This window comes from Sceloporus occidentalis, unplaced genomic scaffold, assembly GCF_023333645.1.
Source record: "Sceloporus occidentalis isolate IW3139 unplaced genomic scaffold, rSceOcc1.0.p SCAF_29, whole genome shotgun sequence".
Classification (NCBI taxonomy): Eukaryota; Metazoa; Chordata; class Lepidosauria; order Squamata; family Phrynosomatidae; genus Sceloporus; species Sceloporus occidentalis.
Window position 1 is genome coordinate 10,800,133 of NW_028317009.1, and position 144,179 is coordinate 10,944,311.

General features: G+C 45.6%; 2 protein-coding genes across 3 annotated transcripts; one reads left to right on the forward strand and one right to left on the reverse strand.

The window, feature by feature from the left end:
• Positions 1-807: 807 nt before the first annotated feature.
• LOC149299332 (T-cell immunomodulatory protein-like) lies at positions 808-36,675 on the reverse strand. Its single transcript, XM_089486348.1, has 18 exons — positions 36,492-36,675; positions 35,512-35,587; positions 35,242-35,384; positions 31,994-32,051; positions 31,542-31,616; positions 30,798-30,892; positions 22,413-22,474; positions 20,980-21,064; positions 15,615-15,703; positions 14,230-14,387; positions 8,719-8,860; positions 8,356-8,464; positions 7,167-7,210; positions 6,819-6,897; positions 2,871-2,995; positions 2,529-2,611; positions 1,832-1,949; positions 808-867 (listed from the first exon to the last, which is right to left on the reverse strand). The coding sequence occupies exons 1-18, from the start codon at positions 36,673-36,675 to the stop codon at positions 808-810; spliced, it is 1,785 nt and encodes a 594-aa protein (XP_089342474.1).
• A 143-nt stretch (positions 36,676-36,818) lies between these two features.
• LOC149299333 (phosphorylase b kinase regulatory subunit beta-like) lies at positions 36,819-95,521 on the forward strand. 2 transcript variants are annotated; one of them, XM_089486285.1, is made up of 31 exons: positions 36,819-36,885; positions 46,421-46,510; positions 51,805-51,943; positions 56,917-57,016; positions 60,062-60,169; positions 60,493-60,573; positions 63,236-63,351; positions 68,968-69,031; positions 71,449-71,544; positions 72,520-72,717; positions 72,942-72,999; positions 74,060-74,137; positions 75,852-76,010; positions 78,513-78,607; positions 80,070-80,125; positions 80,345-80,438; positions 82,755-82,838; positions 83,007-83,111; positions 84,985-85,067; positions 85,166-85,256; positions 87,394-87,455; positions 87,770-87,926; positions 89,413-89,494; positions 90,299-90,356; positions 92,546-92,636; positions 92,953-93,155; positions 93,286-93,420; positions 93,532-93,661; positions 94,211-94,318; positions 94,674-94,811; positions 95,387-95,521. In XM_089486285.1, exons 1-31 carry the CDS (start codon positions 36,819-36,821, stop codon positions 95,519-95,521), a joined length of 3,261 nt encoding a protein of 1,086 aa, XP_089342411.1. The 2 variants fall into 2 exon arrangements, with proteins under 2 accessions (XP_089342411.1, XP_089342412.1); XM_089486286.1 differs by lacking the exon at positions 36,819-36,885 and adding an exon at positions 40,995-41,049.
• Positions 95,522-144,179: the final 48,658 nt, after the last annotated feature.

Sequence of the window (144,179 nt, forward strand, 5' to 3'; positions counted from 1 at the left end):
ACTGGACAACAGGCACAGAATCACAGGACCCGATGCGATGCAGCCTGGGGAGCGTCAGCGGCCGCACATTCTGTGTATGGAAGGCATCGACTTTCCCTGCTCCCGGCTGGCACAGGGTGATGACAAGAGCTGTCCATGCACCGCGTGCTGCCGGTTTCTGGATGGACCCAGTAACTCAGCATAGCCTTGTGGTCGAGCCCAGTGGGGCGAGCAGTTACACATTAAATGGATAAGAAGTCTATACGGGGGATGAGCTGCCAGACAGGACATCGACCAGTCCGTGCATCCTGCTCTGCACTGGCCTTTTACTTCGGTCCTTTATTCTTACCGATATAGAAAGTACATGAAGCCAGTGGAGAAGCGAGACGCTCCACCGCTGATCCGATGAATACATATAAATATCATTTATAAACAACGCCACCGTCTGTTTACATGCAGAATAATCAAGTCGGGGCTGGTGGGCTCCAACTGGATCACAGATCCTTAAAAACAACATTATTATTAAGCTTTAAATACAACATTCAGACAATTTAACCCGCAGCATAAAGAAAAATACACCTCCCAAAATTTACAGGACCCCAATCCTGGGTTTCATTTTTCCACAGATCCCAAGTCTTGTGGTTTTAGTAATCTGCACCAATAAATTAACACATAATGCAAAATATACAGCGAACGCCGTCCCGTCTGCTGCGGCTTGACCTTCTCTCACACACCAGCTCAAAGAATCGCACGTCCTATGACAAGTCTCCTTGCTTTAACCCTTTCCGCTGTGACGAGAACGGCAAGACAAAGGGTTAATAAGGCATTTCACATGGCATCAAAGTGGAAGCGATGGGCCTCTTGTCTCTTCTCCCTGTCGTCTGCTTTCTGCAAAACAAAGAAAGAAACCATTAGCACGTAACGCATATGAATGGCTTTCCACTCCCTGAGCTAAAAGCAACGGCTTCTCTACAGCTGAAAGCCCAGGATTCTTATTTGTGAACAAGGGGCCAGTTATCAAGAGTAATAATTTCACCGGGTATTAATGATCTACAATGACACAAGTCATTAGCTGCTTACAGGGCTAACGATCTTCTCTGCGTAAATTCTAAATATATAAAAACTATCAGTCATTTCCAACAAACCTGGAATTTACAGTCAGACAGTAAAGCCTAATCTGGCAGGTAACGGGCGAGTATCTGCGAGGAATCTGGACAGGTTACGTGGACGGCTTCGTCAGGACAAACTCTTTTAATGAGATAATAAAACCGTCCATGATGGATTTGTTGATTTAAATGCAGTCTCTGAGAGAATGCGGAAGCAGGGCGTACCGGCTTTCTACCAGCCTGTGAACGTCGGTGATTAGCACTCCTGTGTGCCCCATATCGTTAACCTGCCCCATACACGGTACTCGCTTTCTGTGCATTTCTGATGTAATAACGCAGAGTCGGTTATGTTGCCAATTCAGAAATCATGCCTGTTGGCCCATAAGGGATTAACGCCGTTGGTTTCCTTCTCATAATTATGTAAAAAGCAAATCATTTGGAAGCCTCTCTATTCACTAAGGTTCTATTTGTCAAGTCAAGCAACCTCTCTGCGCACAGAACCAATTGCCCCCGCAGTGAATGTTATTCTCCCGCTAGGATTTCGTCATTCATTGTTAAACAGGTCATGGAAATACTATGAAGTATACAGAGTTCTGGGGCATCCGCCAAGCCTTTCTCCAGAGCTCTTCACCGGCACTTACTGAACAGTATTCCCATTACAAATGGCCCTGACACCCGCCAGTGAATCGTTACACGATATTGTGCAGTCTTAGTCCTTTGGGGTGTGATTTTAGGTGGAAACTTACCTTCTCCTGCCAGTGGAGGATGCCAATTATGGCCAGGATGAAAACGCAAACACCGATGAGCGCGATGGCAGTCAGTAAGACGATGTTACTGGGGGTGAGGTAGAGCTTGGCACTCCAGCTGTAGAGAGTAGAGAGGAACGATCAGTAGGCACATCCCTGCATCTCTCTAAAACCCCTGCCCCATACTCTCACCCTCACACGGCGGAGGAATTACTGAATTCACGCAGGTTCACTAATGATACCTTATCTAGAGCCGCTGCCGGGAGACTCTGAATACGGCTCCAATGGCACCAAAGATATTTAGTGCACTGGGGAATGCAGCCACTAGTGGGTGACGCTGGTAAGGAGGCAGCATCATGTACCCAGCATCCACTGCTGCTTTAATGGGATGTATTATATAGAGTTCACGCTGACATCAGCATCTTGGCCCTGTCGGACATTCCGTGACTGACACAAATGGAAAATGATTTAATTCTCTGCCAGCGATCTGATTCCCAGCAATTAATGTGTATGAAACCTTCACCAAACCAGTGACCCAAATATCAAGATTCATTGCAATCACTGTCACTGCCTGCGCTGGATTTAGGACCCGCTCCAGGTGACCGGCGTAGTTCCTTTCCATGATTTGCACTGGTGGAAAGTGCAAAAGCCTGCCTACTGCCAACCCCATCTATAGCCCCACACACAATGCCATTACCTTTTTGGGGTGTGATGGGGGTACGGGATAACGATGAGCTGGGAATTGGGGATGATCGCAGTCCATTCTTGCTTCCGAATTTGCTGAGGGGGAAAAAAGTACAGCACAGCCTTTTAGGATGAGTGAAACAGGACATTACTAAACATTAGTGTGCAGTGTCTTTCTATATGCTACAGTTCGGCCTGCAGGTGAATTCATGACTTTTAGTCTATTTTATGTAAGGTGGATAAGACGTGTGTGTTTTGTACACGCTATCAGCCACGACCGGGCCAGACAAGCAAGCAGACATAGATATCTTAACACAGCTGAGGATCTCTGTCCCTGAACGCTATACCTACTGACCTTCTCCCCGAGCGGCCGCGGAATCCCCACAAAGAGATGATCGAGGAAGTTGGCGCTCCTTCCCAGGCCGAGGACGTTGTACGGGAGCTGGAGCGCCAAATGGGCAGACTGGCTGAGCTGGCCGGCTGCAAAAGAACAAAACTGGATGTCAGTCCTCACTCTATAAGCACTGATACCCCATCCCGGGGCCGCTAAGGGCCTTATGAGCAAATAACCCAACAAGGAGAGTGTTCCTAAGAGCTCACCGTGTACAGCCCCACAGGAATACACAGGAAGCAAGGGATTCAAACAGAACATATTACATGCACCGTGCGGATCAGGGGCTCATCCTTTGTACTCTTCTAACTAGTAAGTCATTCAGGTGGCCGCCGTGTGTATCAAAAAGGATGCTGATCAAATAAATGCTACTCTAGCACGGAAACAGGACTGTATGTAGATAAACTCCACCTGTGATATCACACACACACACACACACACACACACATATATATATGTATATATGACTAATACAGCTATGCATCTCTCTGCAGCAACATGATATGTACACGTATAAGTCACACGGTCTGAAGCAGACATTACAGGGCTGCACGTACAGCAATGAATGTATATATCTACCTGGCCGCACCTTGTGCATGTGTTGAAAGGCCGATACATATTTCCAGTGTCGGTACACAAGGCTCTGTATTTTGTGTGTGTTGGGGGGGAATACAAGTCACGCATTATCATGGGCTTTGAAGAATATTCTAGAATTGGTCCTGTGAACAGGAGCCCAGACATCCCGGCACAATCCCGACAGGCAATTATTTCCCTCTCTGAGCTGCTTGGTACAGGGTATTTTACTCTTGCGCAGGAAGACTTCCTACAGATCTGTTTAATCATCTCTGCTGTCAGAAAGATAATTAGCAGCCGGTCCGCTCCGTTCCTGACCTCCCTGTTAATGTGGTGCTGGCGTAGCCCGGTAGGTGATAGCAGGAGCTACGCCGCACATGACATCTGTTAATAAACCCCGAAAGCAAGCTGTAGCTGGAAGCAGTTACGTGCCCTCGCTGGGGCCGTGTGTTCAGCAGCCATTACTCCGGCACACTATGTATATTATACCCCCTTCCAGGGTGCGATTCTTCCTGAAAATGAATGATATTTGTGCGGTTTAGGTGTCTGAATCGATCAGGCGGCTATCAATTCTATGTGTGTGACCTCTCGTTATAAGTGATGAGCATTGTGTGTGCGCGGGTGCGTGTGTGCGCGGTTGTGTGGTTGCATTCTTGGTACATTTGCTTTGCAGTAAACCTTTACACCCCAAAGCGCTGACATTGGTGAAAGATCTGGAGCCGGGAAACGCGTGTTTCTCTCATTCAGGGCCCAGAAATAATAATGTAAAATATTTCCAAAATAACAGCGCGTGCATCACGTTTCCCGCTAGTGATCACACGGACAACTAAACACATCGTATCGGTTTACGGGCCGGTGCCGCACTACCTATGGGTGAAACTAAAGTTTCTTAATTTCCCGGGCAGTCTTGAGAACATTCTGCTTTTATATATTTTTTTAAGTTATTTATTGTGTTAGTTAATAAAACAAATGGGGCAAACTGTGGCACGGGCAGGAAGGGGTGCTTCCCCTATCGATGCTGCTATTCTTTGCTCCATTAAATCAGACAGCACATCGTTAGCGAAATGGATCGGAAGGCTCATCCCTGGTAAAAAAACTGCCAGCGTATTAATAAACGTTATTGTCATTAGCGGGGCTCTGAACCGTATTATATACCCCAGTGTATACACATCATACAGGTACCGTTACTGAATGACTGCGGGGGGTAGAATGTTTATGGACAGTCTCTGGTGTCATGAAAATCGTGAGCGATGGAGTCTTCCGGTTTAGGTATTAAAGCTGTTGCTTGGCATGAGACTGGCAGCAGCTGGTTGTGAGAGCGCTCAGAAACCTGTTCTTTCACACCTTGGAACGAAGCATCTGCAGGGAAGACTCCCCGTGGCACTTCACACCACCCACAGAAAAATGGGAGCCGCTGGCGGCGTTCATTAATGTTATTCTCTGCATGACGTGCTGCAGGGTTCAAATGCTAAACAGCGGGAAGAACACGCTAAGACGCCAGGGCAGCGCGTGCCAAATGAATGGAATCGTAAAGCCAGGAGCATGGAGCAGGGTAGCCGGCGCGGGTACAGAACATGGGCATGCCTGTCACACGAACCAGGCCGGTGCTGAATCCCAGTTGCTGGTAGTGTTAGGAGCTGGAGGGGTAAAACCTGTAACGCAGGGACTCGTCTGGAGAGTCAGCTTCCCCGGGAACTGGTTTCCAGTATAAATGACTCCATTCCCTGCCCGCGACTCACATTATCCCCTGAACCATCAGAGTGTACAGAACAGCGTGCAGTCACTGTTATACCCGATCACGGGTACGCCGAGAAACATGCAACAGCCTCGTAAAGACATCCAATCCTCCAAATATTCAGCAGCACGTGGCACGGGAGACAGATATCTGGCTGTGCCCGCTGGGGGCTACAGGCACCAAACAAACCGGTGTGTTGTGATACTTGGCAAGAGGGCAGCGAGTTACTACCACTCAGCAGCAGGCAGAACCCGCATCACACAGCGGAGATTGTTAGCTCCTGCGCCTCTGCAGGACGCCTCTGACAGCGTCCCACTAGAGAGAGCGTCACCCCTAGTCAATCATTACCGGCGTACAACATGGTGAGCGTATCCGTGCTCTGTCCCCGGCACCGGGCCCTCTCGTCACAATACATCCAGGTTTGTGTTAAACAGTTTGTGATGGACAGAGAGCTAAGTACCATGCTGAATTCTGATCGATACCAGTAATTCCTTCCATTCCGGCAGCTGGTTGGCCTCAGCGAGAGCCGCACTTTTAATTTCCAAACCGTATGAAACAACTCCGAGCGCAGCATCTAACTCGTCGAGCGTCAGTAATAAAGAAAACAGGACCCGGCGCTAAATATCACTAACCTGAGAGATGTCTATTTAACCCCAGGGTCTATATACGAACAGCCGCATTTGATTCAGCTCTGCTTCAATATATTTTGTGTTCTAGAAAATAATCCCTCAGGTTACAGATTGAAGCCACATTAACATAAAACCCTCTTAGAACGTTACTTTCCAAACGGTTGGGTCAGAACCCGCAATTCTGCGAAGCCCGGCGACCGGTAACATTTAAGGCACATGCATGGCTAATTATTATAAATAATAAGAATACGACATTAATAAGTCAGTTCGGTAAAGGCTTCTCCAGCACACACTACAACGTGGAACGGCTTAACCATTTATACTCTGACTTTACTCTTTACCACTTAAGGGCAGGGATTGCTTTTTAAGCGTGTTTATCAAAAATAAAAGTTACCCAGTACTGTAACAGACAGATTGTCTGCCCAAACACAAGCCCTTCCTAAATACCACACCGTGCGGTCATCATCACAGCCTTAACACACCACACCAACGTATCTGCGCATGGATACATATAGCACCCGTATATAATCTAGCATTAGCTTTGTCTGTTCACCGGTTGGGCAGAAGGTGCAATGGTTCTGAAATGGTTTGGCACAGATGCTGCCTACAACTGTCCTGGCAGCGACGCTTGGACTCTGCCGCTCTATGGAAGTTACGTGAGCGCGTGGTGGGAATGTCAACGGAACTGGACATTATCTCAAAGCATCTGACGTCCGGCAGAGTTTGGCATCTCATAATAGGGATTCTGTAGTTACAAGCTGTTTCTGCACTTCACGAGAATTAGCTGGACTTCTGCTCATCCCAGAATGTATTCACTTTCTAATTTAATTCAGCAGAAAACCTTCATGCCGCCCCTAAAAGGGTTAATCCTGTTTCTGGATAGATACTGTCATTTCACCTGTTCTCCTGCACTGAGCCCAGATATAAACAGCCGTCACACGATTTAATATAAATGTAAAGAGAGAACTGTCCTACCGGATGCGTTCTTCAGGTATCCGTTTGCGTCCACGGTCGTGTACATGATGTAAGGTCCGGGCTGATTTACACCAAATGGCTGGAACAAAGAACGGACGACAGTAAAGCCACCATAAACTATGAGCTGCTCCCTAATCTATGTCAACGCAAAGCCAGGGCCCCCAGAGGTGTCACTATATGTCCTGACAGGGAGTATGTGATGGGGCCCTACAGCATGCATAGGAGATGTTACTGCCATCGTCATAGCACACTATTGTTTTAATTGGGTCAGGACCCCTAGTCATATGGTTTACAGCCAACCCTATTGAGCAGACGGTGGGATGGTGAACAGCTTCCCCATAAATTTACCTTAACCTGATGTGGGCAGTCATTGGAGCAGAATCCGCTGAGCACTGTGGAGCAGAACAGGTCCGGGTTAGTTTACATGAAAACACACAGGCCGATGTATATCTCCGAGAGTTAAACCTCCCTCGTGGCGGCCATTCACAGGAAACACTCCGCTACTTATTACTCAGGAGACGGGCCCGAATCGTCTGCGTGTGAACAAGCCGAACCCAGGGAGAGCTGCTGTTTTGGACTCCAAGCTCTCTCAGCCATTAGCCCCCGGCGAGCGTTATATGAAGAAGGTCTATTCATCCTGTGCTCCAGCGTGACCTTCTACATCCTAAGCACCTTTTATCTTAGGTTAATGAAGTGATGTCATGGTAACTCACATTAACAAAAGACCAAAGAGACCAAAATAATACACATTATCTCTAATTACTGTTCTCAGTGGCCCATTAATACTGGACAATTCTGGACTGTGCGTGCTCTGCTGTTAACTCTTTCTCTGCCTACAACACGTTGAGACATTAGGACTGGATCTTTTTCCTCTGTTCTAGTTCTGCACCTTACTAGCTCGGACTTGATATGGACTTTTTCCGGACAGCTGCACGGATCATCCAAGTGTTTTATCATTTATTTACTCTTCCTATAACTTCACAGCAAAAAACCCCTATTCTGGGAGATACTTCACTAACAACTACTGCCTTCATCTCACCACAACACTGTGCAACAAGCAATGATCTCATCGCCTGAAATTTAACGTCATCATTATCATTAAAATGACATACATTTCTGTACAGTGATGTCATAGCTCCAGCTTGCAGTCCCACAACTACATGTCCAGCATCAGCCTCCAGTCTCGGAAGACAATTCCCCTCTTACCATGAAAGCCTTGGCCTCATCAAGCAGATGACCAATTATTATTTCCTTTAATGCTCTGAAAACATCTGTTCAGCAGCGCTTTATCAATCTGCCAAGACCAGAGCCCTGGGATTAAGCAATCTGTGATTGCTTGGACACCCCGCAAATCCCACATTTCAGGTGATGTGGACAACAAGCTATGGCAGAATTCCTGTTTTCTTTTTTGATTAAATAGATAAGATGTACAACCTTGAAACATGGAGACGGCTGTATCTTTACCACTGAAATGGTTCAGCCAACAAACCCTAAGCAAAGCACGCATGCATGAAAAGCTGGCTCGGCTCTTACTTACCAATGACTTTCACAAAATAGGCATCCGCTTCAAAGTTATTCAAGAAGACATGGATGGCAAAATTCTCCGGTGAAGAGCCCTTACCCAGCACAATGATATCCAAGATTCCCTGCAACGTACGGGACAGACATTCGAGTTACAGAGTGGGAAAGGTGTCCGTAGAGGTTGGCACTGTACTTCATGGCACTGGCGTATAACCGTGTATCGGAGTGGAGCTGTTTTACCCAGGGCCACGTTCTCTTACAAAGCGACCCCTCCGCTTGCGTGGGTTAACCCAGCAGGTGGCAGTTCCCCAACAACCCATGCATTTAATTAAGTGTATGTGGCACAGCCACATAGCAATTAAAAGTAGCAAAAACTCACGTCTTCGTAGAAGTCAAAGAAGGTGGCGACGACAGCATCTTTAATTTGATTTAGATCAGAAATCTCCCAGTGGACTTCAAAGATCCTGGAGCAGGTTGTATTTTTACACAAGACGTTCTCAAGAAGGAAAGCTTGCTGATCGCTGGCAGGCAAAAAGAAGGAAGATATTACAAGCTGAGCTCATGGGTAAAAACCTAAAACAGGCATTTTCTATGTAGTAGCATATAATTATTATTATTATCATCTTTTATTTATATAGTCATCACTCCATCTAACTGTGAGAGGCTCTAGGCTCACCGCTGAGCGCGTGACATCTCATATCACAGAGAATGACCACCCTGTATTTCTACATTGTGGCACATTTTTCAACGTGTTCTTTTCATCGATATGTATTGGCAAGGAAAATGTTTCCGACAGGTGTAAGAGCCCGGCACTCATAGCGTGTGGTATGTGGAGAGGACGCTCTGCCGTTTAACGATTATTACCCTTACAGTACAGCGGACAGCGAAGCTCCAGCAACGCAGACCAGGAGTATCCGCTGCTCCCAATCTATCTGACTACAGCGGGATACTCTCCATCTCATAATTGGTTGTATCGTTCCCGGAGACATATGGAATGATTTCTGACATATATCACCCCAATGGGGCTCGTATGTTATTGTTAATCTGGACAACAGTGCAGCTTTCAGGCAGTTGGCCATCAATCCTCTTTCAGTTGCTGGAGTCCTGGGAATTTGCAGAATAAACTGCTCTGTTAAAGAGCGGACACAAATTATTTCCTGATGGAGTAGACTATTGGGAACCATAGAGCCTGAAAGGGATTAACAAGTCTTCAATCCCAATATCTCTTTCTTCAGACCAAAAAAACGACAATATTTATGGAGCTTTTCCACACAGTAATACTATGATGAGTGATACGGGACATGCTCTCACACAACAGACCTGAAGAACTGCTGGACCACTTAGCACAGAGGATGACATGATAACGGCAAACACCAGGTCACGTACATACATGTGCATATACACACGCTGCTTTCTCAAACTGGCCTAAAACAGTAAATCTGAAATATTACACAGCTGGGGAAGGAAATTAAATAGCCCAGGCTGTGCGATGGCTCTCAAAGCAAAGAAGTGTTTAACATGCAAATCCCTTCTTACCGATAGCTGACTCTCCGGCTACTGATTTATCACTTTAAAACTAAAGCCTCACTGGGGAAGGACAGTTAAAGGTTCTTAATAGTGAGCTTCAGGTCCGGTGTTCATCCCTACTGTCTAATAACCAAATACCTGAAGGCAAAATGATTAGCCAGGTGTTGGAAAGCAATCGTATTGCGTAGAGGAAACTTACTGGTAAAGGAGCCGTCTATAATAATGGGGACTGCGGAACGAGCAGGTAGAATGTGTAAATCCTCTGGATTCAGGAAAAGTTTGTTATCCCTGTAGAAACAGCATTTACCCTTTCCCATTCACAACATCAGCATCTGATACTCCCCAAATCCTATTTATCTCGGCATAAAAAGACATGAATTGCTGGCATTTAGTGTTCTGTGGCATCTAGCTGTTGGACTACAAGTCTCATCATCCACTGGAAATTATTTTCTTGGTGGGCTGCATGAACTGACTAATCTTGTTTTCTGAAGTGACCAGTATACACAAGAGCTGACGGGTTGCAGACTTTCATTCAAGGTGATCTAACAAAGATCAAAACGCTCTACAAAACCAGGAACATGGAAACACGACAATAATCCCTGATTCAGGTACCCAGCATGAGTCACTGAAATTGGCTCCCGCTGATAAATGTTACTTCAAGTGTAGGAAAAAGAGCAGCGCGAGACCATAAAGGAACTGAATGAATGCGGGGGTTTATAGGAGCCGCTGTAATCAAGGCAAACCTTGCGGGTTTCCAATTACATACTCCCAGTTTGGAGAAACGGCCTCCCCATGGTTTTCTAATTAAAGCCGACAACTATAAACCTGCAGCCAGCGCTCTGTCATTGACCACAGCAGGTAGCCATTCAGCACTCTGGACAGCACCAACTCTGCAGAATATACACGCCTTACACGAGATAGCCGTGTTACTGCCGTGTGTCAGGCGTGGAGATCCAGGCTAAGATGCTACATCCTGGGAAGGTCCAAACAGGCTGCCCCCCTCAAACAGGGGGGGTTACTTTGGATTTCTAATGTCCCTCTCACTATTAAACCCAATTAGGCCCCATTTCGCTACTTCATTGACAATAATGTATGTCCCACGGTGCCAATGTTTTATGCCTTTGGGACGTAACGAGTCATCAGCTGTCGGGGTGCGGGTGATCTGGACAGACGCACATAGTCTCTGCTGCCGCTGGACAGGGAAATGTGACCAATCCTTACTTTCGTTTTTTTGTTTTTACAAAGCAAACCCATCTGGAAGGGAATATTATCCTTCCTGTGTGTCCGAGATTCATGATGCACCTCAATTATCTCTCATTAAGCAGCTGTGTCTAATTACAGGAATGCGCGTGGGGCATATAGTTTCCGTGAAATACAAGCCATTCTCTAAAACACTGTTCTTATCTGGGAGTGATTGGTATGGCTGGTAAAGATGATGCTTTTCTTTTCAATGTGACATGGCTCACAAGTCATTTTAACATCCAAAGTGCTAAGTACCCACCAGTGAGCACAAGTGGTGGCTCTGGACGTTATTTGGGGGCAATGATCCCAAACGGTGCAGCAAGACATTCAAGATATCGAGTAAAAAAGAAAGCCAAGGTTTTATTGTGATAAGAACATAAAACAATCACTACTTGTGCAAACATGAATACGGTGGAGATTACCCTGATATACATGAATACTACTTCATAGGAAATCAATGACCACCAAAACTCATATGATCAGATTTACATTTAAACACAGGCCGTAGGGTAACCGGTGCTTTCACATGACTGATCTATTTAGACCATTTGCAATTCCGATCCCTCCAGCCACTTCTGAGAAACAAATTTATTGGCATTAAAACAATGTTTATATGGCTCATCATATAACGAGGCAAGGTGTCCTAAAACACATGATTTCATCTAGCTGTGTTATCTGGCACGTCTCCAGGCTTACCGCATCCACTCCAAATATAAGAACGAACGGTGTTAGTACGGTTGTACAATTGTTGTACATTAGAGCTCCGATACCGGATATCGCATTCAATTCCACCTCTCGTTACGATCTGAATCAATTAGCTCTTCATCTCTGCTCCTTCAATTACTAGCAACAAACAGCAGGTCCATAAGGAACATGAGCATAGTAAAGAGGAATAACTAAATAATACGTGAGTAATAAAAACATTAAATTCCCATCCACACGGCTATATTAGGCCAATGTGCAACCTACTGGGAAAATAAAGGAAACAATGTTACAGAATAATTCTTTACCCTGAAACATCACCATTCATAGATGTTCCAGTAAACGGTGGAAACGATGCTGTTCACCGAGGCTGGACTCCGTTACAATGTTACTGTAATTACACGCCATCTTGTATGTATCTGCCCACCGACTCCTGTGTGATACACTATATAATTCATGTTTAATTGCAGCCACAATTACTTCTGTACTTCCTCTTAGTGTTTTTATATAATGTGTGTCCCTCAGACACACTGGACACAGCTCGTTCTGCCTTCATCTTATTACTTCAGGCATTATGGATGTACTAAGAGGACGTCTCCGGACACACTGCACAATTCGAAGCAGCAGAGACAAAATAATAACTATGGATGTTCTTGCGGGACACAGTTCCTCGGAACAACAAATAACCGGGAGACAGTTTGTTTGCCTGCCCAAATCACGTCGTTGCATTTCCTAAAAGCTCTCGTATCTGCGTGATCTCCCCGTCTGAAAAACTAAGACATTGCATGATCTGTGATTTGAAGGAAACCGCAGGAAACCGCGATGAAAAACACAGCTGGTGTTTTCCTCTTAACTTTCAAACCATAACAAAACCTTGTTTTTCTGGTAAAGATGCCGGTGCAGGGGCTGTGCTCACAAAGTTTTCCTCATCTCTCTACAAAGTTTCACAAAACACAGGTTTCCAGGACCTCTGTAGGGCTGTTATCACCACCCCTAGCTGGGGTAAGAAAAGGCGGATGTGGGCGACTGTACATGTAAGGGAACCCATTACACATTATGGAGGACCGGACTAAACCGCCACAATAAATCTACCCCGGGCTGCGCATGCAGCCTCCTTTCTTCCGTATTCTTCATATTCTTACCCATTCTCACCCTTCGGATGCAAAAAGTCTACCGAAAGTGGAGGGAAACATGAGCCACAGCAAACAATAAGGGGCTTATTATATTCTACTGCAAACTGCGTGTGACATTTTGATGAAATAATTACAGGCAAGACACCACTGGCTGCCAAACCCACTTCTGTGCACCCGATACGGAGGAAGAAGAAATAATTACAGCTTATAAAGAATTCCCAAAGACAAGCAGGGAGTGAGCATCGAGAAATGAAAAATCACGTCCTGCAAACTGAGCTCAATGCTCAGGCCAGTGGAGAACCGCCGACTACGAGAAACACAGAAAAACAGCGCAAGGCTGGAAAACCCTCTTGTAAAGTAAAAATAAAACAACCTCATAAAGGCCTGGCACTGAATCTAATCCATTCGGATTAACATCCAGCCAAACTGGAAGGAAAATAAAAGCAATAAATGTCAGCGATGACATCACGGCCGAGGCAGAATCCTCTGTACTCGGGGAAAGGCTGTTTATTTGGCCAGGGAACAGTTTCACAGGATAATGACGGGGGCTCAGAAGGTGGCTCAATGTAACAGATTCATATCCAGGGAGGTTCCTAGAAAGATACATCTAAACTAATGAATAGCAGCGATGCCCGTCAATGTTAATACAAGTCAGCTTGTTCTTTGCATCAACCCATCTGTGTGTTCCGAGAGGAAGCCACAGAACTGATAAAATTCATAAAATGTGACCGAAATCCAAGTTACCGGAAGCAGTGAATACACAGAATGTCTACACCCGGATGCTGAAGACCAATGCTTGAGTACACTCAAACCTCTGCTAAGTCATGATTCATCAATGAGTTTAAAAGACCTCGGCAGGCCCATCAAGAACCCCATGAATCAGACATCTGCCTTCAGGTTCCTCAGGGGGTATGTGGCCGGCTGCTACTAGGTGCCGTGCTGAACAAGTCTAAACACGGCATTGTAAAAGAGTTCACGGTTTGAGTCTGAGGGCTGAAAAGTCATGGGTCTCACTTATAAAAAAGCTTTTGAATCATACGTATACCTTTTGTGATTACAGATGCACTATAAATCGAGCTCCTGAAGAGCCAGCGACCATACGAGTCTCTTCTTCATTCTTGAATGAAAATATTCAAAAGCTCTATGGGTCAAGTTGAAGGAGCATGCGGAGGAACATTGTGGATGACCAGCAAACAATATGCATCTGAGAAACCTTACCTTATTATCTACCAAACGTAATGCGAAATACAGCTTAAAACATCAACCCTGCTGCAGAAAGAACATACCTTCCTGATGTATCTCGTAATATGGCCAGGGCATCAGGGTAACCGTCCATATTATAATCCCCAATGTGAAGGGTAATTGGCAGAGCCGTGGGAGCAGTTGGCGGAACAAATCCCCAAACGGTGTTCTGATTCCTAAAATCCTGCAGCACCGGGACCCACTGCGAAACACAGCAACAATACAGCGGGTACGAACAGCACGTAAACATACTCACAACAGCTCTCAGAATTTATTATGCCTGGATGGAAATATGAATTAGCCCATCTGCCTAAACACCTGTACTCGGGTTAACGGTGCCTCGGTCTGTGTGACTATTTTTCTTGTGCTAAAGAAGGGGCCAGCACCGGGCAGATCCTCAAAACGCCCGCTCACCAGGTATCCTCAAGTTATACTAGCTTGCCAGTGGCAATCCCCTAATGCCCCCGAGCAATGCCAGGTTCCTGACACGAGCCAAGAGGATCTATCAGATGCAAAAATGCCCTGAGCGAAGCCCCCCCATCCTGCTGTCACATTCTGTCCAGTGTGTCCGGCCCCAAATGTATTCAAGGTGCAGGTCTCAAGGTTCTGTCTGACCTAGTTCACCTCTTAAAATGGGGGAGATAAAGCCAGTACATGCATTGAGGACAGCACCGCCTGAGCTTCTAGACCAGACTTAAAGCCCCATGGAGGAGGGAAGCCGATGGCTAAATAAGGGACTTTTCTGTAGAAAATAATACAAGACCTCAAGGAATGGATGGCAAATGTAATTGGCCGGGCTTTTAAATAGCCACCTGCTGATCTTAGATCAAAAACCAGCTATAATTTCTATGCTAATTTCAACTAGGAGCTCCCTTTCCCTGAAAACGTTAAAGGATTTATTGAAATTAACACACATCAGAGCAGAATCCTGTCACTAATGGGAGTTCACAAAGAGCTCACATCCAGCGCTACATCAGGGAGGGTTTTACTGTAATCCCTTGCTTGGGAAAAGCATCGGCACAATCCCGTTATGTGGGCAGTATGGCTAGAACTGCTGTTCATGTTACTTAGAAATATTAAAACAAAATGCGTAACAGTAGCAGCGGTTCACTTCACCCAGACTCCACGACCTGGTGCTTTATACCTGCTTAGTGGTCCGTGCTCAACGTAAACATCCGATTCCTGAGGGCAATTCAATCTCTGGCCTTCAAGTTGCCACTATCCACAACCTCAGAAACAGAACCATTAAACTCCTGCCATCACTATTATTACCCACAAAATAGAGGGTGGGACATGGTCAGCCTTTAAACACCAGTAAGCCCCAGACTAACAAGCTCACAATCTGTACAAAGGGCCACACAATGGGGGTGGAGGATGCTTGATTTCACACTTGTTTAAAGAGAGAGAGAGACATGACGATTCAGCTCACCTGTTCATTCTTCCACAGGTAGATTGCGCTTTTGAAGCATTTTTCATCTGCGCATGTTGGTAGCAGGAGATCCTGAAGCCCATCTCCATCTGAAAGTTAAAATCCCCAAATAATAGAATTAGTATTCTGGTTTATTGTACACCTAAATATTGTACACTAACCAGTGACCGCAGTACGATATGACCATATAATAATAGGCAGGTAAAGTAACTAGAGGCAACGGGAAAAAAGGCGACAATAAAAATAATATTTGTAGTTTGCTGTGAGTATTGCTTTTGGCTTGATAAAGGGAGGTCGATGCCCTCAAAAGTGCATCCTTAAAATGGAATGTTAGACCAATAAATGGTATTATTTTAGATTTTAATAAACTAGAAACAGAAACGAAGAACACAAAAGGATGTTATACCAGCATGCTAGTTACCCCCAGGCTGTTACTTTGTAATAATGGATTCCCGTGTAATTATTATTGAAGCACTGACTATACAACACGAGATAGGAAGCACAATTTGAAGTGTTCCTGTTTTGACGTACATAAGGTTAACTTACACCGTACACTTTCACACATCCTTTAGTGCCGTGTTATTACAAATATAATTAAATTGTCCAAATTTCTTATGTTTTTTATATAAATCCATTGGCAGTTTTCTTTAGCCAGCATTAAAATGTTAGGACTGTGATCAGATCAGCACTGCTCATTCTATCGCATATACACATAGTTCCTTCACAGAAACAGAGACTGCTGTCGCCTCCTGAGCTCCTGCTACATTCACACACACACACACACACACACACACACACAGTGTGATAATCTCATCCACACGTAAACCACAACATCTTCTCCACGACACTTACACAATCTCAGCCCCCAGAAACCAACTGTGCATGTAAATGGTGAAATCATTTTGTTCTTTGGTTGCTGTGACAGGTGACGTATTCCGAGACGTGGACACTTAGCCGAGGAACGCATTATGGTTTTTTTTTCACCATCCGCGATAATAACGAGTTTACTTGTAATGTTTATACACAGAGTATAATCATACCGGCTCTGCATCCGGCTTGCATGGAATTAGAGTCTGGCCGTGGGGCCCTTTGTATCCCATTTCTGTCTCTGTTACATCTGACTGATAGATGGACGCAGAGGGGAAAGGATGAAACTGCCGTTCTGCCGGTAACCGACATGGTAGTAATTCACCAGGTTGGCTCAGACACGGACAAAGATCAGGGAGGTTGGCCCACGGCGGGGATACAGCTTGCGCTTGGGTTACTTATCTCAGTAAGGATTTTCTTAGCTAGGTCTGGCCTGTGACCGGCAGACAGAAACTGCATAATTTTTAACACGTCCACGGCACGTACCGTCCTGTGAACATACAACGAGGTCCCGACCTTACCGCTGTGATGTGCTACTCTGCCGCGGGCCCAATGTCTGAACAAATTAGTATGTTGGTCGTGAGGTCGAAACGTTGTTGTCCGTTTCCTCCAATAAAGCTGTCTGATGGAACCCTTGAGTGCCTGGAGCCTTTTTCTATTTTGATTTACTAGGGAGCTGGCCCTTCCCAGCACAGCTAAGCACCTGAGTTCCTGTGGGGAGTGAGTGCTGATTCCTGATTCTGGTGACTGAACAAATTATAAGTCTTTATGTAGGCGTAGTGCTGAGAACTGAATCCTAACGGCAGCAACGGAGTTTGTGTGATTCCTGATCTGACAGCGACACAACAGCAGCGTTGGCAGACGGATTTAAATACACCCCCAGCTATAGACCACGAAAAGGCTTCAAAAGGGTTGGATGCACGCGGCCCTTCTACACGGCACTGCTTTCAGTCTACCCCCGGCTTCGCTCGGGAACCTGCCGCTGGCCCCAATTAAAATCAAGGAAAGAAGAGCTAATCCCAATGCTCTGACCACACGTTGGCTACAAGAACAGAAGTTAATGGCAGACCTGTTTAACTACATGACCCTTAGAAATTCATATATTTTGTGTCATGGAAAGAGAAGCTCTTAAATTAATATATTCTTTACCATAGTAACAAGTAGATTACAATAACCATGGCAACACAAGGAGAATCATATAAAAGATAGATAAAAGTGCGGAGAATGAGCTGATTTCTCGGTGCCTCACACTTTAAATCACTCAGACAGCTATTTCTGGCAATTTGATGTCACAAAGTCCTGGATGGATAACAGAGGATTCGGCGGGCCGGCTCGCACCGTCTGGTAATGCGTCCGCGTATTGCAGGAAGCAGATTGAAAAATAAGGTTTCTTCTAAATTCACCGCTAACCAAAAATATTCTCTCCATTGGAGCCGAATAAATTAATGGAAGCTTACAGGAAAGGCAGGGAACTCTGTAACTCGCGACACAGAAATATGCATCACGTAGACAGATCCGTAGCCTTTTAACGATGCAGCAGCTTAAAGGGATAATGAACCAGGCGTTCATCATTCCAACAATTCCCATCTCCAAGAACAAAGACCAAACGGAGGAATGTGGTCACGGGTCTACTGGAAGGGCAGTCTTTGGGAAGAGCCTCATGCACAAAACGTCTGCGCTCTAAACCCAGTGCCGTTATTAAGTAATGGCCGCCATTTTTACCGCACATCGGCAGTCATTAAATACAGCTTGAGCAATAGGATGATATCATTAATTTAACCCTGGGCTTCTCATGAATATAATGCGAGTCTCGCTGTGACATTAAAGGGAAATAGTACTTTATATTTATCTCATTACAAGTGTGACTTTCATCTCAAGCCCTTAAAATAATGATCACGAGATGTAAGGAAAGCTTTTAGTTTGGTCTGGCAGCCACCATGAAGGAGTAAATACCTCTTTAGTGGGTATTAGTCTGCGGATGATGGGAATTACCATTACTGACACTCTCTGTTTCACTTTATGAGGCTAGAAGATGCCTATTTATCAAAGAAACAGTAAATAGATTGCGACTCGTTGATACTGCAGCAAATCGGAACATTAGAATCCCAGAGGCTTAAGGATAGTCTGGGCATTTTAAACTCTGATTCAGTGCTCTGTATTAATGGCGCTTTTAGGGTAATTAGGAGACTGCGTTACATTTTAATGAAGTGAAATTATAAAGTGTGTAACGGTATTAAAACGGTGAACGTACCTCCGGATAAGCACTGCAGAGAGAGAGAGAGAGAGAGAGAGGTCGCTGTAAGCAGCAGCGGGGTTGTAAATATACATTGAAAAGATGTCTATTCTCAGACGCCCCAACATGTATGATAACCGCTCCACGGCAGTTCTCGTGCCGGGACACATAAATCACCGCTGTCAGTTATAAAAAGCAGGAATATGTACTGGATCTGACATTACTATCAATTATGGGTTCACCAGGTTGTGACCAGCATTAAAAAAAAAAAAACATTAAAAACAGTTTAAGAAAAAAAGATTATTTTATCCTGATGGCTTTTTCCCGCTGTATATGAAGTACCCTGCTACCTGAGGAACTCAATAATTCAGGGGATTACTGCAGAAAGGCTTCCGGGTTTATCTGCATTTTCTGTCTCGCCCATTAAGCACCAAAAACACAAGCTGATTTTGGAACTTTTCATAACGATTTGTTCAAGGAAGCGCTACTAAATATTCAGCATTTAATACTCGCACCTGTGGGCTTTCTAATTGCTTTTAAGGTTCTCCCTAGTCTGCTACAAGACTTGGAGACATGTGCGCTCCATACCGACGAATATAATTGTGAACGTTATGAAAGACCCGGTGTGAATAAATTCATATTTTACCATATAAATTGTACACTTAGCTGACATTTAACATTTTCTGCTCAGTATTATGTCCCAGATCACTTTATACATGAGGTTTGCTACTTACTGCATGACCCAAAAGTCTCTCCTCATTCTTTTAATAAGTAACTTGGCAGACATTTTTTTATTTTTTTTTTACCAAAGATTGGATAAAAAAAAATAGTCGATTTAAACGCTCCCACAAATTTAAAGGGAAAGTTCCACCGAATAGAAAAAAAGGACACATTAATAAAATGAAGCGAGACCTCGCCTTACATGAACAGATAATGCGTGCATCTGAAAAGAGTACGAGATGCCCACCAAGAACAGACAGCCGCTTCACAGCCTGTCCTACGGCACGTCCCACTTGGGAGCAATTTTAGCTCTCTTGAGCCATTACAGAGGAAAAATCTCAATATCAGTCTGATCCCAACCAAAAGGGCAGTCCAGAACAAAACGTGAGGCGAAATAACTTCACAAGGGAACGTTTCCGCCTTCATTGGCCTCGTCAGTGGGGTACGGTCAGTATTCCTCCAGGCACAAGAGAGCAAGGAGGTCCATGTCTGGACTCACCTTTACGCTTGGAGTGCATCCTCACAGACGAATTGACAGCCGAGTGCCGTCTCATTTTACCATTAGGGCATTTTCAGCAGAAGACAGATCTGTAAGCTATCCAATCTTTACAGACAGTAGTCAAACGCTATCGATGTGATGGGTGACTCACTACGTAAAATGCCCCCAGATAAGAACCATTCGGCCCATCTAGTCTGACACAAGATAAATCAGATGAACCTTTTTTTGTTTTAACAAATGTAGTAAATGAACGCCCACCAAATAAGTATCTTTATGTAAAATGTAGCTTTCCACTTGGAGGAATTGTTTCCAGTATGTAGAATGTAACACGAAAGTAAAAAGCGCAGCGAGTCCAGTTTTACATTAGATTTCTGTATGTGCGTGAAAGTAATGGGGGACAGGGCGAAGGAATTAAATTAGAAGGACTGATTCGCCTTCATTGATTTTTGTTCTTTAACATCATAGGTTAGTCTAGCAGAAGGGCTTCTTCATTTGGAACGATAGGGGGAGGGGAGTCCTTAATAACACCCAATCTATCACTGCATACGACCTTACAAATTCAGATTAAAAGAAGCAAAAAGTCATTCTCTTTTATAACAACTCGAAGGCAGCAATAAAGAAAGAAAAATCACATTTCTATCACTAAACCAATAAGTGGAAATGAATGTCGACAACTTGCTGGGCACCTGCCATGTCCACCACCGTGAAAGGGATGTTTGGGAATTTCCAATCACTTATCAATTATTATGAGACAAAATAAATATTCTATAGAAACATATAGAAATATGCAAAAGAAAAGGTAAATAGGCGAGACTGTGAACAGCAACAACAATAGGAATTGACCATATTTCTCATTGCCGAGAACTACGTGTTTAGCAAGTTAAATTATGGCCGGTTTCCCATTTTTAAAGCACACAAAGCATCGCTCGCCAATGACCTGGCACAATTTCATAACAAGAAGTAACAGCAAGTGCCATTATGTCATCCAGACCCAAAACCAAAAATGTAAACCCTTCACAACGAGAAAAAGGAGAACTAGAACTTACCGAAATCTGCAAAGACCGCCTGCCCGACCACCTTCACATCTTTTGGCTTCGGTATGGTGGATTTGGGTTCTGTGAAGTTACCGCCCTTTGGGAAGACAGAAAGAAGTTAAATACTTTGAGACGTCAGTACCAGTAAGCGAGGGGAGCGTTAACGCTCGGTGGAGATACACGTCTGACACATGCAGTATCTTATGGGATAAGAGATTCTCTATTCACCATATCCAAGCTAATGGACATTACGAGCGGGGACAATAACTTCCGCTCTGTATCTAGTCTCTGCCTCCCCACGCTTGTCTCTTGATTATGATATCATGTGCCTATTTATTATTTAATGACCAGTGCCCTACATACTTCATTTCATGGTTCTGCACAATTTTGCCATGTCTAGAAAGCAGAAGCAGATGATGCACGCAGCATGTTTATCCCTGGTGTGTGTCAAATAAAATGATAAAGGCTGCTTCATTAAGGAGCCTCAAATTAATAAGGTGCCTCCCTAGTAATTATTGGGTTAAAAGTGCCCTGATTGCAAGCTTCTGCATTGCGGACCTGGCGGCAATTAAAGGTTTATAACCGAGCCCACGTTTTATATTTCTTGATATTTTCCCTCTGATGAATTGTAAGGCAGTCATAAGCGTTCTCGGGGGGGGGGGCGTTGGCATACTGTAAGGCAGCTTCACTATACAGAACGTTCCTCCGCCCCCCCCCCCATCAAAACATAACAACTACATGGTTAAAAATATCGGCGGACCAGCGAGTCCTCTGCAAATGCTTTTTCTTCATATGCTGCCATGCTGACAAATTAAACGACAGTAACTCGTTACAACAGCTGACAGCACAGCGGGATTCCTGTTAACATACCCATCAGGGCAAGCGGATTGGTCTAACTGACTGGCTGTCACAAATCGCCCCATGTACCGGAGGTAACCCACCCACCAAAACACAACGTTCACACAGGATGACAGGACTCGGCGCGGTGAGATCGGCATTCACCTGAGAAGGAGCACCCTTAGGTGACAATTTCTGTCCTTGCTATTGATGCATGAAGACAGCCCTCAGTGGCTTCCTCCGATCGAAAACGTGTGAAGAATGGGTAATACCAGTCAAAGCTGGACCCCCTCAGAGTGTAAATGGTTTCTTAAACAGCCTTCCAAAGGCAAATGTGAAATTTGCCTCTGTCAATTAGCATAGCTGGAGATTTAATGATTTACAGATTGGGAGAGGGAGTGAAGATAGAGAAGGGCTGCCCAGCACAGCAGGGATGCACTCACAAGGCTGGTAACAGAAAATCTCTAACCCACATGAGCCAGTATGAGCCGAGCAGGGGGTACACTGTTCTGAAAGCCTGTGACGATGAACAAGACCGAGCAGATAAGCAGTAAATCAATGCATTTTAATACAGATAGCCACAGGAGGACGCCATGTATTTCCCTCACCTCATTTGTCCATGTTTCAAACTGATGCTCCTTGGACTCGGACACAGACGTGAGAAACAAATCTGCGGGGAAAGAAAAAGAACACAACTATTTGAATCTGTTTGTAAATTAGCTTATCCATAAAGCAGACAATACTTAACAACGACAGAAAGAAAGCTTCAAAGAATAGATACAGAGGAGTTTTTCCAGGAACACAGATCCGGTCTGACGCGTTGTCTGTTATTCTACCTGAACGCACCCACCCCAGGCCCAGGAGGGGATCGCTAACCCTAAAGGCAGGGGGTACGAGAAGTCCGGGGTGCTTTGTAGAATTAGATGCATCTATCGGTGCAATTATAGAGGAAACACTCAAGTTTGTCACCAGTAGAATTCTGATAATACGATTGACACTCACTCGGGGAAGGTATGCTGTAAGTGATTCGATCTCATCCCTCCAAAATCCCGATTTACATCCCTCCACATGTAAAACATACCGACTGGTCATGTATGAGAAGGCAAAATCAGTCATCATGTAAGTCGTAAACATTTGCACAAAGCCGTTGCTCGTCAGCCATCTTTCCGACAGCAAGCACCAGTCGCAGCGACCAAGCTGTCTCGCCGGACTTTGGCCAGTAACCACCACCATCTTCCCAGTCTAACACGGGACAAACCGCTTTACACTCACACAGTGTCCTTTCTAACAGACAACGTACCTTCCGGTGTAAACACAACCTCGATCCCTGCTCAGTCAACAGGAACTGATTGGTTGAATAGAGAGAAATCCGAAGCGAGCCGGCGGATTACAACTCAATTCCTAGTACAATGATGGGGAGCAAGCGATGTCAGGACTATTAGGGAATAGGGTGGACTGTCAGACTGCAATTCACAAAGAGGATTCCTATTCCTAATATACACAGCAATTCAGGTAAAAAGTCTGAAAAGTGGTCCTATCACCATACCAATGGAATCATCTAATCAACAGTCTGCACCAAAACCCGTCCTTTGTTAACAAAGGGCTGTGTGTCAGAATTTCAAAGGGCTGTTTCTCACACCAGAAATACTGTAGTTAAGGTCATAACTATACAGAGTGCCGTAAAATGAAATCATCTGTCCTGTCAAAAAACGTTTATTCAGTCCCATTTTACACAAGATGCTGCGGAATATGAGGGAGCTACATAATCATAAATCATACGTGACTTGTAACGGCCACAAAAGGGCACATTCACCCAGCATCACTGATTCTAAGCATGTGCTGCCCCCCACAACTATCAGACTTAGACCCCCCCCTTAGCGACAGGCACCAAGTAAAGAGAGACTAGAATCGTTATTAATCCAACAGACTCATTTTAAAAGCCTTCCCAACGAAGAAAAAAAATTTATTAGAAACATCAGTTCAATTGAAAGTCTAATTAAAACAGAGACTAAATTAATTAAAACAAGGTGCAGTTGAACAATAAACCCATTCCAAGTGCTCCATTTACCATAACATTAACATAATGGCTACATAATAGCAATTTTACTTAACATACATAATGTAAATGAAAGTTTTCAAAATGATAACTGGCTACATTTGAATTTTAATACCGCTTTAATCCTTTGGCATGTTAAATGGGAGAAAGGGATTAAGAAACGGTTCTGCGGCACAGGGAACGATCTCCGAAAACCGCACATAATAGAAGAACGAATAGAGAATAAGGATTTGTTTTAATACATAAAGCATTGTGCAATAGGAACACGCGGCCGCCAGGTTACGTACGAATCGTTAATACATTACAAAGACCCAACATCAAATAGAAAAGTTTTACTTTGAGACTTTTCTATCTCGTGTAGTTTGTTGCGTTCGTTTACACCAGAATCCATTTAGCGCAGGCTCTCGGGATCGTTAATTCTCGAGGGGTCACAGCACAGATACCTTAATGCTTACTTTATACGCTATAAAGTCGTGATCTCAGTAAACACCGCTACACATACTTCTCCCACATTTCTCTTTCACGTCCCGCGGAGGATATACAGATACCAGCGAACACCCAGGATGGATAAAGGGGACACACGCAGCCCCAGAGGCATTAAATCAATGGCGGATAATACTGGATTAAGGGCCGCTATGCCTCTGTGGATTTATGATTCTGGCCAAACACCGCAGCCATTGTCCGTTCAATTATTGGAAACTGCAAATTGCGCGCATTCATTTGGAACGCCGATTAACGCCGACAGTGTGCTTCAGCGTACATACCGCGTACTGACCGATATCAATCAGTGGAGGTAACTGGTAAAAGGCTGGCGGTGTGCTTCCCTGCGCGTCTGAATAACCCGGATTTCATTACGACAGGAGAATAAAATGCTGAGAGGCCGGGAAGATTGTGCTAACGTATTCAGTCTGCTAACCTCATGTCTGCGCGGCGCAACCTTCCAGCCCCGCAGAAACAGGCAATAAGACGGGCAGAGGCTGAGCCGTGACTTGGCGAGATGCTATTAGAGAGCATTCGTGCCCCGGTCATTCCAATTTCATACAAAAATAGGCTTTCAGGCTTCAGTGTCAATGCATTTCTCCACAAGGCCAAGGATAACTTGACATGTGAATGAAGGTATTAAGGAATACATTTATAACCCAAGCTATTCCGGTGCTAGACACGCAGCGGATGGTCGGCGACGCTGGCATATCAGAAATATCTTTCCCTTTAAAATTCCAGGCTGCAAAGATACGACGCCGCTCAATTTATCAGCGGGTTATATTGGAGCTCATATGCATGTACAGCGCACCTCCCATGCATGCAAGAACCCTCTAGCGATACACATCATGCTCAATTTGTACTTGGAGGATAGAAAAATTCCATTAAATTCATTTACAGAAGCTCCACGTAGCTCACATCTGTTATCTGTGGGCATCTAGTTTTTTTAGGGTCTTCCTGCTATCTGTACTGCTTCATACTAGTAACGGCTGCATAGGGGATGGCAGTATAGTGGATTTACTATGTTATACACCACCCGGCCCCTATTGATGCTTCATACTCCTCTCGTCATCAACATATACGTGGCTGTATCAGTAGTGGCATTACTGACATCTTCTGCACCATGCTAGAACTGGTTAATATTATTGACAATAAAAATAATTTATAACAAAAAAAATATTTAAAAAAAATCTGATATCCCCTCTACCCAAAATCTTGTTTTAACCCCACAAATGCTTTACCCTGTACATATCAACCTGAAGGGCCCTCACAATGTTGCCTTTGTATCTGACATCCTTATCTTTAGCAAGAAGACTTCAGGTACTTGAATAGATCACGCTTCATGCCAGTAACCCTGATAATCCAGCCCTTAACTACCTAAATCCGACAGCCGAGTATTTTTACTCAAGCAGAAGGATATTGGCATTAAACCGTATAGCTGACAAGATGCAGGACACAAACCCGCTCCATGGTGTCAAAAGAACAAGTGTCCCCGTGGAGCCTCTTATTGGAAATCATTTCACAATCCCCGAGCCGCCGGTAAACAAATCTTCTCATTTTCACATGGGGAATTAACCTGTCCCTTCAAAGAGCCACACTGCATCAGGCTGCCGGACGCGGCTTTTTATAAAATCGCTAGAAACAGACCCAAAAAAAGGGGCCAAAAACGGGCCGCTCATCAGCGACAGAAAAAGAAAGCAGATTCTACAAGACGAAGGCTAGACCCGGAAAGCCTTTCAACCAAAGCCGTTAAGGACCTACGGCAGGCAGAAAAAAATCTTATTTCACTCCTTAGGCCGGCCGCACACCGAAGGAACGGCATGACAATTATTCCGGCCAGACACGCCATCACTTCATTTCTTGCACTAACCGGATTAAAGCATCGCCGGAAAACACAGCCAATGGGAACCTGGTGCGAGCGACAGCCGGTGAATTGCCGAGATTACCCTCTGAGACTGAGCTACGCAGTTTGACTGCTTGGTGGGTACCAGAGAAAGCCCCAAATGTTCATTCACAGGAGCCACACAATTACACCACGATTATATCCGGGTCTCGCCACTGAGCTTGGAATACCCCACTAACAAAACCTACCCATCATCTGTCCTGCCAGTATCTTCAGCCCAGAGTCAGGGATATTAACCATATACAGCCAGTTACACCATAATATTGCCCTTGAGAAAGGTAAGAGCACTTTACACGGATGCAAAGAGCTGTAAGGCAAACATTGGAGAAGGAAAATGAAAAGAATGTCAAACAATTATTTAAAAATAATGTGCAGCACAACAATGCCGGCTGTTACCGGATTGTACATCATTTAAAGCAAATAACTTAATTGTGATCGTGAATCCACTCCCAGCAAGGTAATTACCCCCGAACATACTGCAGAAATTGGAAATACAGAATGTTTAGACATCTCTGTCCAACTGAAGCCGGCTGTAAAAATACGAAAAAGAAGAAGAATAGATGTTTTTGCCCATAAATCAGCATCACGCCAGAGGACACGGACCCGCAATAACAGCACTGAGCGCTCCTAATGATTTCCTGCATCGGAATAAATCTCACGGTAGTTTTTTCCAGTCCAGAAGAGGCAATTTAGCCATCTTCAGAAAAACCAAAACACAGCAGCATTTCATACGTGCGAATGCGTCAGGAGGGCTTCTCCAGCGGCCGATTCCCATCAGCCCACCGCCACAATGCCAGTTACTACATTACCACCTTATGTCAAACCGGACGTAAAAGGATGATCTAAATCCGTAACAATAACGTTTCACTGTATCCCTCGTTCAGATAATACACTAATTAATCATCACATATCTATTTAGACAACATGCTTTATTTCAGAAGGTGAATAAAAGCTCCAGGCACTCAGTTCCAGCGTCAGGCAGATTTATTGAGACAAAAAAAAACAACAAACGTTTCGACCTCACAATGAGGTCTTTTTCAACCGGGAAGCTGGCCCTTCCTTGGACAGTTAAGCACCTGGGTTCCCTTGGAGTGTGCAGATTCCTCATTCTGGTTATTCAACATGGTTTATTTCAACACATGGAGATCGATCAACATAACACTGAACCCAAACTATACCATCCTGAATAAATGGGACATGGAGGAATTCCCTTGCAAATCGCTTCCTGTGATTTCTGTGCAATTATATCCGTTGAGATAAACACACAAAATCCTCCCCTGAGAACTCCAGACAATTCCTTGCAGATATTGTTAGTGAGTTTATGAGGATAGAACCTCCCAATCCACATTTAACCCGCACAATCAATGGATGGGACGTTGTGGCTTAGAGGTTAATTAACCTTTACACTGTATCATGCGGAGTCTGGAGCGACGGGCTGGCAATATATAATCCTATTTATAGTGGGCTTAGTGCTCAGCGCTGGCAATCATCGGCTTGACCTTTTCTGTTAATGTCAAAGGGATGTAAGAGTAAGAGAATCCTTCGCATTAGTAGCGCCTCCTCTCCCGTTTTCTCCACGGCTCTTTGGAATAAATAATCTACGTCTGCCTTTCATTACAGATTTCTATCCCCTACCACCCGGGGAAATGCTCATGGGGGGGTCTCTGAGCTACGAGGAGGAACAGGCGGATTTTAGCTATAACGTGGTTTATAACAGAGTTGGAAAATACATTGCTCTCAATGTGTATACATTATATATTACACACACACATATATAATTTATTAAACATAATGAGTTCGGTGAGGCAGGCTACGTTATCAGCCTGTATTTGTTAAAGATGTGAATGAGTATCCATAAGAACCTGGGCAGCCGTGTGTTTATAGCGTGTGACTGCCGGGATGGGGCTGGCAGATGATGGGATAACCATGCATCGGGACACACGGGGAGAGTTAGGGAAGCACGGGGAGGGGGGGTTTAAAGGCTTGTGTCTTGTCCTGTATATCCTTAAGAAGAAAGCATGCGATTCTGTACGTTTTTATTTTATTGTGTGTATAAGAACACCTCAATTTGACTTCTTTCTTCCGATCTATAGCTTGCCCATAATGTGCAAACCTAGTTCACTTTATTAGAACCATATTAATAATACGTTAGAGTTTAACCAAAATACAACATCCGTTACTGAGACAGGGAAAAGCGAGTGCATGCTCACTTTCCAGGCGTTGTTCGCCCAGAACGTAACAGGCACCTAATCTTTCTCCAAGTTTCTTAATTTATGAAGGTGTAGAGCATGAAAGGAAGTGACCAGACTTTCCCTTCCAGTAATCGCATTAAAAAATAACCACACTTCTTTCCTTAACTACATCAGAGAAGCATTTAATAGTCCTCCATTATTAATCACAGAACAGAAGTCATAAAAACGTTGCAGCCTTTCTGGCTGTTAAGAAGCGTGTTGGACGTGAACGAGGAAACGTGTGTTTTAAGGCTGGCGGAGTCTTCTGTAAAAACCGACGCAGTACAATCTCCGGTTATAACCCGTCACTGCGATGGTTGGAAGAAAATCCAACCCAACACTTTCTGGGCTTAATTTAAAGCAGGCAGAGACCACCACGACTCACTGCATGCGTACACGTCGTGTAACCTGCGCTGGTAACCACTTTGTTCATGCTGTCCCCGACCGCTGTACAGTATCGCCGAATAGGTCGGCGCCTTTACAAGCGACGGACGGACCTTTTTCCTGTGCAGATGGCATCTGGCTGAACTACACGGCAGATTCCCACTTAACGCTCTCTGCATTTGGCATTTTCTTTATCCTGAGATTGAGATTTTCGAGTTTACGTTGGTGTCCAGGCCTGAGCCATTGCTCTCTTTAAAAGAAATGGAAGTCAATCCACACAGGAGCAGAGGAAAGGTTCCGCATGTCTAATAAACAGATGGGAAATGTGAGCTTTGTTGTACAGCAGAGAGTCTCAATTAACGCTGAATGAGATAAGGGAGAGGGATGTCTGGACACGCCATGCCGTCTACAACAACTGCTTTAGAAGACAAATAATTAAAAGCATGGTGGAGAATGGCCAACGGTGACGGCAAACAGGCAACTAAACACATCCTATACTTCAAGAAAGTCATCAAGAAGGCAATACATATTTTATGCTTTATGAGCCATGCATCATCAGAATGAAGGTAAACAATTTAAAAACAAATCCAAAAGCATGATTTATAATGGCTGGAAAAGTGGAGGTAGGGAAAGCCTCCCTCACTGGAGTGTACAATATACAAGGAATTATGATTAAAGGGAAGCCTTGTTCGGACACGGACTTCCAATGCCCCAAAAGACACAAATGAGTCTACTTTACAGACAAACGGCAATCCTCATAATAGAAATACGAGTGAGAACGAGCCCTTCAGGAGTGCTTGGCTAAAAGCCTGCCAATGCCCACCCGGCAAGTCCCATTTATTCCACAAATACTTCAAGCTTTGTCGTCACAGGCAAAGAAGTTTGCTAGCAGCAGGTATTTTAAACTCATTATTTTTTATGTTTGGGACAATGCAGGAAAGCTAATGCCTTCACACAATAAAGATGCTAGAATAATTTAACTAGAGACTGTTAAATGAGAGATCGCATGGAGCAGGGCGATAGCCCACCCGAGAGAAGAGATGCTACAGATTTATATATCATTTGGGGAAAGGAACCAATGCTGATTCAAGGGAGTTTATTTGCCTTTACCCATCATAAAGCCAGTCCTTAGGCTCGATGTTATCTTCTCTCGGTGTGACAAGGATGTCCCATGTCACATTACACAAAAGCTATGTAACAATCCTCAGTATTAGGAGTTAAATACGCCAATCGTACGGATATCGCCTGAATGTCACCATAGCAGCCAAAGTCTTCACTTACACGACTTCAACATCGTCACAAAGCCTCCTGCACAACCCCGGGGCAGAAAATACATTAAACACCAAATGCAGACAGCTCCCAATATTCCACATTAGAACAGTACCAATGTTGGGAGAAGAGAAGAGACCGACCACCAAAGTTCCATCTGATTACTGAACCAGACAGCTAAAAAATGAACGGATGAATGCTATATTAAATGTTAGTCACATGAAAGTGGATATGGGGGGGGGGGGGGGGGGGGCACAGGTCCAGCCCTATGGATTTACCCTCCTGCCCTCACACGCCAGACGCCTACATTTGGCGTCTCGTGACAACATGTCATAAGTACCGTTCTTATTAATATGCTTGAAGGACACCCTAGATTGGACAAATCGAACATCTTGGACATGGCACCGTTACTCAGGGATAACACGGGACGGTTCTACATGCTTTATTATGTTATTTCTACAGTCTGCCGTTTGATGCATTGTATAAACGTATAAATTGAACGATGAACACCAGCAGCCGCGTTTATACGGATGAAGCACCGATAATTATAGCTTTATATTTAAACACCGACGCTTCACATTCCTGCGCCTTCCACGGCCGACTTCTCTTCTACAGCGCACTGAAAGAGGATGGCCGCCGCTATCTGTAGCACTAGATAAAAATAACTTACCAGCAGTAAAATCCCCATTCAGATCAATAAAGGCATGCGAGTGAGGATTAAACATCTCTCTTTTAGTGTCCAGAGTCGAATTTGCCGATAAATCCCTGTGGAGAACAGTAAGAGAGACTTAAGAAAGGGTGCATACGGTAGAATATTAACATACGGACTAAAAAATGATTGTTCGACGTGATAATTATGGAAATGTAAAAAAACAGCTACATATGGGGACTATTTATCTTAAATACCAATCCATAAAAGCAAACCGACATGCATTTTAATGTACATGCAAATGGACTAAAGTGTCCTTAAAATAAGTTTGGCTTTTACGGCGTTTGAAAAACAGCTCTTTGAACATTTAGCAGCACATCTGAACACCCATATGTTTTTAAAACACTTTTAGCATTCATCGATCAAAATATGTCTTTTCCATTTACGCAGACCCCCCACGTTTTAGGAGATGAAATCACAGAACATCAACTTCTCTCCCGCTAATAGTTAAACGGGCAAACCGACCCCCCGCGTGACAATCTGTACACAAATCCGCACAAACGCTTTCGTGTTTGAACGTAAACACCGGTAAGTCACGGCTGCGCTGCATATGTACGGCTACAGAGCGGTTCTAGATGTAAACGGTTCAGAAAAGCGGTGGTCTGAAATCTTGGAGATTTGGGCTGCGTGGGGAAATGTAGTAAAAACGTCTTTACATAAACCATACAGCAGTTTGCTTAGGAAGACGGGCGCATCGGGACTCACCCGCCGTGGATTATTAGAGGTATCTTGCTTCCGCTGGGGACACCAAATATATCAGGAATCAGATCTCCGTTAAAGCTGAAAGATGAAGAAACATAAATGCAGGTTTCTAACATGATCCAGAAACGAGATTCGTTACAGCAAGCAATCTGAATACAAAGACAACTGCTCACAAACGAATTCAATCACTGGCAGTACCTATTATATACTTATTATTGTTATCGTCCCATAGCAAAAAAAAAAAGTATATGATATACAATAAATCTATCATATAGAAAGATGCATTAGCAAGCAGCGTATTTATAACAATTCCTAAAACAGGAGGCACATCCTCAAACCTTAAGCTATAAGCTCCATCGGACTTTCAGTCAGCCTACGAATAGCAGGGCATCATGGGAGTTAAAGTTCTTACACACTATACCCTATAGATATTTATGTAGAAAAGACATACTCACTCCATGATTAGCGGCTCATCCAAGTATGTTTTGCTTAACTGCGTTTTATTATTGATATCTGTGGGAAATAAAGCGACAGCGTCACACATTATTCGTCACGCCATGGCATTATTCGGCACGTCATGGCATTATTCGGCACGTCATGGCATTATTCGGCACGTCATGGCATTATTCGGCACGTCATGGCATTATTCGGGTCTGCCTGTGTTGGGTAAGATACAGCCATTTACGCTCTTTGCAGAGGGCTTTAAAGCCTTAAGAGTAACACTTACAATCAAGGCTAAAACCGCAGGTGGCAGGCAGGCAATCTTTCTGTAGGGAATGTCATCTTGTGCTTTCTAAAATTGCTTTCTTAAAGTGTATCCACATCGGGCGACTCTGAAAAATCAGAGGTTTCCTAAAACCTGCTCACATTTCCAACTTTAAAACCGGCAAATAAAACGTCGGGTTCAATAACAAACAACAGGGGACTACAAGAGACCACGTCGGCAAATCTAAAGCATAAATGTAGAATAGGAGTCTCTAAGAAGGGCTTGGTTTGGATCCGTGAAGGGTTCTCCCAAACGTGTAATGAATGTACGCTGCTAAATAGTTTATTTGTTCTATTAACATCGCTGCCTAAATATCTGCCGCTTTACAATCAAACAACCTCATTACAATTTAATGTCTCCTCTCTCATCTGACGACAAACGCAACCATTCCTCCACAGCCAGAAACCTATCTGTTCCACCACAAGCCGAACGCCGTGGAGATACCGAGAAGATCTTCCAACACTCAAACAGCATGCAGTCTAAGAGCACGGAAGCGGTTAAAGGAAAGCACGCCGGCTTTTACCGGTACCAGTAACGCTACGTTTAAATGGCGCATGTTCTGCCAAACCTCCTTGGCAAAACCCCCAGCCGGGAATGTTACTCCGGGGCTTCTCGTGGCATTGATGGCTTCAAGCTCATCACTGCATGTGCATATGGACAAGGGATACGTGCCAAACAGGACATCGTAACCTCTACAGTCCACTCTATGACATCAGAGTAATAATCAGACTCGCATATACACTAGACATTAGTCAACAAGCTGTGTCATCACCAAACCTTGGATAATAGTCCTGTGTATTGGTTTATATAGCGCCATCATAGTCTGCAGCATTGTACAACAAGCAAACGGGACGTAACAAGCAGTGCGTCACAATCCAAAAACGAGGCATGTGTTTAGAATGCTAAGTCTCCCACCCAGAGAGCTGATTTGGCATTTATCCCTTTTTACAGAACCCACTGAAGCTGACCTGTTATAAAGTAACCAGAAGCAGCAACATATTTTTGGACTGTTCACAATGACTCTGTTGCTCAGAAGATTATTTGATAAGCAAATATTTTGTGTCACGTACCGATCCGACAGCAAAGAAAACACACCTTGTGTTCAAACAGTAATACTAATCGCTGGCGGAGAATGTTTGCACCATGGCCGTAGGAAGGGTGAGGCGAGACAGGCACTCGCCTCGGGCGCGGCTGCAAGGGGGGGGCGCACAGCCGTCCGATCAGCATCTGCAGCCTCCAGGACTGCTTGGGGGGGGGGGGGGTCACGGATCTCTCCAACCAGCCCAACATTAAGGTTGCCATCCAAACACATTGGGCACACGAAGCCCCTAAATAAACAGTAGGGATTCTATAGGGGAGGGGGCAAGCAGTGAGGCCACCTCCCCTGGGGCGGTCTTCAGAGGAGTGCAGAGGCAGCTGCACGATTGTGCTCTCCCCAACCAGCCCTGTTCATCAGACACCCGTGGAGATGTCCGATGAGCAGATCACAATCCCCCTCTAACTGGACCAACACTTCAGACCTCGGCTTCGGTGTTCCTAATCATTACGCTCCGGCAAATGATGCAGAGCGCCGGGATATGACGTCACCCGCTCTGCATTAATAGCCGGCGCATAGTGAAGAGGGAGCACTAAAGCAGAGGCCTGGAGTGACAGACCTCGTGCTCCCATGACACGATGGAAGATAGAAGATGATGGAAGATGAGAAGTAAGGGCTGTGTATATGTGTGTGTTTGTAAGCTGGTGTTTGTGTGCGTGCATGAGAATAACGGAAATGATATTACATGGCGGGTTCCCGTTATACGTGGCTGAGAATAACGGAAATTATATTACATGGTGGGTTCCCGATATACGTGGCTGAGAATAAAGGACATTTTATTACATGGCGGGTTCCCGATATACGTGGCTGAGAATAACGGAAATATTACATGGCGGGTTCCCGTTATATGTGGCTGAGAATAAAGGAGATTTTATTACATGGCGGGTTCCCGATATACGTGGCTGAGAATAACGGAAATATTACATGGCGGGTTCCCGTTATATGTGGCTGAGAATAAAGGAGATTTTATTACATGGCGGGTTCCCGTTATACGTGGCTGAGAATAAAGGACATTTTATTACATGGCGGGTTCCCGATATACGTGGCTGAGAATAGCGGAAATGATATTACATGGCGGGTTCCCGATATACGTGGCTGAGAATAACGGAAATTATATTACATGGCGGGTTCCCGATATACGTGGCTGAGAATAACGGAAATATTACATGGCGGGTTCCCGTTATATGTGGCTGAGAATAAAGGAGATTTTATTACATGGCGGGTTCCCGTTATACGTGGCTGAGAATAAAGGACATTTTATTACATGGCGGGTTCCCGATATACGTGGCTGAGAATAACGGAAATTATATTACATGGCGGGTTCCCGATATACGTGGCTGAGAATAACGGAAATATTACATAGCGGGTTCCCGTTATATGTGGCTGAGAATAAAGGAGATTTTATTACATGGCGGGTTCCCGTTATATGTGGCTGAGAATAAAGGAGATTTTATTACATGGCGGGTTCCCGATATACGTGGCTGAGAATAGCGGAAATGATATTACATGGCGGGTTCCCGATATACGTGGCTGAGAATAACGGAAATTATATTACATGGCGGGTTCCCGTTATACGTTGCTGAGATTAAAGGAAATTATGTTACATGGCGGGGTCCCGTTATACGTTGCTGAGATTAAAGGAAATTATGTTACATGGCGGGGTCCCGTTATGCGTGGCTGGTCTGAGTACGGAATAGACTGCTATTGTATCTCTCCCTGGCTGTCACTGTCTCTTCTCACAATGCAATCAGGATTTATCACAACCAGACAGTACCTACAGTGTAAGGGAACCCCATGGAAAGTTACCGATCCCATGTGAAAGTGGAACTGCGGAGACTTACTCAGGGTTTGGTTCTGTCCCCAGAAGATGACGGCAGAGAGCGAGGAGCCAGCCTGACCTTTGGGAACGGTGGTCAGAAGGACATCCATTTGAGAGTCCCCATTGTAGTCTCCAGGAACCACGCTGGTTATAACGATGTCTTCACTGGGAGAGAATAGACATCATTACAATGGATTCTAGCAGAATCAGGGCCGGGATATTAAACCCGTTTACTGCCCCAACCCAGGGTTTTAATACACCTTTATCTCAGACATGTACCCCCAGCACTCACCTCAGTGGCAGCTTGACCTTTGGGTTAAAGTACGGGGTGGACTTTACATCCGCCAAAAGGATTCGGAGCTCGTTTCCTGCAGGGACAGAATGGAGACGGTTCACAAATATAACAAACTGGCCATCATGAGCCCTATGCCAGAGAGCACATAAAAGACGGGGCAGGGTGGGGTACAGGGACCTTTTATATTGTACCCCACCAAGCATGAGCCGGGGTACATCAGCAGAATGCTGGTTTATTGTGGAGAGGGTGTCTGCAATACCCTTCAGTGCTGGACAGCCTAGTCTCCCCCTGACTAAACTGAGGCCAAAATTTGTGGCCCAGCTTTTCCGTACTACCACCCAGTAATCAGGGGAGGGCCACAAAGAGTAAACAGCGTGCTGCCAGCAACTGGGGGTTATGTATAAAGAAGGATTCTGGGGCAAAGTTGGGATGCTGATCTTATTACTATAGCAACCAAAAGACTGGTCCGGTTGATTGGCAGCTAGCGCTGAAAATAACTCAGCTCTGACCCACACTGACCCTGCAATGCCACGGATCCCACGGCATCCCGACACATTATTACTTATTGTTTTATATAGCGCCATCATATTCTGTAGCACTGTGCAATGGCACAAAAATTAGAACAGCCACCAACCCCCTAACATGCAATGCCCCCCCTAACCAAAACATGTTACAGCCCACCTTGATATGCACTTGCCCTCCTACCAAAACATGTCACAGCCTACGCTCACATGCAATGCCCCCCCTAACCAAAACATGGCACCGCCTACAACCCCCCCCCCCCCGACATGCGATGCCCCCTAACGAAAACATGGCACAGCCCACCCCGACCAAAACATGTCACGCCCCCTCCATGTCACACCACCCCATCATTGTGTCAACCCCAGCATGTGACAGCTCCAAACACATGTCAGATCCCCCCCACCGGTCACAGCCTCTGCCCCCCAACTATGCCTTAGCCCGCGGTCCCCTCTCACCATTGCGGATGAGAAACATGTCGGTCTGCTTGTCCGCGTTGAAGTCCCCGAATGCAGCCACCTTGCCGGCGGTATCGGTACCCATGATATCCCCGGTGACATTGCGCAGGGAACCCCGGACCTGGCGGGCGGACACGGTGAGCAACACCACGAACAGCTCGAGCGTTAAGGCTCCGGTACTCATCACGGGAACTGGCCTGACAGCGTCACAACCAGCGGACTTCCGGGTCTGCTCTGTGCTGCGACAACGCCTCTTACGGCGAGTCGCGCATCACTTTACGGCAGCTGGAAGCTGTGTGACAGAAGGCAGGAGCTGGGGCCCCGGAGATGGCACAAATACTGGCCGATGTCAGCTGGAAGGTGCTGGAGCTGAGAGCCAGATCTAAACGCTCAGGTTTGGCACCCACTACCCGGCATGACGAGTGCTGCCCCCGCTGCCTGCGTAAAACCTGCCGTTACCCCTTCGTAGTATACACAGTATATCCAAAGTGTACAACCTGCCCCCCTAACCCTGTGTATAACCTACCAGAACCCTGTATAACACGGTCCATAACCTGCCCTGCCTCTGTATAACACACAGTCCATAACCTTCCCTGCCTCTGTATAACACACAGTCCATAACCTGCCATACCCCTGTCTGTCTGTGTAGCCCCAATTGCTTGTGCATTACACACATTACGCGTGACCTGCTCTGTATAAGCACATTGCCAGCACTGCTTTTCGTGCCGTTTATTCTCTGTGGGCAATGGCAATATTCTTACCGCTTGAATGAATACAGTAGTGGGAAATTACCCCTATCTGTGTATGAAACAGAATTTCTTTAACCTACCCTGCCTCTGTATAACACACATTATCTGTAACACTGCGTCTGTCCATACTATGCCGCCTGTGTGTAATATGCTGTCAGTGTATAAGGTACTGTACCATCGACTACCCTGCCTCTTTATAATTAACATTGTCTGCACATTTAGTTGCCCCGGACCCTGCGCTGTATTTACCTCGGTGCTATTTCTGCTGTCCAGCTCACTATGTTAACCCTTATTGACCTTGCAAGTGTTTATAGAGCAGCAGATGGTCTGTCTGCGGCACCCAGGTGTGGTCAGCGAGAGACCCCCGGCACTCGGGTTCTGCCATATGTAGAGGTGTTAACCCTCGAGTGCCACTCATCTCAAATGACCTGTACATGGAGTTCCCCTCAGCTGGCAGTTAACCATTTTAGTAGCAAGGATAGGAACCTTCTGTAACTTAATGTGTTACCCCCATTTGGCATCGACTCCAGCCGTTCGTGGTCTTTAATATTTCACGTTTGGTAACCATGGAGATAATTTTTATCCTCTCAGGAAAATTCACTTTGATTTATTTGAATTTAGATTTACAAAAAAACGACCATTAGGGATGTTTTACAAGTTAGTGTCATTTATATAATTAGGTGAAATATTTAATTTAGTGGTTATGATGCTTAATTACTCCTCAAGGGATTCTCACTAAACCCACAAGCAGACTTTGTGCAAAGTTTGAAAAGTAGTCTTATCACCATAGCAACCGATGGAATTCTCAATTTAGCAGGAATTGGTCCATCGGTTGCTATGGTGATAACATCACTTTTCATACTTTTGCAGCAGAATCAGCTTTTATACGTATACCCTGTTGGATAAAGAACAGCCTGTTGAGTGCCAGTCACCATAGCAACTGCAGGGACATCTCTTTTGACTGCTGCACTTTAACTCTTGGTTGCAGCATTGATAATCCAGTATTCCCCATGCTGTAGGAGTGCAGCCGATCCCCACCGTCTATTTTCCGAAGCCGTGCTTGGTGGTAGGATCACACCTGCCCAGGCCACTCTCCTACCGCGCTATTTCTGTATCTCCTTCCTTCTCAGTCCTTCAGGCCAGTGACAGCACATGTCAGGACAGTTACTACTCCATATGTGCTTAACCCCATGAGTGCCAAACACACGGGCAGCTCCTCTGGCACATCAGGAGAGGCGGTGGTGGTCATTTCCTTGTATGTCGCTTGCCTGTTTGTCTGTGTTACTGTTTCTACTAATAAAAGGTAGTTTGTGGCATCAGCGAGCAGCTCGTAACACGTGGAGCCCTTTTACCCCGGTAGCCGGTTTAACCCTTGCTCTGCACTGTGGGAATCCCATCGATTCTCACCTCCACACGTTGTTAGGTTTCATACATGTGCATCATTATAAATGTAAGAGTATTATGCTCAGAGCTTTCCCTCTAATGCCTTAACGTTTATTCGGATATATTTGTAAATGTTGTAGAGTTGTCCGTGCTGTTATTGGATCTCCAGCAGGTTTGATAGACCGCTATTCCTGAGTCTTCTTTCACCACATTGGCCAAGATTTGCTTAGCGGTTTGTAATTGTGTAGCTCCAGCCAGCCAGGTCAGCTCATGCAATGCCGTGGGCTGCCGTGTTCTACCGTGGGCTGCCGTGTTAGCCGGTTGGCATAGTGAGCAGAGCAGCGTTACCTCTCATAAAGCAAATATCTGGTTACTGAAGGAGAAATCTGGGTTTAGTGAATGAAATCTCACGAGGTTTCCTCCTCTCTTTGCCTCTTATTATTGGCGTGTTTATTTGCAGGACAATCATGTGTATTGTGATTAGAAAGATGTCCTTGAGTTTTTGGTTTCTGTATTTCACAAGCCCTGTCATTGTCATAACATGTGATAATATCATTATCCCCGATGACCCCGCGTACCAGCAGGGAGTCTCCTGTCCTCGCTGTTATACCAGGCGGCTTCAGATGGAACTCGGTTTTCCGCTATCTGTTTTCGTTTGGATTCGTTGGAATTCAGGATGTGTTTTTCGTAGGCTGTTGAATCTTCGTCTCCTCTGAGGGACATGCTATTGTTGTATTTAGTGCAGTGAAGACATAGTTAAAACTTTGACGGGTTTAAGTGTAAATCATTTAAAATTGTTAAATTAATGAAGTCCCCATCTGTTGTGTCATCTGCCTTTGTAGGACATTTCCAAAGCAACCTCCTGCGTAGATGAGGGATTCCATTATTTGTTTAATCTGATAATTCTCCCCCATAAAATACTAAATTTATTCAGGGTTTATTTGGGTAAATAAACTCTGAATTCCGTATTGGCTAATTCAATTTATCAATGTTGCCTATTGTTTGCAACAAACAAAAGCCATTGATACTTGTTTACAATGGCTGGAGAGATTAGATGTGTTAACAGGACTGAGTGGACAACCTTATCCCCACAAGAAACCTCTTAAAGGTGAACTCTGTTATTGGCATCTATGAGAGAGCGTGCATGAAAAAGATTAGGGAAAAAGTCTTCTAGTGGATACGTTCTAGCAGTTGGTCGTCCAGAAACGTTACAATGTTACCTCTTCAGTCAGTGTTGAAATGTAACTACGTCGCGTTTTCATGATAAATCACCCATACAATCTAACCATCAGGGACACCCAGGGACCCAACCAGTCCAACCATCCTCTATCAGGGACCCAACCAGTCCAACCATCCTCTATCAGGGACCCAACCAGTCCAATCATCCTCTATCAGGGACCCAACCAGTCCAATCATCCTCTATCCGGGACCCAACCAGTCCAATCATCCTCTATCCGGGACCCAACCAGTCCAATCATCCTCTATCAGGGACCCAATCAGTCCAATCATCCTCTATCAGGGACCCAATCAGTCCAATCATCCTCTATCAGGGACCCAACCAGTCCAACCATCCTCTATCAGGGACCCAACCAGTCCAATCATCCTCTATCAGTGACCCAACCAGTCCAATCATCCTCTATCCGGGACCCAACCAGTCCAATCATCCTCTATCCGGGACCCTTCCAGTCCAACCATCCTCTATCAGGGACCCTTCCAGTCCAACCATCCAATATCAAGGACATAAGATTGAAAACTTTCCAGCAACTGGTTGTGGGAACTTCATTCAATCCAAGCCAGAGGCAAGCGGCCCCGGGGCATTTTGATCCATGAAGTTAAAACTGGATCGATTCCAGAGCAAATGGCTAAATCTAGAAGAACGTTCCTACTGATTGTTGTGGAACTCTTTTATTTGACAAATAGGGACCAATTCCTTTATTCCAAACACCTAGTTTTCTCCTGACATTTCCACCAGGCTTTAGCTACATAAACCCAACATACATGTTCTGGCGCAGCTTGCCGTGCAGTGCACAGCTTGGCATTATTCGGCGTCACGGGAAGGAGAGGTCTGCGTGTTAGTGAGAGCTCGCTGCAGCCGCTCACGGAAGTCTCACACTTTGGCAGCTCGGGTACTTAAGTCGATGAGTCTCTAATTGTTTGTGCTACATGTATGTATAATATATGTTTGTGATACATGTGTGTATAATGTATGTTTGTGCTACATGTATGTATAATGTCCGCCATTGTTTCTTTTTGTCTTGTTTTACGATTGCCTTCATTTAACAGCTCTAACATTTTAATTTCACGGTGATTGCCCTGTAACAACTACTAATTGATTGCCTGAGAAGTTTCTGATTTGGTGCATCCCATTGAAATGGCCAATTCTATCGACAAGACGGATTCCTTCTCACCCTCTTTCCTAAGGTCTGGTAAGTGATCCGATGTCATACTAACTCGTCTCCAGTAGCATGTTACGTGCATATGTCTCTTTCATTATGTGTAAGACTAGTAAACGGTGCCTCCTACCTACTGTCTCATCTGGGCCTGTGCTTTCAAGACCCTGCAGCCTTCACTTTATTTAAATGAAATCCTTACGTTTAGTTTCATAATGTAATTAATGTTATGCACTGAATGCGGTTTTTTTGAATGCAGAGTATTCTTGGGCAGACTGGATGGGCCTACTGGTTCTTATCTGCCGTCACTTTCTATGTTTCTATATAGCTCCTGGTTTCTAGTTAACAGAACTCTTTTATATACCGTACAGTGGATTTAATGACAGTATTCGGGTGGGGGGGGTTGGTGCGTATGGCCGATTATTACAGCCCCGCATACATTATCTTTGGGAAGTGGTTTGATTGTTCTTGATATTTGAGATAAGGGATAAAACGTTTTGCGTTATTTCATTATTAAGCGGCGATCTCTGAAATGTCTCGCTCTGTGTGCAGCCTTCTCTTCCAGCGCCGTTAGTTTCTGATGACGTTTGCACTTTGCTGTCGTGCCTGAACGTCGTCGCCTGGCTGGGTTTCGTACACGAGGTTGTGTAGGGATTAATTCCCCTCCTAATGCACCGGCTCCCACGTGGAGGTTTTTTTTTATACTGTTGGTCGTTGGCCGCGCTTGAAAGATCAATGTCCTAAAAATAGCTGCGCAGACCCATGTGGGGTTACATTTAAACCCAAGCCTCAGGGAACCCCTCGCTGCCCCCCGCTGGCAGTGACGTGGGACGCTTCACACTGGGGCATTGCTGTGCTTTGATATTGCGGTATCTCTAACCCTATGTCTGCATGTGTTTTAGTGCCGAAGAATTTTCTTTAACGGGTACGTCCATCTTCAGTATTGCCTCAGTATGCTGACGGTGCCGCATTGTATGCCTCGGGCAGCTTATAATTACAGATATCGCCTTACACACCACTTCCTTAACAACCTGTAGCGCCCGCAGACTCTGTAGCGAAGTTACAAGGGGGAATAAAAATCATATTGACAATATACAAAATTAACAATAGGATTAACACACATTATGACAGGCTGGTACAAACGGAGAAGGTGGTCCTGGTCTCGGGAGCTTACAGTCTATTGGGTGATTGTGACCGGGGTGTCTGCAGTGTTTCATTTTGTTTTGTGGGGATTGAGATTGGAAATAACCGGTCTTTTCATTTTCTTTGTGCTGCGTTGTGCGGAGAAGAATCACCCAGTAAGTATCCCAATCTTTATTCAAATCTCATCGCTGTCTTTGTGTCAAAACTTCCCAGCCGGAGCCACAAACTGGCCCGGGACAGTCCGGGCTCCCTGTATACCTGCGTGTATATATATAGTGGTATCACTTTATTCTTTGGGGAAACGTGGTATGGGCCACGTTTAGAATAATGCAGATAAAACCATCATGTGGACTAGATTCTCTCTCTAGATTCTGAGCACACTGAGCAGATTCCAAGCCCAAAGGGCAATTCACAGTTGCCAAGGATCTCAGGGGGGCAGATAATTTAATAGTTGACCGCAGGACCACTGAGGCCTGCAGGTGTATAAATAACACGTAGACATTCCTAGCTGTAAGATTTCTGATGCAAATCATTGCCTTGCAGATACAGAATCACAGGTTAATCCCACACACACACACACACACACACACACGTATACACGCGCACACATATATACACGCACACACATACACAGACATACATACACCCACACATAAACACAATCATGCACACACATACATACATGCACACGCATACACACATAAATACACGCACACTCATGCAAGCACACACATACACGCACACACATACACAGACATACATACGCACACACACGTACTGTTTTAAGGGAATTGTTTAGTGTTCTCCGTCTTATGCAGTTTCCTGGACACACAGACTGCAAATTGTTTGACGGCGAGTGCTTTTCTCAGCATTATATTCAGATGAGGCTCTCCACCCCTCGCTTCCGAACGTTTCCCCACCCGTTTACATCTCCTTGTGATACTCAGGGGTTTTTTTCTCATATAAAAGGATTTCTTCTCTTTGAAAGTAAGAGAAAAACACAGCAATTTATCTTGTGTTCAGCAGATCAAAGCCCGGAGTATATCACACTTATTTCCATTATATTATCCTGATGCCAAATTATCTCACGTCGGAGCTGCAGAAAGAATAGCTAAAGGTGGTTTAAGAAGCTCGGCTTCTGGAAGTGATTGAGGTTGTGGATCTGTACTGCATACCAGTATGAGCTTGTTGGGCATCCCATTCCAACACTCACGGGTATTTATATGGAGTTGCCCCCATACTTTGTGACTCTAGCAGCCTCCACTCTTCTGGGGAAGGCTTTCCTCCAGATTTGGGGGAGTTTGTGTGGGGATTTGGTGCCATTCATCCAGTAGAGCGTTTGTGAGGTCAGGGTTTGGCTCGTGTTCATCCCAAAGGTGTTCGATGGGGTTAAGTTCGGGGCTTTGTGCGGCCGGTCAAGTTCCTCCTCACCAAACTTCTCCAATCATCTCTCCGTGGACCTTGCAGCGTGCGCTGGGGCGCCGTCATAGAATAGAAAAGGGTCTCCCCAAAACTGTCCCAACAAAGCTGGAAGCCGAGCATTATCCCAGACCACTACCCCCCCCACCACCAAACTTTGGACAGGCCGTTTCTATTACGAGGTACGAGCGTCAGCATTGAGCAGCCCCGTTCTTTTAATGAGTTAGTTAGTGTGCTTCGTGGCTGAGTGTTTGTTACTTCTAGGGGCAGAAATGTCACAGTCTGACTTGTGGTGAAGGTGGCTTCCCATGCCGGTGCCGCGTTTAACGTCACCGTGGTCTTTAGTACCACCCGTTCTGTGGCTTTTCGTCGGTGGAGACGGCCGCCTTTATTCGATGCACCTGTTAGCAGTAGGTGCGTCTGGAACCCCTAAGCTCGATAATCAGGAGGGGGCCAATGTCTCTGTCCTTCCGCTGCATCTCACAGCCCCGTATTCCCAACGACAGCATTGTACTGGGGTTAAAAGTCTGCCCCCCAAATTATCCCTCCTCATACCCCTTTATATAATATTTTCGGCGTTTGGAGCCAGTGAGGGATGAGTCTGTATGTATTTTTAGGAATTTGCACATCATGTTGTGCCTCTGTGGGGTATTAATAATAACTCTGTTTGTTCTTTTATCGTTCTTATGTTTTATGATTATGGTTTTTGCTTTTCATGCAGAGCGAAGAATAGAAAGCTATTGTTAAAGATGGTTTTGTGAAGACTCCCTCGCTCTGACTTTAATGAAGTAAAAATAAAGCTATCGGTGGGACGCACGTTTAGGGGGCTGATGAGGAAACTCATAGCGGGTCCTGGAGGCCGCGCTCGCGTTTCGCTGCTGGGTGGCCTGAATTTAAATAGAGTCAAAGACAATTAGGTTTTCTTGGAAGTGAAAATACGTGCCCTTGGCCCTGTCCTTGCTGTTATTAGACCATTAAGAAAGGATCCGCCGGTCCTCACTTCCTTCTTGGTACAAACAACAGGGAGCCGCAATAGAAAGCCAGGGATACGGATGCCTGAACGTTCCCGTCTACTATGTATATATATGCTTATTAGCCAAAGGATGCGTGTGAAACATAAATTCTATCCAATTAACTATAATTCTAACACGGCAAACACCATTGCAGTAAATTGGGTAGAAATAAAAGGTGTTGATGAAAATGTAATTTCAGGGAGTGAATGCAGCTTTGCGTAATGTTCTCTGGAGAGAAGGCACATATTAAATCACCAATTAATTCTTGGCTTTGTCTTTGTTTAATTGCTTCCGCCGGCATGTGCCGTGGAGTTATGGTGGGCAAATATTGCTGAGTCTCCGTGCCAAAGAAGTGTCAGGGAACGGTAGGCACGTCGATCGTGTGCGATGGAGGGTGAAGTCCGCTCCGCTGGAGGCAGATTCTCTGTTCGGGCATTAAATGCCTAAAGTGTTCCGATGTCATATGTGTTATTGAACATGTGTGTTATAGAACATGCCTGTTATAGAACATGTGTGTCTTAACTCACAATGCAAGAAATACAAAGATATTTAACCCGCATATTATCTCGGCTAAACCTCCAGGAGCCAACCTTTACCTGTTAGAGAAGTCACCAGACCGGGTATCATCCAGCCGATGATCACGGCCCCCCAGCAGCGGACCCTGGACAGGGTGCTTTTCAGCCATATTTACGCGGTTTTAGTTCCCTGATAGGCTGGGCATGCTGACTTCACTTTGTTTTTGGCTAAGCTGTTACATATTTTCTGCCTGTCTATGAAACGGGCAAAAAAACTCAAAAAAGGCAACTAAAATATTAACAGAAGATACTAATCCCTGCAGAGCGAATGAAGTGCTGCGGATTTATTGGGTGAGCTTCGGCGCTGGAAAGGTTAATTTACGTAGATAGCGAGATACCAGATTTAGATACAAGATTATTTTTTTTATATTAAAAGATATTTTTATGCGCTTAATTGTTAACTTAGGTCTTCACGGTCTCTCCAACTATAAAACCCTCCAAACCCCCCCTGTTGCTACGGTTTTGCTTCTCTCGGTAATTGTTGAGAATGTTCCTTTCCATCATCGCAGAACAAATAATGAAATCGTTGTCCTGTGATGGGACGTTAATCGAGTATGAGTGTCAGCTGTATTTCCGCCATCTGCAGACACTCGTTTCAGGCTCTGGTGTTTTAGTGGTCGGCAGTTCGCGATGTGAGCGCCGGACCCCACGTGGCCTGTAGACTTCCATCGTCACGTGTTACATCTGGCTGCGGGCTGGACAGGCATGGAGTCCTTACGCTTAACGCCAAGAGAATTAAATAGATACTAAGAATAAAAGTCTTACTGGCCTAAGAGAAGTTGGAGTCTTTACCTGAACTTCATTCTGAGTTAGGTTTCCTGAACGCTCTCATATTAGACATCTTTTACTATATTGGCCCAATAAGGTCTCGACTTCAGCTAAAGACTCCATGTGTTTAGCGTGTAGTATGGTAACATTACGGGATTCCCTCTCCCCCAACCTCCTGCCATACCCGAGGGCTGAAAACCCCCCGCACGTCCATCGCCGGTGCAGAGAGCTGTATGTAGGAACATCATCTATTTTTACATTCACCGAGGCCTTTGGTAATAACAAGCACTTAAATATGATGAGCTGCTCTGCGGAGAATGCAATTAGCATCATCAGCGTGATTAATGAAAGAGACATTAAATTAAAAGGATTTGGCATGAGAATACTTGATACTTTATTTTGGAGATAAGATCTTCTTTCCTCCTCGCACTGGTATATATATATTTTTTCCTCCTGTTTTATGTGTATTTTGTTTTTCTTCCCCTTTAGGCTCCGTTTATGAACCTATAAAAAGCACCGACCTTCCGAGGCCTGATAATGAGAGCCTCTGGGACAAGTTGGATCGTTATTACAGGATTGGTAAGTGAACTTTCCGAAAACCCTGTCGATGGGCTTGGTGGAGTGCAGCCAGTTACTGGTCCCTGGGGCAACCAATGTGTGTAAATGTTACAGCACTCGTTACACATGAAATACTTCCAAAGATTACCCGGCCCTTCTCGCCGCCCGTACAAAGTGGGTACATGTTCCCAAACCCATGCTCCTTTCTGGTGGATCTTAGATTGGGGTAGTTTGTGCCGAGGCAAACGATTACCCCCATCTCTTAATCTTAGCTCGTTGTTCTCAATACCATGATGGCCGTTGTTCATTGTCAGCTATTCATGACAGTTTGCAGAAAGCTTCCGTGTAGCATATAATGTGTAACGTGTAGCGTGTACTTTGTACTGATGCGGCTTCAGGATATCTGTACATTTGAGGCTTTTGCGAGTTCTCGCGCCTGGCCGGGGAAACGCGATACATACAGTGCTTGAACGTTCGGACCTTTGGGAACACCTTCACTAAGTGGTGCGAAGTCAGTGAGAGGCGGCCAGCATTTCACAGCCTGGTAATTACATAAATCACATCATCGCCCTTCAGAGCCGAGCCGAGCTCTCCTGTTAACCAAGCGCACATCAGAGACGCTGAAAGAGGAGCCCGGAAAGGCAGCCCCGCGGGGATGATATTCCGCCAGCATGTCTGCTGCGCATGTCCGCACGCTAGATTATCACTGGGGAGATTACGTTTACATTCTATACCATGAATGTGAAAACAGAAACGATGCCAGTTCCCATAATTCTGGTTAAAACAATGTGATGATTAGAGTAACATCGAAGCCTTTAGCATATTCCATCAGCTTTTACATCTCCGTGTGTGACCCCTTAACTGTTCCCTCCCTTTCCCTATAATTATTTTCTGTCCCCTGCAAATTGGAATTGCCATTTGGGGCCCCTAAACACCTGTCTGGTCAGTGAGCGTTCAGAGAATGGCCGGGCGGCGAGCGGCGGTGTCTCCGGTCTGTCTGGTCAGTGAGCGTTCAGAGAATGGCCGGGCGGCGAGCGGCGGTGTCTCCGGTCTGTCTGGTCAGTGAGCGTTCAGAGAATGGCCGGGCGGCGAGCGGCGGTGTCTCCGGTCTGTCTGGTCAGTGAGCGTTCAGAGAATGGCCGGGCGGCGAGCGGCGGTGTCTCCGGTCTGTCTGGTCAGTGAGCGTTCAGAGAATGGCCGGGCGGCGAGCGGCGGTGTCTCCGGTCTGTCTGGTCAGTGAGCGTTCAGAGAATGGCCGGGCGGCGAGCGGCGGTGTCTCCGGTCTGTCTGGTCAGTGAGCGTTCAGAGAATGGCCGGGCGGCGAGCGGCGGTGTCTCCGGTTCCAGTGCAATCAGCGCGTATTGTCTTGTTGTAGACCCTGCGCTGGATACATCGCGGAAACTGCCCGTTACGGCCAATTGTAAAGCAGCTGGGTCGTTGAAACCGTTAGAAGCGGAACTCCGAGTAACCCCAGCGTGCCGCTGAACTGTAATATTTGTATTATCTTGGTAATTTAAACTAAGTTTTAGTAATCTAGCAGCGCGCTGGTGACCCTTAACTAATCCAGCGTGTGATTTCAGCGTATTTCGCCCGTGTCTGGTGACATGAAACGTCTGAGAAACTCGTCCCGGTTACAAATGTTACCAACAAAGACTTCGATTAGCAGAACCTTGTTTACAATTTCCTTGGACCGGTTTATGTGCATATTATATAGATACGTTTTATGACTTGTTTCGGGTGGATTCATTCTCTTGTCTTCTGTGATATAAAAGCTCCATTTCTTCGGTATCCAGGTTAGGAAGAGTTTGTGACGAAGTTGAAGGACAGGAACTTCTTAAATAATTAGCTTCATTAAGCAGATTAATTTGTTAATCAGGAAGATTGGAACACAACTAATGAGAGACCCTGAGATGAGATCATAATTATGCTGCAATTACCGCGATTAACATTTATTTTTATCTGACATTCATCAGCCTGTCTGACTTTTGAGTAACGTGGAGCTGCCACCTATTTTATTGGCATCAACGAAACACAAACTGCCGGCCAGACGGATTATTGCTCCAGTTACTTAACATTTCTGTTTATTATTATTTATTGTGTGATATAGCACCATCATATTCCGCGGCGCTGTACAAAGTGGCTGAGTAGAAGACACACACATCCTCCGGCAGTCGCCTGCGCTCCTAACCGTTTTTAATATCGTTAGCATTTTGTTTATGATAATGACCGATAAATTCTCATATGCTGATGAGCGTGATTGTCCCGTTGCATTGTGGGACTGAGCCCTGCCACCTGCGGCACCGCAGGGGGGGGCACAAGTGTTTTTTCCGAACCCCATTTGCTTTCTGGGCTTTTCCTCGCTATTTTGCTGCTTTTCGGTTAGTTTTGATCACTATGGAAACCCAGCATTACGTTCTGCGTGTAGACGGTAATCAGACCCGTCAATACAAAAGGGGTTCTCTGCTACGAATATTCCCCGCATGAAGCGCCAGCTCTGCAGAACACACAGTGCTAACCCAGCGCTGAGTCTCCTTTCTTTCCTCGCTTCCTCCAAATGGCCGTTTTTCCTTTTGTTTGCAGAATCTGCGTTCTCTCCATTTCTCGCCACCTGCGTCTGATTGCGAAGTCATTGAAATGCACATATTGTTGGGGAATTATTATTTTTTCCGCCGCTGATGATGCTTGGGTTATGTTGGCTGGGAGCACAGATTAAAAATACCAGTAAAAGTTTTTTATGCGTTCTGCAAATTTGTTTCTCTCCATTTCTGCTTCACACGCTTAATTCCGATCGAAGCTGCATTTTCTGCTTCCTAAATAAATCACCGGCCCTGTGAAGCAATCGCTGCTTTTGATAGCTTTTGGTCGGTCCGAATGCCTGCGCGCTTCCCTGGGATGTCCAAATACCCCTGGCGTCACGTCTCTTACAGCAGAGACAGCCTTTGTTCATTGTTCATTGGCAAAGATCCAGAAACACCGAAAGACTTCGAAGATCCTATCCCTTCCAATGCCGGCCCTTTCCGGAGCATGGACGTTATCGCGAAGCAAAGACATGAGAATGGCCCCTTTCACTAAAAACTCAGAAGCCCCGCGGCGCAGCTCCAACCGAGCCACGGCTTTAGTGTCATCGCTCGGGGCGGCTGCCGGAAAGTAAAAGGCTATTTCTCATTCTTGTAAGGAACGTGAAATGCACATTTTTTGTATTTAAACCCCCACTCCGCGTGCGGTCGGAGGATAATAAACCCTCCACACATTTACTGCGATTTGCGGTAGTACTCTGCAGGAAGTTGCCTCTGGAAGGGGTTTTATTTTAATTAAATAAATGGCTTAATTGTAATTGAATTAGATTCCACGCAAGTAACTTCAGAGCGTGACTGAAGCGGCTGTTTAATAATCCAGCAGTATATCGCGCATGCCGAGCGGGGGTGCTGGAGCTTTCCGCAAGGCGCACGGAAGGGAATAGATGACCGCTAATAAGGAGGATAATAACGGGGGTTTCCAAAGCTCGGAATTCGGAAGGAATGGGGGATTGTGATATTCGCCCGTTATGCAAAAATAACGGATGTGTTTGGCAAATATGTTTGGAATACAAAATTGTTATTTGACTTAATATAGAAGAGTTTTTTTGATAAGCTCATCAACGCGACGCGTTTTGCTACAATGTAAGTCCCGTGTGACCCGTGAAAGGCCAGCCCTTCCCCCGATGGGATGCCGGCCACTTGCGAAAGACGCATCCTCTGGAAAACGCGTCGGGCTGCAGTTTGACGAGACGCCGGGATAATTAGAGAATTCACGCCTCGGTGAGGAGATACAAGAGCCCACGACTGATACAAAGTTCTTCCGAGAGATTGTCTGCAGCCGAGGTGCGGAATACTAATTCTCCTCCGTTTACAACCAATGAGACTGGTGGCAAGAAACGAGACGGCAATGAGGCTTCTAATGCTCGATTAGCACGAGGCAGCAGATCACGTAACCAGGAAGATGTTTATTGAAGCTCGCTCCTCGCTCCGTGGATGTGTCTGGCCGTTCCTTCCAACGCTCAGAAAAGCTTCAAAACGTGGCACAGACATCTGTTCTCGCGTGACCCTTACAGGCTTTAAGTGTAAAAGTGTTTGCGCAACGGCTGCCACAGTCGCAAATACCGTATTGGCTCTAATATAGGCCTCACTTTTTCCCCCCACTCTAAGTCTTTAAAGTGGGGGTGCAGCCTATATTCGGGGTCTAGCGCCCGAAGCCCGGGACATGCAGTCCCGGGCGCCGGGCAGGCAGCAGGGTTAGGATACAGATCCCCCGCAGCGGTGCAGGGGACCTGCATCCTACTCTCCGATACGCTCAGACAGCCTCCCCTGCCAGCACTTCCCACGGGGGGGGTGCTGGCACGGGGGGTTGTCTAAGCGCATCGTGCGGACGGTCACCGGCTGCGGAGGTAGTTTACCCGCATCGCCGCAGCCGGTGACCGTCCGCACGATGCGTTTTACCTCTGCCCCCAAGACTTACCAGTCCCGGCACCGGAAGTTGTATACGCGTATTGCGTAGATGTCCCCCGCCAGCCCCGCAAGACACCCGGGAGTCTGCTCTGGTAAGTCGGGGGGGGGGGGCAGAGTGGCAGCATATCTCGGGGGGGGGGTGACAGTGGCAGCATATCTCGGGGGGGGAGGACAGTGGCAGCATATCTCGGGGGGGGGGAGGACAGTGGCAGCATATCTCGGGGGGGGGAGGACAGTGGCAGCATATCTCGGGGGGGGAGGAGGACAGTGGCAGCATATCTCGGGGGGGGAGGAGGACAGTGGCAGCATATCTCGGGGGGGGAGGAGGACAGTGGCAGCATATCTCGGGGGGGAGGACAGTGGCAGCATATCTCGGGGGGGAGAACAGTGGCAGCATATCTCAAGGGGGGGGAGACAGAGTGGCAGCATATCTCGAGGGGGGGGAGACAGAGTGGCAGCATATCTCGGGGGGGAGACAGAGTGGCAGCATGTTATTTTGGTGCTTTTTTAAAGAAAAAAACTTTTTCTTTAAAAAAAGCACCAAACTTTTAGGGTGCGGCCTATATACGGGGGCGGCCTATATCCGAGCCAATACGGTAGTTGTACATTCAGTCCGCATGTGGCCATAGCGTAAGGTTCATTGGTTGCCCTGACGCTGTTTGCGTGGCGTGTTGGACGATGTCCTGGCCACCAATGCTGCAGTTACCAGATAAATTCAGACAAACAGCCCAATTCCTCTTAATGTTGGTGCATTAACCCTTCGTCACTTATGTCACCGCTCGCCATTACGTATGAAATGTTGCTTATTGTTGTCTTGCGTTTCTTCCACAGTGAAAATTACGGTGCTGAACTACCAGAGTCTGACGACTGGTCTGTTTCCAACCAAGACTGCGGGAGACTGCAAGAGGGCGAAAATCCACGACAGTCTGTATTGTGCCGCCAGCGCTTGGGCTTTGGCTCTGGCCTACAGGTAATTCCCGGCGAGTCCACTCATACACAGCACGTGTTATCCGTATGTTGCATGTCATATGTCCCAGCACCGGTTATAGGTTCATTTTACGGCATTGCAGATCAAAAACAAGAGTCTCTTTTATGAGGCTTGTCTGGGAATGATGTAAAATATCATACATTAGGATTCTGATAAATGTAAGTGACGAACGCGTTCAGCGAGGTCTTCTTTTCCTCCTGCGGAAGGTTGTTAACAGACGTCCTACTCGGGTCCCTTTATCAGGCTGACACTTTGCATGGATACCCTTCTGTTCTTATAAGTGCAGCGGACGTGTGATGGGGAACGGCTCAGACTCCCGGCTCAAGCTATTGATCGCGCCTTTTTAATGATTCACTGAGAATTCACATTTAATTAGAACAGATCTTGTGTTTTTCTCTCGCCGGATGGAAATGAAGCAGAGTTGAAAGCTGGCAGCCCCGGGCGCTGTGCGTCTCAATCATTTGTGAAGCTGCGGAAGCACATAAAAAGCAATGTGTGATGTCACTAATGACACGGGAAGGTTGAACGGTTTGTCTGTGCAGCATAATACATATAATACGTATTATATTACACATAATAAATATTATATTACATACAATGATATTACTGCAGCCTCCATAAGGATCAAGGTGCCAGAGCAGAAATGTCAGTGTTGGAATTATTGCAGAGGCACAAGGTAACGGCCGGCGTGAAATATGTGGTTTTTTTCACATTATATTAGCTTATTATAAATGCAAAAGTTATAACCGAAAGTGCCTGCCGCAAAAGTCACGTGAGCTCCCGGCACGTTTTGGGACGGCTGCGGAAAACGTTACATGCGGTGCATCGGAGTCATCTTTCCGGGGCTGTCCAGAAATAAATAATAGGTGGTTATTGGCCTGACGTCACGCTAAAGACACCTTTATTAATGAGACAGACGCGGCCGTTACCGCGCTGTATAATGTGCTGGAAGCCATACTCTTCATTTGATGATAACGTCATAATTACTTCCGTGTCCCTCGTGAGATCTTTTATTTGGTAAATCCATTTCTTCTTAATGTTCCATCGAAGCAAGAAGCCATCGCTAATAAACCTCCCTGAGCAGGAGAGACGGGGGAGGGGGCTTTATTTTATTCAGCAGCTCTATAAATAGACAGAGGTTTCGCTCAATTTGCTAGCAATAGAGAGACCGCCGAGGCACAGAGGGGGCCACCGGGTGTCACTGATCACGTCCAGCGCATGTTTTTCGTGATTTTTACGCGGCTCCAAGATTTGAAATCCAGCACCGGCCCATCGTGGCGGGAACAAAACCCCGTTAAACCCGGTGAAGTGTCTCTCCTCTGATAGAGCAGAAGAGCTTTTTACGTCTCTGCCTGTATAACTTCTGTATTTCTGCTCCCTTCGGTGTGTCGGCCAGCGTGGAATCCTTGTTTCCGTCTCCGATTCCGCAGCATCATCTATACGCTTTCATTTAAAGATGGTGACGTTTTCCAGCTGTTTAACCGGTAAACGGACCTAACCGGTTGCGTTCCTGTTGCCGGTATTGGAGCGTTTATCCCTAACCTGCCATTCCATTCATTGACGAGTAAGAGCGGCGGCTTCGTGAATACGCCTAAATTACTATAAGCAAGTGCATGGTAATTTAACTCGAGAGAATTGTGTCACTCGTAGAAAACGCTAGGAATTGTTCCCGTATCGCAGTAATCCGTGGAAAATGACATTATTATGGATGCCCAGTAATTATAGTGCTTAACAGAAACGAGCGTCCATTACCGCATTAAATCTGATTTCTTTTCTGTGCAGCACTTTGAGGTTTTAAATGACAGCGTTGGATACAAGTTGAAATCGCTCTATAAAAGGCCTTTAGTAGCAGAAATGTGCCCCCCCCCATCGAGACCCGCTCCTCGAGGCGTCCGAAACGGGTGGAATTACCCTACGCAACATTCAAACGCAATACCGGAAATCAGGTTCCTGCGCGGTTATGTCGGCGGACTCGTTTCCCTGTCTCTAGATAATCCTCTCTGTATCTCTGTATATACGATGAGAGCCGCTAAGGCAGGAATTACCGGGAGGTTTTACGAGCCGCTGAAATGAAGAAAATGTGGCCCCGATCGGATCGCTTGCGCTCCGTGGAATATTAAGCAGCTTCCGCGGGGCGACTACAGAGTCCTGTTTCCACTCTGACCCTGATAAATAATTCCTGCCTCTTCTCGAGCCAGGCGGTAATAATGAGACTGTTGTCATATATTCATGGCATTATCTGTAACTCAGACTGACGCGTACGTGCGGCATCGTGACATGCGCGGGGTGCGAGGGCCGTCTATTCAGCACTTAAGATTCAGGGCAGGATCCCCGCTCGCCGCTGCCCGGTTTAACACGCCGCGTTAACTGTTATCCCGTATGTCCCTGGGCTGCGGGGGTTAAATAAATTAGGGCGACACAATTCAAACAGACACTTGTAAGAACATTTATTGATTTCTCCCTATCCTTTTTCACAAAGCGTTTGCTGTGTTATTCCAAGTATTGGGCCGGCTTCTTAACATCTTCCGGGTCTTATAAAGGAGGTTTGGTTTCTCCGAGGATTCTATCGCGGTATAGAGCGTTATTGTCACACCGTGATTATTATAAATATATAAGGGGGCAGTACAGAGATCACTCCCAGGACCTATTTATACCCAGGACTGTATCTATAACAAGGGGACATCCTCTACGGCTGGAGGAAAGAAGGTTTCTACACCAGCACAGACGGGGGTTCTTTACAGTAAGAGCGGTGAGATTATGGAACTCTCTGCCAGAGGAAGTGGTGATGGCAAACTCAATAAAAGAGTTCAAAAGGAGCCTGGACGTGTTTCTTGAAAGCAATAATATTACAAGTTCTGGATATTAGATTAATAGGGACAGAACGTTGATCCAGGGATTTATTCTGATTGCCATATTTGGAGTCGGGAAGGAATTTTCCCCCTGGTATGGGGCAATTGGCATCTGCTTCATAAGGGTTTTTTGCCTTCCTCTGGATCAACACAGTAGGGACACAATATGTATATAGGTTGAACTTGATGGACTTTGGTCTTTTTTCAACCTTATGAACTATGTTACTATGTTACCCCCCAACACACAGCCCTCATAGTCCCCATCGCTGGATATTATTTACACATCAGCCCCGTCATCAGGGAGATTGGCATTACAAGGTAATGCAACAGAACCGAGGAAAAGGATTCGCCACCCAGGGTTTATTGTTTGCTTAAACGATTGAATGGAAGCATCTGTATCCTCTGATTGATTGAGGGTTTTATCGACAGCTGAACGACTGCCGGATTATTGGACCTCTTATACGTAAGACTAATCAGATTTCAATACGTATGGCTGAAAAGGAAAGTTACTTTAACGAAATGTATTAAATACACATTTTTATTTTACAATATTTCCCTAAAAACCGCTGCATCGCGTACAGCATATCAGAAGTGCCAAATCTCTAGCCAATTACTAAACATGGATTTCGCATTTACTGCCAGCCAGAGAGGCTGCCGAGGGCAGTCGTCATGTTTGGCTAGCCAAAAAATTATTATTATTATATTTATTATTATAATATTTATTATTATTATTATTGTTGTATGTCCCCTCTCTTCAAAATATTTTGTGGACCCAAACATAAAACCAGATTAATATGGGTTCCCAATTTATATAATAATTTACTTAAGCTGCTTTTCCGACTAATAATAAAAAGTATTTTATGGCAGAATTTGCTTGAATACCTCTGAGAAATGAGTGAAACTGTGAATTTCCCGGGGAATTCAGAAAGATTTTGCGTGTTGAGAGGCGCTCGCTCTGTGTCAGAAAACACAGGGTGTTAAAAGTGTAAAAACATCCCGTACGTCTTTCATGTACACTAAAAATAGCCCGGAGACAATGAAACCGACATTAAGCGGATAATATATCTTTAATAACCCGCTCCAGAAAGAGCAGCATTTCAAGAGCCCAGAATCATTTAAGTGATATTTACTGTAATGGCAAAACGTGGCATAAAACACACGACATGATGCATTTACTATGTCCTGATAGCCGAATTCGGCTCGCCGTTCTCCCGACATCGCGGAAATAGCAGCCGTTCTATCAGGCCGGGCGTGAAACCCGGCGTCCGGCTGACTGGTCAGGATGGAGATTTTCCGTTTGCTGGAATAACTCGTTACTTTGGGTTTTTATCCTGTTTGACGAAGTGACAAACCTTAGCCCTTCAACGCAATGAAATACATAATATCGGCCCGCAGGGGCATATATGTCGCCAACAACGCGTCGCGGCACAGATCGCACGCCTTCAGGTCAAAAAATATTTAAAGAATGGCTGATTACAGAATTATAAATTATAAAACGGCTTCCGGCAGAGTTAGTGGCGATGTCTGTGAATAGAAGTGTAAGCGGTGGATTCTGTTTAAAGGACGTTCAGTTTGGGGAGGTTTCTTGTATTCTGGAAGGGAGTCCGCGTGACACGGAGCTGATGAATAATTTACAGTCTATTGACATTCGCTATAATGCACTGAGATTAGAATCGCTCTTTCCCAGCACAAGTCTGGTGGCTGCAGCCCCCCCCCCCCACGTCTGGAGAGAAACTAATTAGAATTCATCGGAACACAGAATATTTTGATGAGATGATGAAGAGAAGGGTTTCTATGCTTGTATTTGTAAAATGAATGTTCCTGTTCTCCAGTCCCGCTCACTGCTTTCTGCATTTTAGAAGCTGATCGTCACTCTTGGCGTTGGCATAAAACGAGCGCTTTTTAGAACCTATATATATAAATATATATATATATAAAAATATATATATACACTTTACAGGCTGCTGTATAGACACACGCAATGGTTATTTTAGCACAGTGCCTGTAGTAAGCTCGCTTTGTGACCTTCTGTGGACTTGCGTGGCGTTCCGTTGTATCCTCCTCTCTGTGGTATATTCATTTTCAACGGTTATCTCTTCCTTTCAGGCGCATTGACGATGACAAGGGGAGAACTCACGAGCTGGAGCATTCGGCCATAAAATGCATGCGAGGAATTCTGTACTGTTACATGCGGCAGGCGGATAAGGTAAATACCTGGACTCCAGCATGCACTAAACATGAGAGCCATACTTCGTATAATACATGTTTGGATATATATATAAATGGTTTACACACGAGCCACTGAGATACCGCTAAGAAAGTGCTCTGCTCCTGGTCTGAGCTTTAGATAGAGTTGGGCGAGAGACATCCAGTTCTGTCCAGTTCCAGTGCTATGTCGTGAGCCTTTCCATCTTCCATTAGATTTATGGAGAAACACTGGGGAGCCTTCTCCTCAAATAATATTCTTATAACATGTTACATGATACCCGGCTTCTGTGCCAGGCGGGCAGGACGGGTGGTGATGGTAACAGCATCACAATGGGATTATTTCAGAGGAATCTGATTAATACTAACTGGTGACTCCTCTCTGCCGAGACACGAACCCTTTCTAAACTGCTCATGTAACTGCTGGCGTCACCCTGCAGACACGCAACCAACCTCATTACCTCCATTTACCCAACCTCATTACCTCCATTTACCCAACCTCATTACCTCCATTTACCCAACCTCATTACCTCCATTTACCCAACCTCATTACCTCCATTTACCCAACCTCATTACCTCCATTTACCCAACCTCATTACCTCCATTTACCCAACCTCATTACCTCCATTTACCCAACCTCATTACCTCCATTTACCCAACCTCATTACCTCCATTTACCCAACCTCATTATCTCCATTTACCCAACCTCGACCTCATTATCTCCATTTACCCGACCTCATTGTCTCCATTTACCCGACCTCATTGTCTCCATTTACCCGACCTCATTGTCTCCATTTACCCGACCTCATTGTCTCCGTTTACCCGACCTCATTGTCTCCATTTACCCGACCTCATTATCTCCATTTACCCGACCTCATTATCTCCATTTACCCAACCTCATTGTCTCCATTTACCCAACCTCCATATCTCCATTTACCCAACCTCGTTACCTCCATTTACCCAACCTCATTACCTCCATTTACCCAACCTCATTACCTCCATTTACCCAACCTCATTACCTCATTTACCCAACCTCATTGTCTCCATTTACCCAACCTCATTATCTCCATTTACCCAACCTCATTGTCTCCATTTACCCAACCTCATTGTCTCCATTTACCCAACCTCATTGTCTCCATTTACCCAACCCCATTATCTCCATTTACCCAACCCCATTATCTCCATTTACCCAACCTCATTGTCTCCATTTACCCAACCTCAGTATCTCCATTTACCCAACCTCCATATCTCCATTTACCCAACCTCCATATCTCCATTTACCCAACCTCCATATCTCCATTTACCCAACCTATATATCTCCATTTACCCAACCTCATTATCTCCATTTACCGGACCTCATTACCTCCATTTACCCAACCTCCATATATCCATTTACCCAACCTCATTACCTCCATTTACCCAACCTCATTACCTCCATTTACCCAACCTCATTACGTCCATTTACCCAACCTCATTGTCTCCATTTACCCAACCTCATTGTCTCCATTTACCCAACCCCATTATCTCCATTTACCCAACCCCATTATCTCCATTTACCCAACCCCATTATCTCCATTTACCCAACCTCATTGTCTCCATTTACCCAACCTCATTATCTTCATTTACCCAACCTCCATATCTCCATTTACCCAACCTCCATATCTCCATTTACCCAACCTCATTGTCTCCATTTACCCAACCTCATTGTCTCCATTTACCCAACCTCATTGTCTCCATTTACCCAACCTCATTGTCTCCATTTACCCAACCTCCATATCTCCATTTACCCAACCTCATTGTCTCCATTTACCCAACCCTTATTGTCTCCATTTACCCAACCTCATTGTCTCCATTTACCCAACCTCATTATCTCCATTTACCCAACCCCATTATCTCCATTTACCCAACCTCATTGTCTCCATTTACCCAACCCCATTATCTCCATATACCCAACCTCATTGTCTCCATTTACCCAACCTCATTATCTTAATTTACCCAACCTCCATATCTCCATTTACCTAACCTCATTGTCTCCATTTACCCAACCTCATTACCTCCATTTACCCAACCTCATTACCTCCATTTACCCAACCTCATTACCTCCATTTACCCCATCTCCATATCTCCATTTACCCAACCTCCATATCTCCATTTACCCCATCTCCATATCTCCATTTACCCCATCTCCATATCTCCTTTCGCTCCCCATGGTCTTTGTCTCCGGGATTCAGAGTTTCTCTATCAGTTTGTATAAATGGGTGCATTTTTCTCGTTACTTCTTAGCAACCTTTCAATAAAACCTTTCCAAGGAATGAAATCCGGAGCGGGGGTCTCTCCTCCGGCCGCTTTTACCCTCTCATTAGTCGCTGGGTGATACAGAGCACTTGTGGGGCAGGTTAGAGCTTCCCTCGAAATACACAAAAAGATATATGCAATCCTATAGCACAGGATAAATGTGCGGACAGAAAGCAGGGCCGAGCGCGGCCCCCTCCCGCCCTGCACCGCTCTGGAATATTTCCACAATGTGTTTATTCTTTCTCCGGCTTTTTGTTTCCCGACAGCATGCCTCATTAATCACAGAAGCCTGCGCAGAACGGCCTCCTGCATAGATTTCAAATTTGTCGCTCTTAAACTCCTCCAGCTCCTTATTTTTTAACACTCGTTTACCCAGGTGCTGGGAAAGAACAGCCGGGGAGACAGTCGCTCAATATATATATATATATATATATATATATATATATATATATATATATATATATATATATATATGTAAAAGTGAAGTTGGTGCAAACTTTGGAAGGTGGATTAATCACCAATAGAGTTATCTAATCCATTTCTTGCTTTAGAGAAGGAGAAACATTTTATTGAAACAGATTTAAGGAGCCTAATGTATCGTTTAGCGTCCTGCAAGGAACTGTATAATGTTGAGAGCTTTTATTCTTAATGGCGGGTTTAAAAGGGAAACAAACGCCGGCAGGTCTTGTGGGCACATTGGAGATGTTAGGGGTTCGCTTCAGCAAGTGTTTTTTTTTTCTTTCTCGACCAGATCGAGCAGTTTAAGCAGGACCCGAGTCCACAAAAATGTCTTCATTCAATCTTCCATATTGACACTGGAGATGAGATCCTGTCCTATGAGGAGTATGGACACATACAGGTAATATGCCAAACCATTAGCCTCAGTGGGGTAGCCCAGAGACCGCTGTCACAAAGCCGTGTCTTCTACAGACGTCCCTTTATGTAACATGTCCTCCAGCCATCCCTCATATCACGCTAAGCCCCGCTCTGCTGCCGTTTCAAGCTCGGTGGCTCCGGGGAGATATAGACATCCCACGTCCATAGAGCCCTCGCTGGACACAAGACAATGTATTTCATCTCATTGATAACGAGTACCTTTTAATAGAAGGACATGTGTCGTTAATGTATGTGAGCCTCCTGCAGCTCGTTAGTAAATAACTGGTTGTTTTTCCCCTTTTTTAGATAAACGCCGTGTCCCTGTTCCTGCTGTACCTGGTGCAGATGATCTCCAGCGGACTGCAGATTATCTACAATACAGATGAGGTAGAGATTTGCATCCAGTTCCATTACACTAAATCATTAGCGGTTTTAATGAATTATTTCCTGCTCTGTGTATCTCTTAATTATGATTCTTGTGGTCGATGTACATCGAGGCATTTAAATACCAATGAGATGATGCATTAGGCACGGGCTGGTGGGACTGATGGTCTGCAGAGCAGTATCTGCGGGTCACCTTTATTGAGCGTTGTCCCAGGGTGAAGAGGGTGAGAGAATGGAGTTTTTCATGGACTGGCGTCCATAGCCTCAGCCGGTCGTGGATCAGGTACATGGCGTGTATTATACAGCTGATGACAGGGGAGATAAAGGAAAAGGTCGGGTTATTTAGGATAATCATAGTGATTTCTACATCACATAATGTACCACGGAATATAAAATGACACAAACCTTTACCTACCAACTATTTCTACTAATCCCCGTCTACATACAATATTGCCTGGAGTTTAACGGTAACCATGGAAGCGCATGTATGTTCTTTTCTAAGGAAATTAGATTTATAATCGCTAATAATTATAGGCAGCGGAAAGATCACGCATGTCACTCACAAGCTGTGTGACCTAAAATGACCTGCAAACTTTGACTTCGGCTCTGAAAGCCTCTCACGGCCCCCGTCTCCACCGTCTCCACACGCATGTGTGATCCTCCGAGTCTTCCCCAAAGTGTACTTTCTCCTACTTTACCCGAACGTACAATTACGCTACAAACAGCAGCGGCACTAAACGGGGGCAGGAAAGCTTTGTCTTGTAATATGAATTTTACATGCAGGTCAATGTTTGCACTTTACACGTTGAGAGACGCCTGAAACTGTATGCGTGTGAAGGTTTAATATTGATGAGTATCCACGGAAAGTGTATTCCGTGTGTCTTTTACATTCGCAGCAGCTCTGCTCTATAGAGGAATTCTAATTTGTTTCCATGGCAATATAGTATAAAGGGAATATAAAGGGTAATTAATTTTTAAAGCTTGCAAAAAAAACTTACTGATCTTTCTGAAGGAAACATCATAGCTCTTGCAATGCTTTTAAATTAAGACGGATGTTCTCCATAACCTGTAGTTTCCAGACCTCATAAACCCATCTTTAATGCCTTAGAAACCGCATGGTGAATACACATTGACGTTCTCCATGTCAGACCGAGCCCTTTCATTCTTCTCTTGCTGAGTTTTTATCATTAGTGTCAGAGGAGACTTTGAAATGTGTTTAACTAGAGTCTTCCCCATGTCCTTTAAAGAAAGGCCAGCGCTGCATGCACTTCCCGGAGTCCGGCGTGGATCCTGCCGTACCCGCTCACCTGCCGATGATAAGTCACAAAGAGCCGCCCCGGAACCTGCACTTTTACCGTTTACTATTACCCTCTAGTAATGAATCCTCTCGGCCCAGGGATGACCGGAGGACACAGAGCACTGCGATGTCTCCCAGCTGTTAGCTGTTGTCCTCCATTCCCATCATCCTTCCACGGCTAGACCCGAGGGTCCGGTAACCATGGCGAGTTGCTATCAGCCTCAGAAAGCTGGTTAGTGTGGTTCTGGCACCATTTTCTTCTAGTTGAAGGGTAGCCAGGCCTGGACAGCCGGCGTTAGACCGCGGCAGCGGCGTTTGGGGATACACACTGTGAATGCGCCTTTGTACATGTTCCGCAGTGTCTTTCCCTGTCGTATCGTATCCATGCGCTTAATTAAATACCAGAGCCAACGCTGACAAGAGGACGCTGCTCTCGGCGCTCTGCTTTCTGTTGTGATTCAATTTCCATTTACCGCCCGCATTTCCGCGGCGTTCCTTTTAAAAATGGACTTTGCAGGCGGATCCTACAGGCAGCCTATTACTGGGAGATTGCTCTGCCGTTTCTTCGCCTTATCGTTCACACACTGAATTTCCTCCCCGTTTCCCAATCTCCGCTCTCGCCGCACGTCTCCAGTAAGGGCCTAACTGGTTATGTACATCGTGTTTGCTTACAAGAAGACTTGCCTTCGATTTAGGAACAATTTCCTGGCTGTAGTGTTTGCCCTCAGGGTGGAACTCTGTATTTTTATTCCTTATGGATTTCACGCTCGCCGCTGCACTCGGTCTTACTCTCATCACACCGCTGATTCCACGGCAGCCCATCGCGTCGCTTTCCCGTGTCTCCCCCGATGCCAAAAATAAAAATAAGCAATAAGCATATATCTGCGGGCACCTTCTCCCTCTCGGTGCAGAAATCCCCAACACAAGTTACATGGCGCACCCCAGTTCCATGGGATGTTCTGTCCCGGTGTTTATAGATGCAAAAAAAAAAATAAAAAGCTGAATAAACCAATAACTTGCAAATGTAATAAATCGGGAGAAAACGAATGACATCGATAGGTTTTTCTTTGTTAATATTTATAGAAGTTATTTAGCATTTCTTGAAACGATTGACCTACCTCCTAAGCAAATAGATGGGGATTCTAAAAGGAGCAATGCCAGCGTTCCAGGACGGGGTTAATGAAGCTCCATACTGACCCTGCGGCCGGACGCGCAGTGAGGAGGGCACATTTCCCCCCGGTATACGGGGCAACAGCGTTAGTCTGGTGCCTGCTGGTTGCGCAGTAACATTGACGAGAGTTACTTGGCACGTTATTACTAAGTCGAGTTGCCTTTTTTTGACGCATTTTGTGTTTTCTTTGCTCGCAGGTGTCGTTCATCCAGAACCTCGTGTTTTGTGTGGAGCGGGCGTATCGCGTGCCGGACTTTGGGATATGGGAGAGAGGCAGCAAGTACAACAATGGCAGCACCGAATTACACTCCAGGTAACGGAGCGCTCCCCTCGTCATTATGTCACACTGATTGAAAATGAAATGGATCAGAAATGGATCCAGTACAGCTAGAAGCGTCCTTGTGAAGGTAGAGAAATGTTTTCCCCCAACCCTGCTGCGATTCCCACTTTCTCCCATCATTCTGAAATCGATAAAACTCCGTGACGGAAAACAGTTCAGCAGACGTGGGCTTCGGTTTGCCGAAGAGCAAGACGGGTGACATTGTGACAAATGTGTTTGTGTTGGAACCTAATTAAATTTATCAGCCGGTTATAAATATATTTTTGTAATGAATGGGACCGTCCCGTGTTGTTGATCATCGGACCTGTGATGGAAGCTCGTTCGTCTTGGAGATATTAGGCATCATAATTAAGCGGTGAATGTTGATGAATTTGCAGCGTAGCACAGAACAGATGATTAAATCTTTCTTAGCTCTTCCATCCGGCGTGTTACGGTGTCGGCTCTGATGGATGTTTACTTAACCGGTCACATTACCGCAGTCATAAATGATTCGGCCGACACCTCAGACATATAGTATTAGAATGACAATGCGGCCCTCGCGCCGGCCTCGTCTCAGGGTGCAGGTTTATTGATTATTGGTGTAGATTGATCGTTTGTTTATAGGCTGTGTGATACGGCACAACCGCAGGAGCTGTCACTTCATCAGGAGGTGTGAAATGGAGACGTGCCGGGCGACTGGGGTTTCCCGGCTCATCTCCAGTCTGGTGTTGGGGTTTCTTTTGGAAAGCGAGCAGTTTAAAGGCTCGGCTCGCACCTGGTACAGGTGGATAGGTACGAGTAGCCATGTTCTTAGCGTGTAAATACTTATTCATTGTCTCTTTAGTTTAAGGAAGAGAGGGATCGCCTCCGCTGGTTGGGCGCAGGGCATCCCTGATGGTCATTAATCTGAGCTCCCCATTCACTAGAGGTGGATTTATAGTAACCACCAAAAGCTCAAAAGTCTCTGACTGCCCCCCGGAGAAACATGGCATATTAATAAAGCATTGGTTTGTTTCCGAAAGAAAATGGTAGACGCAAAAGAATTTGTGTTTAATCAGTGATACATATTTGCTATTTTCAAATGGTTTCTTTGTGGATAGGGGAGTGAACCCAAACGATGTCCTCCCGCATCCTCAGATGGATTCAGTTTACAATACGATTATCCTGCATCTTCAGAGAAAGACCCAAACTAAATGGAAGCATTCAAGCAAATACATTCCCTATGCACACGCTGTGGCTACCAAACATGTGATTGAGTCACGACAAAGCAATGGATCGGTCACAGGCTTTGATGGCAATTTTTAATAAAATGGATTATACCAGGTGAGGAAGAGACCTCTGAGGTCCTGCAGGCCTTTGTTACCTTGCGTCTTTTTCTAGGAGATACTGCAGGCACTAAAGAGTATCCGATGCTGAGGGAACACTTCCCTCTCTGGGACTAGGTAGACTTAATTAGTGTGAGTGTTATGAGTGTTTCTGTACGTTAACCCATATCTATCAGGCACATAGCTATTTAAAGCAGAGATAAATGTGCCCTTGGGACGTTTTTTTTGCTCTAATTATTTTATATATGCACATATATACATATATTTTCTTTGGTTCATACCAAAAGGTAAGCGGAGATCCGCCAGCAGATAATGAATAGAATGCCAAGAGAGGCATCTTATTAAATTATTTTCCAGAAGTGCTGACTGCGGACAATCTCTAGAAGAAGAGAGAAAAGCGTTGTTATCTCTGTCAGCTCCATTAATAAACGAGACACAGAACGCCGTAAAGTAATGGGCTGTCCCAGCTACCCCGGCCCGTGTGCCCCAAACCCGTACGTCACGCTACAGAGGACACACGGTGTGCATTCCCTGTGTCGGAAATAATAGGAAAGCATTGTGTACGCAGGAAAGAAAATGAAACCTCCCGGTAAATACCTCGGTGTCTGCACACGCACACGGCAAGCCTGCTTAATGGAGGCACCTATTTAAATAATTTATTGACCTGTGTGTTCCGACAAGGAGCGATCTAAGACGTCACGGCAGGATCAGTAAATCAGATTGGAGCACCGGGCATGTTTAGGGTGCCGGAAATCCGCCAGCAGTCACGTATCACACGGAGTACATGGACTTCTTGGCTGAAGGCAGGACCCTTTCCCCTGAGTTTTACCTTCATGCCTGCAAATACAGCATTGTAGCTCTGACGGGAGGCAATTCACACTTCGTCACCCACAGCAGGGCTTTCAGCCGTTTAAGGCTCACGGGTGATGATTCCATTTAAACAAACAGTCCTTTATGTGATCCTAGGATCAGGACTCTGCACTCAAAAATATTTCTTTATACATCAGCCAAACCGTCTAATCTTAAAAAGACTAAAAATCTTGCAATCGCAGTGAATAATAAAATCGTTTAAAAAAATCACCCAATAGATCTGTTTGTCTGCTGGAAGGAGGCGAAGGGGTTAAAACGGGCCCGGGGAGACGGATATTTCTAGCTCTCATGCCGGTATGTCACTCTTCTAAACAGACGCAGACCGCGGTCCTCCTCCTGCCAGCCCCGTATCGCTCTTATACAGTCACTGCAGCAAAGCCCGAGCCGTATAGCTGAATATTAATCTCACGTGCCGGCCGGCAGCTAAATCCTGTGGCTGACGGAGTCGTCTCTCCATTACTATTCCAGCACAGCGCTGCTTAGGGATTATTTATTAAAATTAAAAAAACCACTGTTGACACATTAATGATTTATCACCTTAAAAGCGCTGCCGGTGTGTTCTGTATTGAGGAATAAATTCTTCATCAGTGTTCCAATACACCTACTGTCCTGCCTGCATCCTGATTGGCTGCCGATGCGTCTCGAATGCTAAGCGGCCTCGCCGCCGCTCTTTCAAAGGAGTTCCCGAAGAAGGCGAAGAAACGCTCTCTAACCGTAGATTTATGCGTCTAATCGCATCGTTTGGAAAATATAGTGGGTATTTGGCGATGAAATACGCGGGACATGTTCTTACATAAAAGAATACTAAACTAAAGTTATTGGCGGAGAGAAATTGATGTCGTTTTAAGTGATCGATTGATAGAGAAATAAATTCCTAGTGCGGCTTGTAAAACACTCTGCATGAATCTTTTGCATGATATCGTATGAGCCTCAAGCGAATGTCTTTCCGTGTGAAATGCGGCAGCCGCCGGGAGATCTCTGTCGGCCGCCCCAAATGCACCAACGCTGCTGACTTGCCGTGGATAATGGGAATGGTAGTAGGGTGAATAACCGCACGAAGCCTGTATAAACAATAAACCACCATATGTGGAAGGTCGTACGTTACCTGAATACCCGGCATGCATTCTGAGCTGGGACACAGGGATTTAGGGCTCAAACAGGGACTTAAAGAAGGACACTTGGAAGGTACGCTCCTGCAAACAGAGCTAATAATCTGAGCAGGAGAAGGAAAAAAGAATTCTCGCCAGCATAATACAGACAAGTCTAGAAATTCGTAAAGTACGCACTATGTATTCTGCCATCCGGGGTCTATTCATCTCCCCGACTCCCCGCCCTGTTGGGAATAGATCCCGTTATTTGGTGAATGCAGCGTATTCTCCGTATATCGGTAGCGAGTGGTCTAAAAACATGACAAACCCTTAATATTGTGATTTTATGAGTCATAATTGGCCCGTAGCATTTTAATAACTGAGCAGTTTATGAAACCGTTGGTGATGGCTCTGTATGTACCGATGAAGCCCTTTTAATGGAGATACATACAGTGCATCGATTTTAGATGGAAAATTGTGTTTTATGGGTCATTTATGTGTTAAATTGTGTAACAAAAACTGTCCTGACCCAGACAGCAGTCCAGCGCTCATAAATTCATTTAACTCCTTTTACTGCCGTCATTAGGGAATAACAATATGTGATGTTTAATGGTCTGACCTATTCTCAGCCGTTCATTTCACACTGAATGCTTTCCACGGAAGGGATGCTGCCGGTACCGAGCTCAGTGACGCTGTCCGCAGGGTGGGATTATGTGGTCTGTCGGTGGAGGGATGCTGCCGGTACCGAGCTCAGTGACGCTGTCCGCAGGGTGGGATAATGTGGTCTGTCGGTGGAGGGATGCTGCCGGTACCGAGCTCAGTGGCGCTGTCTGCAGGGTGGGATTATGTGGTCTGTCGGTGGAGGGATGCTGCCGGTACCGAGCTCAGTGACGCTGTCCGCAGGGTGGGATAATGTGGTCTGTCGGTGTAGGGATGCTGCCGGTACCGAGCTCAGTGACGCTGTCCGCAGGGTGGGATTATGTGGTCTGTCGGTGGAGGGATGCTGCCGGTACCGAGCTCAGTGACGCTGTCCGCAGGGTGGGATTATGTGGTCTGTCGGTGGAGGGATGCTGCCGGTACCGAGCTCAGTGACGCTGTCCGCAGGGTGGGATTATGTGGTCTGTCGGTGGAGGGATGCTGCCGGTACCGAGCTCAGTGACGCTGTCCGCAGGGTGGGATAATGTGGTCTGTCGGTGGAGGGATGCTGCCGGTACCGAGCTCAGTGACGCTGTCCGCAGGGTGGGATAATGTGGTCTGTCGATATCTATGTTTCTATCTGTGGATAGAAATCGTTTGTTGTGCGGCTGCGAGGTGGCTCATCCCCTGTCATTTGTCTGATTCCTGCTTCTAAATAATCGTCGGTTATTATCGTGTGCTCCCAATTTCCAACCATTTAAACCCGTATCCGGGGGGTAATAAGATGTCCTTGGCCTGGGGCACATTCACACCCATCGTTCTATTAAAGAGACAAATTCGTGGCAGCATAACAGGGCTACAAACAAATGAACCCGTGGTTTAGAATGAGGCTCTCTGACGTGGGCAGCGAGCCGTCCCCGCCACCGCCTGACCTCGCAAGCTGCTGCGTTCTGCAAACCCAGCCACGGTATATGTGAATGTGCGCTGTAAGAGACATATGACAGCATCAGCCGTATTCGGTTGAAATTCCCTCCCCTGACTTCTGTGACTCTCCCCAAAACAGCAGACTCCTTCGCCCATCAGGTCGTGGAGAAACCAGGAGGTTCAAATTTGGAAGGATTCCATCTAGAAATGTTACAGTGCTGTGTTCCCACCGGAAACTTTCTATAAAATATATGTAATTGTGTGTGTTTCTATGTATGTCTGTATGTGTATGTAGATATGTATGTATGTATGGATGTGTATGTATCTTTCTATGTATATAAGTGTGTGTATGTATGTATGTATGTGTGTGTATCTTTCTATTTATGTATGTTTATGTAGATATTTGTGTGTGTGTGTATGTATGTATGTGTATGTATCTTTCTATGTATGTAAGTGTGTGTATGTATGTATGTGTATGTAGATGTGTGTGTGTGTAAGCATGTGTATGTATCTTTCTATGTATGTATGTGTGTGTATGTTTCTATGTATGTATGTGTATGTAGATATGTGTGTGTATGGATGTTACTGGAGCCGGGCTGGAGAATGTAGAGGTGGCCATTGCTATTTAGGGCAGGGGGGCAGAATCATATCTCTCGCTGGTCCCGTGTTAATGCCTGGGTGGGTCTCGTGATCAGCCCTTATTAACCCCGTCTTTCATGTACCGATAACCGTTCTGGTAACCGTCTCCTTTCTTTGTTTTGTTGCAGCTCAGTTGGGTTGGCCAAAGCTGCGTTGGAAGCCATTGATGGATTCAATCTCTTTGGAAATCAGGTAAAATCGCCTCGATAACGGATCTGTGATATAATTCATACTGTTCGGATTAAAGCACATGGCAGGCTGCATGGGCTGGGGAAGGGGCAGATTCTCGAGACTTTCATACCCCCCTGTTCTATATACTGTAACAAACATCATATAAAGTCCAGCGCTGAGACACGCGTGGTTTGGTGGTTCTGGTACGAAGCGGGTAGCTGGTGCTTTGGAGTTTTTAGGAATCCAGACAGATGCTTTGATTTGTGATCTGGAAGTAGCAGCCGGTGTGAGGATATGCGGCACGGTATAGGTTCATTCCTTAGCTTATAGATTATTACTGTATCCATCTGCCACGGGAATCGCATTCAGACACTCGCACATTTCAAAGCCGCAATTGTGATTGAAGCCGGGCTCTGCTGCCTGCGGCCGCCGATGGCGCAGGAAGGGATTTTTAAAGGAGAAATCTCCTCTTTGAAAGCAGCGATGTATATGATTTGAAATTTACCGCATTCTCACGGGAAATCATTTACTGGGAAAGCTTTCTTTGTGTGTTCTTCCATTCAGCTATAAAACGCCTTGTTTTCTTTTTACACAAAGAAGACATAGAAAAGTGCCGCTCTCTCCCTCTCTCCCCCCTCTCTCTCACTCGCCCTCTCGCACTCGCCCTCTCTCTCTCTCTCTCTCACTCGCCCTCTCTCCCTCCCTCTCTCTCTCTCTATCGGTATTTTTCCCATGTTCTTTTTTAGGCATTGGCTCTTTTTTGTTCACCAAATGTCAGAAAGTAATTGTATTTTGTCGCTGCAGTAAATTTGAGCTGATACTGAATGAAGGTTGAGTTTTCAGGAGTTTCTCTTTGATCATGTTTGTGGGTATCGGCTGCGTATTTGCAGCATCATGCGTGGAAGCCGTAGACCTCAATGTGTCCTCTGGTTGGGGGGCATTTAATCTCTATGATGCGCCTCCCAAATCCCCCACAAATGTAAAGATAAGAAAGATCTCCCATCCTCGGTTATGAGCGTGTTTGACATTACTTGGAATCTTCTATACATTTCACTGTAACGTATAGACATTATAATTCCCTGCAGGTGAATGTTTATAGCGTGTATGATGTGTGTGTGTTGCTATAACCAGCTTCGCCGTTTGTGATATACGTTCTGCTATAGGGGATCCCTGTCGCTATACGCTTTACCCGCCGGCGCTGCAGTTCCACGCACGTTGCCAGCCGGGGCTCGTTGCATCTTGTTTAGTGCGCTGAATGAGAGTACAGAGAAGCGAGCCATTGTGAAGGTGGGAGAATGACGGCTTTGAATGGCTGTATGTAGGTGCTCAGCAATAGCCACGCATAATATATATGTTGGTTCCAACAGCGGTATTACTGAGGACCTAATGATCTCGCGGGTTTATCTGTCAGCGTTTGTTTTGTGTAATGTGGCTCGGAATGGAGCTGCCAGCCGCACAATCACTTGTTCTTTCTGTGGGTAATTGTACGGTAAATACAGAGTTTGAAGTTGCAAATATCTTGTGCATTTCTTTGTATGTTGTGTCAGCTCAGGCATAACGCCCCGTGGCTTTGGACAAACATCGCCCTGATATAATACGCTGGCACCTAGTATTGTGTGCTGGAGAATTTGAGGCCGGAAAGCTCGTCCAGTCAATGAAGTGATTGAACATCTAGCCGCGTAATTCAGAGACAACTAAACATGGGATAACATGCGTGTTATCGCAGGAATTACACAGGATAAGCGTAAAGCAGCCACACGGTCGGCATCAAAAGCTCCTTAGCAGAAGCTGCGGGATAAGCATTCAGGAGATTTGTAAATCTCTGGGCTTCTCTGGGCCCCGCTATTACACACAGCGTTAAATCCTGGAGCGCGTGCAAATCCCCGCGGACAGAATGCCGGAGATTTCCAATCTAATCGCATAGTTCCTTCAATCAGAGAGGAAGCGCCCGCTATTATTTATTGGTAGGTAAGGGTCCCAGCTCTGACCCCAACAACCCTCATCCTGTCCAAGAAAGGCTCTGGGGACCCTAATGTGCCAGACTACGAACAACCCTTCGGAGTGTACGTAACTTTGGCAGCATGCCACCTCGTTGTGTAAATGCGCATGAATGTATAGGAACAAGCCCTGGTGTCTGAGGTTTGATGGAGCTGGGGGCCACAGTTAGACACACCTGGTACATGTAACCTGAAATGGGAATGGGACTATGACTCTGGCGGTCTCCGTTGATTTCTGGGACAGGTTTAACTTCGTTCCAAGCTCTGTACTTTTTGATTGTTCTCAGATGAATGTGTTTAATTTGTTATCTTGTCAGCGAACATGGATTGAGTCTTCCTTATCGATCATGCGCCCAGCAGCCGGGGAGCGCCCAATTGATCAGCGTGTGCTAATTGTGCATTCCAGGAGATAACGGCTTGTTTTGTTTCTTGTGTCGACAGGGCTGCTCTTGGTCTGTCATTTTCGTGGATCTCGACGCTCATAACAGAAACAGACAAACTCTGTGTTCATTGCTACCCAGAGAGTCACGATCCCATGTAAGTCAATAAAATTAAGGTTAAAAGCGTCACGAAGAGGAATGATAGCGCATTAACACAGCTACTTGGCATCACTGCTCATTCCTCTGGCATCCTAATTAGAGAACATTTGACACAACTATTAAACGTTTGAGTAATGAATTAACAGGAAACGTCTGAATGAATAATATAAAAACATGTTTACTCCCATCACGGGTGTCTTTATCTATGCCCTGCCCGTCGTATGTTTAACAGCAAGGACTGTCCTCTATAAATGAGAACCCCCCCGCCAGGTTAAACTGTTAGTCAGATTCCCTCTATTATTATTATTATTATTATTATTATTATTATTCTCTTTTATTTATATAGCTTGAACAGTTTATGCACCGCTTCTTACAAAACATTTATTCAAGGGGAATAGACGGAGTAAGCCAAACTGATACATTAGGTTAAGAGGGCCCAGCTCTCAAGCTTACAATTTATGAAAAAAATGTGCACCCAAAAGCCAAAGAGGGCCCAGAAACCAGGCCATGCAGCGTTAGGTGCACCCAGATGCCAGACTGGACAGGGCTAGGTGCACCCAAATGCCAGACCGGGCCAGGTGCACCCAAATGCCAGACCGGGCAGGGCTAGGTGCACCCAAATGCCAGACCGGACAGGGCTAGGTGCACCCAAATGCCAGACCGGGCAGGGCTAGGTGCACCCAAATGCCAGACCGGACAGGGCTAGGTGCACCCAAATGCCAGACCGGGCAGGGCTAGGTGCCCCCAAATGCCAGACCGGACAGTGCTAGGTGCACCCAGAGGCAGGGTTAGTGGCCCGAGGGGCACAGTGGGCAGGGTGTTGACAGGTGCCAGATAACAACAAGATTTCGTGCCAGCTTTCGCCTGTATGCGCGATGCTATATCTGAATGCTCCTTGAATTATACTCCAGCCAGCTGCTCCAGTTTGGGGAATTTCTGTGCATTCTGCGCTCACTTTTCTCTCCATTCTCAGAATACAGACGCGGCTCTCCTGACCTGCATCAGTTACCCCGCGTTTGCCGTGGACGACGATGCTTTGTTTCACCAGGCACTGGATAAAATTGTGCGCAAACTCAAGGGGAAGTACGGATTTAAACGCTTTCTACGGGACGGCTATCGAACTGCGTTAGAAGATGAGAACAGACGTTACTACAAACCAGCAGAGATTAAGGTGATGCTGTGTTTTACCTAAGCCTTTATATTACTGTCTGTCTGCTCGGAGGCCATACTTCTCAGACCAGTGATTTCATACTTTATTTCGCTGGCCACTGTTTGATTGCAGAACAAAATAATTTAAGAAAAAGAAAAGTTAGATGATCAGCGTGTGCAGCGGTGTACATTTACCGCGTTCTGATATACGTCTAGCTGACCTCGTTCTCTCATCTCTTTCTCCAGTTGTTTGATGGCATCGAATGTGAATTCCCCGTGTTTTTCATCTACATGATCATTGATGGTGAGCCACCTTCTCCTGTGTTCTCTGTGGCCCAGGCGACAGTCTGCGCGATACATCTATATGCTGGAGTGCTAGCTCTTCTGGTTGAGCTCAGAGTCTGTCCTTATCTATATAGTTCAACCAGAAGCCAGCTGAATGTATTTAATAATGTGTAACAAGGCTGTTGGAGGCCTTTATGTAGTTCCAAGTCAGAATTGTGATGGGATGGTTATTACTTGACTCCATCTGCTTGTAACAAAGCCTGCTGAGTGTCAGAGGATTCATTAGGTATGAACAGCACATGCCTATTATCAGAGAAAGAGACCCGCGTCGAGTGCTATATTCACTGAGATGCCATATTAAACACCGAGTGAAGCGTATGTCACCGCTCAGCACTCCCGGCTAACGCGTACGCTCCGTGCCTACCCCTGAAATATCCAAAGGAAGGATTCAGACTCTCAGCACACACAGCCTGTAACAGCCCTGCGTGCTTCACATCCCCGGATCTCCAAAACTAACATCATAATTAATCAGGTTTCCTAAAATAGCAAATAACAAGGAGCCCGGGAGTGCGTCCTCCGGCTGCCATTACGGCTGTCATTGTTCGTAGAAACATTCACGGAGCAGGACACGGCATGCCCGGTAATTTTACCTTCAGTACCAGTGAGAATTGTTTTATTATTTGCCACTCAGAGGGACAAAACCTCTGATTTCTAGCGAGCTTTGAGAGCGGGGGCACTAATAATAGCAATCGAGCTCCCGTTCCAAAGGATTTCAGGTTTTAGGTACACGATGCCCAGTAACCGGTTGTAATTCTGACCTTTTTATATAACAGAACATACAAATGACACGCGGCGACCGATGTCGCTCAGGGACGGTATTTCACGTGTTCGGCGATAAACACATTTTGGTTGCTCAGTACGCTAAATGTGGTGGTAGTTGCCATCTCCTGTAAATGACCAACTGTAAGACAGTAAACAAAGGGTTAAAACAGTGGTGAGAATCCAGGACGTTATAGTGTTAATGTAACCGCGTACAGTGTGATTTCATTTTACCTGCACGTGACGTGTTTGTCTTTCAGGCGTTTTCAGAGGAAACTCCAAGCAGGTGAAGGAATATGAAGAAGCTTTGGATCCCCTTCTGTTTCATGGCTTTGACGGTGAGACAATTTCATTTCATTCTGCTGATATTTAGAGACACATCAGGGGTAGTAAAGCGCAGGATTCAGTGATTCAGGGGTTGTATATACAGTGCTGGGACTCTGGGGGGATCACGGAGGGTCAGAGTAGGGGTTTTGGGTTGCAGGGCTCAGCCGCCATGACACCGAATGTTACATCTGGCGGCTCCATCTTCCCGTAATGGATTGGCTAGAAGGGAAATAAGGCTCTCCGCAATGTCCATGGCCGCACCATGGTATCCTCCCAGAATTCCCTTCCCGTGTTATACGCATATATTTATTCTCTTTGCCTTTCTCATGCTGGGAAAATAACGGTGTTTGAGATGTTGATTTAAATGTTCCGAATGCTGAGCGTTTGGAGGGGCAGATTCACTGCGAGTCGGGCTTTTGTTGAGATAAATAAGAGAAGCGCAGAAAGCACTGATTATAAATGAGGAAATTACCTGAGCGCTGCGCTCCAGGCAGCTTGACTGGTGGAATTAAAAGGATGTGATACCCCCACCCTGTATAAAAGCATTGAGAACTATCTGCCTATTACAACTTGCCGCAGTTGTGCAGGAATCGTATTCTTGTAACCAGTGTGTTCTCCACACATTACGTGACCTAAAACACACGCACACATACTAACACACAGAATCGCTCTAACATACACATACTAACACACAGAATCGCTCTAACATACACATACTAACACACAGAATCGCTCTAACATACACATACTAACACACAGAATCGCTCTAACATACACATACTAACACACAGAATCATTCTAACATACACATACTAACACACAGAATCACCAACATACACATACTAACACACAGAATCGCTCTAACATACACATACTTACACACAGAATCACCCTAACATACACATACTAACACACAGAATCGCCCTAACATACACATACTAACACACAGAATCGCTCTAACATACACATACTAACACACAGAATCACCAACATACACATACTAACACACAGAATCGCCCTAACATACACATACTAACACACAGAATCGCTCTAACATACACATACTAACACACAGAATCGCTCTAACATACACATACTAACACACAGAATCGCTCTAACATACACATACTAACACACAGAATCGCCCTAACATACACATACTAACACACAGAATCACCAACATACACATACTAACACACAGAATCGCCCTAACATACACATACTAACACACAGAATCACCAACATACACATACTAACACACAGAATCGCTCTAACATACACATACTAACACACAGAATCACCAACATACACATACTAACACACAGAATCGCCCTAACATACACATACTAACACACAGAATCGCCCTAACATACACATACTAACACACAGAATCACCAACATACACATACACACACACAGAATCACCCTAACATACACATACTAACACACAGAATCGCTCTAACATACACATACTAACACACAGAATCGCCCTAACATACACATACTAACACACAGAATCGCCCTAACATACACATACTAACACACAGAATCGCTCTAACATACACCTACACACACATTCTCTCCCCGGGTGAGGGTGAAGTAATACTGCGCCCCGGTGCCAGTAACCCCAGGCTCGCCGCCGAAGCACACAGTAGGTTGTTTGCTCATCATGACTTCAGCCCCGAGACCTCTGACCGGTTGTGGTCTCGTCGTGTTTTTCTGCAGGGTGTCCCGTGGTGCCCAAGTATTTCCATGTTCCTGCCGATTTTGTCGAAGCCGAAAAAATGAACCCAAACAGCCAGAAGAGATTCCCGAGTAACAGCGGGCGCGACGGAAAACTCTTCCTCTGGGGGCAAGCGCTGTATATTATCGCCAAGTTACTGGGTAAGTGGCACGATGACCTGCAGGGGGTGCCATGAGTCCGGGGCTGGGGGGCTTCATGCCGGGACATGTATCCATCGTTGATCCCTTTGCCTGGCAGCTGTACTTAATAAGCTTATTCCATCTGCAGTTGCTATAGTAACTGCTGGATTTATTATGCTTAGATGTGGCTTTGTCCTTACAAAAGGAAACCCCTCGGCATGTGGTGCTTTCTGCCATTCCCCGGCATACAGCTGACACCATATGAAATAAAGGCAGCGAATACTGTGGATTCACATGTGGATGGCACGTCCTGTGGTCGAGGTATCCGGAGCCCTGATACCACGTTCTTGATGAGCCGCGGCCCCCTGTTATGAAATGTCACAGCGAGGGAGCGGACCCCCATAGCTCCTGCGCATCACCCCACAGTAATATGTGGCAGGATATTTACAGCCAGACTCGTAACGCTCGCTCATGCTGACGGCAGAAATGTCTCTCCGACTCTACATATTGCAGATCGTTCACCCGGGGAGCTATTCTGTAAACAGCGCGGTGCTGGAGTGTGCTGTAAACGAGACAAGTGTCACTGCGGCTCAAACAGCCCAGTAAAACGCGCTGGATTTATGCCTCAGCCTTAATTTATCCCTCTCCCCGGGGAAACGTGAAAAGCAGGGCTGCAGATCACAGAGGGATTCAGGGCTTCTCGCGGTACCAGGAGCGGCGCTGCACCGGTGCGTTTTAAGAATAACATTCAAAATTCCATCTTTACAGAGTTTGTAAAGAGCGGTCATTATCCGATCGGGCGGCAGACGGCTTCAGGACGTGTTTATTATGAGCCGCGTTAATTACTCAGAATTCTACACGCTGACAGCCAAAGCCTTAAACCTCTGCCAGCCGAGGGCAAATGATGCCGTGTACTGGGGTAAGAAGGCACTGGTGTTCAGTGATAAACCCTTTCGCTGGGACGAAAGCCCGGTACAAACATTCCCCAAACAGCAAGAACAGAATCGGCTAAAAGCCCTGAATCGATAAAGTGGAAATTCTGTCATTTAAAGGCGAAAAGTTAGCAAAGAAAAATGTGATTACTCGTGGCCTGGCCATAACCAGAGGATCCGAAATCAATAAGCGCTTAAGCGCACGGTGCGGCATGTGGACAGAGGTCGCCTTTTCAGAAATCAATACTCTTATAATATGTTGACTTTAACATCATGCGCTGGGCGGCCCTCATTCCGGGCTTGTTATGCGCAGACATTATCGGTAAATTAGTCAGAAATCCGCGCGGCTGTCATCACCCACAAGCGATTTACTCGGAATAAAGCGGTGGGAAGAGACGTCGGCCGTCGGTTGCATCGCACCAGATCGCTCCAGTCTTCCTCTTTTGTTATCTTGACAAACAGAAATGTATAATTCTAGTTGCTAAGTTACTTATTCCGGACTCTTTAATACTCATTCAGTGAACCCGAGTGGAGGAACGCCGGTAGACCAGTACATCGTTATCTGGTCTGGCTCTTCGTGTGATCCATTCCGAGTGCGACGTGTGCGTGGTTTGCAGAGGCGGCCGCTGGAGTGCGGCTGTGATGCTGTCTCGGTTATTATATATAAAGGGCCCCTTCTCTCTGGGAATTGACTGATCCCCGTTTCCGGTGCAGTTCATACAGAGGTTTAGTTCTGCTTCGTGGAGCTGAAGCTCCGAGCTTATATTCCTGCGCCCGCCGCGACTCCAGCTTTGTAGCTAAGCCATGGGACAGCTCATCTGTGTAATGGCAATTACCGGCGTCTACACGCGATCGCCAGCGGCACCTGCTCTATTAACTGCCGGATATTGTTTCAGGGAACAGGTAAAGGGTTAAGTCCTTCTCTTACTCTTCCCACGGTGGTAACATTTATGTTACGTCTCCAGCACACCAGCTATTGTCCCAAACCCATTTACTTGAAACAAACGTCATACCGAAGCTTCCCACGACTCATAGAAGCAAATAATGGAATTTCAGCAATGTGGAAAATCACCAAATTGTTCCTTAAAATTTTTATAAGCACTTTATCGCGAAGCCGCGCAGGAGTTAGCAGCCGGCGGGGGGACGGAGGCCTGGAGCAGTGGATTAGCTCTGCGGACCGGCCCGGAACATATTCAAAGCTTTTCTTATTTGGTATACAATTTCATAGCCTCGGGGGTCCCAAATAACGCGTACAATCACTGTGTTAGCTCTTCTTCTCCTATACGAGGCCAGGCTTTATTACAGAGAAATCCAGATAATTCATAATACATGATAATGTGCGTGGATTTGTTGGCGTGTGCTGGGATTGTGATTGTCTTCGTGGTGCGGAGTTATAAGAATACAAGCGGGGGCTCAGGGTCCCTCTGACGCAGACATCTTATGGTATTGAGTGCTAGCTCTAAGGCAAAGCAGAACCCAATTCCACCCAGCCTTGGAGGAACCACGTGAGAATCACATGTAAAACACATGTAAACGTGTGCGTGTTCTCTGCGGCATTGCACTCGCTCACTGTCCTTTCTCTGTTTTGTAGTTGAAGAATTAATAAGTCCAAAAGACATCGACCCGGTTCACCGCTACGTCGCGCTGCGAGACCAGAGAAGCATCAGCATGCGATACTCCAACCAGGTATTACTAACTTCATGGGGCTCTGTGATACGGGCCGGGAAGGGCCAGGAAGGGCCAGGTCTGTGCTTCTCCAGAATGTGGAGGCCGCTGTCAGACCATGTATGTCATCGCTGCCAATAGCCCCGGATTACCGGTGGATTATGTTACAGATGTTTATGTCTCTGACTTAAATCACAGCCGTTCTGGAGAATCACGTAATCACGTCTTCTTCCTTTAATATTACGTGGTATCCGTGCGGTATCCACGCAGTATCTCACAGCTGTCGGGTTGGGGAAATTGTAATTCTCTGCATGTGAAATGACTTGTAAGGCCTGAAATCTCCGGCACGCGGCAGCCGTCCCTCAGCCGTCAATATCCTGCATGATTCGCTTTATAAAGAACATTGATTTCAGACATTGTCCCGGGGTTTGTCTTCAGCTATGGCTGGCAAGCCTGGAGAATAGGCTGCCGGGGAATTCTGTCCCATCCCAGAAGCTCCGGGAAAGCGGCCTCGCGCTGCGATGTGTGGCTTACGTGCGGAATAAATATGGTAGCCAGAGAGCCGTGTGGCCATTAAGAGCCAGCGAGCTCGAGACTCGGGTTATTAGTCATTTAACCACTTTTTGTTTTTGGTGTTAATGTCAGTTTTCCGCTCGGCCGTAGATTGAAGGCTTTTATTTACTTTGTGTAGAGATGATCTGTCTGTATGCTGGGAATATTCTCTGTGTCCGGATTAATACTGTTTTCTGATCACAGAAACTTGCCTTTGCGTTTACTTTCTCCCCATTACTTCCAATAAGTGATCTTTCTGAGCACATCATTCTTTAATAAAACATCTACATTATCTTGTTTATGTCCCGTCTGGCGCAGAAAATGCCTTGTGACAGTAACAGAGAAATCTATTTGTTCTTTCAGTCCCGGTTATGCATCATTCAGAAGAGCAGACAGCCGGACCCCCATGGGCCCCTGTAAGATTTATGGCTGTCTGGCTCCCCGCGTCCCATTACTACAGAGAGGGAGCCACTTCCAAGTCAGCTGGTGCCGTTCGCTTTAATAAAGTGCATAAATATGGCTAATATCGTACAGCTGCATTTCCAAAACACGAGACATAAAAAGAAATGCTTAAAATAAGTCCCGGCGCACGCGGAGCGGCCCCCAGACTGCGTTATTTACATTTCATTGTCTGAACGTCTCGCTCCTTGTCGCCCGTATTGAACATCCTTCCTGGTGTTTGCCCAGCACTCGGCAGTTAATAAATAGGGCTTGGAGATGTGGTCATCGTATGCAGTATGTCGGATACATGTTATGGGGTCATGTCCTGGGGGTCGGTAAGAGGAAGCCCGTGTGCTGGTGTTTTCCAGCCCCGGCGATGATCGTACCCCTTATTCTCCTTCATACAGGTTTTCTGGCCAAATCCGTGAAATGTCTGTTTTTTTCTGTGTGTACGTTTGAAGAAGCTTGACGCACGTCCTTGTGTCTGCAGGGGCCGCTGGATAATGATACCATGGTGCACGTGGCACTGATAGCGGAGAGCCAGCGGTAAGACGCTTACATCTGTTACACGTTAGATCTGTAAATGTGTCGTTTGGGGACAGCCGTATAAAGCGGTGTGGGAAGCCTTGTTGTTCCGGTAAGGCCCGGGGACATCAGGACCTGATCGGTAACATTAGGAATAGAATCTCTTTCTTAGTATGTGCTGCCGATGCGATAATCCCAGCCCGGTGCTCTGCGTTTATATCACACTGCTGCTTTTTGCAGGTTACAAGTATTCCTCAACACGTACGGCATTCAAACCCAGACGCCCCAGCAGGTGGAACCCATCCAGATCTGGCCGCAGCAGGAGCTTGTGAAGGTGGGATGTTTGTGGGGTATTCTGGGGGTTTAGTGCCCGGGGGGGTGACGGTCGGTTCTCTTGAATATTGTGATGTGTTTTTTTTGTTGTTTGCTTTTATTCCCCCACATTCTGGGTCACATAAATTCCTATCAAGCTGGATCTGACATTTTTTTATCCCAACCCCTAATCTTTAATACTCCAGGGAGAATCCCAGCATCTCTTTGCCGAAGCTTACTGCTTATCACGAGGTGTGCCAGGAAGCGAATGATAATAATACTGAGGCTGTCACCTTGTGATCCGCTGGAATTACTGGCTTTCTCTGCCATTTATATGACGTGGAGACTCGTCGAGGCTCTCTGATCATCCTGATGGTTATTACACCCAATAATGGACGGCTGTCTGCATCACAAAGCGAGTTCTGCTTTAAACGGGTGGCTGAGCTACAGCTGAATAGAAACACACGGAAGGAGACAGCCGAGGGGACGTAACAGTTAGACGGTATCACTCACGGCAGTTTGATGAAATCCCAGTTTTCTCTCTCGAATACAGCACCGAGAAGGCTGCGTAATAATTCATCGGAGCTTTGCCCAGACTTGGCCGTTGTCGTTTTCTGCAGATTGTTACAGTAGAGAGACGGAGCCGTTTCTTTGCCATCGATACAATCGTACAGCTCTGCCAGGCAGCCGTGTGTCCGTCTAGCGTGATTCAGACTGTTTCCAGAGCGTGCGGGACGATCCAAATGCTACGAATGGCTTCTCGCTACGAATGGCTTCCTGTTACTCAAAAGTGTTACAACCTAGAGCGGGGTTTCAGGCCAAGACCTCAACAGACATTCAGAGGCATAATTCATGCGTGTTTCATGGCAGAAGCTGCCGGAGTCGCAGAACAGCGAACATGTACACGCAGATGGCGGTAATATACACGGCTGACCTCGACAGAGCGTCATTCCCAATAGACTCCTCGGCCTCTTACTGCGAGTACCCCTGGGGGACATTAGTCCTGCGGATTGTGCGCTTTGTATGGAGATCACTGTTTGGGGTGATAGCCCCTGTAGCTGCTTCCGCTGTCCTCTTCTAGAAGTTTGAGGTGCTGCCCCCGGGGGCCTTAATCACCAGCAGCATGGGTCTGAGCCATGTTGGGAAGGAAAGCATTACATACGTGTTATTTTGCTTTATTACACGGCCTCACGCTGGCGCACACTGTGCGAGCGATCAGGCTTTTCCATCTCCATTTGATGCTCTTTTACTTAATGCAATCCCCAAAGCTACACATTTAATCTACCCTTTTAATGTTTAATGCCCGTTTAGGGAGACTGCGAGGGAGGCAAAAGATTTATGCTGCGTCTATCAGCGGAAACCCAGTAATGTCTGAAGAGCTCCTGCCGAGCGGTTTGCCAGCGATGATTTTATGTAACGTGTTTGTAAATGAGATCACCGAGTTTATTGGTTCCGTCGCTTCGGCGAGGTGCGCGCGTGTCGTAAACGGCACACAACGTATTATATTGTAGCCGTGATACCTCTTTATTCAACGTCATTTACGGCTGGAAATTGATTTCTTTCTGTAAATGAATTTCTGGTTATTTGCGTTGCTGTTTCTAGAGAAATTTCCTTATCTTTACTCGGCTGCTCAACCCGCAGCAAACGCCCTTATTTCATTGGCTAACGATAGCCGCGAATTAATAAAAGCTGTTTGCCTCCGGGATCGTTTGATATTTTTATATTTGTGAAGCGGAATTCTGGTGTAAAGCGGTAATCGGTAGACTCCCCGGAGCGAGGTCTGTCTTATCGCATGTCAATCGGATTGCGGACTTTGCATATTGGGAATTTTAGTGTCGTCGTTAACCCTTTCTAATAACAGTAATAAAGTAAAAAGGCGGGATTGGAGGCTCCTCGTCCCAGTAATGGTTATTTGTACTATGTAGTGTGCGCTCAGATCGCACAGACTGCAGATTACATGTGAGGCAGCGTAGTATGGATCCGTTAAATGCCACTTCCGTTGCATTTCGTTAATCCTTAGCTTAACTAAGCTTGGACCGCTAAACAAAAATCAAAAGTATTTGGCTCAGAATGTCTGGATTAAACTAAATGCGATTAGACAGCGATTGATATTTTTGGTAACAATCCTGCAAAATATCGTTCCACCAGAATATGTGATGTGCTTCTATATGACCATCCTTCTGTCTCTTGCATCTGTTATTTCCGAGCTTCATCTCTCTGTACCCTCCAATAGCACTGACTGTACATATTATTCACACATACATGTATACATGTGTAGTATATATTCAGGCGTGTCTGGATTTGTCATTGGATGCAGTAACCCCTCCGTGTGTTGCAGGCCTACCTTCACCTGGGTGTGAATGAAAAGCTGGGATTGTCTGGGAGACCCGACCGGCCGATCGGCTGCCTCGGGACATCAAAGGTCAGTTGTGGAAAGCACTGTATGTGCATTAACGGTAAATGCGCATGAATGTGGCATTCCGTGTTTACATGGTGTGGTGATTCACACGCGGCCAATGCTGTATGAATGTCGGATGCAGCGTGTGTCTCATGTTTCTGCATTAAGTCAGGCCATGTTCTCCTTCCACAGATCTATCGTATTCTTGGGAAGACGGTCGTCTGCTACCCCATTGTGTTTGATCTGAGTGATTTTTACATGTCGCAGGATGTGATGCTGCTCATCGATGATATTCAGGTACAGTCGGGGTCCGGTCTGATCGCTTTCTCAATGACACAATGAGATCGGAGCCTGTCTCTAGCGGGACTTTGAGGCCATAATATCCGATAATAAGCATGTTCTTGTTAAAGTGTTTTCTCTGCCAGAGATCAGTAAGCAGGTGCTTTAGGTATTGTCCCCGGTTATTCATCTGACTATCCTGTCGCTGTGCGCTTGCTGATCGTCAATAGGAATGTTTATTAATTAATGAGACTCAAAGGAATTTTAATTACCGTATCGGCTCGAATATAGGCCGCACTTTTTCCCCCCACTTTAAGTCTTTAAAGTGGGGGTGCGGCCTATATTCGGGGTCTAGCGCCCGACACCCGGGACATGCAGTCCCGGGCGCCGGGCAGGATTAGGATACAGATCCCCCGCAGCGCTGCAGGGGACCTGCATCCTCTGATACGCTCAGACAGCCTCCCCTGCCAGCACTTTCCACGGGGGGGGGTGCCAGCACGGGGGGGGGCAGTGGCAGCATATCTCGGAGGGGGGTGAAGAGGAGGACAGTGGCAGCATATCTCGGGGGGGAGTGGCAGCATTTCTCGGGGGGGACAGAGTGGCAGCATATCTCGGGGGGGAGAGTGGCAGCATATCTCGGGGGGGGACAGAGTGGCAGCATATCTCGGGGGGGGGAGTGGCAGCATATCTCGGGGGGAGTGGCAGCATATCTCGGGGGGGAGAGTGGCAGCATATCTCGGGGGGGAGTGGCAGCATATCTCGGGGGGGAGTGGCAGCATATCTCGGGGGGGGAGAGTGGCAGCATATCTCGGGGGGGGAGAGTGGCAGCATATCTCGGGGGGGAGTGGCAGCATATCTCGGGGGGGCAGAGTGGCAGCATACCTTGGGGGGGGTGGCAGCATATCTCGGGGGGGGCAGAGTGGCAGCATATCTCGGGGGGGGGAGTGGCAGCATATCTCGGGGGGGAGTGGCAGCATATCTTGGGGGGGGAGTGGCAGCATATCTCGGGGGGGCAGAGTGGCAGCATATCTCGGGGGGGCAGAGTGGCAGCATATCTCGGGGGGGGAGTGGCAGCATATCTCGGGGGGGGAGTGGCAGCATATCTCGGGGGGGCAGAGTGGCAGCATATCTCGGGGGGGCAGAGTGGCAGCATATCTCGGGGGGAGTGGCAGCATATCTCGGGGGGCAGAGTGGCAGCATATCTCGGGGGGCAGAGTGGCAGCATATCTCGGGGGGGGAGTGGCAGCATATCTCGGGGGGGAGTGGCAGCATATCTCGGGGGGGCAGAGTGGCAGCATATCTCGGGGGGGGCAGAGTGGCAGCATATCTCGGGGGGGGCAGAGTGGCAGCATACCTCGGGGGGGTAGTGGCAGCATATCTCGGGGGGGGGCAGGGTGGCAGCATATCTCGGGGGGGGCAGAGTGGCAGCATGTCTATTAAAAAAACTTTTTCTTTTAAAAAGCACTTTAAGTTCATTTTGTGAAATTTAGGGAAATAGGCCTGGGAGAGAATGCCGTTATTTCCCGCTGACTGCCCTTATATTCTGCTTTTAGTTTAAATTGGCGAGTGTGAGGAGGACGTTACTTCGTTAGATCCTTAAACTAATGATCTGCAGAAACCCAGCAAAAGCTTTCATGGTTTGGAAGGAGTTCTCTGCGAAATGCCGCAAAGCAGCCCAGCACCTGCTAAACGCGCAGAGCGATTATTAACCCTGCGATCGCTGTCTGCTCGCCCCAACATGCACACAAACCATTAACAATATGCTCTAAAAAGGTTTTATTTCTGTGCGGATTGGCGCGGTCTGTGGGACATTCACATGACAATATTAACACGGCCATGTCTTTCAATCATGAGTCCTGATTAACACGGCTGTATTTGTCTTCGTGTGCAGAACGCTCTACAGTTCATTCGCCAGTACTGGAAGATGAACGGACGGCCTTTGTTCTTGGTTCTGATCCGTGAAGACAACATCAGGTACCTTCCCGCGTTCAGCGAGTTCCACAAGCTTGGCACTGAGCTGCACGGAGGGCCGGCCTTTAATGCCTCTACTTGTGTCTCTCTCCACCTTCCAGGGGCAGTCGCTTTAATCCCATCCTAGACATGCTGGCGTCATTTAAAAACGGGAACGTGGCGGGTGTGAAGGTCCATGTGGACAGACTGCAGGTAAAGCACACAGCAGGCGGCCAGGTTATTCCACGTCATACCAAAGACTAACACAACATTATTATTATTTATTGTTTTATATGGCGCTGTCATATTCTGTAACGCTGTACAATGGGTATCATTCTTAAAGAATCTTACCCATAATACATCCCTTCTCTGAGCAGTGGGCTCCAGCATGTACTACCCCCTGATGTTGATTAATTACCAACAGGCCACTCGCTGGACCCCTTAAACTGGAACCAATGTCCCCCCAAACTCTCAGAGCATTAAACAGCCAGCCCCCACACGATGCGTCTTACTAATAGGAAGTGTTACTCGCTGCGGTTAGCGGTTACAGACGTGTAGCGGACGGCATGTATGTTATGTGGCTTGTGCTAAAGGTGCTTCCGGCAGCGGCCGAGAGGCTCTCTAATATTCCTAGTGAGATATTCAGCCATATAATGGCAGTAAAGCCGCGCAGCCGTGCGGCCGCCAGCCATGTGTCGGGGGGGGGGGGGGCGTTTTATCGCTCATTCATTTTCTAGTCACAGAGGAACTGCATATAGAGCTATGTGGGGGCCCAGAGGACCCATCCTCTACCGCCATCTTAATAATTGACGCGTTTTTCATCTGCTTACACTTTATTTTTTAACGAGTGTGTGATTTGGTCGACACACCTCATCTTTATTTTACTGTCTCCTGGGTATATGTATTTGGTATCTTTTATTTATTTCCGCGGCTCTCGCCCTGATGTGACGGGCTGCGTAGGTTTAGGTAGATGGGCTCGAGAAGCCAATCAGTCAATTTCTATCCTGCCTTTCCACTTTCTATACAGAGATAGTTTCAAACGTTTCATTGGCTGAAAATTCTATAATCCACACGATCCATTTCCTGATCATAAGGAAAGCACGGTGGATTTTAACCGCAGCGTTATTTAACCTGCGTGGAGTCAGACGGCGGAATCCCGGCACGCTCCCCCCGACACGTTCCCCCCCGGCACGTTCCCCCCGACACGTCCCCCCCCCCGGCACGTTCCCCCCGACACGTCCCCCCCCCCCCGGCACGTTCCCCCCCGACACGTTCCCCCCGGCACGTTCCCCCCCGACGCGTTCCCCCCGACACGTTCCCCCCCGGCGCGTTCCCCGCGCTTTGCGGCTGAGAGAACCTTCTTCCCGTGCTCTGTATTATTCTTCGGTAAGACTCCAAGTCGGAAGAAGCTTAGAGACTCCGTCTGCTCCACGCAGTCAAAGAGTAACCCCGGAAAATAACTTTCCGATCCCTTGGAATAGCGTTCCAGCCTTCCGCCGCTGACTCCTCGCAGTAGTTCTCCTGTGTTTTTGTGCTTCCTCCACCCCCCCGCCGCCGCCGCACCATTAAATTAATGACGGAGCTTCAAGAAAGAAGAGGGACCCATTAAAATAATTGAACACTTTGAAAATTCACTTTCCTTGTGTCCAATTTCCTGATTTACCTCCAAATGCTCTGATGTTTTGCCAATTAATCTTGGTTTGAGCTTTTAAAGCAAAGATCCAAATGCTGCATTTTTCTCCGTTGTACACCAAGAAATGATTATTATTATTATTGGCGAGCAGCGCCAATCCCACTCGCATTTGGAGCCGCGTATAAATGGCTTCCGCCCCGCTGTATAAATCTGACTCGCTGTACGGCGCCAGACTGCTGCAGCTTTATGGATCAAATAATAGGACCCGACGTGTTTAAAAAGGAGGTTGTGTGTAGCATCAGGTAGAGAGTTTATGAGGAGGAATGAGGCATTTCCCACCCACACAGAGTTCTCCAAAAATCACAGGAATTGTGGGTGATCGTGATTCACGAAGCTGTTCTAGGAATGTAAGCGCTGTATTGCACGGCAGGGGCTTCTCGCCTACGTGTCGGGTGTGTGGGAGAGCGGCCGGTAACAGGTCAGTGCGTGCGCCCCCATCGCTCTAGCCGGCCCCTGGGGGCACTCGCTGTCTGGCCTGGAGGTTTGGGGATCAGAGGCTGTGAAAGCGTCCTCGCTGTGAGAACTTCTAACGCCTTCACAATCCAAGGCTCCGATCCCCGCTCACCAGCTCATGCATTTCGTTTAAAAAGTCCCCGGACTCTCGGGTCAGGATTTCATTTGTCTGTCGGTTTATCGGCTCGTCCGCTTGTCTTGCAGACTTTAATCTCGGGTGTAATGGTGGAGCAGCTCGATTTCCTGAGAATCAACGAGACAGAAGAGTAAGTTCATTCTTTAAATGGCTGGAGTGCGAGTGTAAAGTACTACGGTAAAGTAGCAGGATATTATATATGGGGCTGAAGGTACTCATGGGTAATAATGGAGCATTTACAATAAACTTCCATACGATATCAGGACGGGAGTAAAATAGCTCAATAAAAGCTTTGACGGGGCCTCTGACACCCCGGCCAGCATATTCACTCAGCAGCACTATTGGGGTTATGCTAGTAACGGTGCTGCGGGCCGCCAGATGTGCCGCTACGTGTCCCCTCACTATGGATTCATTGCTCGATATATGTTTATACGTCGTTTGCAGGATTCCAGAATTCAGAAGCTTTGAAGAGCTTGAAGTTCCTAAACATTCAAAGGTCAACAGGCAATCGAGTATTCCCGTTGCAGAAATGGAGCAGCCTGAACTCAACCTCACAGAATGGAAGCACAAGCCCACCTACGAGGTCCTCCAGAAACTCAATGTAAGCTTCAAAAGCAAATGGGGAACACATTACTCTCCACGAGAAGTCACACAATCTGGAGGCAGCACCTCCTGGAAGGAGCTTCTCGAACGGTCTGCGCCGAATATGTAATTAGGGAAACCCCTAGAACAGGGGTGTCCAAGTTTTTTCTGCAGTGGGCCACTTCATCAGAATTGTATACGTGCGAGGGCCGCACTCATTTTTCGCTGTGACAAAAAATATGGCCTTTAATAAAATATGCAGATTAAAATAAAGTAAAATGACACAAAACCTTTACTCTTCCTCTCACTGATTTCTGGGCCTTGAAAGTTTTGCGACTACAAATTCAGGATTCCCTAGATTTATTCTAGGGATGAACTAAAATGAAAATTCTGGACCAAAACATTCAGGGTTCACTTAGCCAAAACTGAAAATGACCCCCACCTAAAAGTAGGTAACACACAATTGGACAAAATTAGCAATATGACTTGGCATGATAGGAGTGTGATTGCTGTTAGCCTAGGCAACCAGTAAATGCTGGTACCTAGGCATGATGGGACTGTGCTCGCTGTGATTGCTGTTAGCAATCACACTCCTATCATGCCAAGTCAGCCAGTACATGCTGGTACAGGGTGGCTGTAAGTGATGTGCAGACCCCATACTGCTGGCAGCATCACTACACAAGGGGGGCAGCTAGCTAGGTTTCAGCATGTACTGGCTGACTTGGCATGATAGGAGTGTGATTGCTAACAGCAATCACAGTCCCATCATGCCTAGGTTCCAGCACTTACACATCCATCCAGTAAATGCTGGAACCTAGGCATTATGGGACTGTGATTGCTGTTAGCAATCACACTCCTATCATGCCAAGTCAGCCAGTACATGCTGGTACAGGGTGGCTGTAAGTGCAGACCCCATACTGCTGGCATTATCACTACACAAGGGGGGCAGCTGGCCAGGTTTCAGCATGTACTGGCTGACTTGGCATGATAGGAGTGTGATTGCTAACAGCAATCACAGTCCCATCATGCCTAGGTTCCAGCACTTACACATCCATGCTATCACACACACACACTCATTTATTCATATAATCATTAATTCACAGATTCATTCCCTCAATCACACACACTCATTCAAACACCCTCCCCACCCCCTTACCTGCACTGCAGCTCCCTCGATGCCGCTCACGGACTTCAGCAGGGGGCGCGGCCTCCCTCTGCCTTCTCTGCTAAAGCACAGAGGAAGTAGGATGTCACGTGAACTCCGCTTCCTCCGTGCTGTCCAGAAGACCCTCCCACAAGTAAGTAGCAGGGCTTGAGGTGCGGCTCGTGTAAGATCGGTTGCCCTGGCTGCGCGGCCCGCGGGCCGCATGTTGGACGCCCCTGCCCTAGAACATTTGAAGCTTCTTTCAGATAGACGGACTGTCGCCTTAATGTCAGGATCTGATCCCATCCCGCTCTTTGCAGACTTTCCTCCAAGTTAATGTTTTCAAACCTTCTCTCCCCAGGACTGCAATTCCTTGGCGACACAGGCCATTCTGTTGAGTATTCTGCTCAAGAGGGAAGGACCTCATTTTATTACCAAGGAGGGTGAGTCCTGTTTACCGCATTACTGGTTCATTTACAGCGGCATTGGGGGAGCCATGGGCCAGGGCTGTCTAAAAGACATCCGTGGAGACGCGTTGTTCTGACACTGGCGGGGTGTTACATTGTGCGGTGACACAACACGACACAAGACAAGCGTCCAGTAGAAGGGGGATAGCGCTTCAATGACATGGCTCCGAAAACGCCTGTTTCCATCAGTTTTCTAATCCTGTGTAGCCAGAGTCAGAGTAGTGAGATGCCGAGAATAAAAGCCAAGCACTCCTCTGACAAGAGCAAAGTCTGTCTGGGCTAATTAAAAGAGGTGGGATATCTGCGCGTTTTCTTCTAATCTATTCAATTTCCCTTTGAGACGGCACTCAAACCAGGAGATGATAAGTTCATAATGAGAAGTGTGTAGCCTTCTGTCCGCCTGCCCCTGCTCAGGATTAGCGCCCCCCATGGATTTAATGTGCCCGCTTTGGCCATGGGAGGGTGACGCTCAGGACACAGCTTGCCAGCTAATGAATATAGCCAGCCGGCCATAGCGCTCGTCTGCCATCACCCCGCGCTCCCACACGCTAGGACAGACCGTTTGCCTCGGAACTCTGTAATCTCTACATGAAATATGAAATATTAAAGTGCTTGAACCTGTGGTAATAATTAACTATTCTCTGTGCGAGACGGCTGGATTGGCCTCATTAAATGCGAATCACCCGCTGCCAGTTATATACTTATTAACATTTCCCTGCTCTGTAACGAAGCCGTGATTAACGGAGACCAATTAGCTGTTTGACACCTTCTCTTCTGCAGGTACAGTGTCTGACTTCATGGAAAGGATCTACAGGAAGGCGGGAAGCACTAAGCTCTGGTGAGTAGCACTCATGGGGCAGTGTTTTTTATTGAGTTCTAGGAATGATTAGCTGGAGAGAATCTGCTCTCTATACAAAAGAGGTGCTTCTGGTCTTTGCCTGCAGTCGCCACGGGGTATACTGGCAGCTAATGGCAGGTTGTAGGGCGCTAAACAGTGATTTCTCTCAACACGCTAAAACACCCAATCATGCGGGTTAGAGGAAGAAGCCGTGTTCTACACTTCCGTTAAATCGTTACCAGGGACGCTAACCGCAGTCTGGGCAAAGAGGACTTTTAGAAAATGTAAAGGCAATTCCTGGGACCCCTCCGCACTTTAGCATGAAAGCTTTGCAGGTTATTTGTCTCGCTGTGTAGGTTCTGTCGCTGGGTACAGGTCCATGGCCCTATGGACCTATTTTAGCTCTTTTGAGAGGCTGTCTGTAAGGTCATGGTAGCCCGTTCCCCCTAGACTCAAGCAAGGTGATGTAGTTCATTTTAGAGCCATCCGAGGCAATCATGGCCTATTCCTTCTAGAGCCAAAAGAGTATATGAAGCCACGCTGGAGCATTCCCTTTAGAGCCAACAAAGACAACGATGAACGGGTGACCCCCCGTCCCCCCTAGTGGTGTTCCCTCTATAGCAAACAGAGATGGCAGTGGCCTATAGCCAATAGCCTCTCTATAGCCAATCCGAGGTGATGTATGGAGTATTCAAAAGTATCTGACAACAAATGACCCCTTTGTACCCCCCCCCAGCGTCTGAAAAATTTCAATTAATGAAGGCATCACGGTGGGGTTTTCAGAAATACTAATGGGATATACGGAGCCAAGTCATATACATCTTAATAGCATGCGGATTAAACCGGTTTTCGGTAGATTACTGCCAAGTGCTGCTAATTCTGCAAATTAATAGAGAGAAGACAAACTATTCTGGAAAAAAAATGCTGCAGGTGAAAGCTCATGGCTGAGCCTCTTCAGATCCCAGCGTGTGCCCTCCCTTCCAGTCCGTCCATCACGATGTGACCTCATTTATTTTGCGTGACGTCACCGCGCATGTCACACTGAGAGAGAGATCAGGGTCTGCGGTCGCGGTGTTTGTGGTGGGGCCCTCCTGTTCCGTGCGCACCGTCTCATCCTCTTGTCTTGCTGTTGCACACGCAGGTTTGTGGTTCGCTACACTGCTGCGTTTGCGCAGAGGTTTGCTTCCTCCATAGCTCCGCACATCACCACGCTGCTGGTACACGGGAAGCAGGTATTACGTGGCACGTCGGCAGCCAATGCACACGGCAGGCACGTGTTTTAAATGCACCGCGTGTGCTAACTGGTTTTGGCTCAAGGCTTTAGCAGATGCTCTTAGATCCTGTTCACTTAGACAACAGCAGCGTATGTTTTAGCCCCGCATTATACTCCACGGTAAGCGGCTGTACTTGGTATGATGGTCCACACGCTAACAGAATCAGTGTCCCTGAGCATTTAGCCCCATTCGGATACCCCTCCCGTGCCATCGGTAACGGAGCCCAAGTGTTCACAATACGGCAAACTGTCCGGGGCGGCTTCTGCTGAGCTCAGTGGACAGGAAAGCTAAGATGTTTGGACTGTGGTCATGCGTGTTCTGCTCAGCATGTAAAATGCTTGATGTTAGAAATGATCATGTAGCAGTTTGTTTACGTGGTTTCTGTGTTCCTTCCATGTGTTGAGTAGCATAAGGGGTTAACAATCAGTCTGCTGTCTGTAACAATGTATTCCTGTGCAAGAAGTCTCTGCCTGGTTTCTGGCACATACATGTGGCTATAGTGCCGGTCATTCCAAGGCTCCCTGATTTGCTGCCTCTTGCCCCAGGCTAGTATATACCCCACACACGTGTCAGGAGGGTCCCACATTACACACAGACGAGCTCGCACCTTGAAAACGGATGGCTTCTACACTATTAGTATATGCTTAGTAACCGGCCACCTCATCACATTCAGCCGGAGGCGTCTCTGCGGCTCCTCGCGTGTTTTCCTGTCGCTGGGTGGGATTGAGGATACTCTGTGTGCTCAGACGTGTGCTCGGACGTGTGCTCGGACGTGTGCTCAGACGTGTGCTCGGACGTGTGCTCGGACGTGTGCTCAGACGTGTGCTGCGAGATAAACTCTGAGAAGGGTTTTTAGCGCCGAGCAGTTAGGGACGCTGTGGCATTTAGTGGCACTCCTCTGTTTTCTGTCCCCAGGTCTGTTGTACGCCTGGCCGCTGGCCATTTGCATAAACTTGTGGACAGCCTGGCTCCATCTATAACAAATGTATTAGTTCAGGGAAAGCAGGTAAGTGCCCCCCCCCATCTACATACACAGTGGGTTATTAATGCCCCCCCCTGTATACACACACACTAATAACGAGCTGGGGCTGTGATAAAAGGACGCAGGGACCCTCCCGATAGACCTGTATTGCATGCGCGTGGCACTAATGTGATGGCGTTACCAGCCGCGGCGAGGAGTTGTGTCAGTACCCGGCTGCTGCTTTTGGTGGTTTGCGCTGTTGGAACGCGTCTGTGTAAGTTGTGTAAATAGGGCCTGATGCTAGATCCCCACCGGGGCTGCCCCGAATGTAACGCACTACTCCTTAACGCTGCATTCCCAGGTGACGCTTGGTGTCTTTGGTCACGAGGAGGCGGTTATTTCCAACCCTCTCTCCCCCGGAGTGATTAAGGACATCATCTACAGTAAGTGCAGCCCGTACGACGAGCGAGAGGCCGTCCTGCAGCAGGAGCTGGTCATCCACATCGGCTGGATCATCTCCAACACGCCAGAGCTGTTCAGCGGGATGCTAAAGATACGCGTCGGGTGAGCGTTACTTCTAATAAAAAATCTAACCCTCTCCAAGCCGAAGAGGAAGCGTGCAGGCGCAGCAGCCTTACCTGCAGGGTCTATGATGTATACATGTAAGGACCCTTGTATATTCCCTCCCTGCCAGATGGATTATTCATGCCATGAGGTACGAGTTAAAGATCCGGAGCGGGGACAAGCCGGAGCGAGACATTTACCAGCTGCCTCCCGGGGAGATCAAACAGCTTCTCCTGCACATACTACGGCCCCAGCAGTCAGGCCGGTGAGTGACACGCAGGATTCCCTAACCCCCCAACTGCTCCCCCACTCATGTAATACTTATGGTGGTCCTGTGTCTGTGTACAGCGCTTTGCTTTGATGTTTGTGTCTTTAGGTGCTGGCTGAACCGGAGGCAGATTGACGGTTCCCTGAACCGAAACCCATCTGGCTTCTATGACCGAGTGTGGCAGATTCTGGAAAGGACCCCCAGTGGGATAATTGTTGCGGGCAAGTTCCTTCCCCAGGTAAATAAACACTTGAACATCTAAAGCAGTGGGACCCTTTAACCCCTTCCGTACCGGTGACGTACCTGGTACTTCCTGGTTGGGTGTCACCCACAAACCGGGACTTACCAGGTACGTCATCAATGATGCGCGATCCAGCGACGCTATGGACGCTGGGATCGCGAGGGGCGGCTGCTACTGACCGCTGGGTGTCCCCAGCAATCCGTAGCAGCCACTCCCCCTCAATTCTGTGCATGTGATCGCTTTGAAGCGAATCACGAGCACGGAATTAACATATTTAAATGAAACTGTGGCCTTCAAGGGAAGACGCAGTACGAGAGCACCGGTCCTGAAGGGGTTAATACCCCTGTATGGTGCACTGTAACGTACTCCAGTGGGAAATACACTTCCAGTGCCAGCTCCAGTGCTGACTCTCGCACGCCAGTACCAGTGATGGCGGAACCCGCAGCTGACACAATATGCTGCTCATACAGACCAGGGTTTTATATGCCCTGGAATGTGTAGTTTGTTCGCTTCTGCTTAATGACATCATATCCTGTCTGTCTCCAGCAACCTACTCTGTCAGACATGACCATGTATGAGATGAACTTCTCCCTCCTTGTGGAAGACATGCTGCAGAACATCGCTCAGCCAGAGTACAGACAAATCGTGGTGGAGGTAACGTTCACACGGGGGCCTTTCAGATACTACAATGGGGGGAACCAAGAAACGTTTGGGAATTTGAGCAGAATGAGGATCCCTGAAAGAGATTCCTCGGGGATAAAAGTGCCAATGACTGGCCAGGCCAGCACAAGTAATCCAGTGAAGGAGTTTAACCTCACCCCAGACATGCGCAGCCAAGGGACACGCTACAAGGAAAACAGGCAGATTAAATGTCAAATGTTTTCCGTCCCGGAATCCAAGTAGTTGGTAGTAACACTCAGGTACCGCCGTCACGTGTCCAGAGACACTAGGCAGACTTTAGGAATGTGGAAGTGGTTAAACCAGCTGTGTTCTGTTATTCTCCTTCCAGCTTCTTATGATCGTCTCGGTTATTCTGGAGAGAAACCCGGAATTTGAATTTCCAGATAAAGTCGATCTGGACATTCTAGTGAAGGGGGCTTTTAATGACTTCCAGAAAGACCAGGAACGGCACCAAGCGGAGAAGCAGGTGAGTTGGGTCTGGCTAGAGCCCTGTGAGGTTCCAGGATAAAGGCACCAGTAATAAGTTACAGAGAGCCGGACACAATCGGAAAGGATACGGAAATGTTTCCATACACATCCATGCTCACACACACACATCCATGCTCACACACACACATCCATGCTCACACACACACATCCATGCTCACACACACACATCCATGCTCACACATACAAGTACACATCCATGCTCACACATCTGTGCTCACACAAATTCAGCGTTATAATTGGGGGGGCACATTATGATGTAGGGGTGCCATGACCCACTTGCCCCCCCCTGCTGATGCCACCGATAATGAGGTGCCTGAGTCTCCTCATTGTGCCCGAGAAATGCTATTAGCTTTCTTTAAGTTCCACTTACAGCCCATAAGTAGTTCTGGAAAGAAATAAAGGCCGGTACAATGCAGAGCCAGCTAGTCATCCACATAAATACACGATTGCTTTAGGATTCACTCCGTGTGTACATGTGTGTGTACATGTGTGTGTACATGTGTGTACACGCTCTCGCTAACCAGCGGGATGTTCTCTTTATTCCTCTCTCAGGACATGGCAGCCTTTTATAACACACCACCGCTGGGCAAGAAGGGAACTTGCAGCTACCTGACAAAGGCTGTAATGAACATGCTGCTGGAGGCAGAGGTCAAACCCAGCACCGAGGACCCGTGTGTGGTGAGCTAAAGGTCCAGCCAGGGGACGCGTGCCTGCCTCCCCCAGCCGGTGGCGTTTCTAGGAGTTTTCAACATTATCTCTAATGCTTTTAAAATGCGTTGGCGGCACATGCTTTAAGTGAATAATACGGTGTCAGGCAGCAGAGGCTGTGAGCCTACCCCGTTCCAAAGGATTTCATTACAACAGCCAGTGAAGGACCACGGAACTGCAGTTTCACAAGAGCGTAATACAATGTGTCATTGTACCCCAAACAATGCAAAGTACAACGTCCGCAGGACATACGCTGCTGTTTGTATGTAGGTGGAATTCTTTGCACAGATAAATACTTACCGCGTGTGCAGTGAACAAACATGTAATAATGATCTGCTTGTGAACTGGAGCAAAGCCACGTCTCTCCAACGTACAGCCGGTCCCAGTAACGTCGATGTGTTGTGTGATATAATGTTACAGAGAATGACAGTGTGGAGTGCAGTTGATTGCATTTTGTTCCACAGCAGATCATACTTTGTTACAAATAGTGATTTTTGCATAATGTACTTTGTTTCCTCGGATTCCTGTATTTTATGATGTAACTGAAATAAAGAATGCTGATTGCTACCGCAGACTTTTACATGTACTAAGACACACAGCCAGTCCCCGGTCTCAGGCTGTACTATGCGTGTTTTTTTGTTTGAAACATTGTCAGGGTGCACTAATGCTAACTTGTATTTGCTTGGCCCAGCAATACAAGCTGCAGTGAAGACGGCTCCTAGCAAGGTTAGATGGAGAAGGGGTGGGAGGGAAGGCTGTGCGGATGATAGGAGAGGGAGTTATGTGTATGGTGTGAAGGGTAAGTGTGTGTGTTTATGTATGTATGTGCGTGCTTATTACTATATGGTTTTAGAGTGCATGTGTTTGTGTATCGGTGGGTGTTACTGTGGGTGTTTTTTATCTCTTCCCTTAATCATGTGTTTATTTTCCTGGCACCCAGGGTTACACTAACATACAGTAACACACGCTAACTTCTTATGTTCGCAAACAGTAACACCTTACAGTAACGCACACACTAACATTCTACACTCATGCGCACTAATACACACTCTAACACTATATGCTGACATACACACTCATGCTTATGCCATACTGTAACATAAAAAACACCATACAGCAGCACACTCTTATACACATGTGCACATACACAGTGGCTAAAACTATACATATATAAAAATACACAATAACACTTTCGACACATACACTCTGAATCTGGTACTACAATACATTAGACATACTTACTCTGGCACTTTACATTTGCACACACTCTGACTCCAGCACTATACATATACGCACATGCGCACTCACTCTGGCTCTACAATACACACACATCCTGACTCCAGGACTATACAAATACACACATACATACTGACTCCGACACTACAATACACATCCTGACTTCAGGACTATACATATACACACACACACACACACCCTGACTCTACAATACGCACACATCCTGACTCCAGGACTATACATATACACACGTACATACTGACTCTGAATCTACAATACACACACACATCCTGACTCCAGGACTATACACACACACACACATACATACTGACTGACTCCACAATACACACACACATCCTGACTCCAGGACTATACATATACACACACACATCCTGACTCCAGGACTATACAGTACCAAACATACATATGCTAATACACTAAGACATGCTAACACCATACAGTAACACCAGTCAGTAACACCAGTCAGTAACATGTACAAACATGCCAACACCATACAGTAACACTTATATACAATTATATGCACACACACACTCATGCAGTTTTCCCCATACACACACTTACATCATATACTCTAAAATCCAGTCATTTGCATGCAGACAGGGTAACACCATACAATAACATGCGCACATACACATGCTAGCGATGAACATGCTAACATAGTACAGTAACACATTAACACACTAGTGCTAATACACTAACAAACATGCTAACACCATACAGTAAGACACACTATACACTAACTCATACATGCTATAACACTATACAGTAACATGTGCACACACTCCATCACCATACAGTAAGACTATCGCATACGTGCTAATACACTAACAGACATGCTAACACCATATGGTAACACACACAATAACTATGCACTAAGACATTCACACTAACACAATACAGCAAAACACACTAATGCTAATATCATAAAGTAACACACGCTAATGCCATATAACACACGCTAACATAGTGAGTGTGTGTATATATGTATAGTGCTGGTGTCAGGGTGTGTGTACTGTAGTGCAAGGGTCAGTGTGTATATACTGTACTGTAAGACTCAGTATGTATGTGTGTATTTGTAAAGTGCTGGAGTCAGGGTGTGTGTGTATACTGTAGTGTCAGAGTGAGTGTGTGTGTGTATATGTATAGTGCTGGAGTCAGTGTGTGTATTTTGTAGTGTTGGAGCCAGTGTGTATATGTATAGTGCTGGAGTCAGTGTGTATATGTATAGTGCTGGAGTCAGTGTGTATATGTATAGTGCTGGAGTCAGTGTGTGTATTTTGTAGTGTTGGAGTCAGTGTGTATATGTATAGTGCTGGAGTCAGTGTGTGTATCTTGTAGTGTTGGAGTCAGTGTGTATATGTATAGTGCTGGAGTCAGTGTGTGTATTTTGTAGTGTTGGAGTCAGTGTGTATATGTATAGTGCTGGAGTCAGTGTGTGTATCTTGTAGTGTTGGAGTCAGTGTGTATATGTATAGTGCTGGAGTCCGTGTGTATATGTATAGTGCTGGAGTCAGTGTGTGTATTTTGTAGTGTTGGAGTCAGTGTGTATATGTATAGTGCTGGAGTCAGTGTGTGTATTTTGTAGTGTTGGAGTCAGTGTGTATATGTATAGTGCTGGAGTCAGGGTGTGTATTTTGTAGTGTTGGAGTCAGTGTGTATATGTATAGTGCTGGAGTCAGGGTGTGTATTTTGTAGTGTTGGAGTCAGTGTGTGTATTTTGTAGTGTTGGAGTCAGTGTGTATATGTATAGTGCTGGAGTCAGTGTGTGTGTTTTGTAGTGTTGGAGTCAGTGTGTGTATACTGTAGTGTCGGAGTCAGTGTGTATGTATGTGTGTGTATGTGTTTTACTGTATGATGTTGACGTGTGTGTTATATGGCATTACTGTGTTTGTATGTTACTTTATGGTATTAGCATTAGTGTGTTTTACTGTGTTGTGTTAGTGTGTAGGTCTTAGTGTATATTTATTGTTTGTATTACTGTATAGTGTTAGCATGTCTGTTAGTGCATTAGCACATGTGTGTTAGTGTTTCTGTATGGTGATGGTATGTGTGTGTGCAAATGTTACTGTAAAGTGCTTTAGCATGTATGAGTTAGTGTATAGTGTTACTGTATGGTGTTATCCTGTGTGCACAGAGTCTATGATGTAAGTGTGTGTATAGGGAATACTGTATGGTAGGGTAATTGTATGTAAGTGTTTGCATATGTGTGTTTGTGTTACTGAATGGTGTTAACAGTGTATGTGTGCATGTTACTGTATATTATGTGTATGTGTTAATGTATATTATTGGCATGTGTGTATGTTATAGCAAGGTTATAGGGTGTTGATGTGTTAGATTCAAGAGTGTAGGTGTTACTGTATGGCATTAGCATGTGTATGTTAATATTTGGAGTCACCTTGTGTAAGGGGCCCAAGGGAAGGCGCCCTATATAATGTAGGTAGAGACCGGTATGCAGGTAGAAGTCACGATAAAGGATAGCCGGGTCTGGTACACGGGGAGCTGCAGCACGATAAAGTATAGCCGGGTCTGGTACACGGGGAGCAGCAGCACGATAAAGTATAGTTGGGTCTGGTACACGGGGAGCAGCAACACGATAAAGGATAGCCGGGTCTGGTACACGGGGAGCAGCAGCACGATAAAGGATAGCCGGGTCTGGTACACGGGGAGCAGCAAGACGATAAATGATAGCCTGGTCTGGTACACGGGGAGCAGCAAGACGATAAAGGATAGCCGGGTCTGGTACACGGGGAGCAGCAATACGATAAAGGATAGCCGGGTCTGGTACACGGGGAGCAGCAAGACGATAAAGGATAGCCGGGTCTGGTACACGGGGAGCAGCAGCACGATAAAGGATAGCCGGGTCTGGTACACGGGGAGCAGCAATACGATAAAGGATAGCCGGGTCTGGTACACGGGGAGCAGCAACTAGAAACGTAGGAGGTAAGGCACTAAGGTCCAAACTGCACAATAACTGAGCACTGGATGAATCTCGTTGCTCAGTTTTTATAATTGCCCGCTAGTGGACGCCACGCCTACGTGCGTGACATCACTCGGGCGCTTTCCCCACCTTCTTTGACGGGGAACGCATAAAGTTGATTGAAGGGGCGCGTGTCTAGTACATGGCGTGCCGCGTGTGGAGGAGGAAGGGCCGGGCGCGGCGTGGGACCTGCCGCTACGAACGGCAAGGCGTGTGAACCGGGACCCTGACACCTTGTTAGATTGATTGTATGTATGGTGGTGTAATATTCCAAGACACTTTGGGCGATGCTCTGCGGCCACCTTTGTGGGAACAGGTTGGGGGGGTAGGACCCTTTCTATCCCAGCGTAACTGGCCCCGGGACACAAAGCAAGGTCCATAAAGACATGGTTGGATGAGGTTGGTGAGGAGGAACTTGACCGGCCGCACAGAGCCCCGACCTCTACCCCATCGAACACCTTTGGGACCGACTGGAACAGAGATTGTGAGCCGAGCGTCTCATCCACCACCAGCGCCTGTCCTCACAAACGCTCTACTGGATGAACGGACAAAAATTCTCACAGAGCTGCAAAGAGGGGACCATCTTCATATTAATGTCTATGTATTTAGAATGTGATGTCATCAGAGTCCCTGTTAGTGTAATGGTCAGGTGTCCCAATACTTTTGTCCATATAGTGTATGATGTTACTGCCTGTTACTGAGTCACATTTACTCATATACATATAAGTATGCATCATATGTTAAAGGGGAGGAAAAACTTCTGATTTGCGGCAGAATGGTTTCACGCAGTGGACTGCTGGTTTGAACCCAGGCGACCTCTCTATGTGAATAGTGTTTATATTGTGTTTAAGAGTACTTGTGGACCATTTAACCATCATAAGTCCACGGGAAACAACAAACTCAAACACTGCCTGGTGGTGTAACGGATACACGGGATACCTATGGTTTTGCGGAGCACAGGTTCTAATCCCAGTGGAAATACTTTACCTGACGCCACCTGCAAATATGTAAATGCACCATTCTAAAACAAAAATATATTTTTATATTAATTATATTTATATTCAGGGACAAAAAACTAGGTGCACCGCCTCCTGGTTCTAAGTCCCATTCATCCTGACCCACACACAACCATTCATACACACACACCACTATATATATATATATACACACACACTCAAATTCGCCGATCTAAAAACCAAAACACACAGCACCTATAGCGCTATATACTTACACCGGGGTAACCACCACCAACCATTCGGGTGTTATAACCATTACGCCACCAGCTGGCATGAGACAGAGTGCCCGTCTGCTCTGCATATAATCACAATCACCCGCCCTAAAATGTGACATATACACCCGCTTTAAAATACAGGGTTTACCCCTATTCTGAACATGAAATATTGGGGCCAGAACCCACCATGCGCAGTGTCCCCAAAAACGGTACCATGGAAGATGGGATTCAATTATTACCAGGGCTGGTTTTAATTTCCAGTCACCCTGACGCCACTGTGGGGCATGTATGCATTGTGGCCCCCGTGGCTGCGGTGTGGCCTCTGAGGTGGTGCTTTTCTGCTCTGTTACGAACATGACACCATTTAAGAATATCTGACTCGCACAGCATCCTGTATGTCCTACCTGCCCTCTGTCACCTGTGCCCTGATAGCTGCCCCCTGCTCACTGTCTCCTGCCTCTGACAGCTGCACCTTGTCCGCTCCTGCCGTCCTCTGTCAGCTGCCCCTACCTGCGTCTGCTGCCCTCTGCCCCCTGTTACCGTCTGCTGCCCGCTGACAGAGGTGCCATGCCTGCTTCTGCTGCCCCAGTTTGCCCTGCACGACTACACTTCCCGGTAGGCAGCGCGACGATCACGTGACAGGATGTGCTTGACGGGTCCTGGTTGGTGACGGGTACCCGGAGGAAAAGCGGCGGCTCGAGCGGCAGCAGGAACCCCGAGCGAGACTTGTCGCCTCTCCCCCCGAACACAGTGACGGCTCTGAATGACAAGATGTGCGAAAAGCGGAAGGTGGCGGCCGGTCAGCGGCCAACTGTGGGGGGAACCTAAGAGAGGCTGAGCTGAGGGGGAAAGGACGAGGCGTGAGACCAAAGGGCTTCCCAACTGGAGGAGGACGAAGGATTGGGGGCAGATAGTTGGCTGTCAATCGCTGTAACCGCCCATTGTATTTCTCTGCCACCTATAGCTGCCCCCTGTGTGTCTCTGCCACCTATAGCTAAGTAGCTATTTCTGTGTGTCTCTCTCTGCCTCCTCTAGGTGTCTCCAGGTGTGTCTCTCTGCCTCCTCTAGGTGTCTCTGTATGTCTCTCTCTGCCTCCTCTAGATGTCTCCAGGTGTGTCTCTCTCTGCCTCCTCTAGGTGTCTCCAGGTGTGTCTCTCTGCCTCCTCTAGGTGTCTCTGTATGTCTCTCTCTGCCTCCTCTAGGTGTCTCCAGGTGTGTCTCTCTCTGCCTCCTCTAGGTGTCTCCAGGTGTGTCTCTCTCTGCCTCCTCTAGGTGTCTCCAGGTGTGTCTCTCTGCCTCCTCTAGGTGTCTCCAGGTGTGTCTCTCTGCCTCCTCTAGGTGTCTCCAGGTGTGTGTCTCTCTCTCTCTGCCTCCTCTAGGTGTCTCTGTATGTCTCTCTCTGCCTCCTCTAGGTGTCTCCAGGTGTGTCTCTCTCTGCCTCCTCTAGGTGTCTCTGTGTGTCAGTCTCTCTGCCTCCTCTAGGTGTCTCTGTATGTCTCTCTGCCTCCTCGAGGTGTCTCCAGGTTTGTCTCTCTCTCTCTCTCTCTCTGCCCCATTTAGCTGTCCCTGTGTGTCTCTCCAAGTGCTACCTATGGCTGTCCCCGTGTGTCTCTCTCTCTGCCACCTATGGAGACAGCAGGAGGGTTAGAATCATCTCAGCTGCATATTATAGATAGCGGCATAATCTTTACACCACCAAGAAGCTGCACTTTCTGCCTTCCCGCGCCCATATTATGCCTGTATGTTCCACGTCCACAGAGTGGGTTCTTTTGAGTGTATGTGAGTGAGGAGGAGGCACAGTCTAGTTATCTGGTGGCGTAGAGGGTAATTGTGTTAACTTACATCCAGCAGGTTGTTGGCTCTATTTCCCGCTGAGTGCTGGATGCTGTTATGGAGGCCATCTGTATAGTTAAAGTTTTCGCGGGTCAGGCATAATATGTACGGGGGAAACCACACAGTCAAGCTGCCTGGTGGCGTAGCGGGTAGCTGTGATACCTACGGTGCTGTGGAGCACAGGTTTGATTCCCACTAGAAACACCTTACCTGCTACCTAAAATAAATAAACACTGAAACATTATATTTTTACATTAATTATATTTACATTCGGGGACAAAAAACTAGGTGCTCTGCCTCCTGGTTCTAAGTCCCATTTGTCCCGACCCGCACTTCGTTCACACACCACCGATCATACTCATACTCATACTCCGTTCACACACCACCGCGCCAACCCACCCATCTATCTAACCACCTACCTACCAGGACTCATGGAGATTAGAACCAAGGACCAACTACATGGCAGGCAAAGCGCCTAGCACCGAGCCGCAAGAGCAGCGACCCGAATGAACTCGTCCGTGATAGATATCCTCAAATCCGCCGCTCTAAAAATCTAAAACACACACACACACAGCACTATATACTTACACGGGGACAGAACCAGCAACCTTCGGGAACATAGGTTAGGAGCCTAACCTCTACGCCACAAGACAGACAGACATCCTCCCTCTCTATGGTTATATAATGCCTGATCCTGACTCATATAGGCAGGCATCATATGTCCAACAGGGAGGCAGAAGCTACTTAACAGTCTCGCGGAGTAATGGTTTGGCGTCTGACCCGCAGTGGCAAGGAACGCTGGATCGATTCCAGGTGACTCTTCTATGTAAGTATGTAGAGTTATAGTGGCTGTGCGTGTATTGAATGTTTTAAAGTATCCGTGTAACATTCAGCCATCATAGATCCATGCGACAAGCAGAGAGTAAAGCTGCCCGGTGGTGTAACGGTTAGCTGTGATACTTATAGTGCTGGGGAGTGCCGGCTCGATTCCTTTTTCTGGCACTTCACGCAACCTTTCAGAGAATGAACGCTCAGGGCTCTGAACTTAAAAATATAGAAACGCAGTAGTGTGATATTTTTACACAAAGCAATCATATTTCCACGGAGGCATAAAAAGTTACGGCCCTACCGTCTGATTCTTATTCCCATTCATCCTGACTCACATTTATACGCACTTCACTCACACCACTTTGTTCATACTCAAACGCATTCATACTCATACCATTCAGACTCACAGCCACCCGCAGGCCTCAGAACCGGGGACCAACTACATGGCAGGCAAAGCGCGTAGCACCGAGCCCCAACCCGAATGAGCTCGTCCGTGATAGATATCCTCAAATCCGCCGCTCTAAAAACATAAACGCACACGCAGCACCTATAGCGCTATATACTTACACCGGGGTAACCACCACCAACCATTCGGGTGTTATAACCATTACGCCACCAGCTGGCATGAGACAGAGTGCCCGTCTGCTCTGCATATAATCACAATCACCCGCCCTAAAATGTGACATATACACCCGCTTTAAAATACAGGGTTTACCCCTATTCTGAACATGAAATATTGGGGCCAGAACCCACCATGCGCAGTGTCCCCAAAAACGGTACCATGGAAGATGGGATTCAATTATTACCAGGGCTGGTTTCAATTTCCAGTCAGCCCTAACGCCACTGTGGGGCATGTATGCATTGTGGCCCCCGTGGCTGCGGTGTGGCCTCTGAGGTGGTGCTTTTCTGCTCTGTTACGAACATGACACCATTTAAGAATATCTGACTCGCACAGCATCCTGTATGTCCTACCTGCCCTCTGTCACCTGTGCCCTGATAGCTGCCCCCTGCTCAGTCTCCTGCCTCTGACAGCTGCACCTTGTCCGCTCCTGCCGTCCTCTGTCAGCTGCCCCTACCTGCGTCTGCTGCCCTCTGCCCCCTGTTACCGTCAGGTGCCAACTGACAGAGGTGCCATGCCTGCTTCTGCTGCCCCAGTTTGCCCTGCACGACTACACTTCCCGGTAGGCAGCGCGACGATCACGTGACAGGATGTGCTTGACGGGTCCTGGTTGGTGACGGGTACCCGGAGGAAAAGCGGCGGCTCGAGCGGCAGCAGGAACCCCGAGCGAGACTTGTCGCCTCTCCCCCCGAACACAGTGACGGCTCTGAATGACAAGATGTGCGAAAAGCGGAAGGTGGCGGCCGGTCAGCGGCCAACTGTGGGGGGAACCTAAGAGAGGCTGAGCTGAGGGGGAAAGGACGAGGCGTGAGACCAAAGGGCTTCCCAACTGGAGGAGGAGGAAGGATTGGGGGCAGATAGTTGGCTGTGAATCGCTGTAACCGCCCATTGTATTTCTCTGCCACCTATACCTGCCCCCTGTGTGTCTCTGCCACCTATAGCTAAGTAGCTATTTCCGTGTGTCTCTCTCTGCCTCCTGTAGGTGTCTCCAGGTGTGTCTCTCTCTGCCTCCTCTAGGTGTCTCCAGGTGTGTCTCTCTGCCTCCTCTAGGTGTCTCCAGGTGTGTGTCTCTCTCTCTCTGCCTCCTCTAGGTGTCTCTGTATGTCTCTCTCTGCCTCCTCTAGGTGTCTCCGTGTGTGTCTCTCTGCCTCCTCTAGGTGTCTCTGTATGTCTCTCTCTGCCTCCTCTAGATGTCTCCAGGTGTGTCTCTCTCTGCCTCCTCTAGGTGTCTCCAGGTGTGTCTCTCTGCCTCCTCTAGGTGTCTCTGTATGTCTCTCTCTGCCTCCTCTAGGTGTCTCCAGGTGTGTCTCTCTCTGCCTCCTCTAGGTGTCTCTGTGTGTCAGTCTCTCTGCCTCCTCTAGGTGTCTCTGTATGTCTCTCTGCCTCCTCGAGGTGTCTCCAGGTGTGTCTCTCTCTGCCTCCTCTAGGTGTCTCCAGGTGTGTCTCTCTGCCTCCTCTAGGTGTCTCTGTATGTCTCTCTCTGCCTCCTCTAGATGTCTCCAGGTGTGTCTCTCTCTGCCTCCTCTAGGTGTCTCCAGGTGTGTCTCTCTGCCTCCTCTAGGTGTCTCTGTATGTCTCTCTCTGCCTCCTCTAGGTGTCTCCAGGTGTGTCTCTCTCTGCCTCCTCTAGGTGTCTCTGTGTGTCAGTCTCTCTGCCTCCTCTAGGTGTCTCTGTATGTCTCTCTGCCTCCTCGAGGTGTCTCCAGGTTTGTCTCTCTCTCTCTCTGCCCCATTTAGCTGTCCCTGTGTGTCTCTCTAAGTGCTACCTAAGGCTGTCCACGTGTGTCTCTCTCTGCCACCTATGGAGACAGCAGGAGGGTTAGAATCATCTCAGCTGCATATTATAGATAGCGGCATAATCTTTACACCACCAAGAAGCTGCACTTTCTGCCTTCCCGCGCCCATATTATGCCTGTATGTTCCACGTCCACAGAGTGGGTTCTTTTGAGTGTATGTGAGTGAGGAGGAGGCACAGTCTAGTTATCTGGTGGCGTAGAGGGTTATTGTGTTAATTTACATCCAGCAGGTTGTTGGCTCTATTTCCCGCTGAGTGCTGGATGCTGTTATGGAGGCCATCTGTATAGTTAAAGTTTTTGCGGGTCAGGCATAATATGTACGCGGGAAACCCCACAGTCAAACTGCCTGGTGGCGTAGCGGGTAGCTGTGATACCTATGGTGCTGTGGAGCACAGGTTTGATTCCCACTAGAAACACCTTACCTGCTACCTAAAATAAATAAACACTGAAACATTATATTTTTACATTAATTATATTTACATCGGGGACAAAAAACTAGGTGCTCTGCCTCCTGGTTCTAAGTCCCATTCGTCCCGACCCGCACTTCGTTCACACACCACCGATCATACTTATACTCCGTTCACACACCACCGCGCCAACCCACCCACTTATCTAACCACCTACCTACCAGGACTCATGGAGATTAGAACCAAGGACCAACTACATGGCAGGCAAAGCGCCTAGCACCGAGCCGCAAGAGCAGCGACCCGAATGAGCTCGTCCGTGATAGATATCCTCAAATCCGCCGCTCTTAAAATCTAAAACACACACAGCACCTATAGCGCTATATACTTACACAGGGATAGAACCAGCAACCTTCTGGAACATAGGTTAGGTGCCTAACCTCTACGCCACAAGATAGACAGACATCCTCCCTCTCTCTCTATGGTTATATAATGCCTGATCCTGACTCATATAGGCAGGCATCATATGTCCAACAGGGAGACAAAAGCTGCTTAACAGTCTCGCGGAGTAATGGTTTGGCGTCTGACCCGCAGTAGCAAGGAATGCTGGATCGATTCCAGGTGACTCTTCTATGTAAGTATGTAGAGTTATAGTGGCTGTGCGTGTATTGAATGTTTTAAAGTATCCGTGTAACATTCAGCCATCACAGATCCATGTGACAAGCAGAGAGTAAAGCTGCCCGGTGGTGTAACGGTTAGCTGTGATACTTATAGTGCTGGGGAGTGCCGGCTCGATTCCTTTTTCTGGCACTTCACGCAACCTTTCAGAGAATGAACGCTCAGGGCTCTGAACTTAAAAATATAGAAACGCAGTAGTGTGATATTTTTACACAAAGCAATCATATTTCCACGGAGGCATAAAAAGTTACGGCCCTACCGTCTGATTCTTATTCCCATTCATCCTGACTCACATTTATACGCACTTCACTCACACCACTTTGTTCATACTCAAACGCATTCATACTCATACCATTCAGACTCACAGCCACCCGCAGGCCTCAGAACCGGGGACCAACTACATGGCAGGCAAAGCGCGTAGCACCGAGCCCCAACCCGAATGAGCTCGTCCGTGATAGATATCCTCAAATCCGCCGCTCTAAAAACATAAACACACACGCAGCACCTATAGCGCTATATACTTACACTTTAAAACATTCAGCGCGCCAGCAGACTATCCAGACATCACGGCAACTGGAAACATTACAAAGAGCCTCTGAATCATCAGGCGTTTCATGTCAGACATCGTATGTCAGGGAAGCGGGGAGTTAAGCTGCGCCTGGTGGTGCGATACGTACGATACACTTTTCACACGCAGACACCCTAACATACAATCAGCAAGGCTATATTTTACATACAAAAGTCAACGACAGTATGGTTTGACATGTGTGTGCATGTTACTGTATGGTGTTAGTGTGTGTTTTAGTCTATGATGTTGCGCCCGTACTGCCCCTGCGACACACTACGCCCATACTGCCCCTGCCCTCTGTGACACACTACGCCCGTACTGCCCCTGCCCTCTGCGACACACTGCGCCCGTACTGCCCCTGCCCTCTGCGACACACTGCGCCCATACTGCCCCTGCCCTCTGCGACACCCTGTGCCCGTACTGCCCCTGCGACACACTGTGCCCGTACTGCCCCTGCGACACACTGTACCCGTACTGCCCCTGCGCTCTGCAACACACTGCATCTGTACTGCCCATGTGCTCTACGACACACTGCACCCATACTGCCCCTGCCCTCTGCGACACCCTGTGCCCCTACTGCCCCTGCCCTCTGCGACAACCTGCGCCCGTACTGACCCTGCCCTCTGCGACACCCTGCGCCTGTACTGCCCCTGCCCTCTGCGCCCGTACTGCCCCTGCCCTCTGCGCCCGTACTGCCCCTGCCCTCTGCGCCCGTACTGCCCCTGCCCTCTGCACCCGTACTGCCCCTGCCCTCTGCACCCGTACTGCCCCTGCCCTCTGCACCCGTACTGCCCCTGCCCTCTGCACCCGTACTGCCCCTGTGCAGAAGTGCAGACAGTTTTTGTTTTTTGTATAAATAAACCAAACGTCTGTTCCACCGACAGAAAGGCGGATTATTCCTTTGGCCGTAATCTTTGGTCCGCTGAAAGCCCTCGTATTTGACTCTCAGGCTGCCATGACTTCCTCTATAAAGAAATCCAAGTTGTTCATTCAGTGGCAAACACGTACGAAGCGGTAGAGAAGCACGGCGGCGGATTTCCCGAACACCCTTTAGCCCGAGGTGTACATTACCAAGTATATTGCCGGCTCTAATGATTACTGCTTTCGGAATCAGACGTTACATAGCAATCTAAGTGCGTATGTCCAAAATCTAATTATTTCTCGTTGTTATACTAAAAACGAGACGTCCCATGAGAATGTAAGTCTACAGACTTAAAAAAAGCCAGTTAGAAATGTCTGAAGCTCTACGTTCTCACAATAACGGCAAACATATATAAAGTACAGGAATAACAAATATATTACCGGGTTCTGCAGCTCCACGTTAATATTTTTACAATAAGGTTCTGCTTCTCTGCAAACATTTAAGTGAAAGTCTTTTTTATTTGGCTAATGTGAAGATTAGAGGCTGCGCGGCTGCTAAGTGTCTTTTCCACCGGTAGAAACGAGATGCCGAGACCTTTCTCCGATCTGAAAAGAGAAACGGGAATCAGCTATCTGGTGAAAGGATAAATAGAGTCAGGAAAGGTAAAATGTAAGGTTCCATAGAACGAAGGTACTGCTAGTTTTAATTCTAAGTGTGCCATGGGCTTGTAAAGTGAAATAACCTGACTATCTTGGGTTTAAAGGTGCAGTGGCCCCCGAGGCAGGCTTGCAGTGGCCCCCGAGGCTGATTGATGGCTTCTCTGGCTAGCGGTGACACTGCAGCATTTCAGATGAAATTCTAACGTCAGTTTGCGAAGGCAGTGAATGCGGGATTGAGAGGGATTTTATTTCCCTCCCGTTCAATCACAGGTTTATACATGCAACGAAAGCCTTTTGGGTGTCTGGTGGCATGGATGTAAATATGACGGGCAGATCGCCGGATGAGGCCATATTCAGGCACATAGAAAATAAACTTACCATGTGGAGTGCCAGGGGTGTTACCTCATCCTAGCACTCTATCTACAATATAGTATGTTATATTATATACATATATATATTATATATGTAACAGATTTGTTTCTTTTCTGGTATTATCCTCATAAGCAGTAGGATATGGATGCAGTGTCTATATTGTACATGCAGTGAGGATATGAGCAGTAGGATATGGATATAGTGAGGATGTGAGCAGTAAGATATGGATACAGTGAGGATGTGAGCAGTAGGATATGGATATAGTGAGGATGTGAGCAGTAAGATATGGATGCAGTGAGGATATGAGCAGTAAGATATGGATACAGTGGGGATATGAGCAGTAAGGTATGGATACAGTGAGGATGTGAGCAGTAAGATATGGATACAGTGAGGATGTGAGCAGTAAGGTATGGATACAGTGGGGATATGAGCAGTAAGATATGGATACAGTGAGGATGTGAGCAGTAAGGTGTGGATACAGTGAGGATGTGAGCAGTCAGATATGGATACAGTGGGGATATGAGCAGTAGGATATGGATATAGTGAGGATGTGAGCAGTAAGATATGGATACAGTGAGGATGTGAGCAGTAAGATATGGATACAGTGGGGATATGAGCAGTAAGGTATGGATACAGTGGGGATATGAGCAGTAAGATATGGATACAGTGAGGATGTGAGCAGTAAGGTGTGGATACAGTGAGGATGTGAGCAGTCAGATATGGATACAGTGGGGATATGAGCAGTAAGATACAGATAGCTCTTCTATTTTATACATACAGTGAGGATATGAGCAGTAGGATATGGATGCAGTGTCTATATTGTACATGCAGTGAGGATATGAGCAGTAAGGTATGGATACAGTGAGGATGTGAGCAGTAAGATATGGATACAGTGAGGATATGAGCAGTAAGATATGGATACAGTGAGGATGTGAGCAGTAAGATATGGATACAGTGAGGATGTGAGCAGTAAGATATGGATACAGTGAGGATGTGAGCAGTAAGATATGGATACAGTGAGGATGTGAGCAGTAAGATATGGATACAGTGAGGATGTGAGCAGTAAGATATGGATACAGTGAGGATGTGAGCAGTAAGATATGGATGCAGTGAGGATATGAGCAGTAAGATATGGATACAGTGAGGATGTGAGCAGTAAGATATGGATACAGTGAGGATGTGAGCAGTAAGATATGGATACAGTGAGGATGTGAGCAGTAAGATATGGATACAGTGAGGATGTGAGCAGTAAGATGTGGATACAGTGAGGATATGAGCAGTAAGATGTGGATACAGTGAGGATGTGAGCAGTAAGATGTGGATACAGTGAGGATGTGAGCAGTAAGGTGTGGATACAGTGGGGATGTGAGCAGTAAGATACAGATAGCTCTTCTATTTTATACATACAGTGGGGATATGAGCAGTAGGGTACAGATACAATGTGTATATTCTACATACAGTGGGGATATGAGCAGTAGGGTACAGATACAATGTGTATATTCTACATACAGTGGGGATATGAGCAGTAGGGTACAGATACAATGTGTATATTCTACATACAGTGGGGATATGAGCAGTAGGGTACAGATACAATGTGTATATTCTACATACAGTGGGGATATGAGCAGTAGGGTATAGATACAATGTGTATATTCTACATACAGTGAGGATGTGAGCAGCAGGGTATGGATACAACATAGCGGTATATATTTTGATTGGATACATTGTTCATGGAATGTGAGGGCAGCGAATGTATAACATTCTGTTCTTAACATTATTATCTGAAGGATTCCTCTATTATTCATTTGTTCACAGCTGCCCAACAACTTTTCCAGGAAAAACGAAATCCCACAGCTGCCGAACCCGGCTTGCATCTGCCTGAAGGACAGATGTTCATGCCGGAACACTGATAAATTCCATCTCCACAATATGCTATGTTATGGAAAGCATCCCCTCCTGGACTATAAATAACATTGTAATTAAGATTTGGCCACAGGTAAATGTATTGTTGATGTTTATTGCATTTCAGTATGAGTGAGCTAGAGGTTGGCACTGTGATTGGCATTAATGAGAATGAGCCCACAGGGCCGGGAACAAAATGGAAAGTCCTCTAATTCGCACATGGTACACAAATACAAGGCTTCTAATCCCAGTATCCCCCCTTTCAAAGTGCTTAACATTCTCTCCATCAGAAGGCTAAACCCCAACATTCTGCGAGTGATAAGAGGGCATGATATTATTTTATAAAGTCTAAATACCCACAAATCCTTTCTTGATTCATGTTTCTGACATCTTAAACTCTGTCAGCTTCATCAGCCCCGCGTTACCGTATCCCATCCAGAAGCTATCATTTTGACATTAATAACTCATCCTAGTGGAAGCAGAAAATCCGACACGTGGTCTCTCTACAGTCTGTGTCCCTCGGTCACTGAGGCTAGTAGACTGGACACACAAATAGTGATGTAATAATTTAACTACAGCTCATGAAAATCTAAGTATCTATCTCAGAGCCAACATGTCTGTTCAAAGAGCTCCTGGTAAATATTCCTGCTTTCTGGCCTATGCGGTCCCACAACCGGTAGAACACCGGGTCTTCTCTTGTTGCAGAACCTCTTTAGAGCAGGGATTACCAGGCAAAACAATTCCTAAATCCCTCTCCATGTCATCACTTGCACCATGTCCAGTAGTCTGTGTCCAGATGACTGGAGGAGGTTTTCATTCATCATGCTTTCACTTAACTCATTGTAAATGAATGTGCATGAATGACGTGTAAATGAAAATTACTTATTTTTTTTACTAGACGTAATCAACAAGAAATGACTGGGTTACTAGGTAAACGAGGCATCGTCCCACTCAACAAACATTACAGTTTAGAAAATCCTGGAGCACATCAAAGCCGCATGCACCAACGATTTAACAAATAGTTATTGTTTGCAGCGCTGCGGAATATGATGGCGCTATATGAAACAATAAATAATAATCATTTTACAAATATTCATTTTGTAAAGCACATTTCCCGGCCAGCCTGAACTCATTAAGAATCTGGCCACAAGGCAACGGCAACTTTCTGGCACGCCGGGACGGATGTTAGTCTTGGAAAGGAATTGAGGATTCCATGGTTGTCAAACACGTTTTGTCGGCTCAGCTAAAAGTTACAGAGTTGGGGAAATGCTTCTGTTACTGGTTTTAATTAGCAGTCAACTGGCCCCGTCATTGATCACAGAGTATTTTAGGGTGCTATATCTGACTAGTTCGTTCACTGCTGCCATGCATTTCAGTCGAGGCTTCTGTAGACCTCGGCAGGCTCTAGGAAATACAGCCTATCTGCAATGTCCTTGAGACAGATCTCAAAGCAATTTGCTGGAGAAAAATTGATTTCACAATTCCTGCTTTAAATGCATCCAACATTACATCTCAAAATCAGAAACTACTTGCCTTTATGAACACTAAATAGAATTCCTCTCTCGGCTCGAGAAGTCCGATGAATAATTTGAGATGTTTATCTACATTTCTGAGAGCCTTGAAACCTGCGGTCTGCGTGTTTGGTGGGAGTAGTGCTGGAGGGAAAGGGTTAAGCCCCTCTTGAGGATGAGCTGAGAAATGAAATCTTTAGAGGTGAATTCCTGGTAATTCCGACTTCATTATCACATCCTGATGAAACAGAATGTATTCTGATGGAAGAGATTAGCTCATTAGCCTATGGCTGCCAGCAGCAGCTTTCCCTCGTCTTGCTAGCAGACTAATGAGAATAATGTATATGTATATACATAATTAGAGACGCTCATTAATATGAATATCAAGGTTGTCATCTAATTAATTAAAACACGTAACATTTTGAAAGCAGACATACTGATGTCCTTTACAGATGCACAAGTCAGAAAAGCTACCGCAAAGACTTGCCATAGTCAGAACCAAGAGCTGACACTCCGTCTGTCTGAAACTGCAGATCCTAATGTGCATCATCCTGGGGGAAGCATTTTCCTTCACGCTCTTTACTTCCTGCTACAGCTTACTGAAGCGTCCAGCTCAAGAGTTGAAAAGACAACTTTTCCGAGCATAATAACCCTGGCACATAAAGCCAGATAAGCTACGTTCTGTTATGGCGCAGAAAGCCTTGCGTATATAATCGGTGAGTGGTATGTCACGCACAGAAATTGCGTATGAGTTGTGGTTTCCTTTCAGTGAGCTGCATTCACAGGCTCTGTTTACTCGGACACCGCCAGCTGTAATAATGATTTTACCCGCATCAGGCAATCACGCTGCGTGTTCTCCGAGTACCCTTCCTGTGCTACCAATGTAAAGTATGTTGAATGATAACCTCATTGTCAATAAGTGTGTGCATACATACATTCTTACAGGCTCATTTAAAAAGTAATCATATTAAAATCAGCAGATCGGCTTACTTGGAAATGTGTGTTTGGGATGCCAGACAGTTCGCGGGATCTGCACCCGAGATCTGCAAAATATACCAAAGAAGTTCATTGTTAAGTGAGCGCGTTTGAGTCGGCATTTACAAAATATTGTCACTAAAACACACAACGACAAAACTCAATCTACAACCGATTCCACTAACTCTGAATAAGTTGTTCGACCAACTGAAGTTAAATCTTAATGGGTCCTTTTTATGTTTATGACCTTGATCCTGTGCCCAAGATCATTGTGTATATTTACACAAAAAAAAGGGAAATTAGTGCTGGCCAGATTTACCAAACCCCTGCCGATTTACATAATAATCAACATGTCTACAGTGATTGCCCAAGTCATTTCCATACAATAATGAGATGTTAGTCACAGCATCTTGAAAGACCTGCAAACCTCGTAAAAGGATGCTGTATTGGATTATAAATCGCTGCCGGGGAATGAAGTAGATGGCGTAATGTTATTGGATTTGATAAAAAGGATTTTAAACAGATATGATCTTCACAGTTAATGGCATAGGAGGGGGCGATGTATAATGCGTTCACTTCTAATCGATGATGCTTGCAATTAGATTAAATTCACACATTTATATTATTTTTTATCTCTGCCGGGGGGCAGTTCATGTCCTGTGTTGGTACACGAGGAGATGGACATTTGTATTTCCTACACATTGTCAAAGGAAATGCGCTGTGACTTTAGAAAAGGTGAAGGCTGCTGGGAGACCGCGCACGCACTTCTATTCAATGTTAAAAATACTTCTGTCTGGCTTTTTAAAAAGGATTATTATAGGACACACGAGTACAATGAAACAGGGCAATGTCCTGCAGACAGCGAGCACGCACTGGGTGGGGGCAGAAGAACTTATGCCCCATTAAAGACACATTAATACACAGATTATATATCATCTTCTTACAGTAATAGCTATTTGGCCACAAAACGTATTATGGATATAGAATTCCAGCATAGAAAGACCGTCTATGGGGTCTTATATAAGCATGGCTCTGCTAAGGGGTACCAATACACGAGGGATGCGTAACCGAGCCATATCAGTAACTTCATACAGCCCTGCGGTGATTTTTATTTTAAATGCATCACTTTCTGTGTTGCCCACACTAGGGGAGAATGGGTGAATCCGCCCCTAGTGTGGGCAACACAGAAAGCGATGCATTTATAATAAAAATCACCGCAGGGCTGTATGAAGTTACTGATATGGCTCGGTTACGCATCCCCGTCTGTATCGTATACACACTTCTCCTTTTACCATAAACAGACTTGTTTAATGTCACAGCTTTGAAGACTATTTTTCTATGTTGAAGTTGAAAACTCCTTTCATCTGATTCCAAGGGCTGACCTGCGTGCACAGCGATGTGGATGAAAAGCTCCCCCGAGAAGTCTCTGTAATGATACGGAATATAACCACACTTTAATAAATGCATAAACATCAATAATACGGGATATGCTGCAAACAACAGGGGTATATATATATATATATATTGATATATTGATTGATACTCATCAAAGGGATCATAATTGTGCACATGAAAATGTGCGTAATATAATGCACATTTCACATTGGTGAATGCTCATGGATAGCACCTAAAAATGAATTTAAACAAAATAAAACAGTAGCGGTACACAGAATGGACAGTACTTCATTCAGACAAACCACTCCATCCTAAATGTTACAATAAAAAAAAAACTTACCCGGGAGAAAAAACTTCCGCACGGAATTAAGTTCTTGGCATTTTCACCACTCTGGGGCAAAAAAAACATAAAAATGTTATGAGATTTTGCGAGATGCTCGTGCATAATGTACCAGCACACACACCATTTGTCATGTACAGTCACACGGGTTATTTAAGGCATCTCCCGTTGCCAAATTAATGAGCCATGTAGCAGATCTGCTCAATCTGAGCGTTTTCATTAGATGATGACGGCTTTCTTATTCACTGGTAACAGCCCCTGCGCTCCATGCAAACAGCCACATGCCATCTCTTGCCCCTACATGCAAATGAATAGCCACGGTCTGCCCTTCTGGTGGGCTGCATACAGCTTCAATTACCTGCCCAGTCACTTTGTGCCTGGCTTAGCTCTTCAGTACTGAAACCACAGGTCCACCAATGAACCACCCAACCGATATGCCCAGTGAACACGTGTCTACTTCACCACGTGGCAGAAGAACGCTCCGGGCCGTCCATCCTGTGAAATCAGAAATCATAGTGACGGTAACAATACATGCTTTCCTAGCTGCCATTGATAAGCAGATGAGAGGTAAATCTCTGTAAAGCAGTGCAGACCCATCATTCCAGCGCACACCTATCTCACGTTGCTTCTCTGGTTGGCAAACCATAGATGAGGAAAACTGGGTGTAAATGTGTGAAAAATGGAAAAGGTGGGTAGCCCTTGGTCTAAAAGCTCTGATCCGTGAAAGGGTTAAAGCACAATATTACTTATGTTTTAATTCCAGGGACAGCTAATTGCATTTGCGATGCCGTGAAGTGCCAACGAGATATTGTCTAAAGTCAGTGTGATTAATCCATGAAACATATTTCTGCGTATTTAAAACATAATCAAAGAACCATCTGGTGCCAATGAAATTTATTAGCAACGAGAAAGATAATTTCATGAAAGCATCTTATGTTCATCGCTTCTCCCCTGAGACTGTGTGCTGGGAAATTACCATACAGATTAATGCAACATATGGGATCATGTTATTTTTCCTCTTAAAAAGAACAGAAACATGGCAGTTTAGGGGAAAAAGGCTTATTTTCGAATGAATGCGATTGCTTAAATTGAGGGTGTCATGATGCACCCTTTGTGATGACGTACTGCTAACACACTGATATGACACATTCTGGCCACCGGGAACATAACTGGAGCGTAGATACAAGCCATTCGGGCCGTCGAGCTGGTCCATTAGGCCGTGGTATCTATAAATTGTCACGGGTAGCACCGCGACCTTTATCTGTCGCTGCCGTGTCCCAGGACAGTACATGCCTGCAAGTCATTAGCATCCTATTAGCACATCAAGGGGTCAACGGGACACTGTTTGCACAGACGAGTAGTCAGGTTTCAAGGAAAAGAAAATTTGCTTGTCTGATTTCACTCATTTATATTATTTGTTTGAAGGGAATTCAGTGACCAAACCCGGACAGCATGGGCATTTGATCGTACATGCGCATGTATGAGAGCGGTCAGGCGAGACTCCGAACGCGCTATTACATTTCCCCGGATAGAATGGAGACCGCATCGCAGTGATGTCCTGATATAACAATACCTGGAACTCTGTTAATCTGCGTGTTAATTGGCATGTAATCACGGGAGACGTAAGAGGTGCAGCGCTGGCATCCATACCGGATGGAGAAATTCACTTGGATGGATCGAGAAGGAAAATACTTACAGAAAGCGAACGGCATTCTATGTTACATGAAGAACTCTGACGGGTGCGAGCCGCGTAATGAGCACTATGTGTGGCAGAAGAAGAATCGAAGAATGAAATATGTAGAAGACAGACAGAAAGATAATGACGGAACAATGGCATTCCATGCTGTAAATAAAAGAGTTAAAGTCCCAGTAACCATCCTGTTATTATGAAACTGTTCCGATCATTGCAATAGCATGTTCACAATACAAAACATTTCCACGTCTTGTATTAGTAGAGTGACCTAGTAGAGAGTCAGGTTAGGTTAGGGGTCTCGGGTGTCCCCTTGGGGTGTTCTGTAACCATATTGCCAAGCGGATCCACTTCTCAGGAAGCCGGCCCTGGGGTTTTGTGGCTGTTATGGGACGTTTCAGATAATTGGTGGACGACGCGTGATCAGCGGAAGAGGGTTAGGGCTTGGAAGTCCCCGGCCCCAGGCTCGTCACCTCTCCTCGTACCCGGACGCAAGAAGCTTTCGTCTGCAGATGGTGAAAACATTTCCAGCCAGAGAGTTCAAACTCAGCGGACGCAGCGGGTCTCTTGCAGAAAGCCACGGGTCTGCGAGAACGGGAGACCTTTCCGCTAGGTCGAGGTTCTTAAGACATGCCCGTAGAAGCTCAAAACCTAAACGCTTTCTATTTTTGAAGCAACGCATCTCTGTGTCTACGGAAAACCTTGTCATTTTAACAAGATGGATGGCCCAAACACTGAATATCCCAACACAGAGCTGGTGTCAGAGAGCCAAGTAATATGTTTTTATGATGTTTGTACAGAAAAGAGTGTTTTTTGTAGAGATCAGCGGGAAGGCGGTTTGCGATTCACTGGCAGATAGGGCACTGTGTCAGAGAGAAAGCGGCAGGAGCTCATTCCGCTCTCTCCGTCCCTCCGGAATACGCCGGCTCATCACATTCAGCAGCAGCTCATCATTTATCACCGTCTGAAAATATCACAAATGAATTTTCAGATTGTGTTAGGTCAGAGCCGTCATGATGAACAGTCAATTAATCAGAAGCAAGAGGGAAACACAACGGCACCGAGCTTAGGACGGCACCCACCACGGGCATTAACCCCACAGCAGCGCGCCTGGATGTTCTGGAAGGATCCGGAGCCCAGCTGCAAACCCCCCAGATACACCGACTCCAGAGAAACAACCACCAGCATCCAAGATGCTCAGCAAGTGCATTACAGCCCGAGCCAGGGGGCACTTATTGAGACAAAACAAAAACTTGAGCTCTTATTGTTTCGAGTAACCAAGCGATCCAGCGTTGAGTGAAATGTTTCCATTTACAGCATGAGACGCAGTACTTTGTGCAGAATTGTTCCGGATTTCGCGGGCTGGCATGGGGAGGACAATCATGCCGCTGGTTGCAGACAGTGTGATTGTGGTCTGGCTCTGCAGCATTTAGATATAGGTAATGAACGAATGAGTGAGCACATTAATACTGCCCTCATTTTCTCTTCTATTTGGCATGTGAGGTCTCTGAGCCGAATAAACCCAACTATTTCATTCCCATTTCAACAAAATCACTCAAATAAAAACAGGAGCACGGTCAGGAGGACATGGGCGACCCCAAGAAATGGCTCTCTCATGAGACAGTTTTGGGCGCCACTGTTTATACACGTCTGCTCTCTCCACGGACGACGTGGTTACATTATGCTTGTTAGATTTTGTTTAAGTGCAAATAAATCAGGCAGGCATAGGGCATGGCTCCTCTTATTCTCAGAAATGGTTTGGGAAATTACACAGGGGAACCAATAGATTTTCTCTTTAAAACACATAAAGATGAGAAAGCTGCCTTAATTTGCACTTCTAAAATAGTAACGATCCTCTGCCTAATTTTCCAGAATCTCGTGGTTATGTGGGTGGAAAGGTCAGAACACAAATTTCTCCCCAAGGAAAGAGTAGAATTTGAAGCAAATGATCTTCTTCAGTCAATATGTCTGCTCCTCGCAGCTAAGACACTTTGTAGACACACGAAACAGAACTACAAAGAGGTTTTTTAATTTAGATTTGTTTAGAAGTGGACTGGGGTTGGGGGGCCACGCATTCAGCCACGGAAACTGGCGACTGAGAAACGACTCATTTACAGGTATGAATCCCAGCCGCGGTGATCTTCCCGTTCCCCTTTGAAGAGGACTGTTGTCATGGAATTAATGAAGCACATAACAGAGATGTTTGCTGGTTTGCCTTATGATGTCATTCTGAACAGCCTGCAGGGTTATCATGTAGCGATAAAAGCCACCACATTCATCATTTTGCAGCCATGTGTCTGCTTTGATAAAGATACAGAGGTTATTCTGGAGTCTTCAATTTATAAGGTGCTGTTATATGGAATAAGGAGAGGGAGAGGGGATTCGCCCTTGAGCAAGCGATAAGGTGCAAACTACCAAGGTGGCCTCTCTACACAGTCTGCACCTCGGGTCCTGCCTGGTGCGGTAGATCCCTGTCTCTATGGATCTAGTGCTTAGTGCCTGCTCTCGTGCTGCCATTAGGAATGCCTTAGTGCTGTCTTTGAGTCCAGCCCTGTCCAGCCACTGGTAGGATTTCTCAATTTCAGCCACCTGAGCTATTTGTCGATGGTATCTCAAGATGGCTTGACATAGCACTTCTACTACTTGATCTTCCTTTCATGTCTGTTGCTGGTTCAGGCATTCTCTAAGCAGCTCATCTTTGAGGGCCGCTTATGTACTACCACATTCTAGGGGGTTCATTCAGAACACTGGCTTTGACCCTTATCAGACTCCGTCCACCTTATTTCCAGCTGGTGTAAGCGTCCAGGTGTTCACATCTGCGGGCTCCATGTCCTCCTTTGGACAGATCACCATGCCCTCAGGGTCTCTGATGATAGGCACGGTGTATGAGTTCATAACGCGGCGCTTGTTATTCCCATGGAGCTGGCTCCTCAGGATCTGCCTTATGCTTTGGTGGTACTTCAATGCTGCTGCCTTCTCTACCTCCTCATCGTAGCTCCCATGTGACTGTAGGATACCAAGGTACTCGTTGCTGGTCTGTATGTCTACTCTCTATCTTCTCTTCTTTTGAATGACATCCTGGTGTCCTCACTGTAAATCCGTTATCAGGTGGATGTCATCCATATAGAGGAGGTAGCTGATGGTAGATCTACTCTTGAACTTGTGGTTAGGTGGCTGAGGGGGTTCAAGTCTATGCAGAACAGCAGTGCGGATAGTGCATCACCTCGGTATATGCCACAATTGATGGTCATTCATGCTAGCTGTCTTGAGACAAGTAGACAAGTCTTGTTCTTAATCTTCACACCCTTCTGTAGGGTTTCTTTGATCTTGGCCTCCAACCTCATTTTCCAGGGAGGGTATGTTCTGTTGTCTGTCTTGAGTGTGTAGCCAAGCATTTCCAGGCAGCTGTAGCATATACCAGTTCATTGGTCTGAGTTATGATGGTGGTAGGGATTGTCGTCAGGCAGCTATTGGCATCTTCGAGTATATTAGGCGATAGTCCTTCCCCACTGAGCCTTGGTAATGGTTCTTGTGGATCTTATCCCTCATCTCTGCTGTGCTCTGTAATGGCAGGGTGCTAGTGAAGTTCTGACTTTTGGTGTCAGTTGCACAGTCTGTTGTTCTGGCTCTCCTTTCGTCTGGGCTGTACCGTGCAGTTGGTCGATTTGTCGTTGTGAGAGTAATTTCCTCTTCACCAAGTTGAAGCGTTGGTAACTAGTTGTTTCTCACTTAGTGTGGATGTAGGTCTTCTATCCATCCATACTATCCTCAAACGCTTCATACATCCCCTCTAATTAGGTCTGTTATTGTAGTAGCATTCCACCAGATTCTCTTGTCCTGACCATGTATGGCTTGCTCCAGTAGCCCATATACATATATATTCATAGTACGTATGAATTAATGAAGTCCCGGAGAAGTGCTGAATGCATTTATAGAACACCAGGATTAGTGGCTGAGTAATGTATCCCCCCCTACCCCACTTTATACATATGTAAGACAGCACAGAACTGTATTATAAGTGCAGGAGACGCTGCTGTAACATTGAAATACCAAAACACAAAGCACACCAGCTCCCTATTATTGCTTAAAAATTGCAAGATCAAGAAACCTTTATGAAATGGCATGGTATTTTAGTTGTCATATTTCATAGAACTGGGGCTCTGCTTTTATTAGGACTCTGGCATAAATAAAATAATTATTATTCTTTAAATGGCATTTCAAATTGCAAAATTGAATTCAAATGAGCCAGATGCACCAGACAATGCTCCAGCACTTCAGTATGAGCCTGCTAAGTGTTTCTATTAATATTCTTGCTTGGACTGGAGCTGCAGCTCGCGGGCTACCTCCTCAGCGCCGTATGTCTCAGGTATTGATAGGGCTCATAGACTAACACCCATTACCACCAGAGGAGGCAAAAAAAAATAAAAGCAGGGGCCCATGTCTAAAACAAGTAATATGAACAATTATGCGTAATCTAATGAAAGCAATATCTTTCAATAAAAACATGGTCAAATCCCATATGTCCAAAATGTCTCTGTTTAGGAAGGAAAGCCCCCCTTTGGAACAGAAATTCCTCTGACCTTACACTCCCCCCTGGCATCCTTATCTCTATACGCTTTTACTGTTCTATGTGCAAATAATTCACAATAATGTATGTACAACTGGCAGTCCAATGGCCCCCAGGCATGTTCTGCGGCAGACAAAAAAATAATTTAAATATGTACAAAGAGCAATTTGTGAATGGGACAATGTCTCATCCAGTCTCTGTTTACACATAAACCCCAATATTAAGTTCATATATTTTTTACTCCTGAAACCAGTCAATTTACCTGTTTAATCTCGTGAGATCACAGAGCTGCCATCAGAGATGCGATGGGTATTTTCTTTATCTTGCAGCACTGTCCGTGTTCCGTAGCTTTAACCTTTCGTGCGGTGGGCCGTTTCCCATTGAAGTTATTTGTCAGGCTGAGATGCTCTGATTTCTTGTCCTTGTCTGGCCTCAAAGATCTAGACGAGAAAAAGTGACAAAGTGATGGGACGATTGAGAAGGTAGATGATAGCGTGTCCACGCGTTCCCAGTAACACTTATCATTTTATGGGCTGCCGGAACAAACAAATCTAGCTGTCACTTGCTGATGGCGGTGAAGCCATCTCTGTGAAGGGTTTGGAATAATCAGGCCACGCTTGGAGAAGTATATATTTTATCAAGGGCTAGGTACGAGTTATACTCTGTATCCGGCTTCACCTATGTGTTCACACCACAGTGTCTGAGGGAGAGAAATCTAAACCAGTTTAATATACATTATAAAAAATAATTAGTAGACAGGAACTGACCCTGAAAATGGTTGCTCCCCCCCTCACAGCCATACACAGTAACTCCCTATAAAGCCTGTATAACAGGGCATCCTAAACCACCACAAAAACTCAAATCAAATATAGCAACCAATAGCATGTAATGCGTTCATCAAACTGGGTCGATGCCCTACATTAAAGTTACAAAATATCCCTCTTTAATCCTATTATTAGTGTTAATTTAATAGCAAATCGAACCTTTTTACTGGCCGGCTGGGATGTAATTTTTGAAGATGTCAGCAAACAGAGACACCGAGACACCGAGACACACACAGACTTCACTCCACAGTTGATTACTTTTGTTCGCAGTATTCGGCCTCTTTTCTTACGGTGGAAGCAATTTCCTTCAGATAACACTTGGACCGGAACGCTACAATTGTTTAGCAGTGAAAGGAGTATTTATAACACTCAGAGAGGCAATGAAAAGTCATTTCCAAATGATAAATTCTAGCAGCACAGCATTGCTACAAATGTCTGTATGGCCGAGGTTTATCTGTGCAAACATTGAGGAAGCCCTTAATGAAATCACAGGACACATCCGGAAAATAGTACGAATAAACTCAAAATACTGCGATGTTAAAGAAGCTGAGAGAGTTCCTCAGTTCCTTCGGCACAAGAAACATTATCGACGAGTGAGTCCCAAAAACCCCAACATCACCTGTGAAGCTGCCCCGGCCCTTTCACTCCCCGTTTCCACCACCCGTTTTCTAAGAGCCCAGATTGCCCCGGTTATCTGATCTGCTGCGTTAAAATACTACGCACTCTTCATGTTAGGTATACAGGGATCTGCTCACATTTCCGCCTACTGCGGTATTTTATCGTTCTGTTCGCTGCATGTGGTAAACATGACAGTAATTTATTTGAAACAATAAAAGGTTGACATGCTTACAGAATATTCCAGTCTGGAACACGGAGGTAAAGACCTTAACTCATATAACCGCATACTCTGCTTTGCTCCGCTTGTCTCTTCTGTCAGCACGCTGATCCTTTTGGGTGGAAAAACAATTAATTGTTACTACGTCCATTTCCGAACCATTTCACATGCCCGTCTTATGTAATTGTAGTTAACTAATTACAGTTATTCATAGGCTGCAAGCAACAGTTTCTTTACTGCAGACCAGATGTCACGAACAGGTGTTAATGGGAAAAAACAGAACAGAAGTGAAATATATGGAACAAATTAAACAATAATTTAAAGCACGAGTAAAAAAAACACTAATACAAATAAAAAAATGATTGCCTTTTGCATTAAAGAGTTTAAATTGTGATAGTGAAGGAGGGCGACTTCCCCATCTCTAATGTAAAGTCTGTTTAAACGGACCCACATTTCTGTGTTTTTACTGCTATATACAGTGCTGAAAAGATGGCGTGGTTAGGAACAGTATTCTCTCGGACGAGGAATCATAATGGTCCTGTAATGTAACTTAATGACAAACAGGTCAGGTCAGACCAGACTGTATTTCTGAAAGGTATTTAACTAATAAGACCGGCAGAGGAAAACATCCCTGTTTACTTACTGTGTGCTGGGCTCTTTTTAGAAACACGAACTGCAGCCCGGCCACTGTAAATAAATAACTTTAAATTCAATGACAATCATGGCACTTAAAGCTCCAAATAACACAATTCTTACACATCCAGAGAGAGATCTCTTGCCATTTCTGTCAATGACATCCCTGTCCCCCTATAGATTACTATTACCAGCAGTTAGAAACATGGCTCATCCCAGTCAACAACCAGGATTGTGATCCATGTAAGTTTATTCATTTCTGGGGATAAAATATTAAAATAAATAATATAATGCTCATTGATTCATTGAGAGTTGGTTATTTGCATTAAATACAATGTGTCGAGGTTGTGTATCTTGTCCTTCCGAAAGTGCTAACACTTTGTCTTATGATTTTTGTAACAGTTTTAGAATACTTGCAATGACTCTCAGAAGAGCAGGGAAATGCTCCGCCATACCATATCAGCTCCATATACGATGAAGGACAGCCGGGCCACGATGCACCCGGTACCATGTAGAAACCACTCAAGCACTGCACTCTCTTGAATATTCATGAAGTCACCCCCGGGTCGGAGCGGCACCTCCTGAGTGACTGCTGCATTCTGTCTGTGCAAGGAACTGCAAGTGTGCCTTAAAAGAAGCAACGTGCCCCAGAAGTGGAAGTGAAATGACACAATAAATGAATACATTTGTGAGGGGAACGCGTTAATACTCCATGAAACAGAACAGCTGCTCCTATTATGATAGTTAATGAACCATTAACCTGTCATCAGACAAACAGATGAAAAGTTTGTGCTTTGCAAGTAAAGTGCACTTTCCATATGCGGGAGCCGCAGCTTCTTGGCTCGCTGGATATATACGGGAGATCATCCATCAATGCGGCCAAAATCACACTTGCAGCTGTTTGTTTAGTGCGATTCAGCACTGGTAATATACCGTCATTTCTCTTGCTCAGTATTGCGAGCCGCGAGATACCCGGCCAGGCACTTTATAAACGTTCTCAGAGCAGAGACGGAAGGCTGATGGATCGAGGCAGTCCTCCTCGAAATAAAATTAGCAAAAAATGTGTACATTTCACATTCCAACAAATTAACGGCGTTGTATGAAGGACCTGGGCATGGGAGCACCGCTGGATGTATCTGCCACAGGAACCGCACGGCTGACCAAAAAAGCCAAGAACATGCATAACTAATAACAAGAAAAATTAAGCGTGAAGCCAGGTCTATGCTATGCCAGGCCAGGAGAGTGGTGTTATAAATCAGATTATGGTAATTACCTTTGAGGACAGTGCTAGAACAAATTGGTTAATCAAAAGCACCACAAATAGTTTGTTGCTACAGCAGGCTTTTTAATTATGATGCTTTAATTAGGCAAAAGATTAATTCAATCTACGTACAGCTGTCATAACACACCAAGGATCACGCGGGAGAAGAGAAAACTGCAATATTAAAGCCCTGTCGGCACCGAGGACGAGATAAAAGCACAAAAATAGTAATTACGGACAAAAAACGGAACAACAAGCGTTTTGTGTCTGGGATGCTGATTGTCTGTTTATAGCGAGAGCGGAACGGCCGGGAGAACGTACTGGCGGCATTTATGCCAGTTGGCCGGTATTGTAGGGATCGCATCCACTAGGCACCGGGCTCCAACGTCATTTCATTATCTGGATGAATCGTTACTTCCATGCTAGACTCGGAATGTAATTTAAGCCAGACGTCTCGTGCTAGGCATGTAACTTTAATTAATGAGATTCCACAGCTGAGGACACCACTGATTTCATTTTAGGAAATGCCTGTAGCATTTTCTCTGAGCTCTAATTCAATGGAGGACCTTTAAAGGTCTACTGAAATAAAATGATGTTGTCCATGTGTACGAGACGTTGTATAAGACGCAGTACATACAATAAGGCACAGCGTATGGGCGCGTACATGTAGGAGGGGGTTCCCTACCATGCTGGGGGTTAGCAGGACGTTATATCCAAAGCTCGTATCAATTTGTTTTTCATTTGAAGACGCTTTAGCAATCTCTCCAATAGTTACACTCATTGGCCTTAAAGATATCCACTATAATAAAAGCTTCTATATGGAGACACCAGATATATGGCCATGTAACTACGGTTAACAAGCAGATTACTTCTTTAAACTGTCCTTTGTGGACGGGCGACACAGAATCCTTAACGGGTATCGTGCAGCTAAAGGGATCCGCAGTTCAGATGTGAGAACCGGGAGGAAGCCTGGATTACTGGATGTCACTGTGCTCGTGTTGGTGACGTAGTCTCTGATGAGATAGCCGAGTATGACAGGCCCTAGTCTGACTTCTGACACTCCGAGTCCATTGAGTGCGGAGTAGAGTAAGTAGGGAAGCTTATGATGGATTAGTGGCCTGCCTGCTCATACAGCACACGCTGGCTTTATTATACGTGGGTTCATCGCCTCTGGCCTTGAACCCATGTTGTGCTAAATTGTGTGCTAAATCGGTCCAAATGTCAAACCCCAGCACAGCCCAGAATCTACTCAAACCAGAGAAGAACAGAGCAGGGCAGGCAAGTTATCACAGTAACGATATCTCGACTCTCAAGAGTCACTGGGATACGTCAAACAATCTATGCAAAAAGCGCTTGTTGGGAAAATGTAGAAACATTTACCTTTTAGCAAGTCAAGTGCTGATTGGGCAGATTGCATTACGTGGCAAATGTTGCAAAGGTCAGAGGTTATTTATTACTTCCCCCGACCGGAGCCTTGGGCTGCTGTGGGATTCGGACGTCAGCACAGCTATTAATTGTCATGTTAAACTAGAAATCATTTACTAAATAATAAGATAAATCTGCCGTGCTACAGGTGTCTCAATACCAAAATCTGTCCTATGAGGATGCTCATACCTCTCCAGGCCAGTAAAATAATGAATGCGTAGAGCACAGAGGGTGTTCAGGACCACGGACAGGGCTGTATGGTGACCTCACTACAGTAATTCAGTAATTGTGTGTTTATCATACACCGGTTACACAATACAGGCAACGAAAAGAAGAGCGTTTGGTAAAGTTTTGTTGGGAAAAGATAATAATTACACTTTTTTCAGGTAGTAATCATTGGATTCCTATGCGTAAATTCGCTGCAGTAGTACTACCTTTATTAAGCACACGGTCCTTGGGCCTGTGACTCACGGGACTGTCTATTAAGATGTGGGGCTTTTGGCTGACATGTATCTGTCAGGAAGACTAATGTGCCTAATATATGGGAGGGCATTCAGCTCGCTGGTTCTTTTCCAAATAAATCTGCAATAAGTGTTTCTTGGAAGTACCTGGGACATGGGAAGCCTCCAAACTCCGCAGTCAGCACTTTGTGGCGATAAAGCCTGCATTTACAAAAAAATCCCATTAAAGGTTTTACCATCGCGTCTGAAGATGAACAGTAAAATGTTTCATGGTCGGTTTATCTCCGGTTCTAATAAAAGAGCAAATCATTTTTTCATATTCTCACAGGGATTTTTAAAATACGTCAAAGATACCTTCAAAGGTTATGGAGGGGAATTGTACTCCTACTGCTTCCTGCTAAGGAAATATTACATGTACCTTGAAATGAACCTTTTTGTGTCTCTTTTCTCTTAAAAAAAAGAGTTCAGCTTCCAAGCATTTCTCTAAGTATTTCTGTACAAGTTGCCCCCAGCCCAGGGTAGATAAATGTAGAGATAGATATGTCTTCTTACAGTTCTATTTATTCCTTAATAGTGGGCGCAGATGAGTTACCCCTGGGCTGGCGCTTACTCCGGCCATACCTGTTCACAGCTTTTCCCTTTGTCCGGTCTCATCGCCCATTAATTCCTTCCCGGGATATTGTAGCCGTGGATGGTCGCGGACAGCCTTGTCGCCCGGTCGTGTTGCTCGGACCTCTTCCAGTGTGCTAACCAAAATAAAAATGGTGTTAAAGGAGGTATTTATTCAAATGATGCTTTGATGTGACTTAACGCAAAGTATGGCAGTCATCCGGCAGAGATATGAGCGAGATATGGCGCTGTTCTACAGGAGGGATATACGTTCCATTGTCTGAATCGGCGCTGTAGAGAGGCACAGCCCGGGGAGATAGTATCTCATGTGAAGCGATACAATGCCTCCCGTTTATCTCTGCATGATAAATACGCCCATAGGATATTTGCTTTACATACTTATGAATGCACGTGTCAGAAGAATTTAGCAGGAAATTGGGCCTGGGGACTATAGAAAAGTCATATTCACCAATTATTTATATCATAAACCAATAAAATACAATCTAATTAAACACCATATTAAACATAATGCCTCGATAATACACCATAGTGACCAATCTGGTCAAAATCATCCATTATTATTATTATTATTATTATTATTATCATTTTCATACAAATAAGTTGACTTTATTCTTATTTTTTACATGCGCCCAGTTTGAAATAAACAATATAAGTAAATTAAAAATGAATTGGATGTTTATTAAAAGAGCAGAAACTAATTCTGCCGTAATATCCCCGCAGACTATTTATAAACTGAACTGTATCGCTGTAAATATCCGCAGTGCTGTCGGGATGAGAGCGAAGAGAGCGGTAATGAGGTTATTTTTCATAGAAAATACCCAGATTGGAAGTAGAACATACTGGGCCAGATAGGGCTATTGGGAAAATATAAGAATGATGTATTTAACCATTTCTTGGTGTTTCAGTGTGGTTTTATTGGGTAAATGCCCTTAAGCGCTAGGTAATGCAACACAAAGTGGGCTCCCCTGGATTTATTGGATTCTCTTATCTGTAATATTCTAGACCATTTTCTGTAACCGAAAACAGTTCATTTTAGGTCATAAACCTGATTTAAAAAGTTTCTAAGTTCAATGTCAAAGCCAGGTCATTAAAACTGCCGAGCTGAGTAAATAAATGCATCTTTTCCTGGGTTTATTCAAACGTGGAAGCTTATCTTTCCAGTTCAGACTCCTTACACAGAAATTCAGAAGTTTGCGAGCCTACGACACGCTGGAGAATTGGCCCGGTGTTATTGGAATACGGTCTTATTAAAGGTCAGTTGGAATGAATTGGACTCCAGACAGCTCAGTGATTTATCACGCTAACGCTTTCAGTACTGGAGATTTCACATCAGCACGCGCTTGGGTTTATATACTGACGAGAAGTGGTGTTAATACCCTGCAGAGAAGAAAGCAGGGAGTGGAGCAGCCATATTGATGATGTTATCTCAGCTGTATATATATTCATTTCCAGGGGGTCTCCTTGCAAATACAAACAGTGCTATGATCTGCATGCGCTGGGAGGCAGAAGTGAACCGACATTCAATTAGCACCTTGTGTCCGGAGGGCACGTAGGCATCAGCGGGTTAAAGCACAATGTGCCCCCAGATTTGTTTAACAAATGAATAATCCGATTAAGGCTTATTGACCCGAGGAGAAATGTCTTTCCAGAGAATCTGAATCAGAAATAATGCTGCTAATTACAGCGATTATACTAAGAAGAAGCTTAACTTTGCCCTTTGCTTGGTGGATGAGCGCGTTCGGTGTGGTTACTGTCACGTTATCGCTTTACAAAGAATACATCTCCGACACTCACATTGATCGCCCTTTAGGGAGGAAGCCAGCCCTCGCCCCGCATGCTGTGTTGGGACCTCAGTTTGTATTTGAAAAACATGGGGTCACGCGATCGCTTACTCTTCTGTAGCAAGAAGGTGAATTTTTGGGGGGCCCAGGTGGACCGAGGACCCACAGCACATAAGCCATCGGAAAAGATGTGTGATTCTCTGCTCGATGGCTTTCTATATTTCGATTCCTTAATTTGATTGCCTTTATAAACCCATCTGCTGGACTATTTCATTGGCACTCTAGGAATATATTTCTTCAGTTAACTCATGTCTGCCTCTTTTCAGAGGTTTTCTCACACGATTGCCCTCACTGTGGCTTATTTTATCAATGATATCATATAACTAAAGCAGCATTGGAAAGAAGCTAGAGGGGCATCTAGGGGCACATAAAAGATTAACCCAGATGGCAGACGCACAGTTTAACCCCTCGTGCAGATTACACAGAGGTCTCTCTTTAGCGCATGATTTTTCCTGTCTCAGGGATTCTGCCTCATTATGCCTGCTTGGAGCCTCTTTGGTTTAGATTTTTCTAAGCTTTTCATTTCTAAGTGCGATGAAAAACCGTCAGGGTCAATGTATGAGAGCACACGGGGCATCTATCACCAGAATTGTTGCTGCCCGAATATTTTAGAGAAAGATAAAGTACAAAAGAGAGATGATGTGTTTTCATTGCCCCGATCCTCGGTGCTGGCCATCTGTGTCATCGGGAGGAAGATGAGATAATGAATAACAGAGCTGTAACCCTGAGCACAGAAATACAAACACGGCCAAGTAGCCCCTAAGCACTGCTGACTGCGGGGTCACGCCGAAAGAGGAGCAGACGCCCTTCAGGTGCCGGTGATTTTTATTTCAATTAAATCGAATCGGTCGTTCGCTACAGATCACACGCAGCACTTTTTGTCACCTAAGATAGCACACTGTCCACTAAAATATAATTTGTCGGAAGAGAAGCTTTGCGGATCTGAATGAGGTTGAATTTGGAGGCAGACAAAGGGTGATTGAAGAATACGAATGAAAGATGGAGTCATTAACCCTTCGGCTGCCCCACGGCCAGTATGTGTGCCATATCTAGCAATGTGAACGGAAGAAGATGACAAAGAAAACAAAAACATAAACTTTATATAAATGTGTGACTTGAAGGAACGTCTACTCGACAGAGGGGCTTGCAGTAATAACCCATGGGGGGCATATTTTCACTATGGGCCCAAAGCAATACGTAAGGCTGCCATGCGGCTCGTACGATTACTGAGCACGTAGAGCATAGGGTATGAAGTATTGGTCGTAAGAGATCACTTTGGGCACCCCATTAAAATTACTACCCTCTCTCATCCTCATTATTTATACTGTACTAAAGAAGCAAAAGTATTTGAATGCAACATCTACCCTGGCAGACCCCGGGGAAAATGCTAAATATATTTTTGACGTCTTTATAAAATGGACCATTTTTAGAAAAAAAAAGACCTATTGTCTTGAAGGAGTACAAAAACTGAACAAGAGTGACTAAAATACACTTTAATGACCCAAAGTGTTTTTATGTCAGTTTGCTTTTTTTATTTGAATCTTTTGAAACTAAAGACTTCTTTTCCATTTGAAAAACTCTTCAAAAATAATTGGCGTTTCTTGTCAAGTAGTTGAAAAGATATTTGGTTTTGTGTGTATGCGCCTCACAGGCCTTGATCGATGTAGCGGAATGCGCCGGCTGCGATGGCCTGCTTTGCATACAGCTCCAGCCGTCTCACATGCATCGCGCTCTATGCGTTTTGACAGTATGCATAGATTTAAATTTAAAAAGGATTTTTATTGGGCTTTTTGTATATTTCATGCCTGAAATGTTAACAGAGACTCCTTAAATCATCCAAACATGGAATGTTGAGATTTTTCTATTTTCAGTGCTCAGTTTAGTCAGCAAGCAATGGTCATTTGTCTTGAGGAATACTATTTATCGAGCCAGGACGCATGGTGCCTGCTATACACACTGTGCCTGCCTCCATATTGCTTGCTTTGTGTAGGGGGACCGCTACCTTTCTCATCGCTCGATTGCCATGGTTACCCATCCTTATTTTTTCTGAGTGCAGAATTTGGCTTCCTTGTTATGTTTAAATTCCTTCCCTGTATTGAAATATTAACAATCTGAATGAGGTCGACAAGCTTGCATGCCTTTTTTTTCCTATGAAAGTCTCAAACGTAGAATATCATAAGAGAGCTCACACTCTATATGAATAAGGACGGGTAGCCAAAATGTAGTATAATTATTATTATTATCACCTTTTATTTATACGGCGCCAACAGTTTACGCAGCGCTTCTTACAATGCATATATTCAAGGGGTCTGACAAGACTAGAATTAAAGCGATACATTAGGTGGAGAGGCTCGGCTCACCAGTTTAGTATTAATTAATGTAATCTAGTAAATTCATGGTGGTATACGTCTCACCAGAAGTATATGCTGTAGCACACTTACAATGCATACTTACATTAGTGTTTTTTCTCTTGCAGCTTCCATTCTATTATTTATTACAGAAAACAAGATCAATAAGAAAATCTAATAATCCATCTCAATCTACTGCTGTGGTTCGTGTTTTTTTTCCTGCCCATCATAAACCTTTTCACAGAAATTCTTTAATGTTCTGTTACACGAGCAGCCACAACCTCTGCTGGGTGGCTATTCCATGTGTCAAATATCCTTCTGTAAATTAATATTTTCTCTCATTTTCCCTACAATTCCCAGTGCGGGTTTTCTTGAGACTATGGGACCCAAAGGTGGGGTGGTTAGCTTTCACCTGCTCGAGATATGGGTATGAAGACTCCAAAGCAGTGTCAATAATCTAATATAATCCATAACATGTTACTGCTAGTGCCATAAAGCATGGATTACATGATGATGAAGAGGACAGTAAGCAGACTTGAATGTGTCTTGCTTTATCTATTTGTTTGCGTTTTCTGTTAAAGTCAAATCCTATTTCGACCACGAAACAGCTGAATTGCTGTGTAATTGTGGAAAACAAACATTTTATCTCAAATTTACCTTCATGCAGGAGAAATGAAAACAGGTCATGCGTGATCAGCGGAGCGCAGAGAACGGGACACGAAGAGGCGCTCACATTGGGAGCATTTCTGCAGGTGTGTTGAGCGCAGATGGTGGGATATAGCTGTGGGGAGAAAAAAGGAAGCAGGTTGATTTCTAAACATTCACACAATCAATCCAGACTCATATAATCTGAGGGCTGGCCATGGCAGGGGAAAACGTTATCCAAATATTTATTGGTATTACCCTCAAGTTATTTCCATAAGCACCCATAGAAACACAAAATAATTCCTAGTCACCCCAAGAAGCGACAGGCAGAGCTATGGAACCTAAATATATTACAACGTAACAAGAAAAAATCATTATTAACTAAAAGAATGAGTTAAACCTCATCATATCTGTCTGTGTCTCTGTATGTTTGGGCTCTCTTGCTATGAAATTGCTATGAAACATTATTAAATCATGAAAGCAATATCATTGGAGTGCATTGCATACACGAAATAACGCAGACAGCAGCGCATGGCCAGCTCCAGATCTTGGCTACTGGATTTCAGCAAAACAAATGTTTTTGTAACATTCCGGTTCTGGAAACATACACCCCCCCCCCCGCTGACTTCACAGAGCCTTTTTGGATGTTATATTTTGATTATAAGTAGCGTTTGACAAAATTTCGATTGGTCTCTGATGATTGAGTGTAACAGCAGCCATATGGCATAGCAGTTTCTAAATCCCAGCGATATCATTCTGTTTCTTTCTGATCTGGATTATGTGTCAATGCGGTTCCCGAGCCATCTGTGATGATCCCAAGGCTACATCGTTTCTGAAAATATTCACATCGCTGTAAAGTGGATTATCGTTTCGCAGCGAATGGAGGAGGTCAGCCGCACATTTATTTACCAATCCTACAGCCTTTCCGAAGACGAACAGGACGTTTTGTGATTTGTACCAAGACGAAGAGTTTCACCTGTTCTCAAACTATAACTACCACCTTATTCACCGAAATGCAAGAGACCACGTACAGCAACTGCAGATTGTAAGCTCTTCGCAATAGGTGCCAATTACCTCTTGATTTGTATTGGGTTTTTTTCTTTTTTGCATTTTTGTACAGTTACGAGTAACAACAAAGCAGTATATGTACTACGGGTTATTATTACTATCTTAACCCCTTAACGTCCATTGACGGGTGAGGCAAAAACGGTCACTTAATGACCAATGACGTGCCTGACACGACATTTCATTAAACAAGCTTAGAAAGTGATCTATGATGTCAAGGCATTCAGCAACACTGGGATCGGCATCAGTGTCAACATCCGCCGTACACTGTATGGCGGCGGACACCCGTTTTAAAAGAGTTTAGGAGGTGATTAACGATGACGCGGAAATGCCTCGATCACGAGGCATTCAGCGACACCGAACACTCACCCGAGGACGCGCTGTGACCGCCCCGGAGTCATATGATAGCATGACTACGCACGCAACGTGTCTGTTAGGCGGGGAAAGCTCTGAGCCTTATCACAAAGCGATGGTATTAATGAACCCTGTGTGTGCCTACTGCATGCAGCTCAGTAAACAAAGGATGGAAACGCAAACCAGTCACGCCATCTGCCACAAAAAAAATATTCTGTCAATGCAAAGGAACATATTATTGCAAGTGTCGTGTTTTTTGTTCTCTGTATATTTCTGACTTTTCCGTTAATGATATCTTCTGTCACTTTGCTGCTGGCGGATCCATATCCGGGGTTCATGTTACCTGGATGCACCTTTTGTTCTGAGTTTACATTTCCTAAGGGATGGCCTGCTACACATCCAGGTTCCCATCTACACAACTAACACCTACGGTGGCTCACAACACCCAGACACACCACTTCACAGACACAGTGTATCGCCATGGCAACAAGGCTTCCTCAAAAAATTATTATTATAAGATACAATGTTCCAGGAAGAGCAAAGTAAGAAACAATAATGTTTTCAGGGCCAGTCTCCCTGTCGCAGGGTTACTATTCTGTGGATAACACAATCGTTCCTAAAGTATCTGTCTTGCCCTACAAGAATCTGTGGCGACAGGACTGCGATAATGTAATTTCTGGTACCATGGAGGTGACAGCCGGTCAGGACTGAGCCAGGAATCGCCAGCTGAGAACATAAATATCCAGCGCAGTATTAAGATATTTCTACTTACTACAGATCACAGAAGAAGCTCCCCTCAGCATGTAAGGTTCTGGATTTCTACAATGCGGTGAGTCTACTTGTTGATATTTCACCGAATAACTACTAATAGATCATCTTCTGAATTCCCCCCATGCTGGATCAAGGTGGCTTTGAATTCTCTACAGGGGCAATCACAAGACAAAGAATCTGTCTTTGTTATGAGGCTTGTGCAGGGCCAGCTGCCTCCGGGCACAAAAAGAGACAAACATCCAGCCCAGAATCCAGCTTGTTTGAGGTTTCTAGATCCCTGTGGATACCTGCCAGCAGCAGAAAACATCTCTTGGTTTTATATATTCGCGCAGTTTAAACTGGCCAAGGGGGTATTACTTTTTACACAAAGCATTCTGCAAAAATGAAGTACGATGAAGGCATTCAGCGACCCAGGAAAACATTAAAATCTGCATTAAAATCTGTGTCGGATGGAGCAGGGCGTTCACTCATTTGTAATGCAAGATCCCCCATGTAATTTAAGTTCACCACTTCTTGATTCATGAGCCTATAATGGGAACTATTACCCTGCAACATCCTAAAACACACAAACAATTGCATGCCAGGGTCACTGTGCAAGGGGAATCTGCAGGTCTTATTGAGTTTTAGACAGACAGACTGACATGCACATGGCCTTACATACTTTATTGTTGTCTGCTTACTGATAACTATAATGCCTTATACAGGCAAATGAAACATTCATACCATCAGCCTCAAGGTACGTGGATCAAAGAAGGAGATCCTAAGTTCATGAACATTACATGAGATACATTGATTTCATTTCAAAAAAGATAATACTGAAAAACGAACCACCGTCCAAATGAATGATCCAACCGATGATGTCAGCGAGACGTCCAAACAGGAAATATGTCACCTGCTTGCGGGAGTTTGAAGCTAATCCCTGTAAAGTGGATTGTGAAAACATTCAGAAAGAGAGGCATTTCACTCGTACGCACAAAAACAGCCGCCAGGTCTGATTAAGTCGCTTCAGTAAAACCTTGTGCATTTGAATCCGTTTTAGAACATACAAATATTCTACATGGCTTTTATTAGGAGAAAGCGTGACATTAATATTATTTGACATATGTATTCGCTGCACCCTCAGCAATGGCATTTTTATATCTGACGAGTTATTAAGCGGGATTCGGTATATTAATAGTCGCTGTTTCCTCTACTGCTGATCCCAGACAATACAGACAAGAAACGATGGTGAAGAATTACTTATCTCACATATTTAACCTGACGTGCTGCCTCGTGATTTTTCCCCGTGTTGTCTCCGTGTGATGCGAATAGGAGGGAGTACTGCCTGCCGGAGCACAAAAAGCATTTGATTTATTTATAGACCGGATTTAAAAACACAATGTTTGTTTAATTTCTGGAAAAACTAATATACAGGTATATACGTCCTTATATATGACTGATATGGGTCAACCAATTCTAACTGCCTTATTGAAGTTGATATGGTTGTATTTTTTAGATAATGCATGGTTTAGGTAAAACAATAGCCAACGTTATGGACACTGCATTTAGAAAGTCGTAGAATATTACAGGGCAGGTAGCTAGTATTTTGGAAGCCTAGTAGTTAATAGGTGTCTATGTGTAGGGTAGAGTCCTATAACTAGGGAACACAGTGGAATGTAAGAACACTGATTACACAGAGCAGCGGAGTAAATGTCAGATCCCCTCTTGCTCTGAAATGTGTCCAGCTAAGCCCAGAGGACCGGCTCAAGCGTGTGAATGGAAACGCAGCAGTGCTGAGAAGACGAACAGCTCTGACAGTGTAACGTTGATGCACTATTAGTGCTATTCCTTATTATTTTCTTGTGTTGATGCAGACACGTTATGTCCGTGTCACGTGTGCAATGTTTCTTGTCCTTCACCTGTTAATACTGCGTGAAGGTTGGACTCTAGATGGACCGTGGTGGCGGATAACACAACTCTTTTCACAGATTTACACAGCTACGTAAATCTGGAATTGTTTTGCACAAACATAAGGTTTTCTAGTTTCATTTGTTTTGGCTGCGGTATAATTAAGGGTCCTCATATATTATAAAACGTATCTTTCAGCAAAAGAATGCCATAAATACCAGGTAAGTAAAGTGAAAACAGTTGTGAGCGTAATAACAATTCTTTGGGTCAAACTTAGTGAGATTTCATACCTTGTAAGGACCAAAGTGGCCCCCGTAGTTGATATACATTATTTATGTCGAGGAGACGCTCCTTTTTCCCTATTCATCTCTCTCTGATGAAGCGTGCGCTGTGTGAGATCGACTTGGAGGAATCATTTTCCAGACTCGGGAAGGAAATCACGGCCTGCATCAATGTGATCCTGATGTGTGGATGTTAAAATGACCCTTCCAGGAGGTCTCTTCTGTTGTGTTTCTCTCTCTAAACTACAAAAGAAAAGTACACTTTATCAATAGCATATCTAGTCATTTTTTGTTGTCTATTGAATAATGAAAAATGTCTTTTTCTCCTTCTCCTTTGTTCTGCTTGTCGAGATATTCTGCCTGTATTGTTCCGTGACAATGTGATTTATAATGGAAATGACTAGATAATTATGCTACTTGTCAAAGGTATGTCTCTGTCCCAGCGAGCTGCAGCTTGCTTCTGTTGGATTTGCGAAAAGTTTGGAAATAATTGCACCCAATTGCTTTGTGCTATTAAATTGACAATGTAATCAAGCGATCTTTTAGTAATTGCTGTATGCATGAAGTGTGTCGGTGCTGTGTTTTTGTGAGATGGCACAGGCTTAGGAAAAGGATTGTTCCCTCTTCACAAAAAAAAGGTTTCTAGATGAAACTAAGGGCTTGGGGCTAATAGTCAGGCGAAACAAAGCGCAATTACTTAAAACACATTAAATTAGCCTCCTGTTCTCTCACATCAGACATTTAGGCCCAAGCTTTATTGGTCTGTCTACATATATCAATTGTCAAACGCCCATAGGTGTTTGGAATAAGACGCAATTGAATAAATTGCAACCTTTTGAGGATGGTGATGTTTCCATAGCAACATCATCCACTAAGTTCAAAGCTGATTCTGCCCATTCTGTTTCATCTCTTATTATCTGACACCCCACATACAAAACACCAGAAAAAGGCATTTTTGGCGGGGGCCACAGAACAAGAGTTTGGCGGCAGATAAGAACCATTCGACCCACCTAGTCTGCACATTTTTCCTGATGTAGAGACTCGGGCTTTACTCAATCCTTGGTCTCGTCTCAGATTCAGGCGCCATATTGTAGGGGACCGGTCACAAAAGGGTGAAAAAAACCAGCCCCATCTTGCCTGTCTGGGGTTCATTGTTTTTGGCTTTTTCAATAAATAATACATGTTTATGATCCATGAGAATGGCAATAGGAGTTACTGTTCCTTCTACTAGGTGGCGTCATTCTTCTAATGCCAACATTATTGCCAATTATTTCCGATTTCTTCCGGCAGCGGTACATGTCTATGAGAAGCAAGAACATGGATGGAGTTGATTGGATTTCAGATGCTTCTACTTTCAAAATAAAAGGTACGCCTGGATGACGTACAATAGGTGCTGAAGTGAAGGCTAATTTCAGTTTCTCAAAAGCCTTTTTTTGCTTCTGGGACTGGCTCTTTTTCTTGGCTTTGCAGTGATAGGTGCGATAACCTAAGAGAGGTGGAGTATGAAGTGGCTATATTAGTTTGCAAATCTTACAAGTCGTTGTATACCTTTAATACCAGAGGGTTCTTCCCATAGGAGGTATTTTATCGGGATCCATCTCCAACCTGCCTGCAGAAACGTTATATCCCAAGAATTTAATCCGGTCACAAATTCAGATTTCTCTGCTTTGGCGTAAAAAGAATTCTCTCTTAGACGTTGTTAAACTTGTTTCACGTGTTAACGATGTTCTTCAAGATTCTTGAAATTGATTAATATGTCATCAAGACAGACCATAAGATGCGATACTTGTTCTTTATTGTGACCGTTTTGAGTCTAGTCTCTAGTCTATACAAAGTGGAAGAGACCCGTTTGTTTTGGTCATGATAAAGAATCCGGCCCTGGATGGAAATGCCGATGGTCTGATGAGTCCCTTCTTTAAGCTTTCCTTGATATTTTGTGCTAAGGCTTGATTCTCTGGCTGTGGTAAAAGGTGAGTATGTTCTATAGGATGGTTTGTTGCAGACAATAATTATATTGTGCAATCGTATGCTCAATGTGGTGGTAATTCCTCAGCTTTTTGTTTGGGAAAAACATTCGGGTACTCATCAATTTACGAGGATCTTCAGCCGGTAATTCTGGAACAAGATTTACTTTAGTAGAATTAACGCAACAGGTGTTGTTACAGTATTTACACCATGTTGTATTTCCTCTTCTTTCCAATCAATTCTAGGACTATGTTGTTGCCGCCAAGACATCCCGAAAATAATCGATAGGTGGGGGCTGGATAAAACATCAAAGTGCAATTCTTTTGTGTATCATGTGGAGTCCCAGGAACATTCCCTATAGTCTTAGTCTATAATGATAACATTTCACTACCCAGAGAAGTGCCATCCAGAGCTGCAATAGAATTCTCCAAAGTCTTGTTTCCTTGAGCAATCCCTTGAGCCCTCGCCCATTACTCATCCATACAGTTGCCAGTCACCCCATAATCTATGAAAGCCTTTGTGGCCACTTGATGACTGGTCCATTTAAGCTTGATAGCAACAAATAGTATCTGAGAGTTAGATGGTGTGGTTAATGGGAATACCTCCTAACTTCACCAAGCCTGAGCCTAAGATGACTTTTTGGGACAGGCTTTAGCCATATGTTCTTTTTGCCCACAATATAAACAGAGACCCAAGGACTGATGGCATTGCTTTTCTTCATCAGAAAGAACACTGGTCCTATCTCTCTATAGGTTCTGTAACGGATGTATTGGTTTCCATAAGAGTACTATTAGATTGACATGCAGGAGGGCAAAGAGCAAGAGGACTCCTGTCCCTTTCACAAACTCTTTACAACTTTTTCTCATGGCATCGGGCCTCCCACTGTAAGCATTGTGCAATAAAGTCTTCTAGATCACGAGGTAAATCCCTATAGGTGAGAGAATCCTTAAAAGTGTCACTGGCATTCCAGTCTCATATGCCATGCTACCAAATTCAATAGCATATTGGACTACCGTTCCTCGCTTTGTTGTATATCCATTAGATTGAAGCTTCTCTTTTTCCTGGGGTGTCAAACAATGCCCTGAAGGTGTTGATGAACGCATCTGCATCTTCAAAGATAGGTGAATTTCATCCAGGAATGGGAGGACCCAGGCTAAGGCTTCTGCTTTCAGCAAGTTTATAACAAAGGCCACACGATGAGCGTGGGAAGAGGAGGTGAGAGGATGAGTACAAAGGGCAGGAAGCACTGATCCAAGAAACCTCTGCACTCTTGTGGATCGCCAGAATACTTGTCTGGTAATGACATCTTAGGTGGTTTGCAGTCAATCTCAGTTCCCCTTCCTGATTCTAAGGTGTGAAGATGTGATGCATGCCTGGTCAGGACTTGATCCTGCTTCTGTTGCCTTGAGGACATTCTGGCCAATTCTGTTATCTCATAGGTATGGCCTGTGATATCGGAAGCCATCTGTCAATAGGTAGGTAAGGATCCGCGAGGCAAAATTGAAGCAGGACGCCCAATCCGATAACAGAAATCTGGTAGTAAGTAAGTCACTGTATAGTTCACAATAAATAGAGGGACTGGCTAAATGGACAGTCAGTATCACAGGTAAAAAGGCAGGCAGCGTAGTCAATAGGTAAGCACAGGTTAGCAACATGAATGGCCCTTTAACAGGGCTTATGAATATTCATTTCGGTATCCACCACACTCTGCTCCATGCGGTTGTGAAGCTGACCATAATCTCCCTGGGAGCCCTCATCGATCCGAATAGCAGGGGACTACTCTTAGAGTATTGCTTGGGTATCACTAGCATCCATAGCAGGCTTTTCTGTGGGTGTCGGCATACATCGGCAGGTTACACATCAAATGACCCGTGTTGGCCTTTACTCTGTATTAGACGGCATCTCCACGCTTTTGTTTTTCAATATATAGATCCTCTTGTGGCTGCAGTTATGATCTAATCACTTCGACTGTGTACAAGGCGCCTTCACAGAACAGCTAGAGCTCTTTTCCATTCTTTCTGTAGCACGCAGCCCCCGCTGAGTCCATCATCTTCATCCAATGCATTTCATTTGGAGGAATTTGTGTGCTCTATAGACCTATTTCATCTCCGCCGGATTTAGATGGAAAATAGAGCTTTTGATTTCAGACCGTTTTATGCATTCATTTATTATGCAATAACTCCGTGCCAAGTCACAGGAAGACTAAGAGAAACCTCACCTCCTAGTGTTTTAGAGTATGCACTCAAGCAAAAGGGTTTTAATTCAATTAAAAAAAACATTAAGAATTTATTCAATGAAGAATCTGCTGCAATTGATCTGATGTTTTCAGTAAGAGCTTAATACAAACCTATACAGGCCAGGAGAGCTGGCAATTAATGTGTATATAATTAAGTCTATCATTATAGTTAGCTAAACAACTCCTAAAACACTCCAGCTATAATTTCCATCAAAATTCTGAGTTCTAGTTCCTAGTTATTTACAAATAAAAACGTTTTTTCTTGCTTTTTCTTACCAAAATCTTGTGCATAAACTAAAAAAAACAAACTTCTTTTGCTGCTTGTTGAAAGTCCTGGTCCCTGGGTAGGTTCTGATCAATAGGCTATTATGCTGAACTCTGGCTAAAGGATTCCTCACCTGTGGAAGATCAGAGTCTCAGCTGCTCATCACATCCAGCAAACCCAGCTTGCCTTTGGATGGCCCTGCCGGTTGATGGTTTTCTAGTTCCTTTCGTGACCTTGCTCGTTTCCCGAGGCATCCTGATCTTGGCTTTGACTTTCAATTATCTGATTTCTGGCATCCCGACGTTGGCTTTGTCATTTGTTTATGCAATTTCTCCTACTTTTGACTGGACTGACTATTCCAACAACTGCTAGATTGAGGGAGGCACTTGAGGTTCCGGGTGGATCATTAGTAAGTCCCATAGCTGCTCAAACCCAGGGGCTCAACCTGAGCGGGAAACTGTCGGAAGGGTGAAAAACTCCGCTTTGGTTCTAAAGGTGTCTCTCCTCTGTTGGTAAACATCTATCTTCTCCTAGGGTTCACTATAAAGTGCTGAGCATAACAATAATCCCGGTCTATAGTGTCACTTGTGCTTCTTGTGTAATCACATCCCCTTCTCAGGAACACCAAGTCTCCTTAATAGTTTACCGCCCTGTGGACCTTATAGCCACCTGGTCCCTGGTTTCATACATCTCAATACCAAAACTTTTAACAAAGCAGAAATACATCATAGCACAATCATATTTTACACTAAAGCCATTTCCCAGAGTCATAAACACGGTAAGTCAAACCGATGGCATGTATGTTAATAATTCAAAGGAGCCATAAAGCACCGGAAGGAAATAATGAAACGAGCATTAAACATTCCTCAGATGTAGGACCCCAGACACACCAGGAATGATCCGGTTAGTATCACTGTGTGTAGCTCTACAGGACAGGCCAAGAGATAAGCGCTGTGATGGAAATGAATTGAGAAGATAATCGAGGAAGCCATCAAGGCCAAAAGGAAAGCATGAGAGAGATTACGGCTCAAGCGTTTCATCAACGAAACCTCGAGAAAGACCTCACTGGGCCAAATGGACATAATCTCCTTTTTAAACAAAGCAACAACAAAGCTTCTGGGAAAAAAATTATAATAAAAATGTTACCTCAGTCCAAATATTTGTAGTGACTCTGATTTGCATGAGAGCATTGGTTATAAAGACGTGATGGTAAAAATGCACTGCCGCTTTAAAGGCATTATCTGACTAACACACAGATATCTTCAGGAACGTCTTTCATGCTCCCTTGGAGCTCAAAAACACAGATTTAATTTAAATAAAAATCCCTTCAGAACGTTCATTTCCAGCACTAGCACAAATGAAGATGTATCATTGCTGGCAACTCCTATGTATTAATATCATTAAGAAATCCAGTGTAGCCATATCAGTTTATTAATGTATTCCATATCAGGATGAGAATTATAGCAGTGCTGGCAGGACGGGCCGTATCAAGAACTTTTCTGCCAGCAACGGTTTTTTAAATGATTTATTGAACATAAAATGAAATATGATGCACACTGAAAAAAAAGATGAAGTGCGCGGTAAAAATAAATGTAGGGAACCATAAAAGAAATTCAAAGCAAACAGCAGAATGAGAGCTTTGGCCCCATCAGTCTTCCCCGATTGTGTCTTGTTAAAGCTGAATGCGTAAATTCCGCAGGAAAAGAAAAGTCCTCTCCTGATCGCTTACATTATGACTGTTAAATGACAATTTGGGAGAAATGCAATTAGACTGTGGAATGTTGCTTGATTCAAAAAGGTTTTAAATAATTAATGGGGCTTTGGAAAACAAGGAGCAAAAAGCAGTGAGTTACTTGTTGAGATGTGTTACCGCCATGTCGTCAGAATTTCTATATTTACTTTTACGTAGAAAAGTTTGGGGTAAATTCATCGTTTGCCTCGGTTACCGGCATGTCATCCGAGTTACAAGCAGTTCTAGATTTACTTTTATGTAGAAAAGTTTGGGGTAAATGTTAATCTGCTGTGTTGTTGACGATATCTTCTTCAGGTATGACAATATTTGTGCCAATATTTGCTTACTCACATTTTTCCAGCCGCGCTCTTCAGCTGCCATAAAGCAAAGCTGCTGGTTACCTTCTGGGAGAAGACAGGAGGAAAGTCAATGGCAAAATCCAGCTTCTGAAAAGCGTCACTTTCTGAACTAAAACATCTGAAATGATTAAACAAAGTAATTCAGCGCACTGCGGAGAAAAATAATTCTTTATACACAAAGCCCATTTGTGTGATCCATCTCTGGATGGACATCTTTCTTTTTTTTACTGTCGATGCATGTTCACTGCCACGAATTGTTTCCTTTGGATAGTTTGTGTACACAGACTTTATGCAACAGCCACATTCACTTTCAGAATAGGTTTTTCTGACTTGGCCAAAAACAGCAGAATAACGAG

Coding starts and splice junctions, on each gene's coding strand:
- LOC149299333 (XM_089486285.1), top strand. CDS start 36,819: ATGGCACAAATACTGGCCGATGTCAGCTGGAAGGTGCTGGAGCTGAGA. Junction 85,257..87,393: donor TCCATGTGGACAGACTGCAG/GTAAAGCACACA, acceptor CTTGTCTTGCAG/ACTTTAATCTCGGGTGTAAT. Junction 94,319..94,673: donor ACAGACAAATCGTGGTGGAG/GTAACGTTCACA, acceptor TTCTCCTTCCAG/CTTCTTATGATCGTCTCGGT.
- LOC149299332 (XM_089486348.1), bottom strand. CDS start 36,675: ATGAGTACCGGAGCCTTAACGCTCGAGCTGTTCGTGGTGTTGCTCACC. Junction 35,385..35,511: donor AAGGTCAAGCTGCCACTGAG/GTGAGTGCTGGG, acceptor ATTCTCTCCCAG/TGAAGACATCGTTATAACCA. Junction 868..1,831: donor TCCTCCACTGGCAGGAGAAG/GTAAGTTTCCAC, acceptor TTTGTTTTGCAG/AAAGCAGACGACAGGGAGAA.